Below are 144,179 nucleotides of genomic sequence, written 5' to 3' on the forward strand. Positions count from 1 at the left end.
TTATTAATTATACCATTTGGGGGCAATATGTAGACAAGAAAATGCAACTTGCTTCAAAAGCAAGGTGAATGGGTCTACTAATTCATTGTCTGTCCAGGTGTCATGGCTAACAATACACATGCAGCCCACCTGCCACCTGACGCCGTTGTACGTGTCTTTCAGGAGGCCCAGGCAGTAGGCAGTCACGGAAGGCTGCAATTTCTTCCTGACCTATTTTCTTTAAGCAGGGCATATTTGTAAAGTTTCCCATAAAGTCTCAAGAGCTATGACAAGTAATGGACCCAGACTCAGTCTTTTGGGATTGGGAGTTCTGAAGAAGCCCATGCTGCTGTGGGCTGGAGGGGGCTGCAACAAGCCATGCATTTCCAAAGCTGCAGAAAGAGGGAATGCTCTGCAAGGCAGGCAAGAAGGGATATGTCAATCAATCATCTTGGCAGAGAAGAGAGAAGCTAGGGAAAGAACAGGGAAGCATGGAGAAGAAACATCAGGGCTGAGACACATTTGAGAAACAAAAGCTTACAAACCTACAGCAATTTAATCCAGCAGATCCCAACACATTCACAGACAACGGAACAACAGGTACCTTGGTTTAAAACAAAACAAAGCAAAATCCAATCCACCTCCCATACTAAAGCCACTTTTTGGGCCAGTCCCCAACCATTGATTTTTCAAAAAGACTATTTACTACTGAACCCCAGAAACACACTGACGGGCATTTAGGATTCAGAAGTCTTAATCCACTTAGACAATAAAAAAATAGAAATCACTCCCTGTGATATTTTGTATCAGCTGCAATGTGGTCACTGAGGAAGGACATGTTGGGTGAGCTGGGGAGCCTCAGGCCAAACTAAAACCCTCATAATTGTCGAGGGCCTGGGTCAGCCGAGCCCTCATCATCTCTTTGCTGCTATAGTTAGGGAGGTCAAGAAGGTTGTAGCAGGTGTGGGCCACAGGCAGGTACTCCTCCCCATTGGTTGTGGATTGGATGACAATCTGCAGACTGGCCATTCCATAGATGGGAATCCGGTCGCTGCCTGTCAGGAACACTGAAGAGAAGAAAATGGCATCAAAGGCTATGCAGTCTTTCAGGCAACAGAGAAAGGCATGACACCCTGTGGCTTCCATAGGAACTACACATTATTTATGTACCTGCATGGCTTCCATAGGAAATACACATTATTTATGTACCTGCATATCTGCACCAGAACCCTGGATGCTTAGACATGGCTCTAGGACCTTCTATAGGGTACATGTCCTCGCAGATGAACCTTCACCACAGCAAAGCAGTAAGGAATTGTTATAGGAAAATGTGGGCCCTTCTGTACAAGAAACCAGCAAAGAACTCAAGCCTCTGTGACTTCAAGATCTCCTCTTAACTCAGACATCTGAGAACAGAGCCACCTGGCTGCCGTTTCCAGTTAGGGACCTTCATTTCTTTCCCTTTCATTAAGGGGGAGACCTGACCTACACTCCTTAGGCAGTTCACTCTTGTGATACATTGTTACTAGGTAGAGATAAGAAAATCTGACCCACATATTCCTAGGCAATTCACTCTAATGATACATTGTTACTAGGTAGAGATAAGAAGATCTGACCCACACACTCCTAAGTAGTTCACTCTAATGATACATTGTTACTAGGCAGAGATAAGAAGATCTGACCCACACACTCCTAAGTAGTTCACTCTTGTGATACATTGTTACTTGGCAGAGAAAATTGAATTCTCAAGCACAGACATAGCTGTCTTCCCCTGTGTCCTAGTACTGCAGAATGCCTTTTGTGGTTTTTTGGTTTTTGTTTTGTTTTGTTTTCCACTTTGGATGTGCTAGGAATTACCACAATTAAATCATTAACCATTTATTTATTTCCTTTCCTTTTTTTTTTCTTTTTGTGGTGGTGCTGGGGTTTGAACCCAGGGCCTTTTAGATGCTAGGCAAGGACTCTGCCACTATATTATCTGACAGCCTTCACCAGCCATTACAAATAACCTGCCATTGCCTAAGGCAAGTAAACATATAGCCAGTCTTGCCAAAGTTCCAGAATTAATAATGCAACAGCAATGAGCAGGCAACAAACACCCTAAATTGAATGATCTTTAACTAGAAATGCTTTTTTCTAAGGAAACTCCCAGGAGTAGAAGGAAGGCTTCACCTGAAAGAGACAACAGCTTTCCACGTTCACTTGGCAGCCCAACCCTTCCTTCATCAACATGCAGGACACTACTTCTCAACAGCTCTTGTACACAAGCAGGAGTTCTACTGTGAGATACCATTATGTTTTGGTTCCCCCCCCTCATTTTTGCTCCATGAGAGCAGCAGAACCTAGAGATAAGTTTTGCATCAATATTAATATCTGCTCATTTTTAGAATGCAAAGAAATTGATTGTTAAGTCTTTTTTCTTTCATGCTGAAAAAAAAAAAAAACAAAAACAAAAACAAAAAACACCACCTGTAACCCTGTATTCTATCTGTAATCTATTCACTGGCTGGTTGATAGGCCTGATTACTGATGTCGCTAGGAAGATCCAACTATTTCTTTTTGTGTTTTCTTTGTTTGTTTGGTTTGATTTGGTTTTTCGAGACAGGGTTTGTCTGTGAATCAGTCCTGGCTATCCTGAACTCACTCTGTAGACCAGGCTGGCCTGGAACTCACAGAGATTCACCTGCCTCTACTTCCTGAGTCGTGGATTAAAGGCATGGGCCACTACCATAGGTTGATCCAACCATATCTAAAAGGCTGGATTTGATCATGGAAAATAGCTCCACTTTACTCTCTAAAGCTACTGTCCTACTCAAATGTCATGCAGCCTGTTACAAAGGATGTTACATGGTATGATTCTATTTCCAAGAAATGTCTGTAACAGATAAACTCAAGATGAGGAATGATGCTGACAGGGCCGGAGTTTCTTTCTGAGATGTTCTAGGATAGGCTTACTACCCTATATACACTAAAACCCCCTAGCTTGGACACTGTAAACAGGGAAAGTGCATGTTAAGCCATTCATATCACAACAAAGCTTTAAGAAATCAGATCTTCTCAGTTTCATCTAGAATCTTTCCAGATCAATCTTTTTAGATTGGGGTATGTGAGCAGACTGTCACTCTGTTGTTTATACTGACCTTAAACTCTTGGGCCCAAGAGTCTCAACCTCCCAAGTGGCTGGGGTTATGCTTATAATCAGTGCTTTCACCTAAAGTAACTACTATTGTTAGAGAAAGTGAAGATCAGGGAAGTGACTCTCTATTGGTTACTTTTATCTTCTTGTTTTGCATATGTGTACCAAGAGCCTACAATATATTTTATCAATACACTGCAAATACATCGAAGCTTAGTTTTCTTTGTTATCTAGCCCTTTAGAAGTTAATCTTTACCTGTGAAATATACCATCATGCATGACATCACACTAAAATATGGACAACCCATTGATGTGACACTTACAGAGAAACTTTTTCTTCTTCTCTAAGGGGAATTCATGGAATGTCTCCCAAAATAGTTTCACAGTGGGATGAGTGCTTGAATAATCGCCCCTGTAGATGGCAGTCTGTCCAAAAGAGAAAAGAAAACAAAACATGCATCTTGTAGAATCAGGACAACATTACAATGCACATTGGGTACCACTTGCATCACCGGGAGGCAGGAGACCTCAGTGCACCTGCAGATGCTGCTGCTCTCCAGAGCTTACCTCTTCCAGTTCTTCCCAGTTGTAGTTGCTGTTCCCCACCATCATGGCCCGCAGTTCTGCAGGCTGGAAGAGCTCCAGGACTTTGCCCCCACACACTTTCAGGAAGCCACTGGAGAAGGCTGTGTACCACTCATGAACTGAGAGTTGGAAAACATAATTCACATAAGCATCCACGAATTCTTGCCTGTGGGAAGACCAGAGAAATGTGGATGTGGTACAGAGTCTCATGGGCTTTATGGAGCTGCCTTTGATTCTGAAAGTGATGGGAAGGGCCTTCCATCGGGCCAGTGCCTAAGGGGTGGTCTGGAAGGAAAGCTACTTGATGTTTATGTCTTTGTGCCTTTCTTTTGTTTGTGGTTTTTAATGTATGCATGTGTACATGTATGTGCATGTAGAAGTCACAGGACAACCTGTGGTATCTATCATTCCTCAGATGTCATCACCTCATTTTACAACACCGAGTTTATCACTGCCTGGGACTCTCTAGCCCAGGGACTGACCAGCAAGCTCTATGGATTCACCTGCTTCCATCTCCCTAGCGCTGGGGTTACTGGTGCACTATCATGCCTATTATTTTTATGGGGTCCTGCATATCAAAGTCAGCATGCCACATTGCAAGGCTGTCAAAGAGATTGTAGATACTGGAGGAATAGGAAAAGGAGCTTGGGATGCCTGCTGGAGTATTTTCCTGTTACCAAGAGAACAGAGAAACAAAGAATGAACAAAGAAGAGATGGCAGAACTGTATGACAGAAATCTCAGAGTAGAACGGCATCAGAGAATTAACTAGATCTGCATTTCTCCACGTAAACAGCATCTTGGGAATGCTCAGTGCTAACCAAGTTCCTCAGTGTGCAGTAAACCACACCAGTGTTCATGTAAATTGATACCTTTGCCCTCAAACAATGCTACCAAGAAAAAGCAAGAACATCGCCCATTCCAGGCCAGGCAAGTTACATAATCTATCTTTACCTCAGTCTTCTCATCTGGGGGATGAGAAAACAGTTAAATATAAAGCTGCTTAGGACTAAGACTAGTTTGAAACCGTGTTAGCTGTTCTGTCATACCATTTGAGGAATATACATACATACATACATACATACATATATATCTGATACGTGTATGTCACATATAATTACATCATTGAAAATAAAACCAATGTTGGGAAAAATGTCTTTGTGTTGATGTACCTGTTTATTATAAAAGCTTAAAATGTGAAATAACACATCAAATGGGCAGCATTTTATGCAAAAGACAGAGGCTGGCATTGGAGGCCTCTGTAAGAAACTATCGGGAGGTAAGAAACTATCGGGAGGAACACCCACTTCTCACAAGTCCAGTGTTGGTTAGGTTAACTTCTCTTATGTGGCAGGGAGGGAAACTCACTGCATCTCTCTCAGCACCTCAGCGCTACATCTAGTCTCCATCTCGACAGGGGGCCAATAGAAGAAGGCCTGTAAACATGGGAGGAAAGGTGGCCCATTGCCTTTGCTTCTACGGAGAAAAGGCTGAGGCAGCAAAGACAGAATGAATAACTAGCCTGGTTCAGATGGCTACTAGTGCCAGAGCTCTGGCTTTTCATTCTTAACATTGTTTTAGTGACAAAGGGCTCAATTTACATGAATGCTGGCCATTCTGGCTTCATTTACATCACACTAAGAAGCTTGGTCTGCCTTGAGCATTCCTGAGATCCTGTCTTGGATTATGGATGTAGTCAATTTTGTGATGTAGGTCCTATTGCATGAGGATTACTGTGGAAACAGGGCTACCTGAGTCAGAAACCTAGCTTAGCAGAGCACTCACCCCCGCCGCCCCTCCCCCTCCCAATCCCCCATCACCACAGGGCTGTGTATTGCTAGACAGGGGCTAAAAGAGCTAAGATGGATAGGCAGAGTCAGGCTCTCTCTAGCGCTGAACTCAGCTCTCTGTTTCCACCATTCCCACTTAACTGAGGGTCACTCCTTGGCTTGGATGCCTTCCATTCCTGGAGGCCCAAAGTAGCAGAACTTTGGGTCAAGTGGGAACCTACCTGGACCACTGGTGGCAAAGCCTGTGCGGTCTGGCAGAGCGCTCTAAAGTGACTGACTCTTGGCTAGCTTTGTCCTCCCTCGGGCCCATACAGCATTCAACTGTATAGGGGGAACTGCCAAGAAGCATCACTATTTTATTTTTTTAAACTATATTTTTGTATTGTGTTAAACTGTATTCTTTACATGTTTTTGCTTTTCACTTATTTCTTTTCTTTAGCTAGTCATTTATAGCTTCTTTGAATTGTAATCAGATATTATCTTTTGCTATTTGCTCTTTCTTGGTTTTTATTCCCTTCCTTCTCTTTTATTTAACTTGTTTCTTCCTTCTCTCCTTCCCTACCTCCTTCTTTATTTTATTCTTCACTGTTATTACTTTAACCATCACATATTTGTAAACTTCATAGTTTCCTTGATATTATTTTTCCTAAGATTCCTTAGTATAGTTGTTGAATTTAGTTGGATTGATTGCATTTGTCTATCTAATTTATTTTGCTAATGTTCTTAGAGCATTTTGTTTTACTCTCTCTGGCTGGTACTGGTAGCAGAGCCTGCAAAGAAAAGCTGGTCCCACCCAGAAGACTCTATAATAAAACCAGAAAAGACACACCATCCCAGAACTCACATAAACTATACCTGGAAACAAGCAGAGGCCAAAGAGGCAAAGCAGCAAAATTTGTTCAAAGGTTAGCAATTCTCTGCAAATCTGAGGATCCTGAAATGGTCAAAATGCCAAATAACTCAAAAGTCTAGGGTTTTCTTTTGGTTTTTCTTGGGTTTTTTTTTTGTTTGTTTGTTTGTTTTTTGTTTTTGTTTTTAAATGATCAATGCCTTCAAAGATCAAAGAAAGAGATGAATGAAGAAGTCATTCATCTAGATTAGAAACTCAATAATTTGATTACAGTGAAACAAGCAAAGAAAAAGAGAAGGGGGGGCACTGAGCATATAAGGATGGGAATGAACATGAGAAAAAACTTGGGAATAAAAAGATAGCTTACTAAATTAAACAAAAACCCCAATGGTTACCATTATCAATAATATACTACACCAGGCCGAAGAAAGAAATCAGGATGGACAAGATTGAAGAATTACTAATTCAGAGAGTACTCTTTACTATGTAAAGACCTCTGGGCCATAACGAAGACCACAAATTTATGGTGTAAAAGGAGGGGCTGAGTTAGAGAATGAGTTATTGAATCATTTTCCCCCCATATAATTCTCCAAATCTAGGGAAAGAAACAGACATCCAAGCACTTGAGATATTTCTTCAAGAAGAGGTAATAAAAGTACGTATGTGCTAAACAAAAAGCAAACACTACTGAATGAAAGGGATCCAGAGGGTCAGATAAAATGAAAGTGGATGAAGGTAGGCCATCCAAACCAAAACCATGAGAAAAGAAACACCAGAGCTAAACTATACCACAGAACAAATGGACTTAACAAGGGCACATAGAGAACATTCCATTTGGCAGCTGTGGAGTAGACACTTCTTAGCAGTCCACAGAACTTTTCCTCAAACAGAATAATTTTAGACCATAAAGCAAGTCAATACATACAGAAAAAAATGGGAAATTTTCCTTGTATCTCATCAGGTAATAGAAAGAACTCAGAAATCAACAGTAGGAGAGCTACAGAAATTAAGACAATGCATGGTGGGCGAAAAATACACTTTGAATGACCAGTGGGTTATAGAAATCAGAGAAAAAAAATAATAATTAATACATTCAAAGGAAAACCAAAATGCAACTTACCACATTAGGGACACAGCAAACTAGTTCTAATAAGGGACTTTAGAGCCATGAGCTCCTACATTAAACTTCCGAGATCTTGCCTGGACATGGTGACACGTGCCTTTAATCCCCAGCATTTGGGGAGGCTGAGGCAGGTGGATCTCTGAATTTGAGGCCAGCCTGGACTACATAGTCAGGTCCAGAATAACGAGAACTATTATACAGAGAAATCCTGTCTTCATAAACCAAACCAAACAAAAGCAAAACAAGAAAACAAACAAAAACAAAACAAAGCAAAAAATTCCAGAGATCTCTAATAAATAACCCAACATTGTAGGAAAATAAGAACAAGACAAATCTAAAACTAGCAGATAGAAAGAAAACAGTAAAAATCAAAACAAAATAATCAATGAAGTGAAGACTAAAAACAACAGGAAAGATCCTGTTGTGTGTGTGTGTGTGTGTGTGTGTGTGTGTGTGTGTATGTAACAGGACTATAACCAAATTTATGTGGAGTGGGAACAGAGTGAAAGCACTTACTCTATATAATCAGGGCTGAAACAAAGGGTGTCCACACCCCCCAACTTTTATTTAGTTTGAAATCATATCAAGAGCAAAAGGCAAGAAGAGAAATAAAAGGACTATAAATAGAAAAGGACACAGTATCCCTATTTTCAAACAATATGATCCTATTCTTAAAATGTCATAGACTCCACTACAAAGCTCAGATCTGATAAATATTTTCATCAAAGCAGCAACACACAAAATCAATGTACAAAAGGCAGAGGCTCTTCTATATACCAATATCAGACATATTGAAAAATAAATCCAACGGAAATGAAATTGTCAAAGAAATGCCTGCATTGCTGTATTGACTCAACTTTTGCCTGTAATTACTTTCCTTTCTTATCGCTGTGATAAAATTTCCTGACAAAAGCACGTAAGGGTAACAGGGCTTTTTTGGGCTCACAATTGCACATGCATCGTGGCATGGGAACCACAGCAGTAGGAACGTGAGAGAACTGGACACATTTCATCTGCAGTCAAAAGCAGAGAGCAATGAACTAATAATGCATGCTAGAGCTCATTTTCCCTCTCCATTTCATATAGCTCAGCATCCAACACCCAAGGATTGGTCCTGCCTATAATTACAGTGGGTCTTCCCACATCAATTAAGGTAGTCAAGACAATCCCACAGGGCATTATCAGAGACGAACCTTAGTCTAGAGAGTCAACCACAGGTGTGCCCAGAGGCTTGGCTCACACTCCCCCCCCACACCCAGGTCCCAGTTGACAATTCATACTAAGCACCACAATGTGCTTAGATAGATAATAGATGGCATATACATATATATGTGTTATTACTCATTCAGTCATAAAGGCTAAATTATATCATTTGAAGGAAGATAGATGGAATCAGAGATAATGTTAAATAAAAATACCAAGCTCAGAAAGACATATACTGCATCTTTTCTTCCATCTGACTAATGTAATCTAGATTTAAAAAAGAAAAGAAAAATAGATATGAGGGCAGACAAATAAGCAAACAAACAAACAAACAACTATTTGGGAATAGAAAAGGACAAGTGGGAATGGGTAGAGAAGGTAATGAGGTATTTAATATCATCAGAATTCATTATATACAAGCCTGAAAATGCTATCATTAAGCCCATTACTTAAAATGCACAGTAACATGTTTACTATGGATTTTAAATATAAATGCAGTTATAGTACTATTCCTTGTAATTTTTAATTTTAACAATCTTAGTACTATATGTTGTACGGTATTTTGCAAAACTACTTTTGACCTCTTGAGCGTCTTCCAAGATAAAAAAATTTATGCAAATGCCATCTACATCAACATGTAACAAATAAAAGGTGCAATAGGATGGATAATGAGAGCAGGCAGGTTCGAATCTAGGCTGTGCTATGTTCTATACCTAACTATTGAACCATTCTTCTTTCTTTAAAAGTTGGATATGTTCTATTCTTCCCTTACAGAGAAAACAATTCTTATCCCATTGACATCATATGTATTTGTTTTCAGGGTTATTTTGGCTCTCCTTTTTGTTATCTCTTTCATTCTGATTTCAGGCTTGCTACATTCTTGCTTTTCTAAATCCTTGAGGTGCCTTATTAGTTTCTTTACTGGGTCTCTCGTTGACTGCCCAACAGCAGTGTCCACTGCTACAAGATCAGCACTCTGCAATCTCCAGCTATGCTAACCACTTTCATTGGTCTCAGGAAAATGTCTGAAAGTTTTTATTTCTCTTCAGACTTCAAGGACACACTGTTTCTTTAAAAGAAGGACCCGCAGAGTCCTGCCTGCTCTGTTCACAGCCCCTGAGCACCTTTCCCCATTGTACAAACTTGGGCAACAACAAACTTCCTCTAAACAAGCAGCCTAAAAACTCACATTATACACAAAACCTATGAAAGAAGTCTACATGCCTAGGTCTCACAGCTATATCACAAATATGAAAGGACAAGTCAATATAAATCTCCCTTCAATGCCAATGCCATCAGCCCTACAGAAGCATTCTCTACCAAAAAGTATCTAGATGAACCCTGGGACAGAGAGTGTAAAAGAACAATCATAAACTTCATGGGATAATTCAAAAACAGATAGAGTGACACACGGGGGTAGGGGGATAATGGGAGGGAGGGAGCCCAAGTCAACTGGGAACACTGTGGGCTTCAAAGCCCATGGCCAGAGACACCCCCTCCTCATGACTGTAGTCTTGCTATTATTGTTATGAATCATAATGTAAGTTCTTCTGGAGACACAGGTTTGTCAAGGAGGGGGGTCATGGCCCACAGGTTGAGAACCTCTATAGGACCAGAACTGATAGAATGAATGAATACACATTAAAGAGGGATTTATTAGAGTAATTCACAGGCTGTGCCCCCACAAATCAAACAATGGCTATCTCCAAATGGACAGAACACAAGAATTGTTCTGTCTGCAGTCCTAATCTGGTGCTGGATGGAGTCCTTGAGAATTCCTAGAGAGCCACTGATAGTATTTGTCTACACCGGAATCCTGAAGTAGGTTCTAATACCATCAACATAATGCCTCAGAAGCAGGAAAGATGAACTTTCTGGAGAAAGTGAGAAGTGAGTGCAAGCAGGCAAAAAGCAAAAAAAAAAATTCCTTCCTCTATGTCCTTTTACATGGGCTGGTATGTCACTCTACCACAAATGGCCCACTCAAGAGAACTCCTTCACAGATGTGCCCAGCTGCTTGGATTTTCAGGGATTCCAGATGCTGTCAAGTTGACACCCAAAATTAGCCATCACAATAACCAAGTTAAATCATGGTCTTTAGGGTGAGGCATACATAGAATGGAACCTTAGAAAAGGGACCAATCTATATGTACATGGATGCCGAAGAGAAGGCATCCAGCACAAGCTCAAAGAGAGGCTTGGTGCTGCTCTTCCCCTCACAGAACTCCAAAGGAAAAGACCCTACTAAGACCTGTGTGGACAAGAGTTCATCACGAATCACCTCATCTATTCTATTACTCACTATGCGTTACTGTAGCCCTATCATGTACCAGGATGGATAAAGCCCACCAAATGAGACATGTCTAGACAAGTACTATATGTACTGCCCACACCTTTTAGAAGTCCTAATCTAAACCATATTAAGGGTCATGTTAAAAGCATGCCAGCCTGATTCTGGAATTTATATAAAAGGCACAGAAACTAAAAACAGCAAAAAAAAGAACACAGTTAAAGCATTCATTATCTAAATTCAAGGATGAAGCTGTGGCTGTGAAGTCCAGTGCTGATGAATGACCCAACATGCAAATGAGCACAATAGAAGAAAAAGTCAGAAACAGAGCCACACCTATAAATGCAACAGATTTTCAACCAGTCCACAAAGGCAACATGGCAAATTTAAGTAGCACCATGCATAAAACTGGACATTGAATGCACAATAAATAAATAGCCATATACCTACGTAAAAGTTAATTCAGTACGTGCCACAGCCTAAAATTGAAGCTTAACCAATCAAATTCTTAGGGGAGAATTTAGGGACTAAGGCTTAATGGCCTTGGAATTAGAAAAAAACTTGTTGGGCATTATGCTCAAAGCTCAATCCATAAAAGAAAATTTAGCCAGGTGGTGGTGGCACCTACCTTTAATCCCATCACTCCAGAGGCAGAGGCAGGAGGAACTCAGTGAGTTCAAGGACAGCCTCCAAAAAAAGCAACAGAGAAACTCTGTCTTGAAAAAAAAAAAAAAAAAAAAAAAAAAACAGAAAGAAAGAAAAAGAAAATTTAACAAAATGAACTCAGCCCCAAAATTTAGAGTCTATTTCTACTTACTTAACATCTACTTCTGATTTCTATTTTGCCAGCTGGGTGGTGTTGGCACATGCCTTTAATCCCATCACTCCAGAGGCAAGAGGTAGGAGGATCTCAGTGAGTTCAAGGACAGCCTGGTCTACAAAGTTTCAGGATAGCCAGGAATATTACACGGAGAAACCCTTTCTCAAAAAACAAAATAAAAAGAACCAAAAAGTCAGTCTAGAAAATGCTTATAAAATACATATTTCACAAAGAACTTGTATTCAGAATACATAAAAAAAAGACAAGACTCAGTTAAAAAAAAAAAAAGAGAAAATAAGCAACAGACAGATATAAGAATGGTAAACACACACATCAGTAAATAATCAGAATCATTAAGGGTACCAGGGCACTCACAAGGTCTGACCTACATACTTAAGACTCTATCTCAAAGCAGAACATAGATAATGACTACAACTTTCATACATTACTTGTATGAAAGCAAACGAGCACAGCCATGTCCACAGAGTGTGATAGTTATTTATGAAGTTAAATATACCAAATAATACAGCATTTCTACTAGTAGGTATCTACAGAAAATAGATGTATTCATATAGAAATCTACAGACAAATATTTATAGTGGTATTATTATTCTTGGTTTTTTGTTTGTTTTTTCAAGACAGGGTTCTTTTGTGTAGCTATGGAGACTGTCCTTAAACTCATTCTGTAGACCAGACTGACCTTGAACTCACAGAGATCTGCATGTCTCTGCTTCCTGAGTGCTGGGATTTAAGGTATGTGCAATCACTGCCCAGCATATTCCAATTTTTTAAAGCTGCGAATAATACTGTTGAAAATATTTCTCAACAATACAGTGGAACAAATTAGTAATATGCATGACAGTCCAGATGAATACCAAGTACATTTGCTTGTGAAAATGACAGACTCCAAAGGGCTACATGTGATTTCATTCAGTTAAAAAATACAGAATTATTAAGACAGTAAATAGATCGATGTGCCATGTACAGAATTGTAGAAAGGCCCCAAGGGTATTTTAGGGTACTGCAGTTCCATGGTCTTACATGAATGCATTTGTTTGTGAAAGCACTCCCCAAATCTTTAGAATGAAAAAGAAAAGAAAAACAAAACAAAACAAAACCCCTAAAAAACTTAAAAGGCCCAGCAAGATGACTCAGCAAATGAGTCATTTTGCTCTTAAACCAGAGACCTCAGTTAGATCTCCAGAAAACATATGGTACTACAGTAGTACCGACACAAGTTCACACCATTGAAAATGTAACTACTCCATTAACACATAAATAAAATAAATATAATTAAAAAAAAGAAGAAGAAAAAGGGAGAGGAAAGGAAAACAAACTAAAGGTCTCAGGAGCACATTAAAATACATCTTTGTAAATATTTACTTTCTTTGGTAAGAGGCATGAGGATGTTTGATTTAAAGACATTATGCATAATTATCACTTGCACATTAATGCAATGATTTTATAAAAATTATTCAGTGCTTACTATGTACTGAAAGATTGTAGTTTGCAGAGCAAGGATGTGGGAAAGGGGAAGGAAAATAGTTCTTGCAAGCAGAATATAGAAAATCACAAAGAATGGACGTTGACATAAGTGGAAACACCAGGAATTATGAGAACAAGAAAGGTTACTATGGCGATGGGGCTGATGATTATATGCTAAGCTGATCTTGTTAAATAGGGCTAGTTACTGAATCATCAAACCTTTGTGGAATAACTGAAGGCTCTAAATGCACAGCCAAGAGAAAGCCAGAGTATGAAAAAAGGTTCTCACAGGTCTTGGCCAACAAGGAAATAGCCCCCAACCATGGAACAAATGGCCCCATATAAACAGCCCTGTCTGGGTCATACCTGGCCAACGGACAGTCTGGGGACTATCCAAGTCATTCTATGGTTTTTCCTCTAAAGAAAAACAGGATAAACCTGGGTGACCTCTCAAACATGAGATTGTACTTTGTAATCAATCATCTTGTGCCCCATGCATGTATGCTGATTTGCAGTTTGTCTCTATAAAAAGAACCTGAACTCTTTGGGTGGTGTGCAGCTTTCCCCGAGATTGCTGTCACCCGAGTGCACTTGTTCAATAAACACCTCTTGCTTGTTGCATCTCCTGGTTTTGGTGTTTGTGTCATGGGGCTCTCCCACTGGCCCATCAGGACCCCAGAATTAGGGTCCAACATTACCAGCACTAAATGATTTACATATAATTAATTTAATATGTCTAAGAACCAAAAGATAGAAATTCCTTTCAGAATTCATAAGCAGAAAACTCTGGCAAGACCCAACACAGAGAAAGAAAAAACACCCAAATCAGTAACAAATGCATGCTCTGGAAACAACTTATTCATGCCCTACCCTTTATTCAAGAAACTCTGAGGAGGCAGGAAGAACCCAGAATTTAAGGGCATCATGATCAAGGGTTAAAAACTAGCCTGGGCTGGCTAAATAAATAAAATAATTCTCTAATTCTGGCTTGTATGGGTAAGAAATTAAAATGTCCAATTATCAGAAAACTCTTTTCCAATGCTCTCACAAGCAAATCACACACAGATTCAAAGAGCAGATGGTTAACTGTGAAGTGTTTGGTGACAAATGGTTGTATGTGCATCTGTCGGTGCAGAAGGACCAGTAGGATCAAACACACGTGTAGTGAGATACCTTGTCCGTGCCTGTGGCATAGACCACGCCCATGGGGGGGTGGAGACAGGGCCAGAAATGACCTGGGGTAACTGAGGAGGAGGCTCAGAGAGCTCTTTTGCTTGCAGCACGGGGACAGAACTTTTGGAGGCACCCTTGGGACCAGGAACCTGCTGGTGTTCATCTATGTTGTGAGTTATTTCTCCCTGAATAAACATCTATTCAGCCTATTTGTTTCTCCTGATCCTTATTAAACATCAATACACAAGCTTTTCAAGATGCATTAAAAGAATCTCTTCTCCCTGGCTTTCCTGGGCATGTCTAATCTGCCACCCTGAGGCTGCATGCCTCCCAGGAAAATGATGAATTGGGCCCTACACATTTGGAGATGATGGCGTCTTTCACAAGGTTACAAGGTTGGACACACGAAAGGGTTTCATTTCCTTCGGTTCACCTTGCTTTACTCCTTTTCATAGGTGCTACCAGGAAGCTTACAGCGCTGAGATTTCCTACACAAGCACTTTTAGAAGTAATTCCAAAGTACCTTCTGTGACAATTTGCCACTAGGATATATGTAACTAGGTTTAACCGAGATGGCTGGCAGAGGGCTCTAGGAGCCCAAGATGGCCTGTGCAACAGGTAACACGCAGATACGCAGTTCTGCAAAGGAGTGGGAGGAAAATGGTTCTCCTGCATTTCTGTTTTCTGGTAGTGCATTTAAGACGCAATCAAGATTCTGGAAGGAAGGTACCCACACTCAAGATCGACAACATCAGCTATGGCGTATTTCCGAACAAAATGGTTACCAGGTGCATTGCGGATTCAACAGGCTGAGATGGAAGTGGGGCAGGTACATGGATGGTAACCAGTCTGGGGATGTAAAAACAGGTATGGAAAAAATACAGTTTCAGCTTCAAACTGGTTCCAGCCAGTTTGCAGGGAAGGGGGGGGGGAAGCTGAGGGCTGGGTATCTAAGTGGTTTTGAAGACCTCGGAGAAAGCAGCATAGCAACAATTTGGTGCAATATGTGTGCACAACCATCAGCTGATCACACATAGCCATTCATTTGCCCTGAGCCGCGAAGTGGCAGCTCGGACGTCACCACAGTCACAGCCATCGCATTTGCTGCATCTTTAGACTCACTCTGGACTAGCCGCAGTCACAGCAGAAGGACCTCTCTGGACCAGCTTAGTCGAAGACTGCATAATCACCAGACCACTGTGGTAAACCAGCCGAGCCAAGCCGAACACTAGCCATGGCCGACCCTGAGAAGCAGGGACCCGCTGAGAGCCTTGCCGAAGTCGAGGTAATGGAGGGAGCCCCGGGTAGCGAGGATGCGGCGACCGCCAAAGGTGGGGCTGCGCCCACCGCCGAAGAGCCACAGGCTCCCGCTGAGAACGCACCCAAGCCCAAAAATGACTTTATCGAGAGCCTGCCCAATCCTGTTAAGTGCCGAGTTCTTGAACTCAAAAAGCTACAGAAACACTGCGATAAGATAGAGGCCAATTTTAACAAGGAGTTCCAGGCTCTGGAGAAAAAGTACAACGAAATCTACAAGCCCCTTCTTGCCAAGATCCAGGAGCTCACTGGAGAGATGAAGGGCTGCCCGTGAACCCCGGAGGAAAAAATGACGACTAGGAAGAGGAAGACGAGGAGGAAGAAGAGGCAACAGCCTGCGCGACGGGGGGTCCTGAGTCCGCCAATAAGTGAACGCAGCACAGCTGACCGGTGATAAACCCACCCACCCCCTTTTATTTCCGATGTCCGCAGCGGCAGACTTTAAAAGGCTCAGGTTTTGCCCAAAATACAATGTGTATCTATTCTGATATTCCTAAATTTAAATTGAAACACGTAGATTTTGGCTGGCCCATTTTTAATCAGACTTCTATTTGTGTAAAACTGATGCCAAAAGACTTTTTTTTTTTTTTTTTTTTTTTTTTTTAAGCCTAATTAAGCTTAATTCTTTTTTCTTCTCCCTGCTCTTCTGTGAGAACTGGATTTATGGTCAGTTAAATGTGAAGTGTGTCACACGTTGGAATCCATTCATCACACTACACCTCAACACCCAAGCTAAGACTGAACTCTTCTCGATGCTTAATTCTTTATTTCTTTACATGTTCCAGCGAAGAGGGAAAGGAATTCAAGAAAGACGTCATCTTTAAGACTTTTGCTTTTGCAAACCCAGACATCAGCTTTACACGCTGGAGCTGGAGGAGTCGTGGCATGGAGGAAGCCTGGGCTGAGGGCATGACACTACTGTTTATGAGGCTAGGGAAACTGCCATTTAAAATTGTGGAAAATGTTTTGAATATTTGAATTGACAGAAAGAACACGATTCCAAAACAGAGGGTGTATTACATGTATTATATTGTCACACATGCTCATTTGCTATGGACTATGTTACCTGTTTCCTTGATAGTGTTTACAAAATCGTACAAGTTACCCCAAATGTTTTCCCTTATAGCATTTTAGAAATATAATTCACTTAAAGAGATGTAGAATGTAGCAATTCTGTAAAAGCATGTGTACCCAGTGTTGTGTAGTTTGACCTTTGTGAAGTCTTTTTGTCTTGTAGCTTTTAGCAAGTAGCTATGAAAACCACCCGAATTCCTCAATGAAGCTAAAGTTTGGAGAAAGTATATACACTTGAAGAATCAAACCAAGTATGTATCCCCACCCCCAGCTCTGAATAGAAAGGGTTTAAGTTTGCTTATATCAGCTGTGCCTTCATTATTTTGCTATGTATATGTGACACATTAAATGGTGCATAATCAAATTTTATTGCCTAAGGAAGAATGGCATACAGGAAGGACTTTTGGGAAAAGACATTAAATGTAAAGGCCTTTAGCTTCTTTGTGGGTTTTGAATTTATCTGTGAACCAATGTTCTGTAAAGAGTGCAAACGTAAAGTTGTTTGCTACTGTGGTGTTAACAAATCAGTATTTTCAGAAAATAAAAAACTTGTTATTCTGACTGCCTGTCGTCTTCTCATCTACAAAAGTGGGGGTAACAGTTCCTTCTTCACAGATACTATGAAGGGGCTCTGGCAAGGCTAGAGACACACAGAGCTGCATGCTCTGACCAGCAATCATTATTTTATGTATATGATTAGCACAGTTCTCTCTGTCTCTGTCTCTGTCTCTCTCTGTGTCTTCTGGCCATCAGTCATACCAATGTACCACTGCTGGCTACTTGCTTTTTTTTCTTTTTTAAAGAATTCAGGGATGTTTAGGATAGAGGTCAATTTCATTTCCTCACTGAGCTGATCGCAAATGTGTGTCTCCTGAACTGCTATTTAATAGTGCATCACAGCTGTACCATAATATCAGCAGGACACCATCTCCTCCAGGCTAGTAAAACACTGCTTCACAGTAAACCATTTTAACCCATGAAAGGCCAAACTCAGCAGAGCCCAAAGTAACCAGCAGCACACATTATACATTCAGTGCACACTCTCAAACTGTGACGCAAAAATCTGCAGCCCTTAAAGGCTCACAGGGTAAGCTCTGTGCTGCGCATCTCTGCTGGTCTGATGGCTCACATACATGCACACATAGGCACTTCTTTATTGTACATACATGTAAACAAATGCTGGCTTCATTGGGCTGAAACTTACATAACATAAAACATTTTAAAAGCAGCAGTTTCAGATATTCACAATATTGTGCAAACACGGTCTTGAAGTCATATTTTACAAAGTATTTTAGAAGTTCACACAGCATTAAAATGGATCAATGCTGTATAGAATCAATCTTTAAAGTAACCTGTGTATGAAAGAAATGCAAGTATCTTTAATGATACTAGAAAGACAAAGAGACATAGGCATTCTTATACGCGAATAAAAATGAGCAGCTTGATACAATTCATTAGCAAAAGCACCCAGCAAAATTACTTGTTAAGAGATTCAAAATGCCATACTTTAAAATTTTTCCCTTGGAATTTTATCATTAAAAAAAAAAAAAAAAAAAAGCAATTTTAAAGAAAAAAAATCTGTTTTTATACGAAAGCTATTTTAGAAACTTTGAATGAAAATGGAGAAGGGCTGAAAGAACATATAAGCAAAAACACATTTACATAACAGACTACACAGTATTACAGGCATGCAAGAGGGGTTTTTGTTCTTTTTTGTTTGTTTGTTTGTTTTTGACAGACAGAGCCTCACTATATAGCTCCAGCCTACCTTGGAACTCACTATGTAAGCTGGCCTCAAATTCACAGAGATCTGCCTGTCTCTATCTGCCTGTCTCTATCTCCCAATTCCTGGGATAGCAGGCATGAGCCACTATGCCCTACTCATGAGGGTTTTATCACATCTTAAATACGGCATATGCATTATATTCCCTGGTTTAACATTCAGACATTCAATTTCACACATTTATAGTACACATTTAACTATGCCAGCTTTCTTTTTGAGAAAATTATTCAGTGTGCCTGAAAGGAGAAACAGTAAACTCTGCAGTCCCTTTTTTCCCCTGGAGGACAGTATGGTTACCCCCACGCTTTTGGTGGCTCTTTTTGGTGGCAAGGTGCACTCCTGGAGCACAGGCCCCAAATCAGGTCTGTTACTTATAACGGTAGAGCTGCACTATGTGATATAAATCTCTGGGTTTCAAATTCATCATCTGCCCTTTTGAGCAGAACTGGAATCTAACGGCATCAACTTAAGATCGTTTTTCCATTACTGGTAATAATATGCTATGGAGTATAAAAAGCACTTAATTACAGGGAGTGAAGCAGTACAGTGCAATCCTGATGTGACTACCACTATGGAGAGACTCGGCTGACACCAGTCTTGTCCTTGGATGCATGTTAAGTCATGTGAATGGGATTTGGAGTCTGTCTCTTTCATCCAAAGCAGTCACGACAGCAAGTATATTGTTACTGACACAACCCTGAGTTCCAACCCCAACACTAAAAACCCAACAGCAGCCCATAATCCTTTCACTAACCTTGTCCTGTAAGAGGTCACAAGAGCTCCATCTCAAAGGGGTTCTGCCTTATACTCTAGAGCAGTGGCTCTCAAGCTGCATTTGGGTCCCGATCCCTATCATAGGGGTCTCCTAAGAACATTGCAAGATACAAATACTTACATTATAATTCATAACAGTAGCAAAATTACAGTTATGAAGTAGCAATGAAAATAATTTATGGGTGGGGGTCACCACACCATTAGGAGCAGTAAAGGGACACAGCATTAGGGAGGCTGAGAATCATTGCTTGAAAGGAAGAAATTCTCTATAGACCAGGAAAACCCTAAACAAGCCTCAAGTGGGTTTTTCTACTTGGTGTGATAGCATTAGATTGCAACCTCTTCTCCACTAAGATTTCCAGCATTAACGCTTATAAAAATGAACAGTCCATTAAACCCCAAAGGGTAGCTACTGGAAGTGAACATATTGGAATTCCTAGAAAGAGATGCAAGCCTGTGGGCTGGGCACACGCTTCTTCCACACCTTACTTCTCACATAACCTCACCAAGGCATCCTTTCATGCACACCCTGTGTAATGCCTTTTACAAGGACAGTAGAGGTGACTATGCTTCCCTGAAATTTGTGAGCCACTGAAACATACCAATTAAATGGAAGGCAGGGCTATGGGAATGTTCATTTACAAGCCAGTCGGTGAGAAGCCAACCAAGGTAAAACAACCTGAGGCTCACAACTGGCACCAGATAGGGGCCAGGGGAATCTTAAAACTTGAGTCCTCAGGCTGTGGGATATACTGGTATTGCCCATAGAATAGTGGATGAAATGAACTGGGTTTGAGAACAGGCAGTCACGTTTACTCTGGAACTGACAGTTTGCTCATGGATATGGATACTGTGAAATTCGGGTAACTTTAGGAGCCACTTAAGCAACCTGCACTATGAGAGTTCACAAGATGAAACGGAGTTTATGTGTTTTGTGCTGTTGCTACTCTTAGGTTTATGCACTGTCCCATCACAGCATCCCACAGTAGGCACTTTGTAAGAGCAGCATTGATGTCAAAGCGGGAGGCTGGTAACTGAAAAGCTAGTAAGAAGAGACCAGGGATACCTTTTAAACAAACATAGGCTCTCCTCTAAGGGCAGGTGATCACTGACCCTGCAAAACACTGGGTTCAGCAAAGCTCATTATGGCACATGCCAGCAAGAGACCAAACAGTGTGAGAAGGTAAACAGTGCATTCTGGACCTGCTCCGCTAACACAGCTGCTCTACTAATAAAACGGCAGCGACTCTCATCACCTGAAAACGGAAACCTAGCTTCTCTAATGTGGAAAGTCTTTTACAAACTAATCCCCTACCTAAGCCATGTAAGCTGTACAAGCGAAGCTTCCCCAGCAACACCCCACTCCTCTTCTCCTGGAGTAACAACCCAGGCCCATCCATCACTCTACGAAATGCACTTTCAAATGTTTGCTCCCTATTCTCCGTTAACAGGCTACCACTTAGGTGTGTCCCCCAAGGCGTATTTGTTTAAGATAACTTCTATGACTGTCTTCAGATTAAACCCTGGCAATTTAGGCTTTCCTAGCCTAGTTATAGATGAGGGAACAGCTCATCTACCTACACAGTTATATTTCAGTATCCCCACAGTTTGTCTTGCGATTGTTGACTCAACTGAAGTATTGCTTTAGAGAAATGTCTACTACATAAGGGAAATGTTAGAGAAATAATTTAATAACAATATAAAAAAGGATTTGTAAGTGCCTAAAACTGCTTCAACTACAGACTATATTGCAAAACTGCCTGGCCTGAGCTGGATCACTTCTCCCCTTCAAGTACACCAGACACACAAGGCACTATGAAGACTCAGCAGGGCATGAACTATTTCAGTGCCCCTTTCCAGGCGTCTTGTGTACCCCAGTGTTAATTTCCAACAAATCACACACACACACACACACACACACACACACACACACGTACGTATGTACATCTGAAACCAATTAATACAAAAGGTAAGACATCTTATGAAAGACTAGAGACTATTTAGCCATGCATCTTGGGGATGCCTTGATGGAACACACTCATATATGTTATTTCATCACATGTAAGCTTTAAATAATTGCCTGGGTATTATCAGTCAAAGCTGTAGATATTCAAAGTAACAGAACTTCCCTCAATGAGCCAGCTTTATTTATAGTTTGTTACCTATTATATAGCTACCCAAGTTAGAAACTGACATAATCAGACACTTGTTGACTGTGCCATTTATATATAACTAACTTGATATTTCTACAATGTCCATCCTGGCCCTTGCTGTTCTTTACCAGAGCAAACTCTACAGCCTCCTCTCAGGCCTCTGTGCACACTATTTCTATAAATTGTCTTTCTAAACCAGAGATGGATTAGCTTTCAATCCCTACTCAAGGATTTGATAATCTTCATTCTAAAATTCTCACACCCACTCACAAATCTTTGACGATCTCTATCATCTTATCAATCCGGAATATTCTTACTCACATATCCACTCTGCCTAAAATGTGTCTCCACATTGACATTCTTAGGTGTCTTATAAAAAGGCTGTTGCTTCTCTCCTAGTTCCATGACATGTGATATGTAATTCATACAACACGTACTGTAATCTGTTACATATTTGTGTACATTCCCAACCCACAGACAGAAGGACAGGCAGTAGTCATCTTCTACTGCCCGGCACACGGTAAACACTGAGTGTTTGTAAAGTCAGTAAATGTCTGTGCAGATTATCATACTTCAGTGGAAACCTAAACAAAATCTAATATTTATATTCCTCTAACAAGATAATTCAATGACTGAGCTACATCCTGAAAACTCAGCTAAATCTTTTAACCTGAATTACAGATCTCACCTTAAATATGCTAAGTCACCACTATGATATCCAGAGATGTGTGTGTATCATTTTTTTTTTTTTTGTCCAAAGATCCCCAGTTATAGTCCTTGCTTACTGTGACTTACCTTAGCCGATAACAGATAATAAGACACCCATTTCAGAAGGAAATCTGATCCACACTAAGAATGAAACACAGGCTGAGAGAAACAATACAGGCAGGCCCTTATAGATTTCCCCATACACTCCACTAGTATTAGACATACTAAGGAAGTTTCTATAAGGCCCTGACCAGAAATGATTTACAAGTATGATGGGGGATGTCTTTCTGTACATATGTTTCCCTTATTTGTTAATGAATAAAACACAGTTGGCAGATTTAGACAGAAAGATAGGCAGGGTGAAGAGTCGAGGAGAATTCTGGGAAAGGTAGGTGAGGAGAGCCTACCAGAGTCAGGCTCCATTGTACACCACTAAAGGAGTAACAGGTCTGGACCCTTCTCAGGTAAGATAAGACCACATCGAAATACTTAGATGAATAGAAATGGATTAATAATTAAGACAGAGCTATTCAGTAAGAAGCCCTAGCCATCAGACAACAGTTTATAATTAATATAGCATCTGTGTGTTCATTTGGGGCAAGGTGGCTGCGGAATCTGGGGGCGGTGGAGGGAGAGGGCGGATGCCAGCAATGTCATGTTACCAGAAGGAGACTCAGAGACCACACAAAAGCTCTTATTCTCATAATTTACATTATGCAGCTGCTCTTCACCTGTATCCCACCATAAGTGAGCACATCTCTGAATTCTGTGACCCATTCAGTCAAATTAATCAACAAACACCAGATATACAGACCAATTAGTCAGAAGCATAGGTAAAGTAACCTGTATGAGTGTGGGATGGTGCTAGCTTTGAAGACTGAGCCCCAAGATAGGCCTGACACTGTCTTCAGATAGAGATGCTTGAATATAATATGCATTGTCCCTTCAGGAGGCACATGTGTAGAAGCACGATCCCTGGCTTGCAGAATTACTAAAAAGTAAATGGGTCACAACGGAACTAACCTCATCTATGGGTTAATCCCTTAAAGAGTTCATATTAACTGGGCTGTGAGGAGGTGGCCATAACAGAGGAAGTGAACCAGTAGGGTTTATCGGTGAAGGATGTATCTTGCCCCCGGCCTCTTCCAGCCTTGTTGCAAAGTATCTGCGTGTGAAGATGTGTCATTGTAATTGGTTTACTAAATGACCACCAGCTAGTCAGGAGAGACTAGGCTGGACTTCAGGTCAGAGAGAAAAGCTCAGAATTAATCTAGGCACACGAAAGACACCAGCAAGACACTGATAAAGTTGGATACGGGGTACTGCGGACAGATAAAGAGCCACATGACAGAATGAAGATTTAAAAATACAGATTAAGTTATAAGAGCTAGCTGGAGACAAGCCTAAGCTAAAGGCCAGGCTTTTGTAATTAATAAGTTTCTGTGTCATTATTTGCAGGCTAGGTCCTGATGAGAAACTACTACTTATTACACAGTCTCTCTGCATGTCTGGCTACCATTGGAAAGGCAGCTTTTATGTACCACACCAGGCTATCACAAGGTTCCACCAGTTCAGGTTCAACTGTGAGCTAAAAATCTACTCTTTGTTGTTTTTCTCAGTTTACTTGTTGTGCTAGTGATAAAAAGTCTATCACTATAACACAGATCGGAACGCAGCTGGATTAGTGAGCAAGGAGGAGCTACTGTCTACAACAGTATTAATTGCTTGTTGACTGGGAGGGGAAATCCTGACAACTTTTGGTTGTTCTTATGAATAATTACTTTCCTAAAGTAATTATTAAGAAAGTAATTATTCATAAGAACACAGCAGGGAAAGCTCTGAGTCTACATGCACACACACACTGATAGCATTTATTTATTCAATACATATTTTCATAGCATTTCAGTGCCAGGCATTCTGCTAGATGGGAGGAAACCCTGTGCTGTCTATTTATTTTACTCCAAAAATACCATCCTATATATCATTATAGTCTCACAACTATCCAGTAAGGCAGGCAGAACAATTTTTATCATCCTTGCTTTACAAATAAGATATCTAAAGGCAAACAGTTTGTGTGACTTAGTGAATTAGAATCAAAGCCATGAAGATGTAAATCACTAAATCCATGAGTTGTGGAATATTCCTTTACAATGTGTGAAAATGTGTCACTGCGATGGGTTTAATAAAAAGCTAAAAGGCCAAAAGCTAGGCAGAAGGTACAGGCAGGACTTCCAGACAGAAAGAGCTCTGGGAAGGAGAAAGGAGGAGTCACCAGCAGGATGCACAGGAAGCAGGACATGCAGGAGGAGAGGTAAAAGCAACAAGCCACGTGACAACATCTAGATGAACAGAAATGGGTCACTTTAAGTTATAAAAGCTAGCTACAAACAAGCCTAAGCTAAGGGCAAGCTTTCACAATGAACAGAAAGTCTCCATGTGCTTATTTGGGAGCTGGCAGATGGGACAGAGAAAGACTCATTACACACAGCGTACAACGTGGGACCACCAATATCTAAATAATGCCTGAAAAGCTTAAAAAAAGTTTGGAACACAGAGTCAAATGCAACTTCCTGTTGACCACAGTCTCTCAGGTAGGCTCAGAGGCTTACAAAGATGAAGCTACCAGCTGTTGCCTGCAGAGTGGAGCCAGATGCCAGGGCCATGTGCCAGGACCATGTGCTAAGCTGAGCCACGAAGCAGGTGACATAGCAGTTTAGGATTTGTCTTACACAATCAGAGAATGCTGCAGATACTCAGTAAAGACAGATCCAGACAGAAAAACAAAACAAAAAAAAACCTCTAAACAGTTATAGTGTGTTTTAAAAAGTGAGTAGACTTATAAAAAGAAAATAAGTACAGTCACTGAAATAAAATAATAAATAAGATAAAGTCTTCAAAGAAAGAATAAATTCAAATAAAAAGGATAAGCCATGAAAAGACGTAAAATACACAGAGTCTAGATTCTATATGGTATTTTGTTAACTTTGCATTTTTTAGTTGCTGGTGAGCAAGCTACAAGATAGGTGACATACATTTTACCTGCTCAAATATAACACAAAACCATTTATGGGTGGCTTGCGTACAATGCACAATCCATACTTTTGTTAATGGACATATATATGTTACCTTTGAAACTTCACATGTTTACAGAACAAGGTGACCAGACAACAATGAAAATGGGTGGCCCAGGTGATCCAACCTATCAGAGTGTCTCTGCTACAGTTTCCTCAGAGTTCTACATCTAGAATTGCTCCTGGCTGAGATGGTTCAGGTTCACAGACTATTCCAGCTATGACCACAGATACGTCTTGCACTTAACTATTGCACCGAGACTGAACAACAAATGTTATGGCTAGCTCTTCCAAGACTTGCCCATTACGCTAATTTTCTCAGGGTTTCCCCAAAGATGCTATTGCCCCAGACAACAAGAAGTAATTTAGAGAACACAGTGCCCACATTCCCAAGAGGTGGAATGGATAGTTTGAGGTTGTTTGGTGGGTTAAGAATGTTTGTCATCATTTAGGGGTACTAGTTACAAATTATTACTGGTCATGGTCAGGGAGAAAGCTAAGAGTATAAGAGCTTATACTTTGGGGTCTCTTTCTGAATGAAAAAATGGGGAGTACAGAAATGATGGGGTAAAAGGGTGAACTGTTGAGTCTACTTTAGAGCAACCACTAGCCTAAGATATTTTACATTGTTATAGATTTATGAATATTGATACAAATTTAAAGTTATTTTTATTATAATATATATGTTTCTATCCTTGTTTAAAGTATTGTATCTATGCACCTAATTTATCAATGTAATATAAATTTCTAGTCCTTAAAATGTATTATTACAAATTATTTAGAATAATAAAAAGATATAGGTTAGTAGTTAGTCATCTATAACAATCAAATTTATAGCCATGTTTTATATGTTTACAAGGTCAAACAGAGAGATATATTTTTAGATAGATGGTCTTCAAACACTTCAGAGAGCTACAGAATATGGCATTTAAGATGTTTTACTGACATAAGACTTTTCATGCCAATGAGACACCTCTGCTACTGACAGCACCAATCTACTTCATAGAAGAAGATGGGCACAGAAGAACCTCCAGATGTAGTTTGCTTTCTTTGAGGCAAAAGCTAGCCCCTGGGCAAAGCGGGACACTAAAGAAGGCAACTGCCAAACTTTGTCAAGACAAGATGGGGCAATGCTTCAGAAATCCTGCTTCATAGAAGTCAGATGCTGTAGGCCTCTAGGCCAAAGATGGATGCCAAAGAGTAAACCTCCAGGCAGCCAGTGTTTCTGTCATTTCTCACAGTTTTGGAAGTTGCTTGCTCTGTACTTCCTATTTACTCAGGTATTATTACCTCCTTCTCTGGACTCTAATGGGATTGAAGTCTTGATAGTTACACTTACAGTTTTTCTTACTCCAAATTCTAAAAAGAAACTCACAAGAGGTGTAAAGTACATAAGGTTAAGAGACACAAAAACCTAAACTGTTACTTTAAAAAGGTTTTGTGGTCTAAAAAGCAGTTTTGGGTTGCTACTACAAGTTATGATAGTTATGATAAAAAGTAAATTAGGTAAAAAACTTTGAACTCACTAGGGTAAGATACATGATGGAGTATTTTCTCTGAATTTGCCAAAAACAAAAGGTAATCCTTACCTGATAATCATTTTTCTTGTATATAGTTTTACTATGTTAAGAGTTAAAACTTTCTTTTTATTTAGATAATATCTGATAATTGTTCATACTGCATTGTTTTATTTTACTATGTTAGAGTTAAAACCTTCTCTTTTTAGTTAGACAAAAAGGGAAAATGTTGTGAATGCCTTTACACTATGTGAAGCTGTGTCCCTGTGATTGGTTTAATAAAAAGCTAAATGGTCAACAGCTAGGCAGGAGGTATATGCAGGACTTCCAGAAAGAAAGAGCTCTGGGGGAGTCACCAGCAGGATGCAAAGGAAGCAGGATATGCAGGAGGAGAGGTAAAAGCGATGAGTCATGTGACAGATGAATAGAAACGGGCTAATTTAAGTTATAAAAGCTAATTAGAAACAAGCCTAAGCTAAGGCCAAGCTTTCATAATTACTAAAAAGTCTCTATGTAGTTATTTGAGAGCTGACAGGCAGGACAGAGAAAAACTCATTATATCCATGTCTTGCCCTGCTATTAAAAATTCTCTGCAGTCTTCAAGCTCTTGCTCTATTGCCTTCACCTTCTCCATAGAAAGATTAAAACAGCATTTCAATCCTGAACTAAAATATCAAACTTCAAGGAAATAAAACAGCCAAATCTCCATCCAGCACCCCAAGGTCAGGACTAACCTGTTGTCCTTGCACACAGCCACTCGGTCTCCTCCGGGTATCAGCTTCCTCTGTTTAATCACCCCATAGCTTTCTCGGCACACCTTCATTTAACACAGAAAAGGATGTGTTTTCATTTTTGTTAACTAATTTGCCTTTCCAGAATCCAAGTGACTCAGATAAAACTAGGAGAAAAATGTAATTTAAAGACTACATTTACAGGAAACAGGGTAGAATAAAAATCTGAGTCACAAAACACCAACACCTCAAAGACATTTTAAGTCACAAAGTTGCCAGTAAATGGAATCAAGCAGAAAGGGATGTGAACTGTAGAAAACAATGGCTTGCACAAGTCAAAAGTAAAGAAACGTTTTGGTAATTTTCCTAGGTGTACAGGCAAACATAAATTCATCCACACGACACCTTTACTGAGTTCAGATATGATGAGTAAAATCAAATGCTAATCATGACCGGCAATCACCATGGAAGAACAGCCACAATCACAAATACAGGAATTCATACCGTGAAGTTGAGGCCGAAAGTCTCCTCAACATCTTCACCCGGGTAATCTAGAAGTTCTTGAAGACTCCTGGAAGTCACAGAACAAAAAAAGAGGCAAATCAAAAATGTTGCAATGGCGTTTTCACCTCCATTATGTCCGGAGTCGTTGCCAAGAAAACTAAAGTCTAGACAACATGAATTCACAATACAGAAAGCCATGTACGTAAACCTCAAAGGATAATGGCAGGAGACGGTACTGATTCCCTACCCTGCTGACACATATTCCTAAACCGATGATGAACTTAAGTTCAGATGGACTTTCGTCTGGTGAGCTTGTATTTGCTCTTCCTTAGCACTGCTCAGTGTACACACATGTACATGAGAACACGGTACTGTAAGGGCCCCATAGGCTGGGTTTAGCCATATACATTAGGAAAGTAATCCTACCATTGGGGGAAAACAAAAACAAAAAACAGGCCTGTGGTGGTATAAGTGAGACGGGCCTCCATGGGCTCATGAGTTCGAATACTTGGTCCCCACTTGGTAGTGGGGAAGGTTTAGAAGGCATGGCCTTGCTGCAGGAAATATCACCTGGGACAAACTCCGAAGTTTCACAACTCTCATTCACAGCTTGTTCCCTGTGGTTTCCGGCTGGGGCTCTCTGTTGCCCCTGCTCCCTGCTCTCTACTGTCTGCCGCTATGCTCCCCTGGCTATGTTTCCCTGCAGCAATGGACCATTAGCCCTCAGCATTAAGTCCAAATAAACTCTTCACGGCTTATACCTCAACAGGGAAGTCATTAATACAGTCACCATGTCCAGACAGGAACCCAAAGGGTGGGCGAGGACCTAATCCCCCAAACCACAATTCCAAATACTGAAGTCAGAATCCCTAGTCTAAAATTCCCAAAGTCCAAAATCTCAAATACAAATCTAGAAAAACTAATTTAACATATTCTTTAGGTGAGAGGGGTGTGGCTCACCCACTATGAATATAACAGTTCCTGGTCCAACACCCATCTCTTAAAAAAAAGAACACCCCCCTCCAAACAAACTAAAAAACAGAAAAGCCTCTTAAAGCTATTTCCACCTTTAAAGGAAGATTTGGAAAACATTACAACACAATATATAACTTATAAAGGTACTTCAAAATGCAAAGCTGGAAAATAATACAAAATTCTCTGAAGCCTAAACACAATACACAAATCACAGCTGTAAAGACATAACAGTTATGATCCACACAAACATTATTCACAAATGAATACATCAAAAAGTGAATTGTAGAAACAAATAGCACTGCTTGGTAGGTGTGAGCTGCAGTTTTGTTAAATGTAGCTGTCTGAAATTAAAGTGATGAACAGCCAAAATCCTGTGGAAAGATGATTAAACATTACAGTGGGTCACCACCAGATATATAGTCACCCAAAGAGCTAAGATATTAAGAAATGTTATCTTTTATAACTGGAAATATATAAAAAGGAAATGTCTTTTTTATTGAGCAAGATTTAACATTTTTATACACATGCACAAAGCCAGTGTTAGTATAACAGACTCTCGTCATGTCAAATTTGCAAAAGTTCCATAAGATTAAAAAACAAACAAAAAATACTTTGGAAGCCTTCGAGTAATTTATATGTCTAGTACTGGAAGCTCTGGAAAGATCCACTCAATGTTATACATGAACCTGTGGAGATGTCCTCACTGTACTTATGACAAGGCATCTACACCATATGTGATCAATAAAGTACCAGCCCTTCCCCAAGGTCCAGCATTCTGACCCTTTAGAGTTTAAATCTCTGGAAACTGCAATTTTCAGAGTTTTGAACTTTGGAGATTTTGATCTTCTCAAATTTGGCTATTTAGCATCAAGGTGATTAGGATTCGCCATATCGTCAATTCCTGTTTTGCTTGCTAATGCAGATTTATGAAATTTTATTATCTGTCATACTGAAGGAACATACTCCTCAAAATTCACTTGTGGTGGTTTGAAAAAAAAAATGGTCCCCAAAGGGAGTGGCACTATTAGGAGGTGTGGCCTTCCTGGAGTTGGTGTGGCCTTGCTGGAGAAAGTGTGTCACTGTGGAGGTGGGCTTTGAGGTCTCATGTATACCCAAGCCACCCTGTGAGACAGACCATTTTGAGGGAGGTCACAGTGACTCCATCTTTTGCCCCGATTCCATCTTATTGGAGGGAAGGGTTCACTGAACAACCTGTCACAGTCTTTTCTGGTGTGATGGGAATCAGTTCCCCAGCTCCATTTAAAGAGCAGGATATTTATTTTGTCATTCGAGATGTCATGATCTTTCGTGGTGTGTGCATGTTTTGTAGTGAGGAATTCCATGGATACGGGTCTATTCTGGTGGACCATATGGCCAGAGAGCACGCTTTCAATATTGGTTTGCCAGAAAACATTGTAAAATGCACTAAATACCTATGCAAATTACAGGAAAAACTGGACAATCCTGTACCATCGTTTATGTTATGCAAATGCTGTAGACCATGTATTATGTGTATATTGCTCATATAATTAAAGTGGGTACATAAGGCACACGAAAGACTATTTGCACAGGTGCATTCAAGACTTCCCTTCTGTGAGAAAGAGACTCATTGACACAATGGAACACTATAGTAGAAGAGGTATGTGGCTAAGGCTGTATGTATGTATGTGTGTATGTATGTATGTATGTATGTATGTATGTATGTATTAATCAATCACCTGGAGGTACTGAAGAGACCCCCAAAATTGGTGTGTGTGTGGGGATAGGACAAACACTTGTAATACAGTCAATTGCATGTAATCATATTGAAATTAGAGTATTAACCTGTTAACATGTTAACCTTGTTATATAATGTAAGTGTTGATGGATAGGAGTGAGAGCTCATTTTGAGAGGAGTCTAACATGACACTAATGAGTCTTTAGATAAGATGTGATTGGAGAGACAGATGGCACGCAGCTAAAACTGCTAGAGACATTTAAAGGGGTTTTCCATCTTTGTCCCCTTTGCTCCTTTAGCAGGACATATTACAGCCATAGGAGCTGCTTGCAAACTCTCATTGAAAAGTTGCCTCAGAGTGTGTGGCATTTAGCTATGCACTCCCCCTTAATCCTTTATGATTAGGTAGTAGCTAAAGATGGTAAGGTCTTTTTGCCTACAGGCAACCTAAGACAGGGCATGCATGACAGAATGTATGTACCAATAATGAGTAAGTAAGGCCAGAAGGTTGAAAAAGACAACCTGAAACAAACATAGTCATCTGTCCTGTGGCAGAAGAGTGGACATTAAAAAATTAAAAACGGGAAATTGTAAAAGGCCATAGTCACTCCATCTTATGCCTGGATTCCATCTTAACTTAAAGGCTAGAGAGTTCAGCCTTATTTTCACTCCTTCAAAGTTGAACAACAGGATGTCTGGCCTAAAATGTCTTCCTTATATAACAGGATGTGTGGCTAAGGGTGTGACTACTGGATGTTTTGCTCCTTAAGATCTAGTAACAGGGTGTTTGGCTAAGGACATAGCTATTAGATGTTTTGAGTATTAAGGAAGTAATTATTCTTTGTATCATGGAAAAGAAGTCTTTTGCCCTCCCCTTGGGGGCAGATACAGTCCTCCTATCTTACATCTCTGTCTTTTCTTCAGTATCTTTAATTTTCTACCTACCATTTCTCAATCCACACTCCTTTTGTCAAGCATGGACTGGACTAGTCAGGTAGGAACCGACACCACTTCTTATTGCCTGTGCAAGATGTAGAACACTCAGTCACCTCTTCAGACTACATGTGCTTGCATGCTTCCATCTCCTGCCATGATAATAGACTAATCTTCTGAAAATGCAAGCCACCCCAATTAAATGTTTTCCTTTATATGAGTTGCCCTGGTCATGGTGCTTCTTCACAGCAATAGAAACCCTAAGACAGTATTTATATAAACAATCATATAGCTTAACACTTTTCTTCAGAGAATAAAGTCTTGCAATTCTATCAACATTTATCGAGGGGGGGGGATTGCTAAGACAGAACGGGTAAAAGCACCAATACTGGCAGAGTCAGGGAGATGTCACTCTGTAAATATATTTCTCTTATTGGTTAATGAGTAAAGCCCTGTTGGCAAATGGGAAGGAAAGATAGGTGGGACTAGGAGACAAGGAGGGTTCTGGGAGAGGTAGAAAGGGAGTCAAGATGTAAGGACTTGAGAAGAAGGTCCAGACCCTCTCTCTGGTAAGATTAGACCATGTGGAAACAATTTGATTAATAGAAATGGGTTAATATTTAAGACAGAGTTAGCCAATAAGAAGCTCTAGCCATTAGCCAATAGCTTTATATCTATACAGAGTCTCTATGTGTTATTTGGGGCTGATGTGGCTCTGGGACCAGGCTGGCAGGAAAACGTCTCATAACAAAATGACACCCAACGTGGGTGAAAACACTTAGATTAATAGAAATGGTTTACTATTTAAGACAGAGATAGCCAATAAGAAACACTAGTAATAGGCCAACAACTTTATATCTAATACAGCAACTCTGTGTGTTATTTGGGGCTGATGCGGCTCTGGGTCCAGGCTGGCAGGAAAACTGCTCTTAACAGTCAGTTGTTGAGAAATCTTCACTAGTCCGTTTTCTATTCCAAAATCAAGTCCTGGGAAATTTCTCATTGACTATGGGCTGCTTAGTAGATGTTAGATTTCATGACTACAAAGAAGAAACCCCACAAGATCTACTTTCTAGAAATGTAGGATGTCTGGGACAGTGCCAGCATACGAAAACCATCACTGTGTAAACAGCATGAAATAACAATGAAGTTATCCTCAAACTCATGATGTTGGGAACTCCCAAAGGGGACGCAGGCAATCTGAGTGATTAAGGGGGAAATGATGGGAGACAGTTTGCTGGTGGCAGGGACTAACCTGGACCAGATTAATGAAACCAAGGACCTTGAAGTTCTAACTAGGACAGCTTTCTTGGCTGAAGACTTCAATGTAGAGACTGACTTAGGCTGTATGAATCCACATATATAGCTGCAAGTTCTTCCAATGATGTCAAACTCAATAGATTTAAAACACGTATTTATGTGGAAATTAGTGGTCAACTCTGGGAGTAGCTTCTTCCCTACCAGAGATCAAACTCATGTTGTCAGGTGTGCCCACAAGTACCTTTAGCTTCCTGAGCCATCTTGCCAGCCATTTTATAAAAACATTTATGTATTTACTTTTTAGTGTATGTGTTCAGCAGGTATTCCTGAGAAGGTCAAAGAAAAGAAATAATCTCTAAGGCAAGGTAATCAGATTCTAAATGTTCCTAGTCAAAAAAACAAACAAACAAACAAACAAAAAACAGCCAGCCAGATTTTATATATATACATATATGCATACATACATACATACATACATACATACATACATACAAAACAGGACAGATATTAACAACCTTCATTATGACAGAATTGCACTCATCCTCCATAAGGGTGACTGCACCGTGGCTGTTTTCACGGTTTCCCTCTTGTGGGTGAAATCATTAACGTGTCAGCCTTTTGAGGAACACACCTTAACATGCTACCCTCCAGCCACTGCCTCCAAAGGTAAAATGAAAGAAATGACGAGGCAGGCTCTGGGCTTCACGCCTGTAGGCCCTATGCCTTTCTGCCCCTTTTTGAAGATTAAACAAAAGTTGTGTGGACATAGGAGATAATGTCAAAACGATGGGGCAAATCAGGAGTGACAGAGTACTCTAGAGAAAACAAACAAAAAGAGCCACCTGAGGTAAAAATTCCTGCCATGGATCTGAAACCCACTACCAGGTAGCCAGCCAAAACCATACCTCAAAGTACCCACACGGATTTGAAAAGCAAAGAGCAGTCACATCTGTCTTGTTAGCCACCAAAACAAATCAGTACTGTTTGTGTCTCCTCTGCTCCTCTGCATAGTCTAAATTTCTTGGTGCTCTCGCCCCTCCATTCCTTATAAGTTCTTAGTACTGGCATCCTAGATACATACGGCAATCCCATTTCTAGAAGGCACCTTTCACCTTGAGCATTTTTTTTCCTGGCACTAGGAGCTAAACCTAGGTCACACCCCCATGTCCTGTAAATACACTATTTTTTGAGGCAGAGTATGGCTTTGAACTGGCTGTGATGTGAGGGCTAGTTTTAAGCTCCCGGTTCTCTGGCCTCAGCCTCCTGTGTACTGGATTTACAGGTGTTCCTTGCCATGAGCAGTTATGCTTGTTTTGTACTGCTGGGACTGAACTCTGAGACTCTTGGGTGCCAGACTAGTGTGGTACCACTGAGCTATATTGCCAGCCTGTGCTCCAACTTAAAACCAGCACCTTTTCCCATAAAAAAGAAGCTACCCCCTCTCTTTCAGGCCAGCTGTATTTAACTGTCTGCTGTCCAAAATTAACACAAAGAAACTTAAAAAAAAAAAAAAGGGGGACTCTTAAGAGCTCACCCCAGCCAAAATGAGAGTAACATTAAAAAAATGGCTTAACTACTGTGAAAAGCACTTTGATAGTTACCCAAAAAACTAAATATGGAATTAACATATGAATCAGCAATGCTGCTCCTAGGCATATATCAGAGTACCAAAAGTTTATGTCTACACAAAAACTTGCATATAAATGTTCTCAGCAACACTATTCATAACATTTCCAAAACAGAAATGCTCCAAGTGCTTATCAACTGGAGAATGGCGAAGCGAGATGTGATACATGTATGTGTGCATGGGAGTATTACACAATGGGCTATCACACAATGCTATGGCATATAACCCAACTCTGCACAATGGAATGCTACCTGCCAGTTTGAAAAATGAAACTGGTGCATGCTACAGCAGGACAAATCTGGAAAACATACCAAGTGACACAGACAAATTGAACAATACTTTAAGATTCCATTTTTTAAAAAATTATCCAGAGTGGGTAGGCAGGATAGCATGCAATTTTAGTCCCAGCACCCAGGAGGTAATGACTGTGAGATGGAGGACAGCTTGGTCTGCACAGTTAGTTCCAGGCCAGCCAGGGATCCTGCATCAAAAATTAAAACAAACATGCAAACAAAAAACTGGAAAAGGCAAACTGATGGAGGCAGCAGACAGATTAGTGTTCACCTAGTGTTTACCATGGAGAGCAGGGATAAGATAACAAAGTGGCAGGTTGTTTTTCAGGAGGTGAAAATATTCTAGAGGTGATTAGAGTGACAGTCACACAACTTTAAACACACAAATACATCTTAAGTATTCATTACATGGGTCAGTTGTATGGTATAGGAATTATCTATCACTGTATCAATAAACTTTTTGAAAATCTCTCATTTCAATAATCTCCCCCACTGTTATCTCTGGACTAGGACAAGCCTCAAAGTTTCCTTTTTTTTGGGGGGGAGGGGCGTACAGGATAATGAAACCATAGATTATTCCTGAGGTGCTATGCCTCTGCTTTTCTTTTTTAAAAGTATATTTCTTTATTTTATGTGCATGGTCGTTTTTACCTGCACGTCTGTCTGTGTCTGCCTGGTGCCTGTGAAGGCCAGAAAAGGGTATTAGATCCCCTGAAACTGGCTGGAGTTACAGAGGGTTGTGAGCCACAACATGGGTTCTGGGAACCAAACCCAGGTTCTCTGAACGAGCAAGGCTCTTAAACACTGAGCCTTATCTCCAGCCCAAGGCCTGTGGGTGCCCACAAAGATGGCTGCACTCCATCTTGGCACAAGGACAGAGAGTTCAAAGCTGTCAGCAAGTCACAAGACCTGAAGGTCAAAGGTGTGGCTCCAGAAGGATGTTTTGGCTGTCTTAGTCTAAATAACAACAGATCTGAATCTGAGGTGTGGTTACTCCTGACCTCAAGGCTAGGGAACAAGAAGTCGGAGCTAAGGTGTGGTTACTGAACCCTTTGAATAAGTGAGGAAGAAAAGTCTGTTTGTTCTCTACACATGTTCCCCTTTTTGGATAAGGTGGGTAAGAGTGGTGAAAAATAAACTGGAGGCATTTCAGTATTGACTGATCTCCCTCCTGACCTTTATTCTGTCTCTCTGTCTTTCTTTATTGTCTATAGCTAGCCTTTCCCTCATTCACTCGCCTACTCCAGTACGGATTGGGGCCACTCGGCTGGCTCCGAATGCAGCCCCACAAAGACTGCTCCCAACATAGGCCCCTCTCTTTTAATTTCTTCTCTTGTTCATATAGTAACATGGGCAATGCTTCGAGCAAGTGTTGCATAATCTAAAATGCTCCAATACACCTAAACTTGCACATATATTGCTTTCCCATCTTTGATCCCTGTGCTACAGCAATGAGAACAGGCCCCCACATCATCAGCATAACTTTTAGCTCTTTACCGTCCTTCAGTTGGTGACAGCTCCTTTAAATCTTCCAAGCCAGGCTTTACATTCAGTAGCTTCTTGTAGAGAGCCAATGGAAAGTGGAGATCAACCACAGTGGAGTTGTAGATAGCTAGTCCACAGGTTATGCCAATCAAGTGAAACCAGTTGCGCTCTACGAAACACTTCGAGGGTACACATAAATATATTAGAAAGAAATCATGTTGGAAGACCTTGAAATACTCTACTACCTACTCAAAATGGTCCAGTACATTAGAATGAAGCCGAGATTTATATTTACACTCTGAGGCAGAGAAAGTTCCCTGATCAAAGTCTGCCACTGTTAACAGATGCCATGCAAAACCAAGCACCTGAACTGTTCTGATGGTATAGAAACAGCCTCCTGTTCTCTCCAGCAGAGCTCTTCAGAACCCGTTCTGTGATGATGCAACTGTTCTATTCTGTACGACTCCTGACTGTAGCCACTGGCTGCATGTGTCTACTAAGCACATCAAGTGAATCTTTATTAGTGAATCATTTAAATCATTAGGTATGACTAGATACCACCACCAAGGACAATGAAACTCTAAGGAGAAAACTCTAGCAGCCAAAACCCCTGAAATTATGGGTTGGATAATATAAGACACCCTCAAATGATGGAGATCTATCCCAGGTACTCATGCATGCTAGATTCCATGGACAATATCCACAACTCTAGCATGGCATCTAAAACTTAGTTCCCCTATTAATTTTTTTTTAAAAGTAAGTCTTTGTGCACATATTCAGATACAAACTACCATCGTTAAAAGAACATATATGTGACTATCAATGCCTAACACAACATAACACCAATGTCTTTTCTCTCTTAAAATTTTCACTAAAGCCTTTTGGATAGAATTTCTTAGTTGTAGAGAATGATCCTATTATGCCATCATCATCCTATTAGGATCACTCCCATTTCACTTACTCTATATTTGGCTCTAGAGCAGCCAGCCTGTCCTGTGCTACTTGTCTGTGTTGCTGAAACTTGGCCTAGTGGGCACTATAGAGATGTCCAGAAAACGGACACCAATGCTCAGGTCATATTTGATACCTAGTTCAATGTGTTTCCGGTCTTTGTGATGATGAATCTTGATAGCTAACCTGGCAGGAATAAACTAAGAGACATACCTCAGGGTGGGTTTATGAGGTCATTTCTACAAAGAACTGGATGATAGCAAAGACCCTCCCACCTTTCAGAGTTCTAGGGTGGAAGGCAATGTTGTCTCATTGCCTGCCCTCACTCTGTCCTGTTGTGTCTACTGCTGCTGCTGCTAACATCAAACTCCAGCTTCTGAAGGTTAACTGTAATCTAAAGAGCAGTGGTCTCCCGGAATCATCCAGGCCTTCCGACCAAACTTGAACTGTCTCAAGCGCTGAATAGCTGTTCCAGCAAACAGACACCCACTATTGACTACCTAGCCTAATAAAACTTTTACATAATACATATTCATCTCATAGGTTCCAGTCCGCTAGAGAACCCTGACTTATGCAATCCCCATGCTAAAGTTCCCAGTAGCTGAGGGTTGCTTTTTTCCTAACTCATTCTCAGGCATCTGCAATCCACAAAGTAGGTGGTAGTTTTTCATTTATCTCAATGCTCAAAGGTCTACTAATATATCTAGCATTGGAAAACACTAGGGTGTGGCCTATGAGCTGCTCCAATACCTGAGCACACCAGGTCAGTATGCATCCACTACCCATACATGTGGAGTTCCATGTGGGCTCCCCTTCTCACCTCGATCCTGTGCTATGACAGAGAACAGGAAGAGCTAAACTAATCTTTTAAAATTATTTTATTTTGTTATGTGTACGAGTGTTTTGCCTATATGCATGTTTCTGTATATGAGCATGGTTGGTGCTTGAGGAAGCCAGAGAGAGCATCCCCCTAGAAGAAGAATTTACAGAGGGTTGCAAGGCATCATGTGCATGTTTGGAATCAAACCTGGATCCTATGTTAAGCACCCAGTGCTTGTAACCACTGAGCCATCTCTCCAGGCCCCAAAACTATTTTTTTTTTTTTTTTTAATCACACACTTTTGCCTTCCATGGATGCTATGGCTTGGATCTTACCTACTAGAAACAGTACTAGGGCTCATGAATGACAAAATGTACAATGAGTCTTAAAAGCTGGCCCAGCCCGAAGGCTGGCTATGTTAGGCATTTTGATGGTTAGTTTTGCAATGTTAGAAACCAATAGGCTAGTCTGACAACAATCAGAAAGTTTAGTGCAAACTACGTACTTAATTGTGGTGTCATGAACTTACTGTATCTGAAAACCACAAGAGATGTGAGTCTTGATAGTAGGTAAACATCCCATAAATGGGATTCAAAAGTTCTTTCAACAGCAAAAGAAAGAATTCCTTTGTAACACCACCAGCATCTACTCCTTCTTCCCCGTCGAAGATCACCTCAAAACATGAACACAGGATACTTCAGGGAAAGCAATGGCCAGCCAAAGGCTCAACTATGTTACCAAGCAAGAACCCTGTCTAAATAACTGAGGGAAAACAAGGGCGATGTGTAAGAAAACCCAGAAGTTCTAGGAAGAACCACCAAACAGACCAGTAGGATTATTAAGGGATTATTAAGGTTTTTAATAGTCGTTTTTGTGTGGCTGCAGCAGTTGAACAGGACACACACACACACACACACACACACACACACGGGAAGAGAGTGCTCAGCAAGTTCTCTTTCACTGGGACACAAGTGACTCAAGTGGTCCCCACTCAGCTACACTTCTAGCCCTTGTTATACTTAATTCTGAGATACAATCTGTCCAAATTGTCAGGAATGGCTGTGAGCTTCCCATTCTCCTACTCTGGCCTCCTGACTAGCTGGGATTAGAGTTGTGTATTATGTGTCCTTATTAGGACAGTTTGGAGATCGTGACAATGTGAGATAATCAGTTCAATCTTTTGCAGACTGTGGTTCTGAAACTTCTGAAACCAGCATTTGTGAGATGACTTGCAATAAAGATAAAAGTCATTTAATTTTAAACAACTTCAAGTAATTCATTATCTATTCCTCAGGATACCTGCTGTAGACTAAGTTTTGCACACAGTCTAGAGCAAAGGAAGCAGTCTTTTGCACTAATGCACAGTTTATTGGAAGAGATACTTTATCACTAATTACATATTGCTAAACTTGCCTATACTTGTAGGCCAACAGAAGAGGACTTCACACCTTTCCACCTCTCCATTTCTCATTTACCTTCTGTCTCTTAAATCCTGGACACCCTAATCTTCCTAGGTGAAATCTTAACTACTGTATTTTGTCAAAGTTACATCTCACATGACTGTTTTCGACAGTCTAGAGCAGGCACACTACAGACAGCAGAAGGGGAGCCCAAGAATCTCTCAACAACCCAATAGCATTTGATCTGCTGTTCCAATGAGATGTTCTTTCTAGTGACTTAACAGAAGGAGGCAATTAGATGCTTGTAAAAAGTTTAAAACCAGCGATGAATGGCTGCCCTCTGTATATGACTACAATCTCTGCTGCCATCTGCTGCTCAGAAAAGTGCAATGGAGGACACTGAAGGGGCTCACTTTGAGAGGCTTCTTCAGGTCAATGTCAGAATGAATGCTCAGCTCTCTCAGGGCATCCCCAACAAGGTGGTTCCTGCGGACATGAAGGACCAGGAAGGGGCTTCTGGCCAGCAGAGGCTCCAGGGTAAGAAGCATGAAGACATTCTGCAGGTTGGCTCCATTGACCGCCACCTGGACCAGAACAACAGGACCACATTTGAGAACAGCGCACAGCCTGGAGAATCAACGAACCAGAAATGGCTGACTACATTTCCATTCCGCCTGCTCCCTAAAACCGTAACTTTTTCTCCACTTATATGCACAGGCCACATAAATCTTTCTATGGACTCAACAAGATTAGCTGAAATAAACCAGGCAGCGGCAACACACGCCTTTAATCCCAGCGCGGGGGTGGGGGGGGGGGGGGTGGGGGGGTGGGGGGTGGGGGGGTGGGGGGGTGGGGGTGGGGGGTGGGTGGGGGGGTGGGGGGTGGGTGGGGGGGGCAGAGGCAGGCAGATCTCTGTGAGTTCCAGGACAGCTAAGGCTACACAAAGAAACCCTGTCTCGAAAAACCAAAGGGGGGGGGTAGTTGAAATAATTTATGAGTCATATGATCAAAATAACTGGGCCAGTAAAGTGATTTCAACTCATTAAGAATAAAGTAACAGTATGTTAAAGAATCATGGCAAAGTATGATTCTCAAAATAACAGAAAAAGAAACCAAACCAATAGTCACCGTGAAGTGTCCATTTCACTAGAAAAGCTGCAACTCAACAATATCACAGCAATATTCATATGAAAGCAGATATGCACATAGACACAAAGCTGGAGAATGATAAAAAGAAATGGAGCGAAAGAAAGACTAATGTACACATATCCTTTAACAGGAGGGATCTGGACTGCTAGTTCACTAATGTCTCTGTATACATTCAAACAAAATACTTATAATAAAACATACAGTAAATTAAACCACTAAATCCTTTTTGATTGATTAAAGACCACTAGGTTCCATTTGACTATTCCCCCCATTGTATCAGGTCAGCAAATGTGGCCCCAAGGCCGGGGGCCTGGTTTTGCATAACTCTTGCACTAATAATGGTTTTCTATCATTTTAAATGGTGTGTGTGTGTGGGGGTAATGTATACAATATGAAAAATTATATAAAATTCAAATTTATATATAAATAAAGTTTTACTATGATGTTCTTAGGTTTATTTAAATCTTTTTCTTTCTTTCTTTTTTCCTTCCTTCCTTCCTTCCTTCCTTTCTTTCTCTCTCTTTTTTTTTTTGAGGCTGATATCTATAAAAGAGTTAAATGGTTCTTAATGGAGACACATCATCCACAAAGCCTCATGCGTTTACTACCTGGCAGAAACAGAAAATACCTACCAAACTCTACATAAATATACACTGAACATAAAATTACTGAACCTGGCATGGTGGTACATACCTGTAGTCTTAGCAACAGGGGCCTGTAGAAAGGTCAAGATTTCAAAGTAACCTTGACTACATGGTGAACTTAAAACTAGCCTGGAAAGAAACTTAGTCCAAGAGGTGAAAGACCTTCACAAAAAAATATTTAAGATGGGTGTGTGTGTGTGTGTATGTGTGTGCATGAAAAACTACAAGATAGATTTGATACAGCAAGAACAACAATACTCCCAAAAGCAATATAGAGATTCACTACAATCTATATCAAAATTATTTTTCAAAATCACATTTTTCTGTATATTAATAAAACTTGCATATTAAACCCTCTAATGGTATGATTTGGTATAGTTTGTGCAGAAGAATAAAGAAAACAAAATTTCAGACTACTGAAATAAACCCACATAGCTACAGATGCCTCACCTTTGACAAACATGTCAAAAACACACATTAAAAAAAAAAAAAAAAAGATAGCCTCAAGTTGGGCAATGGCAGTGCAGGCTTTGAATCCCAGCACTCGGGAGGTAGAGGCTGGTGGATCTCAGTGAGTTGGAGGCCAGCCTGGTCTACAAAAGCTGGTTCCAGGACAGGCTCCAAGGCTGCAGAGAAAGCCTGTCCCGAAAAAAAGCCAAAAACAAAACAAAACAAGGTTGGTTGGAATCTGTCGTCCCTGTACAAAAATCAACTCAAAACAGATCAAAGTAACTTCAATGTAAGACTTTAAACATACTAGAGGAAAAGGTAGGTTAAAAACTACTTCAAAATGGAGACCCTGCCAACTGTTCTCATAAGAAATAACTTGTAAGAATTCACTGATGGAACTGCGTGAACTGTGGAAAAACAGCAAAACAACAACCAGCAGACAGCCAAGAAACTAGAGTCATGGCTCAGTGGTTAAGAGCATGGGTTGCTCTTCCAACGGACCCATGTTTAATCCCCAGCATTCTCATGACTCCAGTCCCAGGGGATCTGACCCCCTCTTTCGGCCTCACTGGGCACCAAGCATGCATGTGACACACAGACACACATTCAGGCAAATACTCATATACACGTGAAATTAAAATAAATAAAACCTTTAAAAAGCTGAAAGAATGGGAGAAAAATCCTTGTCAACTATACATTCATCTCGTACTAGTTTTTTGGTTATTGTTTATTGGATTATTTTTTCTTTCTTCCTTCCTTCCTTCCTTCCTTTCTTTTTTTCTTTGACATAAACTAGCATCACCTGGGAAGAAGGAGCCTCAATTTCAACTGCTTCTATCAGATTAGCTTATAGCCATGTCTGGAGCATTTTGATTAATGATTGATGTGGGAGGACCCCATCTACTGTGAGTGGTACCATCCCTGTGCAGGTGGTCCTGGGTCAGTAAGAAAGCAGGGAGGACAGAAAAGAGGGGGAATGATGTAATTATATTTAAATTAAAATTTAGTAAATATTTTTATATACAAATAAATATTAAAAAATATTTATTTGTATTAAAAATATACAAAAAAATATTAAAAAACTAAAAAAACAAAACCAAAATCAATCAAACAAACAGAAAGGAAGAAGCCGAGCAGGTCATGGAGAGCAAACTAGTAAGCAGCATTCCTGGAGGTCCTGCCCTGACTTTCCTCAGTGACAGACTGTGGCCTGGGAGCTGTACCTACATCAAATAACTGAATGTGGACAACGAGAAGAATTAAAAGGAGAAAATGACCCTGAAGATGCTATGGCTACCTGCATCTGTAACTCTGCATCAGTCTGTAGCATTTTGGTCTTGGCTTGGGCATCGAAGATGAAAGGGTAGGAGCAAAGAGTTACAGAATCCTAGAAGAAAACACATCGTTAGTATTATTACAAAATTCTACAGAGAACACTGGAGACAGACACATCAGTACGTTCAAAAGGCATCATTTACCTGTATGATAGATGGTCTAGCTTTCTGCATAAAAAAACAAAAGAAACAGACTCTTACTTGAATTATAAAAGCATAATTTTAACCCCCAAATATAAAATATTTATAACAAATGTTTTCACATTATCTGGTTTTTCAGCCATCAACCCAATACTGTTTCAATAGCTGACAGGTTTTGATGAGAATAAAAAAGAGTTGACTGTACACAGACTGAAAAAAAAAAAAAAGGGCAAAAATTCCTTAAAAATGTCAAATATCTCTAAGGCCATTTACTGCTACTTCGTAATTCACAGAATTGACTGAATTCTCTCTAGAAGAGATCTATCTCTCTCCAGTTGGCAGAATGGCACGTGCCTATGATCCTAAAACCCATGAGGCGCATGACAGAACTACCTGCTGAAGGCTAGCCTGGGCTACATGGCAAATGTGAGGTTAACACTTGTCTTCCAGATGAGGGCTGCTCAACCCGGAATACAAGTAACGCTTTCTTTTTCTCTTGCACACAATGCTTAGAGGAAGCAACCAGTAATCTCACAGTAGATAAATATTTTGGCCATAAAAGTTGCTCCATAAATTTGGGGATGGCTCTAGTATTCTGATTTCGAGAAAAGTTATAGTGAACAAATTCAGCCACAATAAAGTGTATGTTAACAGGTACATTTCAGTTTTTATGTCAGAAAAATAAGGAACACTTCTGGGGGAAAAAAAAAAAAAACGTGTTGTTTGTGGAGATCAGTGTACATTGCACCGAATTACTCCGTATGGTAAACAATGGTGGCTTTCAGGTTGTGCCTTGCCTAGGGAACACTCCATTTCACTTCAGAGCACCAGCTGACTTCACTCTGAGTGTAAGCACAAGGCAAGACGACAATGATGCTGCAACTTACGTGCAATCACATGCTACCACCTGTTTAGCATGGACCATGGACTGTAGACTGACCAATGACTTGTACAAGTACACAACATGTCAACACAGGTTATGAACAAAAGCACATGGTGGTAGAACCAGGCCCAAGAACTTATCAAATGTGACAGACCAACAGCAGTACAACATACTTACCTGGATCCCACAGAAAGAAGGGTAACAACAAAGTGGTAGGATCCCACCCACTGAGCACCCCCTGTGAACACTTCAAGGGACTGAGCACCCCCTGTGAACACATCAAGGGACTGAGCACCCCCTGTGAACACTTCAAGGGACTGCCAGGCAGAGAATTATTGAGGAGGCTTCAGCTCAGCTCAGTCTCAATTGCTTGCCAAGGCCCATTTTGAGTTGTTATCTGTCCATCCAGCCATCTGTCCATTTGTCAGTTTACCCATGTATCTGGACCAGGTCCTGTGCCTCTCATTGACAATCCTACAGCCCTGCAGCTGGGCTAGATGTTATGACTCATTTCCAACCCTAGGGCTCAGTTCTGCGCCTCCAGCTGGGTTCAACAACCCTGGAAGCACCTGCAATACAGGCCTCTGGATTTGGTGACTTCTTAAAGTCTTTTGTAGCCATTACGAAACCAGCATGCACACTGTGTACACTGTAGTCTAGGATTTCAGACGTAATACTAGTAGTTAGAATAAAAGAACTTGTAATTTGCTAATGGCCAGCTATCATGTAATAGCTGGCTCTTTCAGTCAATTTATAATCTTCAGAAAGGCAGACCTTTGGATATATTGGTAATGGTGTTAAGAGGCAAAATGACCCGCCCTGGAAGTGGGCTGCAAAACTCCATGGGGTGAGTTCCTGGCCATAATAAAAAACGAGAATGTCAGACTAGGGGTGTAGCGCAGTTAGCAGAGCTCATGCCTTGAACATATAAAGCCTTGAGTTTGATTCCCAGTGTTGGTGCATGCTATAACCCTGGCACTCGGGAGGTGAATTCAGGAATAAATGATGAGCTCAAGTCACTCTGTAATCCATTGTGTTTGAGCCCAGCCTGAGCTACAGAAGACCCTATTTCAAGGGGGGGAGGATCTATGACTGAAGCCCTGAAAGATGCTGTTCCCAGATGTCCCACTGAGTATCTCCACCACCATGGGGACTTCGTCCCTCTGAACACCTTTAAGTTGCGTTCGTCAGGCATCTAATCACAACAGTGTAGAAATTAACCAGTAAAAGTGAATTTATTGTTATTCAGTAAACTGGTAATGCCGAAAGACACAAAAATATCTGTTTCCAGTATGGGATGTTTATGATAGATATGTAATAAATCTTATTAACAGAAACACAAAACCAGCAATGAAGATCACTTTGATCTGCAACATGTCAAAATAAAACAATGGACAAATTATTCATGCTTAAGAGATCCAATATGCTGCTGCCGCTTTAATGTCCCCTAGAATGTCCTGTGCTTTTAAATGATTTTCTAAACAAAATAAAAACGCATTCTGAAAGATCTCCTCTTATTGGGTTATCACCCAATTTACACTTATATGTTAAGAACTACATGGGTGGGCTGTATACAATTAACTGTGCAAACACAGTACGAAAAGAAAATTATATCCCTCTCCCCTTTTTGGCTGGGTAGATTCCGTGTTTACTAAGGAAAAAGTCAATACTTCCCTAGCTTGCTGCACGAGGAAGATTTAACTGCAGAGGGAGAGAAAGGAGCTGAGTCATCTCAGAAGGCCTGAGATGCGTTCTCTCAACGCAAACCAGGCCCGGTGGCTGCAGTCCTTATCTACAATGCTGGAACATGAGAAGGGGAACAGTAGCTCACCACATTAAGTCCATGAAATTCATAAGCATCTGACTGACTATAATGTTTTCTTATTTAATGTGTGCATTTAATTTGCTTTATGGATAGTATATGAAAAAGAACTGTACTTCCTTTTGTGTTTATGCATATTTAAATGAAGGCATGTAACAGCAGTAATTAAAATCCGCTCTATCAATCTTTAGAACTGTATTCCTTTAGGGATCTTGGAACATTTCCCCACACTGAGAAACATGAGAGACGATTCCAGCCCAGTGGAATCAAGTCTGAAACATAAAATGCAGGTCAGTGCACACATAAGCAGATCAGAATATAGCAAACGACTTTGAATTTGATCACCTCTTATAAGGCTGTTTCCCCTGGACTACCCATCCCCAGACATGAGCCTCACAGGCTTAAGGTTCCATCCACGGTAGCAATGAGCAGTATTTCAAGGTCTCTGCCTGCAACTGAGCTGTATCTATGGCATGAATTGATTTTTCAACGTGCAAAGCACCAAATGCCTTTCTTGCACTGCCCTCTATGGGAGCCTACAAGTATCTACTCTGTATGCCTTTTAGTTTCCAAATGAAGGCTAGGGCACATTATTAGCGAATAAAAGAATCCATATTGCTTCTTCTTAAAATGAACAAAATCAGTCACTTCAGAACCATGTTTTGTCTATGCTACACTCATCAAGGCAGATAAACATAAGGCTGTGTTCCATCCCAGCCAAGGTAATAAGATGTGTTCAAAAGCTGCTTGTGAAAAACAGTTGCTGAAGGCCAAGTACTGCAGTGGCCCCACTTAATAATACCTCACAATACGGTCACAACTCACTGTCAAATGAGAATGCCAGGCCTCATGCAGTTAACTTACTATGGCCAAAGGTAGCAGACCAAAGTTAGAGTTTTAAGTTATTTTTCTGTCTTTTTTTTTTTTTTTTTTTTTTTTTTAGATAAATATTACTATCCAGCCCCATTCACTCTATGAACCAAGCAGGTCTTGAACCCACAAAGATCTGCCTGCCTCTGCCTTCCAAAGTGCTCGGATCAAAGGTATGCACTATCACACCTGTAGAGGGCATGAATGCAGAAACCACAAATACTAACCACACAGGGCTGTCTCCTCAAGGGTGGAAATGCACATGTTCTCCACCCAGAAGGCTGGGAGTGGGTGTTGGTAATGACCTGGAGACCTTTGCTATCTAATGACCTAGCGACCTTTGCTGACTCTAAAGCCAGACCTCACTCATCCCCCACAGAATGTTTATCCCAGACTCTGCCTCCCTAGACCTTTATCTTTAGTGTTGTTTCTCAGGCAATAGATCCCATCCTCAGGGGAGATGTCCCTTGTCTGCTGACCACTATGTTATCTCAGTCAGAAGCCACAGCAGATCCTAGGGCCCTTAAACTACAGAACATGGTCAAGTGTACTTTGTAAAAGAGTTTCAATGCAGTCGTGTCTTAAACTTATTGTGCACATGGGATTGAGATAATTGTTATCAGGAAACCTTTTTTCCAAAATTGTATTATACTTAAGTGTGTCTAAAATAAACATCCTTGGTGTCAGACTACAGAAGTTTGAAGCAGCCTGGCTAAGTCGTGTTGAACTGAGTTTCTTTGTTACCTCTCCACTGTTCATTTCTCTGCAGATAATAGCATTTACAGGGACCCTAACAATCCCTACAAGTGCCCAGACAGTTCTTTTTAAAATGGATCATATGCTTTGTCCTATACATTGTGTGAGTACATGACTAAAATATTAATACAGCAAACCATTTATTCACTATTTCTTAAAGTGATTAAAATAGAAACTATATGAAATGCCATTAGTATTTAAAGCAAAACTTGAAGACATCAAGAAATTTAAATCTCAATTTCTAATTACACTGTACCTCACACAATAGGAAAATTTCTACAGAAAGCATAAAAAGTCACACACTAACTTGAGCTAATTTTCTACCTTGTTATAGTAATGGCTTTAATTACCACAGAGGAGATGTATTATAGAGATCTGGTAAGACATTTGTTTACCACATCACCACTGCCTATCACAGAAAGAAATTAGTAAAACTGTTCATTTAAGCGCCTTTACTCAGAGGCCATGCTCCTGTCCACCAACATTCTAATATGAAGCTTCTTACTTAGGGCCAGAAGGAAATGAGAACTGAATGTCAGAGTAAACCGAACTAGAGAAAAATTGTTCAATGTCCCCAGGCCTTCGTGTTCTACTTGGGGACAAAGTAATTACCTGAAATAACTCATTTAGATTCATTTCTATCTCTGGCATTTTATAATTTACAAATGACCTTTCATATTTTCTAAACGAAGTAAGACTAGATGAGCCCACTGATACTCCCATGTTAAAATTCTAATATCAACTCTTTGAAAATGTTTCTATTAAAAGTTACTTTGTTTTCCAAAATAATAACAAAACCTTACAAAAAATAAAAGTGTCACAATTTTTAAATTTTCATGAGGAAAAAATATTTCCATTATTTTTGCCATCATCTGACCTAGAAAACCACCTTAGGTATTTAGTTAAATACACTTATTAAATACCTTGCCTTTAGAGATCACTATACAGCAGTTCAAAAACCATACAGGGAAAACGTCACCCCAATGCTGGTGATGAACCTGTGACAGTGGCAAAGGACTCACCTCAGATGTGTCTGCTACAGCAGCAGCATTAAATACAAACATGATCACCTGTTCTCTGGCATTCAAATTTGCACAAATCCTAAAACCCTTCCATGTATCCAGGCCACTCTGCTATCGATGAGCAATTGCTGCCATGCCTAGGGTGGCAGACAGGAATCCACAGCCCCCTGAGTGCTATGTCAAACATCATCAGAGTTGGATCAGGGATGTATGACATCCTTTTATGAGCCATCCTCAAGGAGAGGTGGCCAAAGGGTCTGGGTTGCTCTGTGTGGAACCCCAGAGCAAAGTTAGCATCTTAAAAGCCATCTTTCCTATTACTCTCTTAGATACTAAGATACTGGTAATTTTTCATTCCCCTATGACTGTTCTCCTGTTAAGCATATGATGCAGCCTGACCCTGAAAGAGTCCCAGGCTTATCATACAGCAACTTATCTTATAACAGAACACCTGCATTCTGCTTGTCAGGACATTCTGCCTCCCTCACATCCTCCCTTTGGCCCACTCCCTCATTTCTCCACTACTTAAACCCTGTGGTTCTATTCAATAAATGAGACTTGATCAGAATACTGTCTTGTCTCTGTCTCTGGAGTCTCTTGTCCCCTCAATTTCACTCCCTCCCCTAGGGCCCCCGTCAACTGACTCTGCAGGCCGGGGCATTTGGCACCAGATGTTTGGCTTGAGTATGAGGGCTTCAGGGAGCCTGCCACCTTGACGAGACCTCAGTGAGTGGCGTAAATGGGACAAGAAATAAGTCAACATGAGTTATTTGTTGAAGGCCTTAAGAAGGCACTCAAGGGGTTAGGCTTAAAATGCAAGATCTCCTCCAAATTTTATTTTGATTGAAGAGGTTTGTCCATGGTTTCCCAGTGAGGGGACATAGAAAAGATGGAAAAGAGTAGGAGACATATTAAAAGATTATTATAGGACTTTTGAACCTGAAAAAGTCCCCATAAGAGCATTTTTATATTGGAACTTAATTGAAGAAATAATTTCTCACAAACAAATTGACTCTCTTGTTGCCAATATTATAGAAGAGGAAGAAAAATGTCTTAAACCATGTGACTTTGACCTTGGAAAAAATTTCTGAACCTCAGAAAAAATCTCAGAGGAACAGCCTAATAAGGAAAAGGACCTCATGTCCTTTGAGAGTGATACTGAAGATATTAAAAAGACTAATCCGTAGACCCATGATAAAAGTGTAAAAAAGACCCACTCTAAAAAGGATTTGGGAGCTAAACCATAAAACTAGAGATTTAGGAGCTAAACAAAAAGAACAAAAATAAAAAACAACAAAAACAATATATATAATATATATATACATATATAATATATATACACGCACACACATATATATACATATATACATATACATATATACATATATCTATATCTATATCTATATATATATATATATCCATCCATCACTAAAAATTTCACTAGGGACAGATCATCCACGGATAGCAACCTTAGCAATGGGATTGGGAGGACTTGGAGGAGGAAGCAGCAGTATATCATGAGTCTGACTGGCCTTTGTTAAAACAATGGCCTCTGCCCTATACATCTCCTCCCACAGTTCCTCCTCTAGTATGCCCAGGCTTAAACCCCCAGATAGAATTACAGGACAAAATTCAATATCTTAAGGAGCAAATTAGAAAAAGAACACCAAGAATTAATTGCCCAATTAGAAAGTTTAAATGCTGGCAAATCCTCTGAGACTTCTCAAAAGACCACCACCAGGCCACCCCTTAAAGGGGCTGCCCCCAGGATGTCTCTTAGTCATCAGCAACAGACAGAGCCGGAGAATGTAACTGCCTTTCCCGTCTCCGAAACTACAGATGCACGGGGGGGGGGGGTGCATGGCGACATCATACGGGTTTTGATTTAATGTAATCAAAGAGGTTAAAACTGCAGTTTCCCAGTATGGGGCCACAGCTCCTTATACCACTGCCATCATAGAATCTGTGGCTAATACTTGGCTTACTCCTTCAGACTGCTATATCTTAACCAGAGCAACTCTGGCAGGAGGAGACTACCTCTTATGGAAATCAGAATTTGCAGAGGCTGGTAAAGAAATTGCAAAAAGAACGCACAAGCCAGCAATGGCTGGAATGCTGACATGCTGATGGGAAAGGGAAATTTTGAGCCAGTGTTCAAATATAATATGAACCTGGGCTCTATGCCCAAATTCAAACAGCTGCCACCAGAGCATGGAAGAGACTACCTGCTAAAGGGGATATGAGCTCCTCCCTTACCAATATTAAGCAAGGGCCCAATGAACCCTTTTCAGACTTTGTTCACCATTTACTAAGAGCAGCAGGAAGGATTTTCAGAAGCACAGATTCAAGAACTGAATTTGTTAAACAATTAGTGTTCTAGAACGCAACGCTGCCTATCAGGCTGCCATTAAACAAAAAAACAAAAAAAAAAAAAAAAAAAATAGATCTTTCTGGCTATGTTCGCCTCTGTGCTGAGATAAGAGCAACCTACCAATAGGGGCTCTCCACGGAGGTCGCTATGCAAGGTACCACTGTTAAACAATTCCTCAAACCTCAGATATACCGTCTGCTACCCATTATGGTTTAAACATTACCAACCCCAGCCTGTGTTTGACCTTGGGAAGCTCCTGGCCCCTAGCAGTCCCTGTGCTCAATGATTCCTTGTTGCCTAATTATGATTCCATGCCGAAGGATAACTGCACATTTAGTGTCCCTTTAAAGGTCCAGCCCACAGGATTTAGTAATTCTCGTGCTCTTATAAACATTTCAAGAAAGACAGTTTTGATAGAGATGAAGGACAAAGCCTCCTTTACCTATTGCTTTTCAATGATTAATGTATCCACAGCTCTACCTGCTGGCTCTGGACAAGTCCTAGTTTGTGGCAAGGGCTTGGCTTATTCCTTGCTGCCTGCTAATTGGACAGGGTTGTGTGTCCTGGTTACCCTCCTTCCAGATATAGAAATAATACCTGGGGATGAGCCCAACCCAATAGCCAGCATAGACTATTTCACTCTGAGGCACAAGAGAGCAGTCCAATTCATTCCAATATTGGTCGGACTTGGTATTTCAGGAGCCCTGGCCACTGGTTCCACAGGCATGGGAATAGCAATAAAATCATACTCCAAGCTGTCTCAACAGCTTGCTGACGATGTACAGACCATCTACAGGTCAATCCAGGACCTTCAGGACCAAGTTGACTCACTAGCAGAGGTGGTCCTACAAAATAGAAGGGGTGGGGTATAGCTCAGGGGTAGAGCATTTGACTATAAAATAGAACAGGGCTAGATTTACTCACTGCCAACAAGGGAGGCATTTGTTTGACTTTACAGGAAAAATGCTGCTTGTATGCTAACATATCAGAATAGTTCAAGATGGAATCAAGAACTATCAAGAAGAGTTTGAGAAGCGTCACAGAGGGCTGTTTGATCAACCCATTTGTAGCTCCTGGAACAGATTCCTGCCTTACCTCCTTCCCCTGCTAGGACCCCTGCTTGGCCTAATTATTTCATCGCTAGCACTTTTTCTGTTAAACAATTTGATGGCTTTCATTAAAAAACAAACTGATGCTATAAAAATGCAACCCATACAGGTGCATTATCATTGCCTTGATATGGCTGATATGGGAGACAGCTATGATGAACGCTAGCCAATACACAGCTAAACCTGTGTATCGATAAATTCATCAGTCATTCTCTCTGGGTGAGCAGGGCTGGTTAGCCAATGTCGGGCAAAGAGGAAGGACAGAAGTGTCCTGCCCCAATAGCTTCCTAAGACAGGAATGGTCATTACAAGATGTCATCTCCAACGACGGGTAAGGCTATGCCACACTCCTGATCCAAGAACTCCTCTGACCTAAGACAGGCACAGCCCCCTCAACGATATCCAACCCCATGGCCTTTTTTATACTATATTTAAAAGGGGGACCTGTGGGGAACCCTGGACTAAGTGAGCATATTAACAGCCATCTTTCCTATTACTCTCTTAGATACTAACAGCCTGGTCATTTTTCATCCCCCATGACTGTTTTCCTGTTAAGGGTATGATGCAGCCTGACTCCAAAAGAGTCCCAGCTGCAGTCTTATACCTTATAGCAGAACACCCACATTCTGCTTGGAAGGATATTCTGCCTCTCTCACATCCTCCCTTTGGTCCATTCCCTCATTTCTCCACTACTTAAACCCTGTGATTATATTCAATAAACGAGACTTGATCAGAATACTGTCTTATCTCCATCTCTCGTGTCTCTTGTCTCCTCATTCTCATTCCCTCCCTCAGGATCCCTGTCGACGGGCCAGGGCATAGCTCATGTAAGAAGAGTGAAGTAGGCTGTCTGTCACAAAATGATGACTATCAAATGATACCCAATGCAAGGGGTAAATCAGTGGGGATGGTGGCACACAGGTTGCATACAAGATGATCTCCTACCCAGCCAGCTGGTAATTTCTAGAAGGCAGCTGTGTGCCAGATCTTCCAAGATTCAAGAAAGGCTGAAAGTTTATGTATTAATGTCCAGATATCTAATTTTATAACTCAAAAAGTAAGTCTACAACATACATTATAGCATCCTCGCTATTTTCAAATGTATAGGTCGGCAGTATTAAGAGTATCTGCATGTACTGGGGACACAGATTATTAGGTAGGGGCTTGTCCAGCTGAATGAAGTCCTGAATTTGATACCCAACAATGCACAAAGAACAGGTGTGGGAGTACACACTAGTAATTCCAGAACTTGGAAAGACATGGGGGTTGGCAGGATGACCAAGGTCATTTTTCATTATATGATGAATCTGAAGCTAGTCTGGGATACATGAGATCTTATCTCAGAAACAAAACAAGGGGCTGGAGAGATGGCTCAGCAGTTAAGAGCACTGGCTCCTCTCGCAGAGGACCCTGGTTCAGTTCCCAGGATTCATATGGCGGTTCACTGCAGTTGGTAACTCCAGTGCTAGGAGATCAAAGGGCACAGGGTACACAATAAATATAGATAAGACACTCAAACACATAAAACAAAATATTAAAACAACAAAATCAAAAACAAATCCTGAAATATTACACTGTTACAATGGGGGAATGTCCTTAGGTATATATGTTTGGCCAATAGAGGCAGGAAGATAGGCGGGACTAAGAGACAAGGAGAATTATGGGGAAAGTCGACAGAGTCCTTGAGACAACTCCATGTGGCTGCAAAAGGAGTAACAGGTCTGGGCATTCTTCTGTAAGCTAAGATCATGTGGAAATACTTAGATGAATAGATATGGGTTAGTAATTAAGACAGAGCTAGCCGGTAAGAAGCCCTAGCCAATGGCCAACAGTTTAATAATTAATATAGCATCTCTGTGTGTTCATTTGTGGCTGAAACAGCAGGAACTGGTGGGACAAGAAACTCTAGCAGAATTCCAGAAACATCACATCTTGCTGAACTAGAGCCTAAAATGTGTTGAAAACAACAACTCACTTTCTCCACCTCTGCCAGCCATCAATCTACTGCTTTTATCAACCTGACAGCTTTAACCCACCCTCCCGCCTGCCCTTCCTACCTCCTTCTTAACGTGGAACTTGGGGGTCATACCTAAAGGTCTGAGCATGCTAAGCACACACTTCACCACTAAGTTACATTCCAGCCCCAGATACCTTATGGACCCTTATGACATTTATGGCTACCTAAAATACTTCCAAGTTTCAAGAATGCAAAAGTTAATTGAGTGGAAGGCAGGTGTGGCACCAGCATTAGAGTCAAAGACAAGGTATACAGCTCAAGCGTACATTTTAAAAACAAGCAAAAAATGCAAAGAACATGACACTTAAGCTTTAAAATATGCTTTATATAAATTCTTACCATCCCTGCTTGATGCAGAAACCACATGAGGTAGTCTTCCTGAATGTCCACAAGACTGGAAATCTCGGGGATATAAAATGTATCGTATTCCACATGTTTCACTCTAAGGTTTACCTGATGAAAGCACAAAATGCAACTGAAAGCAAAGAAGTGAAAAGTCTCCTCAGGAAGCCCCAGCAGGACGCTTGGTCCCTCCACCCTTTCCCATCCCCATGAGCTACCTTGTATAATTTCTTCAGAAGCTTGAGAGCGGCAGTCACGTAACTGGTAAATAGCACAGGAATTAGGAACGTCTTCCTTCCCCTTAGCAGATAAAGGACTGCATCTTTATAGAGGTTCACCAGCTTCAGGAAATATGTTGGGCATGCCTGCGACCACCAGTTATCTTAAGAAAGGAAGGAAGACATGTTTTCACACATAACCTCAGGCAAGTGTGCTTATGTCTCCTTCCTGATAGCTAGAACTTTTACGGCTAGAAGATATTAGTCTAGAACAGAGCTTCCCAAAAGTGATTTTAAAAAGGAACCACTGAATTCTGTCTGGAGAAAACAGCTGTACAAGAAGTCCTAAGACTTTTAACTCCTTCCCTCTCTTCTTGTTATTCCTTGTTTGTTTGTTTGTTTTCAGACTCATCCTGAAGGCTCATCTGAAAAAGTTCAGTTCCAAGGCTGTGTGGGGACCAAACACACTGTGGGCAGCAGGATGTTTGTTACTTTACTTACGGCAGGAGCATTCATGTGCCCAAGTCCAGGACTGCTCTCTGCCACTACTGACGATCATACTCAGAAAGGGTCAAGGGACAGACACCACATACTCAGAGGAAGACAGAAACCAGTTCTTCTGTTATGAGGCATAATTAACGTTTAAGAAATCCATTACGTGTATTCTTCCCAAGAGGTGCTTGGGGTAATCCCGAGCAGGATTTTATCACTGGATTCTCCAGACATGAATCCACCATACTGAAACCCACAAGGTCTCCTTATTTAAAGTATTTCATTAAAAATTAATAGCACTAACGGCTCTTCCAGAGCCAGATTTTATTTCTAACAGCTACTTACAACCATCTGAAACTCCAGTTCCAAGGGACCCGATGCCCGTGCCTAACATCCATGACACCAGGCACACGCATGGCACATAGACATACATGCAGGCAAAATATCTATGAACGTAAAATAAAATTTAAAAAAAAGAAGAAAAGCGGGACAATGAAAAACAGACAAACTATGGACAGCTGTTGGATTTGTGTGACAGGCATCTATTGGGTTCGCCCTACTTTGAGGTTTTCTCTTAAACTTGAACTGTCAGAAGCAAGAAATAGATTAATTGTAAACTTGAACGATCCTATTCTGTTTTGTGTAATCTGGCCTAGAAAAATTTCAAAACTTTTAAAATACCAAAGCTTAAAAGGTCCGATAAAATGTCTTTTAAAACCGCCATCCCTCTATTTGTTAGAAGGACCTAGGAAAACATGCTGTGAACAGCTCCTGATCTTGGCAAGGATTGAGCACTAACATGTAAGTAATTACTTCATTATTACTTCTGGATGTATCGCCTGTGTGAAGGTGGAACAACGGGAAAGCCAGAAGCGGATCTGATCGCTCGAGGGAAAGCCACGCTCCAGTGACACTGAGGCCACCTGAGCCACAGAGGTTACCGAGTCGCAACAAACACCTGCAAAATTACCAAGGTGGGGGAAAAAAGTGAAAAGCCAGGTGACAGGTTTCTGCACCAGATTACTACAAACATGCCGGGCACTACTCCAGCAGAGACCCTCTCTAGCTCGCTGAGGAACAAAAGGTTCTTCTCTCAGCAAGGTGTCCGGAGCCTGCAAAAAAATCAGTGTGGACTCAACAGCCCTTCACACACACACACACACACACACACACACACACACACACACACACACACACACATACACACACACTCCGTGTAAGTCCTCACTAGGTCACGCTCTGTCTCTCCTTTCTTGGAGCTCTCTGTATCACAAAGCTGCTCATTTGGCTCCCACCCCCTAAAGTCAGTACTGGAGATGGAGATGGATGGACAGAAGGGTAGGATCATCTGAGGCATTACAACTGCAAGCAAATGCATTGGAGGAAGGGTAGCTTAAACTTGAATAACCAAACTTCATGAATATCTTAGAATTGGAATTAACCTGCCATGAATCATTTCACGTTAAATAACAGTTTGATTCGTCCAAAGTCCAAACTGCAAACAGGGTTAGCTAGATATCAATAGCAAAAAAAAAAAAAAAAAAAAAAAAAAAAAAAAAAAGAACTAAATGGTACTGCTATTAAATGGCAACAAATAGATTGTTAGATCTCAATCCACAAGAGCCACCTGACAAAACAAAATGGGTGAATCCCAAACCAGTGGTACTAAGCTTGATGAATTCACCTAATACTTTGCTAGGGTTTGTATCCAGGCGCAGAATGGCCATCGCCAGGGGAATAGTCAGTGTTATGTAATACTTAGAATCCTGAAGCAGGGGAAACTCTGGTAGTATTAAATAGATTCTCATCGCTTCAACATCTGGGGGTGAACTTGACAATTGGGGAATGAGGCAACTTTCAAAGCTGTTTAATATCTGTAAGAGAGGGGGAAAAAGTAGTGAGAAATTTAAACCCATCTGAGACTTAAATAACTCATTTCCAAATTCCTAACTCATCTGATGAACTGATCACAACTCTTGCTCACTCAGTGTGAACCGAGCAAACAGTAGGAGTCAGGCTCTGGTTCAGATTCCTGGCTTCCCGCCCAGAGAGACCTGGTACTGTAGAGAGGCCATTCCGTAGGAAGATGTAAGCAACAGATAGCCCACCTCCCAACAGTAGTATTTTTATAAAATTAAGGCTTGTACAAGACTGTCATTTTAGCTTGCTGTTCCTTATGTCTTATATTTTTGTTGTGAGGCTAGCCTTTAATGGCTGAGCCATCTTACCATCCCAAATTTGTAGCCCAGGCTGGCCTTGAATTCATGGTCCTCACGCCTACACCTCCTCCAACAAATCCTACTGGCGTGCACCACCACAACCAGCTCCTTTGTCTTAAAAGCTGAACTCGTCAATGTGAGCCACACTCTATAGACTCAAACAACATACCTGTTCTAGAATCACGGAGTGCTGAGAGTGCATCAACTTCTCAAATAAGACCCTAGTTGAGTTTAGGTCAATCCCAGGGATTTTAGAGCTGGTCTTAAAATGTTCATCAATTCTAAACAAGCAAACAAGCAAAATCCACATGTGATAAAAAGAAAACAAAGATATAAAACTGTAAGATATTAATCAGCTTATCCATTCTAGGAAGATTTAAATTTGACCCAGTAGATGTTACAGAACACTAATTTGGGAAAAACGAACAGACTAAGCCTCACAGCAATTATACCCACCCCAGTTTGGTTTTGAGAAAGGGTCTTACAAGGTAGCCCCTGCCAGCCTACTTTGAACACAGAGACATATTCACCTGCCTCTGCTTCCTGAGCGATGGCAGGAATTCCACTTTTAAACATGGCTTAACATTTTCAAATCTCTGCACCCACAAGTCAAAGTACAAAGACTATCATTTTAAACCTTTCACAAAACATAAAAGCAGGTCTCTTGCCTGATCCAGTTCAATGTCTTCTTGCTAGATGTGGCTGGTTGCAAACACACAAACACACACACACACACACACACACACACACACACACACATTTTTCCCTTATGCAAAGTCACATACTCATGAACAAATGGTACACAGACACTCTTATTTCAAGTCTTCATCAAAAAAGCATTTAAAAATAAAATTACATCTAGGAAACCCTGACTAATTTATCCAGACTCAATAAATAACTACATAAATAAATAAAAATAAAAAACAAACAAAATCCCTAGTATGGTCTCTCTTATATATAAGATCAAAACTTTGAAATTTTAGAATTGTGTGTTTAACATGGAGTACCTGTAGAAGCCAGAAACTGGAAAGGGAACATTTTGCCTTTTCTTTTCTTTTTCTTTTTCTTTTTTTTTCCAAGACAGAACTTCTCTGTGTAACAGCCCTGCCTGACCTAGAACTCGAGTTGTAGACCAGGCTGGCCTTGAACTCAAAGACCAACCTCTCTCTACCTGCCAAGTTTTGGGATTAAAAGTGTGCAGCACCACTGCCCAGTGAAAGATCTTAAAGGAGAGGAGATAGTTTTGGGATTAAAAGTGTGCAGCACCACTGCCCAGTGAAAGATCTTAAAGGAGAGGAGATAGTAGAACACAGGTGATATGAGCAACAGGGAAGGAAGTTAAAGCAGAAACGGTGACAGGCGTGCAAAGAGGGTATGGGTGTGGGGACAATTAACCCTAAGGATGCTTGAGAGAGACATTAAAGCCTATAGTTTTATAAGATTCTTAAGTATATATAAGTGTGTGCATGGACACACACACATGCACATAAGCACACACACAGACACACACACACGTTTAATTGGAGTTAACCCTATAGGGGTGATGGGAGATGTCATTCTGTAAACATGTTTCTCTTATTGGTTAATAAATAAAGCACTGTTGGCCAATAGGAAAGCATGATAGGCGGGACTTGGAGACAAGGAGGATTCGGGAAGAGGTAGGAGGACATTCAAAGTATAGAACCAAAAGAACAGAACTCCAGAACCTCTCTTGGATAAGATAAGACCACGTGGAAATACTTAGATTAATAGAAATGGGTTAATATTTAAAACAGAGTTAGCCAATAAGAAATGCTAGTAACAGGCCAACAGCTTTATATATAATATAATGTCTCTGTGTGTTATTTGGGGCTGGAGCGGCTGTGGGACCAGGATGTCAGGAAAACATGCTTTTAACATGGGGGGACAAATGCTCATTCCTCACATAACTCATATGTTGCCAAATAAAAAAGTTCAATGCCAGGAATGGGTTACGTCTCTCTAGTTGTTGCTCCAGTATATCTTAGAGATTTCCCCTCCAAAACAATGCAGGCTATTGCCATTGTTATTGGCCACCCACCAGAACTTGATGGTAAGTCTCACTTTGGTCACTGGACATAGAGAAATATATCTGGTAGTGAACTGGAAACCTCTCCCTGATGCTAGTTTTCATAGTGCTTAAGCAGACAGCTATGGGAGGAAAAGTGACCCAGCTATAAACCCTACACACTACAATAATGATCATCCTGACAATATATTCCCATGGGTATAATAGTGGCACTAATATTACAGGGTAACCAAACTGCTTTTTGATTGATTGAGTTCCTGATTCCACAGGAAGAGAAATACATGCTTGTACTGGGAAGCTCCAAGGCATCAATGGTGAACCTGCTACCACTGTTGTGCTAAGTGGACAAGTGCATCATATTGCCCTATAAATTCATATCTCTATAGCCATAGACTAGAGTAGCTCTCAGATCTCATCAAATAAGTTTCTTCATGAAATGAATGGCAGTCAAAATAAAACCTCACAGTTAATATACACAGAGTTAAGTGTGTGAGGAGTGTTCAGCCATAAATGTGACATCTGTATTGTATTAACTCCGCTTTCACCCAAAGCTAGGAAACACTGTAAAAGAGTTTTTAAGAGCCAGTGTTGAGGAAGTCCAAGCAAAAGTACCTCCTGAGCATAGCAGAGCTACTATACCTATAAACCCGAGCAGCAGTGGTTAGCCCACATGAGGCCAAGCTGATCTGCACTCCAGCATGAAGTGAGGATGGACTTGCTACCCCAACCCTAGCTCAAATCCCATTGTCAGCTGATTACTACTAGGGAGGAAGGATTTTTCTTTAACTGTGAGGCCCTTGGTAGCTCAACCAAATCATGCTCCAGGGATGTTCCCATGTTCATGCGTATGCAAGCAGCACAAATTGGGAGAGTGAGTTGGAGAGCAGTGGGGTAGATCTGGAAGGAGTTGGGGAAGAAGTAGGAGTTAATATTACCAGTATGCATTATATACTTGTATAAAATTTTCAAAGAATTAATTAAAATATATTAAAGAAAATTTCAATTAATATAAGGGCTGGGTGACTGGGGAAATCACACAGAATACTGAAGTCTAACTCATTGCTATACATAAAATATTTTTTATTGTATGTATTAATTATAGATGGTGCTCTTTTACACAGGGACATTTCCATACACGTCTATGTTGTGCATTGAGCTGACACTCCCCATCCACCTTCCTCTGCTCCCCACCTATCCACTCCTGTTAGTCATTGCTATAGTTTGCAGTTTAACTATCTGTTTAATGACATGGGTACAAGGCATGATCTCCAGTCTATAGAATCACTGGGAGATGGCAGAGCACTTAGAGGTGAGCTATAGTGTAAGGAATGTGGGTCACTGGGTTAGTACCCTTTCATAATGGATAGTCAGCCTTTCCCATCTCTTCCCTGGCAACCAACAAAATAAGGAAACTGGAATCTTCTCCTACTATGATGGATTTCTTCACCTAAGCATAGACTGAAAATCCGGGAAACACACCCAAGGTAAGCATGTCCTTTCCAGTTATGGCAAGAATTGTTTATAGTAACAGAGAGCCGCTTAGCACACTCATCTTAACATATCATTAACCTGGTCAGTGGTTAAAAAGGACTATGGAATGATAAGGACTAGAATCAGCAAAGGTCCCAACCCTTGGCAAGACCACTCTGCTGCATGAGGTCCCTAAGGAGCCACCTGCAGAAGAGAAGAGGCCAGAAGAGACAGCCTATTTGCTGCCTCTGGTGTGGGCCAGAGCTGAGCCCAAATCCAAGGAGGCCCTGAATGAAGCCTCCCTAAAATATCTCCATTTCTCACTCCTGTTTAGAAATGAAAGTTACCTTAGCAAATGTCCAGCACAACGAATTCTTAGAGAATTTTAAACTTAAGAACAGATCATAAATTCATGTGGGAGCAGCAGCATTTTAGGATACCCTGCAGTTCTGGTGTTGGGTCACATTAAATCTCCCAAGGGGCAGTTTCTCTCTGCAAATCCACCAGTTAGGGGTGAGTGAACACTGCCACCCTAGGTCCTGTAATTCATCACTACAGGATATTTCAATTTTTACGCAAATATCAGCTTTCCCCTTTAACTAAAACCAAACACGATCCAAAAGAAGTCTTTCATGGCCTTTGGTAAGTATTTATATTACACACCAGTTTATAAGCTTCTAAAACACTTACTTTTTTTCCAGAAAACTTCCATTCCAACAAGCTGCAGAAGACAGTATCTGGACAACACTGCTATTCAAGACAGAAAAGAAGAGAGAAGTCTAAATCAGTACTTATAGAGGCATCATCAGTAAGCAATCATCTGATGAGCCAGGCCCTTAGGCCATCGGGGGAGCTTCATTCCTCTAGCAGGTACATACCCGACTTAGAGACCAGTATTTCACCTGCAAACGGACAAGAACAAGTATCCCACAAGTTACATATTTCTTAAAAGTGTCAAAACCCATAAAAGAAAAATTGCTTCTAACAAAAAGCTTAGATATTCTCTTACCACCATTTCTAAAACAAAAACCAAAACAAAGGAGTGAGCTGTTATTTTCCAAGTACAGAAGTTAATGAATGCCCGACCATGTCTTCCTATTCTAGTGAGCATCTGAGAAAGATGAGTGCAGTAAAGATTCACTCCTATTACCTAACCTCCGCAGTATCTGTAGAAGTGCCAAGAAAGACCAGGGATAAATCAAGTAAATGACTAGGAGGGGACTGTGGTGGTTAGAACAGACATGGCACCCACAGACTCATGTGTGTGACTGCTTCACCCACAGGGAGTGGCACTATTAAGAAGTGTGGCCTTGTTGGAGGAAGTGTGTCACTGTGGGGATGGGCTTTGAGGTCTTATATGCTCGAACTATACTATGCTAGTATGGTATTCAGACTCCGGCTGCCGTTGGATCAAGATGTAGAAGTCTCAGCTCCTTCTCTGGCACCATGTATGCCTGCACACCACCATGTCCTGCCACAGAGATAGTGGAGCAAACGTCTGAAACTGTAAACCACTCAATGAAAGTTTTCCTTTATAAGAGTTGCCGTGGTCATGGTGTCTCTTCACAGCAATAAAACTCAACTAAGACAGAGACTGAGGTAACTTCTGTTGGCTCTAGAAGTTGGGTCAGGTAAGACCTTTAGAGGTGATGTTCTCTAGCTTCCTTTGATGAGAAAACAGAAGTACTGGTGAAGCCAACTGCTCAGCAGTCTGACCTCCCTTGTCCCTCCTCACCACCCTGCTCTCTACCTACTAGCTCCTGAGCAATGACTGCAACAGGAGAAAGAGTCTGAGGGCTGATGCAGGGCTGGGCCTGGGCACTTGCTCCAGCAGTCTTGACCATAATAAGGCAAGATTGACCCTGAATTTCTTAGGACAGCTGCCTTTGCTACACAATTTGATTTATTTGTTCCCATGAATGAGACTACAGGAAAAACATGGGAATGCTGCTCCCAGTCAACAAAAATCCATGAAAGATGTACAATTTTCCTTTAAATGCTAAGCTCAACAAAAGCCTCACATTTTGTTATACCCTTTCGCCAGAAGACTTTGAATTACCATTTCAACTAATTACAATAAATGACAAAACTGCAGAAGTTACACAAATTAGTTAAAAATAAAAGGCTGCTAAGACTCATCTCATCAGGTGGTGGTGGCGCACGCCTTTGATCCCAGTACTCGGGAGGTAGAGGCAGACTCATCTCTGTGAGTTTGAGGCCAGCTTGGTCTACATAGTGAGTTCCACGACAGCCAAGGTTACACAGAGAAACAACACCTCAAAAAAATAAATGAATAAATAAATAAAAAATCAAGATTCTTTGACATATCAGTGTGAAGAGCTCTCAGCAGGGAGACCAAACCTAGGATTTCAAAGATCTTGCAATGACTAAGTCAAGATGAGGAATGAGAATTGGTGAGCAAATCCCTGTGTTAATGGGGGCTAATGAGATGAGACTCCAAACAAATTTAGAAGAACAATCCCATAAGCGTAAAACTCCATTTCTAACCACAACCTCTGTAAGTGCAGAGACTATCAGGCACTGAGTTAGAAAATTCCAGCACATCAGAAGTGAAATGAAGGCAGACAACCACATACTTGATTGTGTTTGCGTTGTTGTGTTCTGAGAGTTTTTGTCTCCAAACAGCTATGGTCTCATCATTTATCAAGTTGGTATAATGTGCTTGGTTCACAGTCCTGAAGTCCACAGCAGGAGAAGAATTCTGGAGAAACAATAAGAGGAGAGAGAAATGACAGATACGGATCTTCTCTCCTGTCTTTCCCCCGTGTGGTCGCCATATTGTATTTCATGAACCAAAGGTACTTATGACTTCCCAGAACTCTCCCTTGGAGCAGAGACATGTACTATACTTGGTGGCAGGTAGCTATGGTACAAAAGCTCCACTCTCTTGCCTCAACTTCAGGGCACCACTCCAGACTGCACGAGACCTCTTTTGGAAGTGACCAAAGCCCAACATTTCCCTCCCCTCCGTCAAACCCCGTCTTCTTCACCCTCAAGCAGGAGTTCCTTGGAGTCTGTATCAACTCAGTGACCAGAGTTCTAGATCTGCTTTCCCTTGCTCTGAGTCTCCTCATCACTGGTTACTTGCTGGAATTGTTCCCTCAACTCCAACTAAATGTGGCATCAAATGTTTACGCCAGGCATGATTGTATATGCCTAGAATCCCAACACTTGGGAGGTGAGGAGAGGAAGGAGAAACAATTGTTCAAGATTATCCCCAGCTACACAGTGAGTCCTTAAGGCCAGCCTGGGCTACATGAAACTCTGTTTAAGTAAGTTTTTAGAGCAGAATTTAATTATAATCTATAGTATAGCAATTTCTGAAAATTCAGTGTCGCATGGCTTTTTTTTCCCCATCAACTTTTTGTATGCACCATGCATGCCTTTATGGGTGTGTGTGTTCAAATGTGTGAGCGTAAGTATGTGTACAAGGTGTGCACACACGTGCAAGTACAATGGTGTGTTAGCCAGAGGTTGCCTTGGTTGGTCCCCCTTCCTTGATCACTCTCCACCTTACTCACTGAAACAAGGTCTCTCAAGTGAACCTAGAGCTCACCACTTGGCTAGTCTGGTTAGCCACCTTGCTCCAGGGAGCCTCTGTCTCCACCTCCCAATGATGGGATTAATGCCACACCCACCTGGCTTTTACAAGGGTTCTGGGGATCTGAACTCTTGTCCGCACACTTGCAGGGCAAGCATTTTCACTACTGAACCATCTCCTCAGCCCCCGTGACTCTTAATTTCTGGCTCCAAGTATATACCTATAAACTTATGAAAGAAAGTATCAAAAAGAATGTTAATAGCTTTGAAAATCCCAAACCCTGTCCACACCGTACATTCTTTTTTAGTGATACATACTTTTATATGTATAGGTGTTGTGTCTGCATATATATCTGTGTACCACTTGCATGCCTACTGCCCACAAAATCCAGAAGAAAGCAATGAATCCCCTGGAACTGGTGTGTTGCAAAAAGTTGTGAACCACCATCTAGGTGCTGGGAATTGAACCTGGGTCCTCTGGAAAAGCAGCCAATGAAGGTTCTTAACCACTGAGCCATTTCTCCAACCCCAACTCCCGTGATATTTTTTTAAATTACAATGATTTATTAATTTTCATGCATGTGAATGAGAGTGTTCATACGTGCAATGGTACATGTGTGAAGATGAGAGTTGGTTCTTTCCTTCCACCACATTGGTCCCAAAGATAGAACCTGGGCTGCCTGCTTAGTGGCCACACCTTTACTCCCTGAGCTGTGTCACCAACCCACTTAGTGGTATTTTTAAAAAGCCATTATAAATACTTTCATTCTCTAAACTTGCTTGTTTGCAACTTTGTTTTTCTCCAATGTCTATTTATAACCCAGAACTAAGAAAAAGCTGACAGGGCTTTATGCCTGGGAAAAGTAACATTCAAGCAGTCAAAGCCATCAATTCATAGAGTGAGCATCCCTTCATCCTTTGTACTTGCACACAGAGTCAAGCTCTCAAAGCGAACTTGTTGGTTCTGCTCTGCAGTTGTGAGTTAGCAATCTTCCCAGTAACACACATCAGATCATCTGGTTCTTGTTAACTACTCTTAAAAACAGGACGACAGGCATATATTAAAAGAACAAACATAACATTGACTCTTACATCAACATGGACAACTTTCCTCCTGTCATGGTTACAAAGCACTATCACTACTAAATTTAAATTGCTTCCCCAAAGGGACAAATGCACACCAAGAACAACACAAACTTATAGAAAATAAGTAGGTTTTAAACTGTTTTCCTAATGCTTCATTATGTATTTCATAACCCACAGACACAAGAAAAAGCATAACTTTGTCCTTCCTGGGTATGGTGACCAAACATGAAAATTATGCTTTTTTGAGTCACCGGAGGGATGTTAAAAGCCTACCAGCCACTGGTGCATCTAACTAAATTGGCCTGGAGTACACAATGGTAACTGGCCTGGAATGTGAGTTGGCCACTGGGATTTTTTAAGGTTCCCTTGGTAGTTCAAAGCCCAGAAACATTTGAGAAGCACTGACCTAGCGCAGCATTTTTCTTTCTAGCTTGTATATAACTAGCAAGTGTGGAGGCCTGGGGGGACCATTCAGTGATTCAGTACTTGCCAACATATACTGGGTGTTGACATTCCCCAGATGACTCTAACGGATAGCCAGAGTTGGGAATAACATATCACTATTCAATTACATACACACATGCACACACACACACACAACTACAGCCAACAGGCTTGAAGCAAATACACACAGACACACCTAAGGATTCCAACCATACTCCTTCTTTAGCCCTATCCTGAGAACAAGGTAAAAGAAAAGGCAAGGCTATGATTTATACTCAGAATGCCTGACTAATACAGCAAAGGAATATATGAGTATACGTTGAACATTCAAAAAAACAAAAGCTTCAAACTGACACATCCCCAGAAATGATCTAAGATGTCCTGTGACATACCTTCACAGTGTATTTGAGCTGTGGTATGTCTCATGATTCTGCAAACAATGACTTAAGATGTTGTGTAACATACATTCGGTGTGTTCTAGTGAGTCTCATGTTCATGTACACAGTGATTTAAGATGTCGTATGGCATGACCTCCAGGATGCACTGGAGTGGCAGTGAGTTTGGGTTCCACCACCAAGATAGTTCATGTAATATCTCAAACTGCAAAAGAACCTGAAACATTATTTTTCTGGCTCACACTTCACACATTAACATAATGATAAGGTAACTATGAAAGTACACAGTTTTCAATCTCTCTATATAAACAAGTATCTGGTGTGTGTGGACATATACATATACATATACATATATGAGAGGGGGAGATAAGATGTAAATATGTGTGGCTTTATACTTGAAAAGACAGGGTACCATAGCTATAAGGACAGCACTTCAGAGCCTCAGAAAAAGGACAGTTGTGAGCTGCAGGTATGCCTGGATACCTTCTTAAAGTGGGCAGGAGGAACATTCCATTGTGAACTTGAAACTCACCTCTTACCAGTTGAAACTTTAACATCCTGGCTAACTAACACTATCGTGTAACTTACTTCCTTTTATCAGTGGGTTGTTTACCAAACCCAACACTACTAATACATTTAAAATGGCCACACAGATCATATTGTATATTTATGAAAGGAAGGAAATTTGTTTTATGTTTAATTCTCAGAAAAACTAAAGTTTCTTACATAAATGATTACCTACAAGTCCACTATTTGGAAACAAGCAAGTTACTGAAGAGACCCTGTGTTTTTACTATTTGTTTTACTGGCATAACTTCAACTTCCTCCAAGATTTCTCTGTGGAGTTATAAAGCTGAACCCAAAATAGGTCCAAGGCAGCAAGCAATTCTGCATCACCCCTAAGATGGCTAAAGTACACAATTTCCTGCAGGCTCCCGATCTGAAACACGGCGGACTAGCTGAAGCTTCCAGCCTGGCCAGGACCATTCATACAGAATCACAAAGGGGACAGGATTTAAAGATGCTGCAGTGTCAGGGCAGTGGACTTTTTCAATTGAAAAGGCCTCTATTTCCCAATCAAGTCTCCTGCTTTTCTAATTACTACCTTGACTTTGTCCCCCTCCAGGTCTTGTTAAATAGAAGTATGAGAAAGATAAAGGAAGAAAACCATAGCTCAATACTCTTTTCAGCTGACTGCCCTTAGCCATGAAGAGTAGAATGAATTAGATAAATGCCATAGACTCTTTATACTAGACCTTGAATACTGAAAGGCAAAATAAGCTGTCTCCTTTCCTTTCAGACAGGGTCTCATGTTGCTCAGGCTGGCCCACTGGCCATGTAGGCAAAGATAACCTTGAACTACTGTCTCTACCAGATGAGTAATAGGATTACAGGTGTGCATATCATGCCCATGTCCACCACTGTTCTTATTTGGTACAGTGATAAAGGAGCAAGAGAAGGGAAATCTTGGTGTGGTATCACAAGCAGATGGTAAAGAGTGAACACCTTGAACTGTTTTGTATCTCTCTTATATATTTATTATATACTCGGGTTACATCAAACAATGAAACCCACTAAGCAACCGAACATCTAGCACGCATTTGGTACTTAACAGTGAAGAAACAGAAAAAAAAAAAAAAAATAGTAACATGAATGCTCTAAGCCTCCTTGAATTTCTTTTTAGAACAAATATGGACATAAATAATTAATTCTCCACCATAAATTAGAACTCTACAATGTTAAGAACAGGATAATTATTAACAATTTTCAGGAGCTAAGTGGAGATGATGTCAAGGCTTAGTTTTCTTCTACCAAGATAAAAATCAGTGGAAACAAAGAGTCACAAAGTGTTTGTGCTATCAAAATAAACATCAACTGCTGTCATTCTACTTTATATGTGATATTCAAGAGGAAATTTTACCTCATATGTGGAGCAGAGCACAAATGTCTGGTCCCCTCCAGAAAAGATCTGCTTAACGACACGGTACTTAAAGCGGTCTGTCAAAAAAAAAAAAAAAAAAAAACGTTTTTCAATGGATGCTCCCTTCGATCCTCTCCTGATATTCCAAAGTAAGCTTCCGAAGGGTTTATCTATTTTAATTGTGTGCAGAGAAGAGGCCATCCTCCTGGTTTCACTGCTCAGCTCAGTTAAAAATAAATATATGAAGTAGTACCCAGACCCTCCCCGCCTGCCTCCCTCACAGCCAGCTAACCCTGACCTTGTTTCTATTCCTCATGCTAATTCCATCATGCCACTGGCCTGAATACTAAAATGGGCACTACTATTAATGGTAACGTGTGCAGCAGCAATCACACATCTGCATGTGGTCCTCTCTATACCCTTCAGGATGACGCTAGAAACACAAAAACCTCTTTGCCTAGTCCCCATCACACGTAGATACGCCATCACAGGGGATACTCTTAAGACCACCTAATTGCTTTTTTTTTAAATTTACTTACATTGCTTTCTCCCCCTAACCCATTGCATTCACCCCTCTCCTCTCACTTTTCATATCATGACCTCTTTTTAACTGACACTGTTACATGCATTCCACAGACAGGCAAATATACACAAGCCTTCGCAGTTGTTTAATGTTGCTTGTATATGATACATACTATATATATATATATATATATATATATATATATATCTATATATATATATAGATATCTGAATATGACTTCATGGCTTCATGGCTGATCTGTTTGGTTATCCAGGTAACTGCTTTGTTTCTTCTAACCCTAATATCTCATGCTGTTTCATCTCTCCATACTCCTTCCTTCCTCTCCCCCACAGTATATCCTCCTTGAATGCTCTGCCTCCTTGGACATGAATTTTACACTTCCAGGTGACAGCTCTGTTCCCTCACAGTTACAGATGCACAGATCTCACTACACACAGTCCTCCCCTTCACGAAGTCAAACTACCAGCTCTAACCTCCTTTAGCTATAATACTTCTCAGTGCCCTCTACTGTTGACTCACACTACTACTCCAAAGGGCCATGGGTCCATGGCATTTGACATGGAAATCTGAAATCTTCTTATTTCTACCATACTCAAACACACAGGCATACATTTACAACCACTTAAATCAGGCCAGTTTGTGACTCAATTCCAAAAACTTGTCGTTTCCAATTAAACGTGAGTTTCTTGACTGGATTATTGCTGTCTAGAAGAGGAAGGAATTGAGACAAGCATAACTACATAGCCCCGGCCGGCCTAGGACTTGTGAGCCTGCATGCCTGTATTGCAGGAGTGAACGGAAGCCCATTGCTCAGCACATATATTTCAAGTATGAGGAGAATACCTAGAGAAAGATATTTACAAATGACAAAGACGACACCAAGCTTTTTTTTTTTTTTTGCTTTGTTAGTTTTAAATACATATAAAGCCCTTAATTTGTCCATTTAAAATTCAAAATTAAATTTTATTATTAAATTATATTTCTATTTAATGCCTGGCAGCTTGATTTCTAGCTCTTAACATATTATTTCAGGTCAATATAAATAACTGTTTTACTTTAGTCTCCAGTGAAATCAACTGTCTGCTGGCCCAATCTCTCCTCAAGGGAATCTTCAGAAGGAAGTTGCATTCTATTATCACCAGACCCAGAAGCAGCACCCAGAGCACAGGCTTTTGAATGAGGCAGATCTGGATTCGAATCCTGCCTCTAGAATGATTTTGATCTTTAGGGATCATCCCTTTGCTTCTGATGAGGGGGTGATGATCAATAGACATGTGCTTGCTTTTTAGTGCTTAACATGGTAGTGAAATTTGTTAAACAATCAATTAAGACTTTAAAAATTAATTTTCACTGCTAATAACAATAAGATATCCACCCTCAAGCCCCGATAGCTGTCCTCTAGGCTTCCAATTACAGAGCTTCATGCAGAGCAAGTGCTCAAATGGTTTGATGATAAATACCCAAAAACACAAAGAAAAAAGCTACTCATGCTTAACCCCTCGAAAATAGTAACAAATACATATTAGAGTAGTAATTAATTGCAGGGAAAACCACTCTTACCAGCTCTAGCTGAAAGCTGACTACTGTGGGCAGCCCAATACCCCTTCACCGGAGATGGGTACTTAACATTGCACGTGTGTCCAGTTCCTAGCTGACCTCTAGCTCCACAGCCAAAGGCATAGATGAGTCCAGAAGAAGGCACAAAGGCTAGGGTGTGCTGTCTGTGGGGAAAGAATTGACTCATTGGCACACTTCCCACTGGTAAGGATGTACAATCAATCTGATTTTTAACTTCCACGTGAGATCACAGCCAAAAGTTCCTACGGATTCCTCTGGAGTCTGTGCATGTTCTTATTTTAAACAACAGGCTCCTAACCTCTGGCACCCAAAAGGCATGGCTAACCTATGACTAAGACCCAGGACAACTATGAAAGAAGTGTGACACTAAGGCATACATTTGTTTAAAACACTGAGAAGTTTTCTATCATTTGATTTTGTGGTTCTCCCCCTCCCTCCTTCCCTCCCTCCTTATGTTATGATTGCTAGTGTGTAAGTCTGTATGGGCATATGCACACATGGGCATGCAAGTGTGCGCAAGTGTGAAGGCCAGAAATAACTTTCTCCTTATTTTTAAAGACAATCTTCTCACTGAGCCTTCGTTTACGACAGTGTCTCTTGGTGAACTAGGCTGACTTGCCAGTGACCTTAGGGAATACTCAGCCTGTCACAGTACTGGGGTTACAGATGCACAGTGCCAAATGTGGCTTTTGAACGTGCATGGTGGGGATCCAATTTTGTGTCCTTGTGTTTGCAGGGCAGGCTTGTAACTAACGAAACCACAGATGACAACACTGTATTGCTGTGGCAAAGGTCACAAACGAGCCTCCTGATCTTGATGAGGGAGGCAACATAAGGAAACAGATGAACACCCTGCCACATCCTCCCTTTAGGATGAAAGAAAAGCAGTCTAGGTACAGCAAGGAGCTGCCACATCCCTTCTTCATTTCTTTTGTACATTCCGCCACTTACCCTGTATTCCATGAGGCCCAAGGTTCATCTGCTTACCTAAAGCCCTCCTTACTGTGCCTACCACAGCCTGACTTTCCCTACACAGGTCGTTATGCAGTTGAGATTCCCTCAAAGCTATGAACAACAATTCCTTCACTCGGGAGCATGCCAACAATTCCTTCACTTGGGAGATTAACAGCGGAGGAAACCTCCCTTACATATTGATGAGTTTGAGAGTTCGAGGCCAGCATAAGGTCCACAGGCTAGTTCTATCTTATAAAAGAAAAAAAGAAAGGAAGAGAGGGAGGGAGGGAGGGAAGGAGGGAGGGAGGATATAAGCAGAAAAAGATTTCTTAACGTGGCACTGGCTCGGTGAGCCCACAGGTTTCCCCACCGCCAGTCCCACTTCTGGGTCTCAGGGCCACTCACCTGCCACAAGCAATCTGAGTTACTTCGCTGCCCATCAGCTCCAGAACTCTTCTGGGATTAACTTCATCATTCATGGATCCATGTCCAAGTTGTCCGCAGGAACCAGCACCGAATGTAAAGACGCCCCCACTCTAGCAAGGAACAAGGGTCAGTCGGGTGACGCTGGAACCTGAATTTGAGAGCTGTGCACTAAAACCTGCATGTAAGTTCCATCTTAACGTCTGTATAAGACACTGCACTCACCTGCTGCTTGGCCATCATCATTTCTTGAGAACATTTATCATGTAGAAAAGGAATAAAGGGATGTAAGAGCTCAGCTTTAGGGAACAAAATCCTAAAGGACCTGATGCCATTGGGGAATTTTAAAGACTATTTGAAAGTGGAGTGATGTGGGGCTAGAGAGTTAGCTCAGCTGCTCTTCTGGAGGACCTGAGTTCTGCTCACAGCACTCAATGCCTGAGCCTCTCAGCCAGAGGTAACTCCAGTTCCAGATGACCCAACAACCTGTTCTGGACTCCACAAGCACCAGGCATGCACATGATCCATACACAAGCGAAACAGTTGCACAAAGTAGTTTTGAAGTGCAATCATGTGTTAGGAGGACATTTTGAAAGCTAAGACAGGCGAAATGAGAGGATTCTTAAGGTTCACTCACATGTATGAAATGGAGGCTCCATAAACTCCAAAATGAAGACTTTAATTTTGAACTTGAATAAACGTGAAGCAATATATAAGATCGCAAGTTCTCAATATAAAGCGGCATTTTCAAGCTAGGCATGGTGGCTCACACTTAAAATCCCAGTATTGAGGAGGCGGAGGCAGGAAGTGAGGGAGTTCCAAACCATACCATACATGTTGTATGACAGAATAAACAGCAGCCTGGTACATGAGACCTAGTCTCAAACGCACAAGAAAGGAAGGAAGGGAGGGAGGAAGGGAGGGAGGATTTTCATTCTTTCTAGCATGTAAATGTTTTTAGAAGCAACAGACACCACCTAATAATTTAAAAATAGTAATTAAATTACTATTTTGTTTATGTCCAAATGGATCATTTAAAAAGAACAAAGGATGGGTGCTGTTTTGCATGTGTGTGTGTGTGTGTGTGTGTGTGTATTAATATTTTTAAGTTATTTATATTGAGCTATTCTAAATAGTCACCAAGAGACTCTATAAACTTTTCCAAGAGGAAAGCACAGGCATATTTTTAAACAGCAGGATTCTCTCTGTTGCTCCCAAGACACTCAAAACAAAGCTAAAGAGAAAAGTAAGGTCCGAGCATAAGAATTCACCCCACAGCTACTCTGCAAAGTTCAAAATTGCCCATGTCCATGTTCCCCACCCCCCAAAAGCCAAGTCCCCTCAGCCCCTCACCTTTGTGAGAACTGCTGTGTGCTCCTCTCCACAACTAATATACACGACTTTCTGTGTTCGTAAAAGCTTCACGTGGCATGGAGACTCTCGGTCTAAAATAAATTAAGCATCAGCTTGTCACTACCATGGGCCTTTTAAAAGAAATATATATGTGCAACTCTCGGCATGAGCTCTCTATCTGCTAGTTTCCTGACTCACATTCAGCTCTCTGCTTCCAGCTCTACTTGAAAAGCCCAGCAAATACATCAAAACCTTAACTTGTTATTTCCTGTACTTTCTCACTCTGTCCACTCCAACTCCACACACATGGCATGATCCTTCCAGCCTTCCCTTTGTTTCCAGCGACACATCCTATGAGCTGAAGAAGCACCATCGTCCAGCACTAAGAAAATCTGACTACCGCTTCTCCCTGCAAACAGACCCCTGACCCTTTGACCCACCATAGCTACTCACACTAGACCATTGCTCTCCTCAAAACCCTTCGCTTCTCCTCCCCTCACTGAGGAGGGAAGTCAAGTCCTTGCTGCGCCCTTTGGGGTCCTGGGCGGCAGTGCCCGCATAGCGTCCCTGAACTCCAACTCTCCTCCGCACCACTCACCTTCATGTCGGTTTCGGTCCCTTGCCTAGAATATTCCTCACCGAGTTATCTACAGGTCCCACTTCCCACCTGGCCTCCTACAGAGCTCTGCTCAAATATGCCCTTATCAGAGAGCTCCCTCCTGATCAACAGGGAGCTTATTCTAAAGCCAGGTGACACACCATATATTGGCAGGCTTGTTCCTAGCATCCGTCCACTAGAATGTGGTCTCCACTAAAGCCACCGGTGTTATCTTTGTGCCGAGCACAGTAGGTCCACAAGAAGCACTCGTTAAATGCATGCATGTGTTTTTGAACTGAAGAATACATACAGAGACTTTACATACCTTTTTCATCACTGAGCCCTAGCTGCCCGGCATTGTTCATTCCCCAGCCAAAAACTGCTCCCGAGAGAGACAGGGCAAAACTGTGAGCCCCTCCTGCAGCCACCTGAGCCAGTGGGATCCCTTCCAAAGACCTCACCCTCTGTGGGCTGGTCTGGGAGGGGAACTCTTTCCCCAGGCCCAGCTGCCCATGGCTGTTTTGTCCCCAGGTGAAGAATTGGCCATCTGAAACAACAACAGGACAACTGATGTTATAAACAAAATGATTCAAGCGCCATACGCTAAGATCATCTAGCTATTCCACTCTTCATTAGTTGCCCTATGTACACCAAACCCACCCAAGGGAAAAGGAAGAGATGCCTCGTGTTTTAAGCCTTCCAAATCCTAAATCAGCATTAGACAACAGAAAAGTAAACTCAAGCCTTAGTACCCCTTCAAAGGCTATCAACACTTACCTAAAGAAAACACTGAAGGATTAGATACATTCAGTTCTGACCCTGGCTGATTACCAGGGGCACCTCTAAGCAAGGTGAACTTAGCACTAACCACGCTGCCAGGAGCTGCAGCTGTGACCCAGGACTGTTCTGGGATGGGGGCCTGGGCAGGACATGCAACAGGAAAAGTGTCTCCTTACACCAGGATTTATTTGGAACCCTGACAGGAGAATGCAGCTCGAGAATGGATTGTAGATTTTTAAAAACAAAGTCTACAAATACTTCTGTATTGTCAAAAACACCGGGCATAGTCCCTTGTTTCTCTTTTCTGTAGGAGCTGAAACAGTAACGATGTATCCTACACCTTCATCAAGAAAGGATGAGCTACATGAAGGCTGTTTGACAAATGTCACTGTTCAGTTAAAGCTTTCGGTTAGATAACACAGGACTGCAGGGGAGAAGTGGTTTTTAAATTAACATAACATTAGCACATATGTATATAAATTACCAGCTGCCAGAGCCAAGCAGTGCCAGTTGCCACAGGAAACTTGTAATATGGTCTGCTGGTTCAGCTTCTGTATTAACCTAAAGCAGAAAATGGTTTGCTTAAATATGCATTCACACAGAAACACAATTATCAGAAACATTCTCGACTAAACACGTTCATTAAAAATACCATCTTGTCTAAATGACCTTTTCAAAATTAAGCATGTAATCTTGTCTAATTAAGCATGTAATCTTGCCTAATAAAATTCTATTATGGCTCTCACTAGGTTCACTCTTGGGGATTTACTATTTAAAACAAACAAATTCTTTCACACTTGGACCAGTTTCTAAAATCCGACTATGTACCACCCCTACTTTAGAAAGTGATTATTGTGGCACACAAAATCTTTAGGATCTCCAAAGCATTTACTGTCTCCATAAATGCTAATTAGCAGACTGTGGCTAACAGTGCCCAGGAACCTACATTTGGGAAGTACAGGCAAGGGGACCAGAAATATAAAGTTAGCCTCTGCTACACAGTGAGTTCAAGGCCTGGGTTAAATGAGACCCTGTCTCCAAAAGAAAGAAAGAGAGGGAAAAAGAAAAAAAAAATTAAAAACTTCCCAATCATCAGTTTGAGGAAAATACATATGAGAGATAAAAGGGGTACCCGTTTAGCCAACACATTTGTCAGTTGCCAGGAACTCAGCCAGTAACTAGTCCCAGACAAATTCAGTTCTGGACCAATCCGTGTGTTTACAATTCAAGGTGAAAAGAATTACATTTTTGTTTTGTGTGTGTGAGTACATCACAAATGTTGTTAGCAGGCATAGCAACAGCATACAGGAAATAGCAAGAACATGAAGAAAACTGTAAAATCAAGAACCCTGTGGGTGACGTTCTCACCTGGGCACCGCCACGGAATCCTCAGTAGTCATGAGTCCCAGCTGACCATCACTTCCTGCACCCCAAGAAAACAGCTGGCCCCGGTCACTAAGAGCCAGACTGTGTGACTCTCCACATGCCACATGTATGATACGCTGATCAGCCAGTGCTCCAATGTGTTCTGGAAGAGGTCAAAACAAAGGAAGAAAATACACACAGCCTGGAAACAGAGAGGCTGCTTCCCTTCATTAGCCAGCATCCACTGAGTGAGCAACATCTGTCAAGAACGGAAAATAACTTGTTTTGGCTCACAATGAAATGGGCATGGCGCATCAGGGTAAAAGGAGCAACAGTTTTGACTCCTCACACCTGGACACCTGGGAAGAGAGCCGGGAATGGGGGGTGCTCTGCTGGCTTTCTCCCGTACCCCTTGTTGTCGAGTCCAGGACCCCAGACTACATACAGGATGGCATCACCCACATATAGGGTAGGCTTTCCATCCTCAGTTAAACCTCAGAAACACCCCCAAAATACTCCTGGATGTCTCCTAGGGAATCCTAGACCAAGGTGTTGACAATGAGGATGAACCATAGCAATCAGCATCCAAGGCAATTTTATAAAGAGAACCATGAAACCCGTAAGTTTACAGAAATATTAAACTTCAGCTTGGGGGTTTCACCAGTATATGGCTGGTATTTTCATACCATATATAAGATTTCTGAACATATTTATTCTCATAGTGTGTACTTATCCCTTCCTGTACATACCCTTCCTATTCCTTAAAGTCCTCCTTCAATTTTCAGGGATATTTTTTATTTTTATTTATTTTTGAGTGAGATTCCACATATGAGAGAAAACATGTGCTACTTGTCTGTCTGTGTTTGGCATATTTCACTTAACATGAGACTCTCCAGCTCTATTTTCTTCTTCATCCATCATATAGATGCTAGATAGTAGATAAATAGATAGATGACAGTTAGATATAGACATAGATATGGACATAGACATAGATAGAGCTGGATCCATCATATACATACACAGATGGACTCATATATACATGTATGGACTCATACACATACACATGTGTGGACCAATTATATATACATACATGTATGGACCCATCATATATGCATATATGGACCAGAAAGAGCAATAATGAAATTTCTGTAGCATCTGATATCAAATTATGTTGCTGAGTTATAATCACAGAACCAGTGACACAGAAAACAGACATGTGTAGCGATGTAGGATAGAAGATCCAGAAATAAATCAGACTACTGAAAACAGAGTGCAGAACGGGGTTTCTTTAACAACTGGTAAAAGATTGAAACTACAGCCTAGTTTTTAAAAGACTGGATGTAGTGGCACACTCCTGTAGGCCCAGCCCTTAGGAAGTGCAGGCAGACAAATCAGGGTTCACGCTCATTTCTGCTGTAGAGTGAGTCAAGGCTGGCTACACACGTGATCTTGACTCAAAAAGAAAAAAAATTAACTAAAAACTGGTTCAAAGATCTTCATGAAAGACCTACAATGGAGATACTGCTACAGGTAACCGTGGGAGATAAACGCTTTATGATGTAAATATGCACAGTGACTTTCACATTAGGACTGAAGCTCTTCGGGACACAGTAAGAACCAACAGGTGGGATTTCATCTAACTCCAAGGTTTCTGTGCAACAGAGCAAACCACTAACAGCAAAGGCACACCCACAGAACACGGGAAATCCGTTCCCATGTGCTCATCACTAAAATACATAACAAATTATAAAAGCTAAATGCCAGAGGAATAAATAATGAAGTTAATGGATGAATGAATAAATGATGCACTTACTAAATGGGTGAATGAATTAACAATCACTTCTCAAAGAAGTACTTCAAGTGCCCAATGAATAAATAAAACAGTTTCACCTTTAGCCATCAGGAAATTGCAAATCACTTCTATATTGAGTCCATTCCAACCTAGTCAGAATGGCTAGCATTAAGAGAAAATATGCTAATATGCCAGAGAGCTGGGCAAGAACATTCAGAGATCCTTGGTGGAAATGCAAGTTACTAGAGCAACTGAGCAGGTGTCTCAAAAAAAAAAAAAAAAAAGATAGCTAAAACTTCCACAATCCAGCTGTACCACTTTGAATGTACATCTGAGTCAAAAACAGCATGTAACAGAGGTGACTGACCTGCATGCCTATATTAAACGGAGTCAGTATTAACTATTCAAAATAGCCAGGTCATGCAACCATCTTCATACCCATCAGCCAATGAACAGCTGTGAAAATGTGTGTGTCATATATATGACACACACAAGACTGTAAGAGCCAGAGCATTAGGAACTTTGCTGTGAGATTGTATCAGAAGCCACATCCATAATGTCTAAACAAAATGACTGTCCAAACATAAGTTGGCGAACATGCCAAACTGGATAGACAAAAGCCTACAAGGGCTCAACCATACATAAAAAACTATTGGCAACTAAGTAAATCAGAGAGCAGGAGAGGTGGTTTTCCCCAGGGAAGAGCATACCAATTGGCTATCCAGTGTCAATGGTCAACACTTAAAACATAATTATAAGTACCATTCTATAGACACAAAAGATGTCTTCCTAAATATATATATATATATATATATATATATATATATATATTCCATGATTTTTTATTAACTTTTTTATTTAAATTAAAAACAAATATTATTTTACATACCAATCCCAGTTCCCTCTCCCTCCTGTCTTTCTACTCCCCCCCACAATCTTCCCATCCCATCCCCCATCTACTCCTTAGAGAGGGTGAGGCCTCCCATGGGGGATCATCAAAGTCTGTCACATCATTTGGGGCGGGGAGAGGGAGAGGAAGAAGGAGAGAGAGAAAGAGAGAGACATACATGCAATAACTATTTTAAAAGAAGTCAGGTATTTGAAGGAGAACAGGCAGTAATATATGGGAGGGGTTGGAAGGAAAAATGCAACTAGTATATAATCTCAAAAATAACAACGAAAGTCTTCTGCGTCTCTGGTTGGCAGGGCTGGGGCTGTTGTAAATGGGACTGTTTCCCTTGTTCTGTCTTATTTGTTATTTGCGTAGAAACAAAAAAAGATACTTAACGTTATATGTTGATGATTTGAAACTTTCCTAAAAATGTTGCCCCAAAGAATTCTTGTGGGATCACTAGAGCTCTGGGGTGTAGGATCATAGCACCAGCAAATATGGACTGTTTGATCCCTGTTCTTACCTGTCTGGGTTTCGCCTTCTCTTGCTTTGTTGCTCTGGTTAAGAATTCAAGCACTGTAAAGGATGGCAGACCCTTGCCTTGTTACTGATTTTTGAAAAACTGCTCAGCTTACCCATTATATGGCCTTAAGGTTCCTTTATTCCTAGTCTCTTTAGAGATCCTGTCATGAAGAGATGGTGAATGCTCATCTAAGGAGTCTACTCTAGCTACTGAAGTGATCATGTTGTATTTTGTACTTGACATATTTATATATTCCACTTCAATGACCATGGTTATGTGCTCCTGAATTCAGTTTGCAGGTATTTTACTGAGGGTTTTTGCATTTATGTTGATCAGGGAAAGTGGTCTGTAGTTTCCTTTTTTTGTTGTTGTAACCTTATCCAGTTTGGACACTAAAATAATATTGGCATCATGAATAAATAAGTTTGGAAGTTTCCATTTCCTCTCTATTTTGTGGAATTTTTTAAAGAACAGCTGTGATTCTCTTTCATCCAGTAGCTGATGGAAGCAGAAGCAGAGATTCACAGCTAAGCACTGAGCCAAACTCCTGAGTCCAATTGTAGAGAGGGAGGCATGATGAGCCAAAGGGTCAAGACCAGGCTGGGGAAACCCACAGAAATGGCTGATCTAAGCAAGTGGGAGCTCACAGACTCCAGACTGGCAGCAGGGAAACCTTCATAAGACCGAACTAGGCCCCCTGAATGTGTGAGTCAATTGGCAGGCCAGGGCAGTGTATGGGGCCTCTGGTGGTGGAACCAGTATTTATGCCTAGTGCATGAATGGGCTTTAGGAGCCCACTCCCTATGGAGGAATACTCTCTCAGCCTAGACACATGGGGGACAGCCTAGGTCCTACCCCAAGTGATGTGACAGACTTTGATGATCCCCCACGGGAGGCCTCACCCTCCCTGAGGAGTTGGATGGGGGTGGGATGAGGGAATTGGGATTGGTATGCAAAATAAGATTGTTTTTAATTTAAGTTAAATTAATAAAAAAATCATGAAAGGGAAGCATCTGAAAAAATAAAAATATGACTTAAAACAAAACAAAACAAAAAAAAAAACAAAAACAAAAACAAAACCCAGCTGTGTTCACAACTCAGGAAGAAACCAGCAGTAAATCAAGCTGGACCAGGATTTTCTTCATTGATGATTTCTTACTAGCAGGTTAATCTCTTGGCTTGCTATTGGGTTTAGGTTGTCTTTGTTTTTGTTTTGTTTGTGTTTTTTCCCCTATACTTTTGGTTTAATTTTGGTAGGTCCTATGTATCTAGAAATATCTGGATTTTCTCATTTATTGAAATACAAGTTTTCAAAATGCCCCCTAACGATCTTCTGGGTTTCAGTGCTATCTATCTTGGTCACCTTTTTCATTTCTAATTCTATTGTGTCCTTTGCTTAGTTTGGCTATGGGTTTGATAATCTGTTCGATTCTTTCAAAAGACTCTCCCTCTGTCACAGTGATTCTTTGTAATGACATTTTCTTACTCTTGGCTTGTTTTTTTTTTTTTTTTCTTTTTTTATCCTATCCCTTTCATGCTGGGTTTATCTTTGTCAACAAGGTGAGTTTGCTACAGACAGAAAACAACTGAGTCCTGTTTTTACATCCAAATCACATATGGGTATGCCTGTGTTTACCTTCTCTGTCTTTTGTAGCTCAGTCTTAATGACTGTGAATTTTTGTAATAATGTAATAATGACAGGTCTTTATTTCTCCTTCAGTCTGAGGGACAGCTTTGCTGCATAGAGTAATGGCTGTTGGTAGTTATTTTCTTTCAGGGACTGAAAGAGATTAGTCCATGTCCTCCTGCTTTTGGGTTCCCAAGAGAAATCTGTAGCTATTGATGTGTTTGCCTCTCACATCTCTCTCCCTCTCCCTTCCCCTTTCTCCCTCTCTCTCTGTCAAAGGGGGAGGATACCTTTACATGTGACTTGTAAGCTTCTTCTTACAGCTTTTAACAGTTGTTGGTAGTGGTTTACAACATGATACAAAGACATCCTTTTTAGGGTCTTATCTTTTTGAAACTCTAGAAGTCTCCTCTAAGTGTCTACCTCTTTCTCAAGAATTGGGAATTTTTATCCTATAACTGTATGCAATGTTTTCTATGCTTTTAAATCATGCATCTTCCCCTTGTAGGTCCATGGCTCACAATATGGGTATACCCTTCATCGTGCCTCTACTGCTCTGTGGGCTTTTTGATGTCTCTCTGCTGCTGCTGTCCCTGATACACTGCCTGACATGGTCTAGTGGATCAGTGAGACTTTCAAAGGAGCTTTTCATTTCACTGACAGAACTTCTCATTTCCAAATGTTCAATTTGACTTTTTCAGGAGTTTTAGTTCTTTTAAATTGTTTATCACTTAAAAAAAAAAAAAAAAAAAAAAACTGAGACAGTGGCTCCAGTCCAGCCAGGCCTTGAACTCCCTATTAGTCCAAGGATGATCCTGAACTTCTCGTCCTTCTACCTCCCTAGTGCTTGGATTACAGGTGTGCATTTTCCTACCTGGCTTATCCAATGCTACAGATTCAACCCAGGGTCTTGTGCAGGCTAGTCAAGGACCTCACCAACTAAACCGTTTCTCCATCCCTTTAGTCACTTTAAATTTTAAAAAATTTTATGTGTATGGGTGTTTTGCCTATACACGTCTGTGCACTGTGTTTGTACCCACAGAGGCCAGAAAAGGACAAAGCATCCCCTAGAACAGGAATTAAGGAGGTTGTCAAGTGCCATGTGGATGTTGGGGATCTAACGAGGTCCTCTGGAACAGCAACAAGTGCTTTTAACCCTGAGCCATCTCTCCAGCCAGCCCCAACCGCTTTTCCATCTTACATCATCTTCTGGTCTTCGCTCAGCTATTCACTTGCATTTGCTTTGAGTCTGCCCTGGTGCCCGTTCACAGTCTTTTTGGATTCGCTGAGCAGTCTCATCAGCAATCTTCTGAATTCTCTGAACAACATCCACTTCACTATCATTGAACTTTTGGAGGACTCATGTTGCTTTGGTCCCTCACCAACATATTTCTTGTGTCTCCAAGTTGGGGTTTATGCACCTGGGGCCAAGTTACTGGTCTGAAGTTCTAAGTTCCCAGATTATGTCACTTGAATTATTAGCAAAATCCAGGAAGAACTACAGTGGAGCAGGTTTGGAATGTGATTTCTCACGACTATGATTCAATAGTTAAGCTCTCAGACGGTGTCCTCAACACACCAGGATGATCCCCAGGCACAGAGAAGTAAACTAATTACAGAAGTGTCCTAGTTACAACTCCAGTAACATGGGGGGAGAGGGGCAATACTACATGAAGTAAGAAGACACTAGTTAGTAGGAAGGGAATATGAAAACTTACAATACTAGAGAAAAATAAAACATAAAAAAATAAGAGGAGGAAAGCAAGGAACAGAAAAGAGGAGACCCAGGAAAAATAAAACAAACAATAAAAATAATGAAAAAAATTAAAAGCAAGAAACATGAGGGGGGAAACAGAAACTGTATAATTGAAGAATGAAATGATAAAATCAAAAGAAAAAGGAGAGAATTTAAAAGTGAATATTAAAGCTAGGTGTGGCGGTTCAGGCCTAAAGTCCCAGCACTCTGGAGGACGAGGCTAGACTAGGCTCTGTGATGAAAATCTGTCTCAAGAAAACAAACAGTAAAACAGAGAAATTAGGTATTACAAGAAGAAATGGAAGGGGGTGTAAAAGACAAAGAAGAGGGGGGTGTTGGTGGCACACGCCTTTAGTCCCAGCACTCGGGAGGCAGAGACAGGCGGATCTCTGTGAGTTCGAGACCAGCCTGGTCTACAAGAGCTAGTTCCAGGACAGGCTCCAAAGCCACAGAGAAACCCTGTCTTGAAAAAAATAATAAATAAAAAATAAAAAGAACAAAAAAAAGAAAAATGAAAATGCATGAAAGTAGAATTCGTATAGAAATATGTAAAATAATTGGTCTAATCCATATCAAAACAGTCTCTACAGAAAAATAAGTTTTAATGGCATCATAAAAAGGAGAGGGAAGTTAAAAAGAGGGCAGGTTTCCTCTAAGGAGGTCAATCGTGTGACTGCATTGACCACGCGACGACCATTCAGAAAATGGTCTGTGCCTCATTCCGTGTCCTCTTTCCTTCTGTCTTTGTGGTGTTCATGTAGAAATGACAGGCTATGACCTGTGGCCATAAAGTCACAGCTACGCTGCCCTGTCTTGTCCTTCATGGCTGAATGGGGCGGGCCACAAGCTTTCCGCCAGCTGGTCCCAGTCTCCAGCACCTTGAATGTTCCATGCTGTGACCCACACCTGAGCTGGAATGCTTGCACACTGCACTTTGGGTTTGCTAACATTCCACAACTTGGGATCCACACATGATCAGCTGAGGACCCATTCCTCTCCTCCCAGAGCTCCAACAACCTACTCCATGCTGGAGTTTTCATAGTAAGCTTCCCTACAGATACCTATTACAGTTTTAGTATGAACTGTGCCCATAGGTTCACAGGTATGAACAGCTGAACCCTAAAGATGAGGTTGCCTCAAAGGCTTGTGCAGTGTTTGGTAGTGAGGCCTAGACAAGAGGAAGAAGATGTGGATTACCAAGGGGCAGGCACCGAGGGTCACACTTCTGACCTTCTTCTGGCCTGGGCTCACTCTCTCCATGTTTGTTCTGCTGAGATGTAAGTAAGCTGTCTCAGTATGCTCCAGGTACAGAGACCCTGTCTCAAAACAGTAAGATGGAGAATGACAGAGGACTCAACGTGTCAACCTCTGGCCTGCACATGCATGCACACATACATATACATATACTCACATGCATGTACATACGTATGTACACACACACACATGCAACTGATTCCATCATACATGCTTTCAGATACACTTTCTCTTTACCTCAGTCTATGACCTCTGTCACTCACTGTTTTCTGCAGGGTGCTGAGGTAGTCTTTTCCCTATCTTCTGCTCTCCAGATTTCTGACCTTGAGATTTTTGTTTCAGTTCATGTGTGTGCACACACACTCGTGTCCCACAGCATGTGTGTGATGGTAAGAGGACAGCTTTTGGGAGCCAGTTCTCTCCTATCATGTGGGTCCTGTGGATAGACTTCCAGTCATCAGACTTGATAGGCAAACACCTTTGCCCGCTGAGCAATCTCATCAGCCCCAGATTTTTTTCTTTTCCTTTTTTTTTTTTTTAATCTATCAGTCTGCCACAAAATTTTAATGTCTTTTCACCTGTAACTCACCTTGAAGGGCACATGTTCTCTAGCTATCCCAGCCCCATTTTCCTAAAGATGTTAGAGACCCAGGGGTGTTGCTTAACATTGGGTATTTCTAAATGTTATCAATATAGATCCTAGACATACTAGGTAGCATATATGCCTACAGTAGCACACATATCCTCAGATGTGTGTACATATCTATGCAGAAAGAATTCTGCAGATGGACTACGACGATGTGCTGACAAAGAAGCCCAAATGTGAGTAGGAATGAGGCATATTCTTAAAGAAAAGGGAATGCAGGAAATTCTACCTGGAACAATAAGCCGCCCCCCCCACTTCTTCTCACCCACAAAATATCCAGAATTTTAAATAACTCTCTCCACTAAGGTCCAAAGTGCAGGAAACAGGACTTCACTGTGGGAAAATCAGCCCAGTTCTCTGCCATCTTGTAACTAGGTGCCTTACCTCAGAAGCCAGGGCAGAAAGAATGTAAGAGCCAGACGATGGTAAACTCTGCATATTACATGAATACTGAATGCATGAACTCAAGCCAACAGTGTCTACATGTGCAAGGTCAAGCCAGTTAAAAATCCCAGCACGCAATGGGGAGAGGATCCTGACACTGACTGGTAGCAGTTGTAGCAGCTGATAGCTCTTGGGAGAGGGAAAGTCACTGAGCAGATATTTCCTGAGTAATTGGACTGTTGGTCTCTCTGCTCTACATAATGTTGGAGCACAACATATTTAGTCCAGTCCTACCCTTTGGAAGCTATAGAGTAGGAGACAGTGGGATTTAAACCTGAAAAGATCATCTAAGGCTACATGATAGAGCCCTAAACATACCTAAGTAAGCTGCCTCATAGGGCAGTAGCCTAAGACAGGCCAGTCTCCAAGTGCCAAACTCTACTCTTCAAAGCTCAATAGCTATGGGAAACACACACTCAAGCAGCTCTGAGAAGTTGCAGCTTCAGCCTTTAGTCCAACACACTGTTGATGTTCCATAACTTCAGTGAGTGCATATGCCACTCGATTCTGAAGTTTTGTGTTGCAGTTGTGATTTTGTAGCTTGGCAATTTTGATAACTTCTCATTCCCTGGAGACAGAAATGGGTCCTTGTGCACACAGATAAGCACTAGAGTGCCGATGGCCATGCCAGAGGAGCAGCAGGTGGCAACTGTTGGCATCTGCCATGGCGTGAATGGTTGTAGGGGGATCACCACTGTGAATGGGTGTAGGGGGATCACCACTGTGAATGGGTGTAGGGGATCACCACTGTGAATGAATATGGGGGATCACCACTGTGAATGGGTGTAGGGGGATCACCACTGTGAATGGGTATAGGGGGATCACCACTGTGAATGGGTGTAGGGGGATCACCACTGTGAATGGGTGTAGGGGGATCACCACTGTGAATGGTTGTAGGGGGATCACCACTGTGAATGGTTGTAGGGGATCACCACTGTGAATGAATATGGGGGATCACCACTGTGAATGGGTGTAGGGGGATCACCACTGTGAATGGGTGTAGGGGGATCACCGCTGTGAATGGTTGTAGGGGGATCACCACTGTGAATGAATATGGGGGATCACCACTGTGAATGGGTGTAGGGGGATCACCACTGTGAATGAATATGGGGGAATCACCGCTGTGAATGGGTATAGGGGGATCACCACTGTGAATGGGTGTAGGGGGATCACCACTGTGAATGGGTGCAGGGGATCACCACTGTGAATGGGTGCAGGGGGATCACCACTGTGAATGGGTGTAGGGGATCACCACTGTGAATGGGTGTAGGGGGATCACCACTGTGAATGGGTGTAGGGGGATCACCATTGTGAATGAATATGGGGGATCACCACTGTGAATGGTTGTAGGGGGATCACCACTGTGAATGGTTGTAGGGGATCACCACTGTGAATGGGTGTAGGGGATCACCACTGTGAATGGGTGTAGGGGATCACCACTGTGAATGGGTGTAGGGGATCACCACTGTGAATATGGGGGATCACCACTGTGAATGGGTGTAGGGGATCACCACTGTGAATGGGTGTAGAGGGATCACCACTGTGAATGGGTGTAGGGGATCACCACTGTGAATGGGTGTAGGGGGATCACCACTGTGAATGAATATGGGGGATCACCACTGTGAATGGGTGTAGGGGGATCACCACTGTGAATGGTTGTAGGGGGATCACCACTGTGAATATGGGGGATCACCACTGTGAATGGGTGTAGGGGGATCACCACTGTGAATGGGTGTAGGGGGATCACCACTGTGAATGGGTGTAGGGGATCACCACTGTGAATGGGTGTAGGGGGATCACCACTGTGAATGGGTGTAGGGGATCACCACTGTGAATGGGTGCAGGGGGATCACCACTGTGAATGGGTGTAGGGGGATCACCACTGTGAATGGGTGTAGGGGATCACCACTGTGAATGGGTGTAGGGGGATCATCTCATGGAAATAGTCCGTTCTGTTAGGCATTTTTATCTGTGGATTATTATGAAGATGATTTCCTTAAGCTGTACTGTTTAAAGGGCTTCCCCTGCCCCTGATGAAGCAGGAGCTGCAGAGGATGGAAAATAAAAACAAGAAAGTTGTCACACTGCTGGGATTTAGACGTTTCTCTTGAGGAGCAGTAATGGACTATGTTTAGGTTAAGGATCAAGGAAAACAATCAAGTCCCAGGAGTTAGCTCAAATTCCTTTTGATATTGAGAAATGTGTTCATGGGTTTGGGGCATCATCGCTAAAACAAAGCTTTAAATAAATGACCTCATGTAATTAAGAATCAAAGAATTGGATGATTAGTTAATATAACTGAATAAGACTCTAAAATTAAAAAAATGAAACTAGTAACTGGTTTTTCTGGCAATTAGAAAAACTACTGTCTATATAAAGAGTTGTGGCTGAAAAGGCTCCTGGGCTCTGCAGCAAAATGTTTAATCATGTAAGGGATATGGAAAGCAAGCTGTTTTATACTTGTATTCATTGTAATCATTCCCTTAAAAAAACAAAATGTAACCACATTGTAATTTTTATACTGCTTGAAAGATTCTGCTGGAGTATGCAAGCTGTGAGGGAAAAAAATAAGAGAAGGAAAACACCAGGGCAGGTGTAGAAGGAAAGCTATACATAAAAAGAAGACATCAGGAAGTGGTGTAGAAGGAAGTCATCAGGAAGTAATGCAGAAGGAAGTCATCAGGAAGTAATGCAGAAGGAAGTCATCAGGAAGTAATGCAGAAGGAAGTCATCAGGAAGTAGTGTAGGAGGACATCAGGAAAGCAGAAGAAGGGAAACATCAGAGGAGAAGAACAGGACAAACAAGAATAGAGGAAAACAAGGGCAAACAGAATAATAAAATAAAGAAGCTTTTATCCCTCAAAAATTAGTTCTCTACACTTTTCTTGCTGACTCTGCATCTCCTTCCCAGTCTCTCTGACCTGCAGAAGGCTGGACTCTCTATACTCGGGAAACCAGGAAAAGTTAAACATGCATGTTTATCTCTTCAAAGGAAGGAGATGCTTACCTATCTTCCACTGGGACTTAATGTAGTTTATTATCTGGTGATCTTCTGCAGGCTTCAGCCAAATCCCCCTCAAATATTATATGTTTATCTCAGACTTTTCTACCCTGCATCTTGGGTACTGCTTCTCAGTCCATAAAACTCATCCTTATGGTGCATACCATTTGTACTTTACAACAATCTAAGTAACTTCTGTTATCTTATGGCCAGGCCAACTCTGACTTCTCCAGGCATTATTTTCTCAATCATTTTCCCTAGACCCTTATCTTGAGCATGTTTGTGAACCTACAGAACTCATCTTTAAGGAAGAAGCCATGTGTACTTTCTAAAGAGTTTGATGTGAACAAGTGTTAAGCTTTGTTGGACACATGGGACTACTCTTAACATTAATTGTCATCAGGAAACCTTTCCAAAATTGTACTGGACTTAAACATGGTTAAAATAAATGTCTGGTGTCAGACTCTAGAAGTTTGAGCCAACACTGGCTGACTAAATCATGTTAAATCAGATTTCTTTCTTGCTTCTTGACAATCATTTCCCTGATAGCCAGAAGTATTTGCAGGGACACCCAAAATTTATGATGATAATCTCTGGATTTCTGATAGATGTAGGCTGTTTCTTAATATATCAGCCTGAACATTTAGTTGGCAGATACTTTACAGCTCTTTGAAATTATCTGTAAGTTATTCTAAGTACATGTTCTTGTTGTGGACTATGACTTTAGCTAGGCAAAGTTATGTTACATCTGTTTACAATGTAGAATATTATTTTAGTTATGTGAAGGTGTGTTACATTTGTTTATGATGTAAAGATGCGTTACATTTGTTTGTGCTGCATTTGTTTAATATATAAAGATGTATTTATTTGTTTCACCTTGACTAAGGCACCTGATTGGTCTAATAAAAAGCTGAACAGCTGACAGTTGGGCAGAAGAGCAATAGGTGAGGCTGGTGGTCAGAAAGGAGGAGGAAGAGAGACAGACTGAGAAGAGGGACGCACCCGGGGCCAGGAGTCAGACTGTCACCAGCCAGCCAGACCTGAGAAGCAGTGGAAGTAGGATATACAGACATAAAGAAAGGTTAAAAAGAGAAACAGATTAAAATGTGAACTAAGATAAGGTTGAGCATTCATAACTAATAATAAACCTCCGTGTAGTGGTTTGGGAGCTGGTTCGTGGCCCAAAAGAAAGCCTATTACATGTTCCAGCATGTATTACTTGGCAAATTATCTAACATTATTAAGATATATATTGAAACTTCTACTCTAAAATACAACTGTCTTATAGTTTCATGTTGCTACAACAGAGCATTTAAAGCTGGGTAACTCATAAAGCAAAAAGATTCATGATTCCAGGGGCTGGGGAGCCCAAACAATACAATGTCTGGATAATGACCTCCTTGACTATATCACAGGAGGACCCTGGGGCTTGCTGGCCAGCCAGGCCCTATCTATGGGCTCCAGGTAAATGAAAGATCCAGTCCCAAAGAAAAAGGCAGTGTTTCTGAGGATAGCACATGACACTGACCTCCACATGCATGTGTGCATACACACACCCAGGTACGCTGTTTAAAAAGGATGTAGCTGCTAACAGTTGTCTAATGACGCTATCTATGAAAGCAGAATTGTCTCTCCCTACCTTTTAACAAAATATCTTATTTATATTTACTGTTTAGCTACTAGGTTAAAAAAATGCAAGCTTTCTTTCTTCCATATGAGTGAACAGAAAGTAAACATAAATAAGAAAAACAACTTGAGAATAAAATCCTATCAGGAAGACCTATTCAACCAGAGACATTTGTGCGGGGGCTAGAGAGATGGCTCAGTGGTTAAGAACACTGGCTGTTTTTGCAGAGGAACCTGGTTCCATCCCAGCACCCACATGGTGGCTTACAACCACCTGAAACTCCAGCTCCATAAGATCTGATGCCTTCCTCTGACCTCCATTGACATCAGACACACAAATGCTACACAAACATACAGGCAGGCAAACACTTAACTCATACACATAAAATAAAAATGAATAAATCTTTTGTTAAACATGTCTATGGACAAACATTCTAGAATTATTAAAACCCAAATGTCATCCCAAACTCTTTTGTCCTTACATTTACTTTAGACAATGATACTGACCTAATTTAGAGCCGTCGTGAGGATTAATGTGCTTTGAAAAGCTAATCATAGCATAGATGGTGACAGCTTGTAATAGGTATAAACACTCTTGCAATGACAAGTAAGCAGAGTGTCTTGTTTTCAATGCAAGGCACTGTTTATTATCTAAAATACTGCTAATTACAAAACACCAGTAACTCCTCACACAATGATTTATGCTAATTAATAAGTATATATTTTCTAAAATTCCAACTGTCTCTAAAGACAGTAAAATGACTATCACAGGCACAAGATAGCAACTTTTGCTTAACCCCAGCAGAAGGTGGTCTACTGACATACTAAAGATGGGCACTGGGTTGGTTACTGTCATCATCCCCATCAGAGAGGGTTCTGCAGCTTCCTGGGTCACCTGTCACTCAAATGGGGAAGCTAGGGGAGCCCAAAAAGTACAGTGTTGAATCTAGATATTTCCTAAGGTGACTTCTGCCTTTTACACCAGAGTTACACACTTCAATAACACGGAGTCAGTGTAGGATCACTTCTGTCCCCTCTCAGCTCAGCTAGCATGCTTTTCACCAAGAACTGTCACATCCTTCAGATGTAGAGAAAGCAGAAATGGCGGCTGAAAGTCCAACAGCAGCAGTCATCACAGTTCTGGGAACTGAGGCTTTTGGACATTGTTCTTTATAAACCTCATTCATGAAAGAGCAGAGCCATTCCATTCAGTAACTGCATTATGGAAGTGCTCAGATGGGATAAAAAAACGTGTGTGAATCAGCTTAAATCCCCTACAGGAAAGGAAGAAACTAACTGGGAGGAAGTGTAAAGAAAAACCCCTAGCTAAGAATCAAACACGGCATTAGAGACTTGTCATAAACTCTCACCCTTGGAGTGCCCTACAAAAGGTTTCCAGGGATGTCCACGCAAAATTGGAAGTCTAACAGAGTCAAATTCAATGAAACTTGTTGCACTTACCACAGTCCCTGCCTATTCAAGACAGGAAGAAAAGTTAAAAGAGACTATACAAATTCGGACATCGACAGTAACATGAGAGTTAGCTTACACCAAAATGATACCCCTAGAAACCAGCATGTGTGAAGGGAGAAAGTCTTGGGATGATGATTGTGGGGTAGACCAACACAGGGACAGTTAATGGACACAAACAGCAGTTTCCCCTGAGCTTATGAAAAAGATTTCAATATTTATCTATTTCTCACATAAATTAAGTAGCTTACAAAAATATAATTTGATCAGGGAAAACTCAGTTTTGATTGCTTGACCACAAAGGACAGGGAACAAAAGTCCCACCAGCTCTGTGGCTCTGTCTTATGAAATTATGAATAAACCATAGGCAAGAACATAAAGGATTTGGTAGTAATCCTACCGTCCCTCTAATCAGCAGTTATCTCAATGGGGAGGCGAGGGGAGAGAGGATATGAGCATGCAGGATGGAGAAGGGAAAGGAAACGCACAAAGAAGAACCAGATCCCCAGAGTTGGCCCCTGGGTTTGGATGTGACTTTGTAAGTTGTTAGGAAAATACTTCCAGTTATCCCAGGCCTGCTTGGCCTTGGCCAGTTTACAGATGAACCACGCACTCACAAACACACCAGATGCACACACACGCACACACACACATGCACACCACACACACACACACCCCTAAACAATAACTGTCCACTCCTTAGACAATTACACAGACCCCCGGCATAGCCATATTTGGCCTATCCTTGAAATGCCCACATTTTGCAGTTTGAATACTGGCTCTGAGGTTGATAGCTTGTACTGCTCTTGCAGAAGACCCGAGTTAGGTCCCCAGCACCCACACAGGGTAGTTCACAACCACCTATAGCTGCATTACAGGGGATCCAATACCTTCTTCTGGCCTCAGAAGGCCTTGCCCTTCCTCCCTTCCCCCAGAGACTGAACCCAGACTCTTTTTCACACTAAGTCAAGTGTTCTATGTATCAATTTGCATCCACAGCTCCCTGAAGCCCCTTCTCTGTCCAGTAGCTCTCCACGTAAGAATTCCCAACAAGCACAGAGACCAAGCAATCTCGACCTTTCTTTCACTCATTAAAAATAAATCCATAAGACCCAGATTTAGAACGCCATGAAAAAGTTAAAGCAAGCAAGGGAGGCATCCACCCACACATCCCCCCATTCAGAGGCACTATTCCACAGTTGCTGTGGAGTCCGGAATTAGCATACTAGTTTAACTGGGAACTTTCTGGATTCTCTTGTAATTTACACAGGAGTGTGACTTGCCATAAGTTAGATCATAGGTAGGACCAGCACCCCTGCCTGAGTGCGAAGACCTTCTCGGTGTTCCTCTCTGCCTTTCTGCAATCTACCCAGCCCTGGCTGTGCTGGCCCAATGCAAGTACAAGCAGACAGAAGGCTGCTTCATACTGTCCACTTACTTGCAGAGGCCCAGCTGGTTGCGACTAGCTCCAAGAACTCTGTCCAGAGGACCTCTGGAAACCTGAGATTGTACCATTCATGGTAGTGTCTTCTAAAGATGGCTGCCTTTAGCATCCTATCCTTTCCTACCTGCTGCCACCCCAGGATTTAATGAGCAATGAGGCAGGTGCACCCCTATTCTACACTGGAGATAACCTGCCAGAGGAAGAGGGTGGCACAACGATGTAATCCCAGCAGAGACAGGAGCTCAGTTGTTCAAAGTCATCTTTGGTTTCACAGGAGGTTTACATCCTAGCTGGAGGATGTGTCGAAAAACAAACAATAACCCCCCACACACCCCCCAAAAAACCCTACAATACCAGAACAAGAAGTCTCCTCCTTTAACAGAATGAACCCTGCCCAGGGCTACTCTTACTTCCTGATAGTAAAAAGAACAGGCCAGTTCCCAAACTCTCAGCTCAGGCTTCCCGTCTTGTCGTCTTGTAATTCCAAAGACAGGTCGGAGTTTTTGCTTTGCTAGAGAGAACTGCAAAGAACAGGCATGACTTCTGATGCTTAAGGTAGGGCCTAGAGATACCACAATAACCAAGAGCACAGACCACCTCCAGAATGGACGTGTGGGAAACACAGGGTTAAGCAACACCTGTAACTAGGTGACCTGGCTTTGCTATCGTTAGTATTGGAATGATTGTCCAGTTCCCAGAATACTCTCATTCAAGCGCCAGCCAGGTAAGCACAGTCCTTCAAGACCAGCACAGGGCCAGTGAGGTGAAAAGCAAAACCCGATAACTCAAGTTCTGTATCACATTAAGGAGGAAGGGACAAATGGACTCCACAAAGTTGAACTCTGACTTCCAAATAAGTGCCATAGGCATGCCCCCACACACCCCTCCCTCCCCCCAACAAATACACACAAATATTAAAAAAATAAATAAATCACTAGAGTAAGGTGAGTCCAAGGTACCCAACTCCTGCCTGAAACAACATTTCCTAAGAAGGGCAGGATCCGAGCTGCCCTACCCCGCTGTAGGCAATCACTGTGCCTTTCATCTGAAGAAATAGGATATTAATAAGCTTAGTGTAAGACTGTGAATTGTAAAAGGAAATAGGAAGAGATCTCTGTTTGTTTTTAATGTTTTCCACCAATCCCATCAGTAAAAATCAAAAATCTCCCACCACTTTCCAGGGAGCTATATATACTAGTTAGTAAAACATAGTAAATTTAATTACTCATTTATCAATTATTGACACTTTTCACTGATTATATTGCACTGCATAGAACAATCAAACATTTGAACATTTTTCATATTAGGTGCATTGTGTAAAAGGACATTGGTGGATAGGTTAAGTACAAACCATTCCCGGAAGTCCTAAGAATCGGGGCAACCCGTTAGGAAAGCTGCAATTACATGCACGTGAACACACATAGTGGGCGCTTTCCAAGTGACAATTTAGGGTAGACAGAGAACAAGAGGAAGGCCACTGAGCATACTCACACACTTCATAATTTGGGGCAGAGGACACAGTTTGCATTGCCCTGGCTGACCTTCAACATGCTTTGGAGCTGAACTGGAGCCTGGGGTCTCTTGTCTCCACCTCTCAAGTGCTAACATCACGAGCATTCACCATCAAACCCACACACTTCATAACTCTCTCTAATTCCAATCCTGTAGTCTGTGGTTTTCAAACGTTCAACATTTGAAGTCACGTTGCAAATTAAGACTGACATTTGGGCAGTGCCAGGTGCCACAGGATAAAGTACATAAGGAGGAAACAACATAATCAGATCACCTGAAGCAATTTCTCTTAATGAATACAGACGGGCACTCCTGATCCTCCTGGCCTGAAGACACTGGGATCACAGGGCATCATCCTTGGTCTCTTCTCTTTTAAAAAAAATTAGGTGAATGTATGTGTGTCTGTGTGAGTATGTGCCACATTCCTGCCTGGATCCCTAGAGCCGGAGTTACAGGGGTTTTGAGCCAAGGGTCACAGGTGCAGGGAAAGCAGCAATTCTAACTACGCCATCTCTCCAGCCCCCACGGCTGCTCTTTAGTGAAGCGTCTGTGTCTAGACTTGATCTGGACTGAGCAAAAGCGACAGCAAGATGCAAAGAAAGTGGCTCACAAGTGTGCTCGATTATTAACGGTGAGCAGTCACGGGGGCTCACCTTGCCACTTCCACTCTAAGGTCACAAGTCTACACTACATGTCCATGGCCTGTCAAACCTAGGTTCTATATGAGAAAGAGAGAAGAAAAGGCTTGAGCATGCACACTGGTTGTCAGAAGTAAATAAACAGCACTAATGTAAGGACACTGATGAGCTCCTGCCTTTTCAGCTTAACCTTTCCTACCCCCCTTATCATGAGTCTAGGCACAGCACTGGTGCACCTGTCCACCCACACCCCAGTGTAGACTCTGTACTCAGTCACACACACACACACACACACTCTCACGGGCCAAACATCCACTCAGCCTTCTTGCTCTGCCCACCTCACCCCTCCATTCCATCCCAGCCTATCTGTCACAAGCCTATCCCCAAACACTTGCCACGAGGATCACAGGCTCACCTCCCTCATCACTGCATCCCTTACTCATCTCAGCTCGAAAAGTCCCACACAGCACTCAGCAACGAATGCTTTACAAAAACTTGTTGCAGAAATGAAAGAATGAGAGGTAATCGGGGAGGAAAACTGGTACTGATCACGTAAGGACTCCCTGTTTAAAGACTGCCGTCAATTACTAGTGAAAATCACCTCCCAATCCTGCTTTGCATGTTGGATAATAATAAGTTTAACAGAAGAAACCCTATTTTTCCATTACACGGCTTAAATTGGACACAGTTCAGTGGGGAATACTGCACTACATGAAGGAGGCAGAGCTTCCCCCAAGAAAAGGGCTTGGTAAGCAATGACCCACTATGGTTTGCCTTAGCAGTGTCCTGACAATCTATGCAGGAATGGCACTCACCTGGCTTGTTGCCTTCCCTCTCGTGGCCAAGCTGCCCCTTGGTGTTTACACCGCACGTGTAAACCTCTCCATCTTCGAGCAGGAACACTGAGTGGTTCCCTCCACATGCCACTTCCTTGATGCTTCTGTCTGCTACAAAGCGGCACACCTGGGGCTCAGCCACAATTCCTCGCAGGTTGGAGCTGATGCCTGGTTGGCCCAGGGACCAATACCCCCAACATAGCATTGCTGTTATCCTTCAAGGAGTCATATAGCCTAGAAGACAGTCTTGTTTAAAAAAAAAAGGGGGGAGGGGGGTATAGGAAAAATTATTTAAAATTTCAAAAAGCATCAGGAGAAATCAAGTAACAAATTCAACCAATTAAAATAACACTCCCATGTGAGCAAAAGATGCAATAGTTAATGAAAACGTAACAAAACCCATTACTTTTGAGATAATTAAAAATGTCGCTCTCCGAATAAACATCACGTCTTGCATCTTAAAACAAAACATGTTAATGTTGTCAAAAGTTATAAAGGTGTAGTTTTGTGTTTTAGTAAGCACCTAATATGCAATTTTAAATAACCCTCCCTTACATCACAATATGAACACAGAAAAAGAACCTGATTCACACGTGTATGACAGGGAGCAGATAGACACTCCTCTGCACACCACTAGGCAGAAATGGGGGTGAACTTACGTCTTATTTTCTCAGTATTCCTTCTTTCTGCATACTCTCTGCCCTCTTTAAAAATGGGCTTCATTTGAACCAACCCTTTGGGTAGGCCTACTATTGTCTCCACCCGCAGCACGTTGCCACTTGAAGTAGGTGAGATGAGAGTATGCTCTTGCCTCTCACCCATCACCAATACTCGAGTCACACTTCACACCTGGAAGAACGCCCTCTGCACAGCCCAGCCCAGCATCCCACTAGGCCTTCGTCCTACGACATGGGTACCCCTCTACTGGAACTGGTAGTGTCTTCTTTCTACTCATCAGACTTCACTCCACCAGATTTGTAACATCCTCAACAGAGACTGTAGACCAATGCAGGCTTCTTCTATGTAACAGGGCATCTACTTTGACTGACTGACACTTGTACTAGATACACAAGCTTTAAAAAAAAAAAGTCCTCATAAAAGGATGCTTTTTAAATAAACAAAACCTCCTCCCTCGCTATCAGTTCGTACACACCAAGGTGGCCAGATAAGGTGCAGTCCTTCTGTTGCTAAGAGGAACATCAAACGGTGGACCTGCTTTAGAGAAGGAAGGGTGGTCTAGGGAATGGTAGAGATGCTCTAGTAAAGTGTGGAGAAGTGATGGGGCTGTTGTAGAAAATGACGAGGCTGCTCTGGAAAATGGAGTGGCAGTTCTTCAAAAGCTCTTTTGGCTCTTACCGTCACTATAATTGAAAATATCAAGCAGGTGATTCCCCACTGAAGAAAACACCTAGTGAGCATCTCTACTTCTGGGAGAAAAGTTCAAGATTTAGGAAAAAAAAAAAAAGTAGGAACTCCCAAGCATGTCATAAAAAGCAGAGGTTGAAGGTAAGCCAGTGGTAGAGAACTTACCTAGGTCTTACACAAGACCTCAGGTTCAATACCCAGCACTGTAAATACAAAGTAAGGGAGGGCTCCCCTCTCTTGAGATACCAGATGAAGATGGAAAGGATGAAGACAGGGTGAAAGCCTGACACAGGGCCACATGTTTGGCCAGAACAGAGTGGGAAGCAGTGGTTTTGAGAATAGCAATACCTAGCATCCAGTTTGATGCTGCGGGAAATTATTTTTCAGAATCCCAAAGTGTCAAAGTACAATATGGCATCTTTACACAAAGTACTTTTCCAGTATGAGGAAATTCAGAACCTTGGCAAGGGGTAGGGGTTACAAAAAACATAGTACTCCATGAAGACTGAAATGAAGATTGAGGACTGTGAGGAGACCAGGAATTTTAGCAAATGACAGATAGGTTTAAACACTGTTCCTCGCCCTTGGATTTCATGACAATTAGAGAAGATATCTAATCAGCAGTTTGTCATTTAAATCACTTTATTTGGATATTAAAAGGGATCTCCCAAAGTCTGGCCTTAGGGACATTGAGATTACATTTCATATATGTTTAATTGTAATATTAAATTGTCTTTGCTAACTACTTAAAGCTGTATTGCCCCAACTGAGAGGGAAACCATCAGGACATCTGAGCTGTACTGCACATATTACAGGTGTCCTACTTAATCCCTGCCAGATGGTAAGGAAATGACAGTCTAACTATGATTTAGAGGGCTAGGCACAACACGTAAGAACACACCACTAGGCCAGGCTCTGGTGGCAACACCTTTAATCCCAGCACTTGGGAGGCAGAGGCTGGCAGATCTCTGTGAATTCCAGGACAAGCTCCAATGCTACAGAAAAACCCTGTCTCAAAAACAAAACACACCACTAGCCAATTCTGGCTAACATCTGAGGGTCTCAGGGCACAAGGCAGGCAGCCTTTCTGTGCAAATGCAGATTTTTAAGATGAGCAACTCCTTTCTCCTAACACAGAACCAATGGTTACAAAAAATATTATAATCCAATGAAGTCAACTGTTTCAACCGTTCTTGGCAACAGATACAGTACTGCATCCATGATGATGCTCAATTATATGTACAATGTAATTTCACAACTGCACCACAGTAATTCTAGTCTTTGAATTTTTGAGCCTTTCAACTAAGGCATGAAAATATAAAACTGAATTTAATGTCATAACCAGTAAGTATGCTTCTTCCCAAGAGTTTAATATAGTATGGTGTGTAGATGCTAGACTACGAGTATTATGCTCAAGTTTTGAGGGGTTTTTTTGTTTCGTTTTTCTTGGGTTTTCTGTTATTGTTGTTGTTTTTGTTTTTTTATTTTTGAATCAGGGTTTCCCCACGTGGCCTAGAATGTCCTCCTGAGTGCTGGCATTAAAGGTGTGCCCACCACCCAGCAAGTATTATTCTTTGAATGAACAGCAAAGATTAGGGAAGATAACCTAAAGTACAAAACAGGTAGAGAGACTACCACATCATTTGTTTATAATGGAACTTCCCTAGGTTGCTCAATTGCTAACTCACACTCATTTCTTCCTTTATTTTAACATTGTATGGTTTTGTCTTTTCTCTCCTATCAACAATTGCATCAGCATCACAATACTACACCATCTATCAGCCACTGCAAATCATACACAATTTATCATTACCATCTGTCATCGTCATAACTGCCACTTTGGGATAAAGCATCACTCACAGATCTCAAGAGTATCCAAGATCACACAGTTGGAGGTATCATCGCCATACACATCCAGGATGGACACCAATGTCCACAAGGATCCACAGGTCAACCCTGCCACACAAGAAACATGTCACCCACAATACCACAACACAAAAATCTCAGGGAATGACTACATTGTATGCAGTATACAAAATATCTTGTAAAATTTAAAATAAATCTGTCCTTTGAGCAAAGAACCAGTCATAATTAAGAGATGAGCAATTACAGAATTAGCCAATGTGAGAAAAATGTATCTGGGGCTAGAGGTGTCTCAGCAGTTAAGAGTGTTTGATGTGCAATCAAGAGGCCCAGCGTTGAGATCCTGCTCAGCAGTTGTTGGGAATTCTTCTTGTAGACAGTGGATGGTGTAGCCTTGACATGTCAGTGATTCCAATGTTCAAACTGGCCCTCATGCTTAGAACTGAGGGGCCTTGTAGTGATACTGGATGCAAGAAGGCTGTTACACAAAGAAAAATGTGTGTCTCGGGTTAGATTTCTCCATGAACAAATTAAAATGTCATTTGTAAGTTCAATAACTATCAGTAACAGGAAAAAGAAAAGGGGGGAGGAACAAAGAGAAAATTCTTGAATCTGTACATGAAGCCACCCACAAAAGGTGCCAGAGTAAAATCTAGAGTGTATAACAATGACATTGAGACCATGGGAGAGTGGCTGTACCTGAGTTTTCACACCGGACAGCACTGACAGAGGCTTACAGTTAAAATACAGACATCACATTCCTCAGAGCAAGGAAACAGGAACCTTCCTCAACCAGTGTAGAAAGAGATGCGTAGCTTGTTCTAATATATCCTAACTAGAACATATAAAGAAGATAGCATATCGGTGGTGATAAAAACACTGTGCCTCTACTCTACTTGCCTGCAAGGAAGGTTTCTATGAGTCACTTTATATAATGTAATTATTGTAAATAATGAGAATCAACTATGTATAATGAAATAAACCATGCTTTTTAAAGTTTGTTGTTCAGGCACTTACTTTTGTTGGAATTCAGTTTCTTTTACTTGCAATAAAAGAAATCCTGACTTATATTATTAATAACTACATCATTAAGAACATCAAGAGCTAAGACTTAATTTGAGCTTATTCTAAGTCAAAGTCATAGGTATTAGAGTGTCACACATGCACACACTCATACACACACACACACACACACACACACACACGCACGCACGCACGCACGCACGCACGCACGCACAGGGAAAAGATGCTGAGACAGAGAGCTGAGGGAAGCAATCATAGGATGATACACACTGCAGCACAGTAGAGGTTTGAATTCAGACTCCATACTCTAGACTTTCCAATAAGGAGCCTACAATGGACTTCTGAATGCCCAGCATTCCCAAGAGTCCCCATAACTGTCCACAAAGAAGGAATACTCTGAACAATAGTCAATCGAACCATTTAATGTTCTGAAGAATTACTTTCTAATAGTGTAGAGGAGTAGATAGGACTCCACCACACCAGTCACTAAATTCACCTGGCCGTTTGTCTTGCTTGGGTTCCAAGATTAACAAGCAACCTAATTATTTTTTCCTGCCAGGGCCAATTCTACAACAGTAATAAAACATGTTGACCAATGGAGTCCTGCTTGGCATCTCCCTTCATTAGTATGCTGGCATCCTGAGTCAATCAACTTTAGAGGAGTTTGTCTTTGAGACACAGCTGAATTCTCAGTGCTCTGGAGTAGTATAATCCTACATGGACAGCCAACTGTTTTAGGATAAAAATAATAAGCCAACAAGAAAGCTTCAAAATTCATCTGTCTTGATCAAGAAATCTTCAAATAGCCAAGTAAAATCTTCTTACCAAGAGAATTAGACAGTAACCACAAACAAGAGGCATCTCTGTAGATGAGTTATTTCCCAATTGGGCATGGCAGAGGTCATCATAATGTCTCAAAATGGCAGAAGACTAATGGGGGATGCCCTTCTGTATATGTGTTTCTCTTATTGGTTGATAAATAAAACACTGTCTGGCCAATAGCCAGTAGAGGCAGGAAGGTAGGCAGGGCTAGGAAACAAGGAGAACTCTGGGAATGGTAGGCAGAAAGAGACTGTGAGGGATGTCATGTAGAGACTGAGAGGATAGGATGCATCAGGTGTTCTCTGCTAAGATAAGGTCACGTGGAAATACATAGACTAATAGAAGTGGGTTAATAATTAAGACAGAGCTAGCCAATAAGAAGCCCTAGCCATCAGCCAACAGTTTAATAATTAATATAAGTCTTTGTGTGTTTATTTGGGGCTGATAAGGGCATCAGAACCTGGTAGGACAAGAAACAGCAGCAACAAAAATGGGGCCAACATCCAGCTTTCAGAAAAGAAGTTAAAAAAAAAAAAAACCTGGGCATGATGGCACATGCCTGCAAATCCCAGAATTTGAGTGGCTAAAGCAGGAGGCTCATGAGTTTGAGACCACCCTAGATAAAACAGTGACAGTCTGTCTCAAAAGGAGGAAGCTTACATTTACATGCATGTTCTAGTTGAATCCCTAAGGGGGGTGGTTGCTGTCAATGTCCCTGCACTTAACCTCTAATTCAGTCATGGTCTGTGCATCACTGAACATTTTGATATTCCAGCTTTTCTCACCCATGTTTCTACATTTAGTACCTCTCCCTTGCTTTTAGGGAAGATTCTTTTATTTCCTTTCAAAATACACAATTACAGACTCTGTGATAGAAGACAACAGATCTACACCCCTGTCTTATGCCTCCTTCATTTCAGCCTTCACCTCTAGCATCTCATTCTCTGATCACAAAACAGACACAGGATAGCTTTCAAAGGCACATGGCACGTTCTTCCTTTCCTCATCCAGTCTTGGTAAAAGACTGATACTCTGAATGGTGGTTAACTCAAGTCCTGAGTCAACCACACTCTAGCTGGAAAGGCTGGAGGAGGGAGAACAGAGACCTGGGTCTACTGCCTTTCTCTCCAATGGAGAGGAGTAGCGAAGTTCTGTGGTGATGTGTGTAGAAAGGGTTCAGCACTGTCCTAGCGTAAGGCAATAAGTAAACATCAGATGCCACTGTGATTCCTACAAGGCCCAGTGCTCTCTGTTAAGGCCTCTGAAGACAAGGCAGTTCCAGAAGAGGCTGAGGTGTCACTCCTCATCTCCTTGGCTGGGACCAGCAGTTGCCATGTCCTGCCAAGTCTGCACCATAGCAGAGCACAGCAAAGGTGCCAACATGGCTGTCATTTCATCAGGGCACTTGAGGTTACGAGAACCTTCTGGGTTTTCTTTATACTCTTGATGGGAAAGGTAGAGAGATCTCTCCACACTAGTTCTAGTGAATGAGCTTAATCCCAAATGGCAACCTCCATTTCCTACACCATCTTAACATCATGTTCACAGCATCCTAATGATTAACTCTGACTCCTCAGAAAGTCACTGACTCATAATCTGATTAGAACAATAAGATTCCTTTCAGGTATGCTCAGCAGTAGATGCTCGAATGGTGGTATATATTCAGGACAGGCCGTGTACAAGGACTCAGTGCATCACAGGTATGATCCAAATCCAAGTTTCAAATAAATTCTGAGACAAAAATAAAACATCAGTAACAAAATTCATCCTACTGACATGCTTTATTATTAAAACTTTTGCTACCAGCAATAGTAGCATAAAAGGTGAGCAAATGTTCAACAAACTCCTTTCTGTGTCCTCCCTATCCTTTGCTTCAGTAGGACACAGTCCTCTGACCCTTTGAGGCCATCATACAAAGCATCCATGCTCCTTCCCATCACCTTCTTACCATGATGCCTCTCTCACTATCTGGCACCAGGCTTCGTGAAGCTGGACAAACGAGAGGCTCTCTGTGGGAGCTGTGGGCTGACTTCACGAGATACCCCTGGCGAGAATTGAAAAATCTGGTAACACCAGAACAGCCAGAGCTCTTACTCGCAGCTAATGAGTGTGAACTGCCATTAGCAACTTTGAAAAACAAGTTGGTATTTTCTAGCAAAGATACAGAGACACAAATACTGCACAGCACAGTCGTTTTATTCCTGAGCCTTGGGCCAGGCTGTCTAACTCATTAAGAATCTATGGTCCTCCTGCAAGAGCAGACAGAGACAGTAAAACCTGAAGACTTGGAACTTGTGGCAGTGCCAAAATTCTGTGGGCTGGCACTGTACACTACAGTAGTTTTGCATCCAAAGTGTGGCTAATACAATGGAAGAAATGAAATTTTAATACTGTAATATTTGATTTTCATTTTATTATATAAGTGAGCACTTTGGCTACTGACCACCTTAAGTACAATGCAGTGAGAAATTCACTAAACTAGGTATCATGATATACATATAAGGACTTTGTAATTACTAGAAATAAAGAAAAAAAAAAAAGCTAAGTATGGTGGTGCATACCTGTGAGGCATCCCCTGAGAGGATGATCAGGGCAGAGACAAGAATGCTTTGTGTGATGGTACAGAAGCAGGATGATGAGGGGTTCAAGGCCAGCCTGAACTTCATGAGCCTGTGTCAAAGGAAACCCACTATATCACATGTATAAAACAGAATACTGTGTAGCAATTAAAATAAACTAAGAGTATCACCGAGTCTTAGAAACAGTCTTGAGTTAGAAAAGAAATCAGAATATGGTAAGTTTTTACAGAGTTTAAATACTGTATAACAAACACATTGTGGTAGTAAAGGTATGAATACAAATAATATATATTCACAAATACACCCTTCTGTGTAGCACTATGGACGCATCATAGGTAGGAGGAGAGCCCAGAAGAAACACAGGAGAGGAGCTCCTATAGCAGGATGATTTGCTGCTTCTTTTCTTACATCTCTCAATGTACGCATCACAATACAAATATTTCACAATGTAGAAAAAACACCGGTAAGGCATGTTCCACTTTTCAGAGCCTTCCTCAGCATCCCATGCCCACAAAGACAGCCAGCCTCCGTGGAAGAACAAAGCTTCGTCCATCTTTAATGTCTCACGTTCTCAGCAACATGCAAAGGTGTAGAATGAAGCCACCCTTCCCAGGTTAGAACGGGTGCATAGTTATGTCTTCCATGCTGCATATGGCTGATTGAGTCTCTGTTCCTAACAAAAGTAACAATGAACTTCTCCATTGAAAATGGACCCCTGTGTCTCAACAGATTGAAAGGGAAATGCCCTTAATAATAAAGCTGTCATTAAACAGAGTGGATCAGGATCTCCTGCTTGGGTAAGCAGGCTTTTTTTTTTTTTTTTTTTTACCATTAACTGAAATCATATATATATGTACATATGTGCACATATATGCACAGGAACACATGCACACATACTGCTATACTTTTACAAAACGGAACTGGTGTCCCCAGACTGTTCAGAGGAGTTGGCTTTTTATATGGAAACTACCATCAGCCCTAGAATTACAGATGTGTGATAACATACCTGGCATTTTAGTTCATTTTGCTTTTTGAGACAGGGTCGCTCTGTAGCCCAAGCCAGAATGACTGGAAAACAAGTTGTCATTTGCTAGTGAAAATGGAGATGTGAATACTGCACAGACAGGAGTTCTATGCCCAGGCCTGTGGCCAGGCTGTCTAACTCAGTAAGAATCTAACTCATTAAGCCCAGGCAGGCCTGACACTCAATATATGGGTCAGACCGGCCTCAAGCTCGTGTTAATTCTCCTGCCTCATCCTCCCAAGTGTTAAAATTAAATACATAAGCTACCACAGCTGAAAAATAGTGATTTTTGTTCCTTGGTTTTTGTGCACTCCTGGGGGACTGAACTCGGAGCTATACCATGGGCTACATGGCCATTTAGGCCTTCTCCTTGGTTCTGTGTTTTAGTCTTGCATGTAGTCCGGGTTAGACTCAACCATCCTGCCCTAGCTTCCCTGGGAAGGGTGTGAATCACTATGCCCAACAAGGTCCTAACATCACATACATATGCACACATCACAGTGGACAGAAAGGCAGACAGACTGAGAGGCAGGTAGCAAGCACACGAATATGCTACAATTGAGAGAATGGAATTCTGGCTCACTGTGTGGCTACAAGCCTGAGGCTCTTGTTCATTTCTGCAACTTTAGAGACCAGGTTGGTGTCCTGTACTTAATAGGGTCTGTGCTGGATAGTTTCATGTCAGCATGACATAAACTAAAATCATCAGAGAAGAGGGAACCTGAATTAAGAAAATGGTTCCATAAAATCAGGCTGCAGGCAAGCCTGTAGGGTATTTTCTCATTAGTGATTGATGGGGCAGAGAACAGCCCATGGTAGGTGGTGCTACCCTGAGCAACTGGTCCTGGATGCTAGGAGAAAGCAGGCTGAACAGGCCCCAAAGCAGCATCCCACCATGGCCTGTGCATCAGCTCCTGCCTCCAGGTTCCTGCCCTAACTTCCTTTGAAGATGAACTGTGATGTGGAAGCGTAAGCCAAACAAACCCTTTCCTCCTCAATTTGCTTTGGTCATGGTGTTTCATCACAGCAATAGTAATCCTAACTAGGACAGGGCTCAAAAATAATTTCTCAACAAAGAAAAAACAATGCTTGCTGCAACTGCAAACCTGACCTGGATCTAGATCTAAATACTTTATTTCATTTACCCTCTGTCAAGTTGAGGATCTAGAACAGCCAGAAGTCTTATTATGCACAGCTGGTGGGAGGGTAAGTTGGCAAAACCACTTTAGAAACCTCAAGATTAGCAAGATGAAATCACTTGCCCAAGAACATGTAAATAAGTAGCTGAAATAGAAACTTCCTAAGCCAAAAGGCAGAAATTCAAATTTCTTCTACTAGACTACAAGCCATACTCTTTAACATGACACTGAACAATGTTCTCAAACAAAAAGAAACCAAATCACGAAAGCCATACACTCTAATATTGTAAATATGAGTTAAAAGACAAAGCTGCAGATGATCAAAATACATCATAAATTTATGAAAATTTGAAAATGAAACCACTGTTACATGTAATTAGCATATGCTAATAAAACATTTCAAAAGGAAATGTGAAAAGACAAAGGTGTGTGCAGTAAGTGAGCTCGTATTCACTAAATCATTGGTGATTATACAACCAGAACTTAAGCCAGTCAGAAGGAGAGGGGGAATGAACAAGTCTCCATAGAATTAACCAGACTGTCCTCCAAAACCTTGACTCACAACAAAAACCAGCTCACTCACACAGAAACACATACCTTTAGCACCAGCAAGAATCATTTCTGAATGCTTTAAATCTTTAAGACAGTAGGGTTGTACTGTCAAAGGGGCCATCTGGCAGAAACAGCCTTCCCACTCCATCAGAAATGGCCGCTGAGAGCTTCAGGGCCAAGTGATGACGGGTAAGTGCCCGTTGGTCCAGCACTTAAGAGCATGGAGACAGAAGGATAAGTTCAAGGTTGTCACCAGCTACATAGTGAGTTCAAGGCCAGACTCAGCTACAAGAAACCCCCTCTTAGAATGAAGGGTGAGGGGGAGAGCAAGAGGAAGAAGGAAGGAGAAGCTGCTGAAGCAGAGCCCAGAAACTAGGTCCCCTACTTTCTGGACTCACCTTGTTCTCTTCACTACAAATCAAGACGTCTTACTGCCTCTCACCAAGCAGATATACAGGTCCGAGCCTTCAGATAATTTTGTTTAATCCTCTTTATCAGCTCTGTGTCTTAGATATTATCTACATTTATGGGGGGGCAGTGATACGACATCACTAAGGCTCAGAGGATGTAAGTTAACTCACTCCTAATCACACACTAGGTATTTGGACTAGAAGTCAGAACTGTCCCAGCTCAGCATGGGGTGTTATGTTAAAGAAATAACATCAGTACAGGACTCTGCAAAGTGCTGACATCTGTAATTCCACTGCTTATGAGGCTGAGGCAGGAGGATTACTGAGAGCTCAATGCATACCTGGACTATACAAATTAGAGGTCTACACTATATAGCATGACTCCATCACCAAAAGAAAAGAAAGAATAAACGTCTGAAAATATGAAGACGTTAACCGCTCAACACTGAACATTCTCCAGCATCTCTCAAGACAGGTTTGGTTAAGATAACCTCAAACAACCTTAAAGTTAGTCGTCTTTAGTGTGAACTACAGCCATCAAGAGGGCCTCGTTAAATTCTGGCCATTTAATGGGGGGGCAGTTAAAAAAAAAAAACCTTTCAAATAATCTCTCATTTAAATTGGACAGAAATTATGGAAAGAAATAATTCAATTTTTCATTTCCCCAGGTATCTTTCCCGGGTAGCTACCTTAACTGCAACCACTACAGTACTACAGTACTCTCTACTTTCGTGTCTCCCTGCTAATATATCCTCTATGTGCAATGCAATACAAGAAGTTCCAGATGGGCTCCTCCAGTCACCCAAATAAAGCAAAGGGGAAGCATGAAGACGTTCTCCTAGTAGCTATTATTGCCTTGAGTCACCACATAGATGCTGTGGTCCTGCATGAGTTTCGGACCTCATTTCTACCTTCCTATGTAGAGAATCCCTTTCCACATTTCTGAAACTGGTGCGAAGCCATCTTCTATCTCCAGCAGGGGTGCTACTTTCATTATGTCCAAGGATGTTTTTAAGTGATTATACAAATCTTAAGAGATTCGAATTTGTCCCGCAGCACGAAATGCAATACCCAATGACTTCTCCCACTGTTTGGAACATTTGGGGAGTCCTACTTCTTTTTTAACACAATGAACGACAACTACTTACTGAACAAGTCCAACTGGGTAATAGTGAGCCATGCTTCTATGTTTTTTTTTCTTTTTCATGACAAAGGAGTTTTGCATATAATTTGACGCCTGCAGTTTAACTTCTCCCGTGGGGTCAAAACTGGAGTACGTAATTCACCTATGTTGCTTTTCTGGTCTATAACGCTCTCCTCCTCCGAGAAAAGGTAATACCAAAAAGGGTTGCACTGTAATATGCCTCTGAATATACCATATTGCTCTCCCTGCATTTAAAAAGGCTAATCTTCCTTTGACTCCGCTTTCCTTTTTTCCCATTCTAACGCTAAAAAGCAGTTCACTTTATCAAATTATCAGAAAAAAAAAAAAGGGTCTGAAAATAGCTTCCTATTTGTGGAAAGATCCAGAAGCTACATAAAAATGGAAGGTATCACTTGAATCGTCCTTCCCCCAAAGCAGCCCGGATGAGACAAACCCCCAGCAAAATCCTAGCCGTCTTAGGTAAGGATGTAATGTACTTCCTAATGGGGCCGACGTGAACTCCAGAGTAATCTAGAATCAGAAAACAGCCTGGAACGCAAAGTTCCATCACTCGTCTCCCGGGGCCCGGGCTGCAGACGCTCACAGCAGCCGCCGGGACTAGCCTCCCCAGGTTCAGCCCCAGGTTCACACACCTGCTCCTCGGTCCAGCCGTCGGGTCGGCCGCAGCACGCCTGCACCAGAGACCGGGTCCCCGAGCCCCGCCCGCCAGCTGGGTGGGAGGAGCCGGCGGCCAGCCGCAACGCGAATCCGCCTGCCGCCGCGCCGTTCTTCACGCAGGGAGGTCACCCGCGGCCCGCGGCCGAGCTGGGGCGGAGAGACGCCTCCGCGACCGGGATCTGCGGACAGCCCTGCAAACCCTCCCCCGCGGGTGCAGCGGGCTCGGTGCCCCGGAGATCGCCGCCCCTCCCGCACCCCAGTTCACAGCGCCGACCCCGGCGACAGCAGCACCCCCCCCCCCGGGCAGCTCAGGCCTCCCCAGCCCCCAGCATCACAGTATTAATGAAGTTTCCCCCCCGCACTCCCGCGGCCGCGGAATGAGCTGCGAGAACGACTTCGCGCCTGACCAATGGTGGCGGCGACAGCGGGGCGGGGCGGGGCGGGGCGCGGCCGGTGCGGAGAGGGCGGGGCGACGTCGGGACGGGAGGGACCCGGGAGGGGGGGGACCTAGGGCGGCGGAGGTAACCCCCCCAGGTAACGGAGAGGTGGGACTGGCACCCGGGAGGTGGTGGGGAGGTAGCAAGACCCGGGGCTGGCTAGTGGCGTAGTAGCAACCTTTCCAGGAGTGAAATTGCTTTTCGCCCACTGGGATGCAAAAGAACGATGTCGGGGGGTTGAGGAGGATATTTGCTGTTTGCTTGGGGTTTTTGTTGTTTTTTATTTTATTTTATTTGAGGGGGGTTAGGGTTTTGGTTCTTGATGGGTTCTTATTATTCATGCAGAATATGGGGGCCTGGCATCTTGTCCTGGAGGGTGACTGCCAGGCTGGTGGTTCCAAACCTGGGACCAATGTCTGCTGGCCAGCAGTGGTGCACAGAGAGGCGGGACCCGAGAGGAAAGCATATGCAGAAAACGGAGCACAAGAGTCACCACTGAAATCATAAAGCATCACCTTTGCTCTAAAACCCCAGAAATGGGGATGGGAAGAAAAAAATAGAACTTTCGGCTCCACTTTCCCAGGCCTAAAAGCTTCTCCCTCTCCTAAGGCCGCAAATGCCCTCTCTCTTGCGCAGGGTCTCCACTAATCTCCAAATAATCTTTCCAAGAAAATTGTATGACAACAGTGAATTTGTTTCTGCCTACCTTTAATTTGAACCTCTGAACATGGGGTTTTAACTCAAATGAATGTACAAAATTCTCAAAGAATTAATAAATACATACCAACAAGACACTAAATAGATTCCCCAGTACAACCTGGCCTATTCATACAAATGTAACAATAATAAAGAGGCTGTGGATTTAACAGGGATGGATACATGAGAGAGGTATGAGGGAAGGTAATGAAATAATTTTAGTTTGGTTGCATTTTTTAAAAGAAAAGTGACTGTAAGTGAAAGAAATCTTATAATGTACATTTCCAGAATAATTCTTCCCGAAACCATTCAGATCACATCAGGTCTTTGTCACCTACTCTGAAAACCTAGTAAATTGACCAACAGGAAGAAGAAGAAAGAAAAAAGTCTCAAGGACTGATGTATCCCCAGAGTAAGGCAGACTGATATCTGATATATCTTGATATGGCAGAGCCCTGTTGTATCCTGAGAGTAAGGAAGTGCCCTGATGGATTTTAAGAACAAGGAAATGTTGGCAGCATGTGAGATTTGAAGCACCACACCCACGAGGAAGATAAGGAAGTGGCATCTCTATTATGGGGTAACTAAGGTCATCTAGTACACGGTTTCCTGAACTTTTTCCACTTGAAACCCCTATTTGCCCCCAAATTTTTACCTGTAGATATATAAGAAAGGTATTGGAATCATAAGGAATTTTACTTAAAAATGATTCTCTGTTATCATACAGTTTTTCCATTTGTTAAAGAAGACAGAAAATTAGCACACTAGAGAACTGGATGTGCTCATTATTTTACACGAGGAATTAAACCTTGCTGAATACCTGTTACTTCAGGACAGAGAACAACTTCAACGTTTTTCAGAATTAGACACTTTAATTCTATATGCCGTAGTGCTGAGAAAGCTACTTCACATAAATACATAGTTTAAAAAAAATTGGCAGAAGTATGTTTAAGGCCATTTCTAAAATGATGAGCAATTGTTCTGATCGAAAGTCAAAATTCATTGAATGATTTTTTTTTTTTTTAATGAACCTCCTCAGACATCTTCCCACAATGCAACCCAGACATACAGTAACTTCACACTAACCAGCTTAGGAATGGCAGTAATATCAAGTCTTTATTCTCCATAATTAAACCATTTTGTTTCTATAACAGAAAAAAAAACTGTATATGGTCTAACACTGTAATTCCTTACACAATAGTCTTAGACCTGAGCTTTTGGTGTTTAAGGTGTTTAAGGCAGCATTGACTGATGATGAGTTAGGTATGACATTATGCTCAGTGGTATGACAATTTGTGCAGTACAAAGTACATTACTGTGTGTTCAACGCAAAATCAGTGAAATATGAAATTGCTATTCTAAGGATTCAGGCATTATCCTGGCCTGCCCCTGTCACCTGGCAGAACGCACTCAGGCAGTACTCCGGTCAGCCCAGGTGCAAAAGACCCCACCACCACCACTTAGAATTACACTCCCTTTCCCTTTTCTTTTTTTCCCCATTGTCCCTCTGGGGCAGACAGGATTTTTCCTGTCTTCCTCTTTTCTTTTGTCTTCCCTGTCTGTCTCTGTGTCTCTTTTCATCTTTTCCTCTTTTCTTGTTCCTAACCCCCCTTGCCCTTTCAAGTATAACTTTTCACTAAGCCCTGTCTGCCTGGCATGTTTGTCCTCCTGCCTCGGCCACCCAGGCCTGCCATGGAATCCGCCAAGGTCCCCCACGCACTTTAACCAAACCGCTATGTGAGGTGGGCACTGCTAGGAATGCATCTTACTCATTGGCTTTTGACTGTACATTCAGAAACCAATTCCTCATGACCCTTACTTTCAGTGATGTGATTCCATATGAGATTGAGATTCACAGTTTAAAAAGCTGTGGTCTAAAAACAGAAATAAATTGCAAATCTTTGGAATTTGAATCTTTGAATCACAAAAGCTGCTCTTAGAAACACTGGAAGCAAAAGTAATCACTCATTCCCTAGATGTTTGGCAGTGGTGGAAAAGTTCAGCCTGCTACAAAGATACACACGCAATTTAGAAATGACACTACTGATAAGAACTGCGTAGACGGCCAAAGAGAACTTACAGCAGTCAAGAGTATGATCCTGTTTCTTGTGTTCACAATCAATCTCAATTTTGGTTGGTGTATTTAGTCTACGGGTCTAGTGAGTTTTGTGTAAAATTTCACATTGATGAGGAAGGTTGGTTATCGAAGTCAAGCCTAGAGGCGAGGTAGAAGTGATGTCTAAGTAACCAAAGTGCCGAAAGCTTCCTTATAACATGGCCAAAATTCTAGGAACTTTATTACATGTGCAACAGTGAAAAGACTTTGTTTTCACTTCTTTTTAAAAGAAATTCTCATTTTTAATTGTGCATGTGTTTCTGAATGTGTAATTTCCTGATGCTTTTCTGTTTGGTTTTTCGAAACAGGGTTTCTCTATGTAGCTTTGGAGCCTGTCCTGGAACTCACTCTGTAGATCAGGCTGGCCTGGAACTCAGAGATCCGCCTGCCTCTGCCTTGCAGTGCTGGGATTAAAGGTGTGCCCACCACAAAGTACAATCCTTCTCTCTCTGTCTCTGTCTCTGTCTCTCTCTCTCTCCCTGTGGGGGGGGGGAGCCAGAAAGACAAATGCTACATGTTCTTCCTTACATGTCCTACATGTCTAACTTGGAGTGTCTGTGGAGGCCAGAAAGTTTGAGGGCCCATGAGAGGAGGAAAGAAGAGTCTTGGCATGGGGCAGGAATTCTGGCGTACATGATACATGAAAATAAAAGAGAATGCTGGGAGATGGATGATTTGGGTGGAGCAGGAAGAAGGAAAATGTGGGAGAGAGGGTTAACAAAAGCTAAGGGTGCATGCAAAAAACTATGGAAATTCACTTCTTTGTAAGCTGATTAAAATAAAATAATAATAATAAGGGGAGCTCGAGTAGAGATACCCTGCAGTTGTGGATACTGCTGCTCCCGGAAGCCTTCACTCAGTGAAAATCCTAGGCTCCTCGTGGGTTGATGGGTGGGCACTCCAGAGGACCTCCAAAAGTACAGGCTATTGTCATTGCTCTTGTTCGCTGCAGCACTCAGTGATAATACCCTGTTGCTGAGGACACATTTAGTGTCAGGGCATACAGAAATCAAACTGGAAGCTTTCTTTCTGCTGGTTTGTTTTCAGAGTGCCAGATGGTGCTATGCAGGACACGGGGGTCAGGGGAGTTAACAGTGATCTTAACCAGGAGAAGACCCTGAACGCTACAATACCGACATCCAAGGGAGATGTGCACATTGGTACAGGAGTGGCATGAATGTTATAGGGGTAACCAACAGCTTTCTCATGAGACACACGGTCTACCTCACAGGAAGAAAGTCATTCCTGCTATTGTGAGACCACTCAGCAACTCAAGCTAGAGAAGTCATAGGCCTTCATGGGATCTTACTGCTGTTGTTTTGCCAAGTGATCATGTCAAACTGTGTTATAAACGTTCTGGTTGGAAGGAGAGGTGTCCTCGTAGTCTCGGGCATTTGAATACTTGGTCCCTAGTTAGTGCCACTGTTTTGGGGAGGTTTAGGAGAGGTAGCCTTTCTGGAGGAAGTATGTCATGGGGGTGGGCTTTGAAAGCTTAAAGCTTCACCTACTTCCACTTCATTGTCATGCTTTGATGTTGAAAGCGTAACACAAAGGTCCATAGGCCCACAAATCTCCAGGGAGACAAGCCACACCTCCTAATAGTGCCACTCACTCCCTCTGGAGGTGCATATTTTTTTTTTCAAACCCTCTGGAACTATAAGCCCAAATGAACTCATCTATAAATTGCTTTTGGTCGCGGTCTTTTATCACAGCAATAGAAGCTCTAATTGAGACTCTTGTGCAGGCTAGTTTTTAAGTCAACTTGATATAAACATCTGAGCGGAGAGAGCCTCACCTGAGGAAATGCTTGGTAAGAACAGGCTATAAGCAAACCTGCAAAGCATTTTGTTAATTGGTGATTGATAAGGGGAAGGCCCAGTCCATTGTGAGTAGAGCCGCTGCTGGGCAGATGGATCTGGATTCTACAAGAAAGTAGGCCGGGCAAGCCATGAAGAAAAATCCAGTAAACAGCACTCCTCTATGGCCTCTGACTCAGCTCCTGCCTCCGGATTCCCATTCAGTTGAGTTTCTGCCTTGGTGTCCTTCAATAGACTGTGACTAGATATGGTTAAGCCAAATAAACCTAAACCCTGTCAGGTCCAAAGGAAACTCTGTTTCCCCAAATTCTGGCATTTGGACAAAAGTCAACATTCCTCAGAAGCTTGTAAAACCAGTTCCCCTCTACCAAAGGAGCCACTTATCTTACCAATGGCAGTGTCTATTAAAATATCAAAGCACATGCTGGCCTCTAGGCTTCCTCGGTATCAAGAGTACAGGTAACAAATTACAGAGACCATGCTGGCATCCTGGCTCTTCTCAGCTCTTCTCATTACTGCCTCCCAAACTTCCCTCAACTCAGGATCTTCCCTCCCAACACCCCAGCTGCTCATTTCTCCTTATAACCCTGCTATTTTTGGCTATTCTCTCCCTTGGTTCTCTTGGTCTCTTCTTTGTTCGTCTGTCTCTTCTCTGGACTCTTCCAGATGCCTCAGGAAATTCTGTCTCCCATATCTACAATAAAAATCTTCTCCTTAACCACACCCTGGAGAAGGGGACTTGGGCAAAAGAAAACTTCAGAGGAAATGGGAGAAAATAATAGAAGGTAATAAAGGGTAAATGAGACCAAAATATATTATATAGATACATGGGGTTGTCAAAAATAATCTTTAAAATTTAATAAAAGATATTGAATGTAGAAATTTTGCTTTTCTCTTCACAAATTCCTGCTTAATTTCTGTTAAATTCATTCAAGAAAAATAAACTGTCCCTTCATCATCTGCATTTAATTTTTAATAGCCTGGCCTCAAGGGCTAGAAAATAGCTCCATATTGCCTGCTTAATAACTTGGCATTTTCCATGCAGAGCGTTGGTGGCACATGCCTTTAATCCCAGCACTTGGGAGGTAGAGGCAGGAGAATCTCTGTGAGTTCGAGGCCAGCCTGGTCTATAGAGCAAGTTCCAGAACAGGCTCCAAAGAAATAGAAAAACCCTGTCCAAAAAAAAAAAAAAAAAAAAAAAAAAAAAAAAAAACACCAAAACAAAATAACATATATGTACAATTTAAAAAATTTTAAAGTTTATTTTATATACAATATTTTCAGCATTTTATAAATTTAACAATAGTATTGAACATTTTGTTGTTGTTTTATTGTTTGAGGCAGTGTCATGTAACTCGGGCTGCCCTAAAAATTTATATACAGCCAAAAATGACCTTGAACTACTGGTCTTCCTGCCTGCCTCTGAAGTGCTAAGACTACTGGTGTAATTATTTGTTTATGTTTTTTTGAGATAGGATGTCACTGTATGCCAGACCAGTCATGAAGTTTACCAGAACCAAAGATAACATGAAACTTTACCTCCTCTACACTGGGATAATAGGCATGTACCTTCACAGTTTTCTTTGTTCATTGCAACAATCTCTTGTTTTCCTGGGTGGCTTCAAATTCCTTATGTAGCTAAGGCTGGCTTTGAACTTCCAGTCCTCCAGTCTTCCTGTCTGTATTTCCCAACTGTTGGAATCACAGACATATACCACCATGCTTGGCTTGAACTTTTTAATAAAATTAAGTAATAACATTTTCTATTACTTTAAGCAACTGCATGCTATCTGGCAAAATGAATATATTGTCATTTCTCCCTGGCACATATGTAAATTGGCTTTAGTTATTTGCCATAATAAACAATTGTACAACAGAGACCAATGTTTGTTCACAAGAATAATTTCCTCTGGGCTAGAGAGATGTCTCAGAAGTTAAGAGCACTGGCTGCTATTCAAAAGGACCCAGGTTCAATTCCCAGTAGCACAACTTACTGTCTGAAACTCCAATTTCATTGGACATCTTCACACCAAAGCACATAAAATAAAGTTAAAGAAAGAAAGAAAGAAAGAAAGAAAGAAAGAAAGAAAGAAAGAATAACTTCTTCAAAGCAGAATGCTGGGTTAGGCTGGGTAGGCTCTAAATTCTTGTAATTTGTCAAGTTTCAAAGGATGGCACCTACCAAACACTGTACCTGAGTAGCTTCTGTTTAGCCTACACCCCCAGCAGTAATTTTTAAAATCCCAGATATTACAATAATTTCATAGGTAAGTTTAAGTCTTTATCATAATATGTGTGAAATAAGCAAAAATAAAACCAATTAAGTCTTGCAATAAAAAATAATATGCCAACACCCAATCATTAGCTTAGGCAATATATTTACACATATTTTTTAAAAATGTAACTAGAAACTTAAACTTTTATGATTATATTTGTCAGTACCAAATTATGTTTTTTGTTGTTTTCCCCAGTCTTCCCACACATTTGCCAAAAATAAAGACTCCAGAAAGGAAGTTCTGTGCAAACTCAGACTGTTGTTAATCTTTTTAATTTTTAGAACATACGCACCAGGCAGTACCAACAAGCCAGTGGTTCACCAAGTTCCAGACAAAGCAACAGCATTTGTTATCAGCAATAGAATGACAGTCAGGGAAGAAAGAATTTCACTTTCCATTTCTAAGAAAAGAAAGAAAGAAACTAAATCTTTAAAAAGCAAGAGAGCCCCACAGTCTGAGTTAAATGCCCATTGTGATATAATCACCTTCATCCATCACCTTGCTGAATGAACCAGAGCTTTCTAAGCTCTACAGGAAAGCTGGCCAGCCATAGATAGACATAGTCTTTGAGCTTGCTAAAGGCTTCTCCGATTCATAAAACCCAGAGTGACAGTGATAGGAAGGATGGTCTTTGGAAGGTGATTAGGTGATGAGTATAGAGCCCTCATAGCTGGAATTAGTGCCTTCATAAAAGAAATCCTGAGAGAGCTAGCTATTCCTCTCATCCATGTGAGGATGTGAGAAGGTACCACCTGTGAGCCAAGAAACACTGGTCCCCCAATCTACTGAAATCTTTGGACTTTCCAAACTCTAGAACTATGAAAAAATAGATTTCTATTTTTAAAGCACCCCAGCCATGGTATTTTGTTAAAGCCCACTAAAGGAAATAAAAATCTACCCTATAGGTGTAAAACTGTACTATTTCATCCAAGCATCTTGCCAAGTATTTTGAGGTAACTGGAAAAAATAAATAAGACAGGTGTCTTAGTTCATTGTGTGCCTTTTTAGTAAGAATTTCACAGACTGGTTCATTAGGAATGAACAGAAATTTATTGACTCACATTCCTGGAGTCAGAAAGTCTTGTCTCTAGGTCCTGGCATTTGGGAATGGCCTCTTACTGCATGGTAGAATACCAGAAAGAAGTTTGCATCTCATAAGACACAGCAAAGAAGCAAAGGGAGGCCCCAACTTATTCTTTTGTAGCCTTTTACCCATAGCTTAGTTATCTCAAAAACTCTCTCTCTTGTAGGTCACAAAGGGTAACACCAGATGTCTTCCTTAATCACTATCTGTGGTGGTTCCATAGAAAATGGACCCCAAAGGGAGTAGCACTATGAGGAGCTGTGGCCTTGTTGAAGAAAGTGTGTCACTGTTGTGGGAGGAGTTTGAAGTTTCTTTGCTCAATCTTCCCTCAGTGTGACTGTTAGTCATCTTCCTGTTGCCTGTAGCATTCCCAGCTCCAGCACCACATCTGTCTGCATGCTGCTATGCTCCCCTCCATGATGATAATGGACTGGATCTCTTTATAAGTCACCCATCCCAATGAAATGTTTTCTTTATAAGAGTTGCTGTGGTCATGGTATCTGTTCATAGCAATTAAAAACTCTAACTTAGACACTAGCTGCCCTTTTTTTTTTTTTTTAACTCAGGGTTTGATGGGAGATGTCCTTCTGTATATATGTATCTCTTATTGATTGTTGACTAAAACACTGATTGGTTGATTGGTCAGGCAGGAAGTATAGGAAGGGAAAGGAGATGAGGAAAATTCTGGGAAATGTAGGCAGATGGAGTTGTCATGTAGAACCTGGGAAGAGTGGACACATCAGGTTTTTTCTGGTAAGCCAAGGCTATGTAGAAATACATAGATTAATAGAAATGGGTTAATAATTAAGACAGAGTTAGCCAATAAAGAAACCCGAGCCATCAGCCAACAGTTTTATAACTAATACAGCATCCGTGTGTTTATTTGGGGTTGAGGCAGCTGCAGAACCAGGCTGCTGGGATGAGAAAACCAGCAACAAGGGATTCTCACCAACCCTGGAGCTCACTGATGTCAGCAAGCACCAAGGGTCCTCCCATATTTGCCTTACCAGTTCTGGGATTACGGCACACACCACTGCTCTCAGCTTTATTTATTTATTTATTTATTTTTAATAAGGGTACTAGGAATCTAAGCGCAGGTCCTCATCCTGTCTAGTAAGCACTTTACCCATTGAGTCATATCCATGGCCTCTAGGCCCCAATTCTTAGCATCAGTAAAATGACAATTAAATTTCAACCTGAGTTTTGAAGGGAACATACCTTAGAGATATGTCATTGTAAGTCTAGAAGTAGTTAAAGTGGCTTTCTTAACATCTCAATGCAACATGAACCTGCACCTCGGTGGCTTTGTCTGTATGCTACTGTTTCAAATGGTAGACAACTTTGAAGGTATGGTTAGATAAGCATATTCCCCCTCAATTTCATATATTCCTGGAATCTAGAATGTGAATTTATTTGAAAGTAGAATTTTTGCTGATGTCATTAGTTAAGATGAGTGGAACATTTGTAAGCCAGAGGACACAAAGTGCCATCATAAACTGGAGAAAAAGGAATGGATTCTCAGAGCCTATAGACGAAACCAATCCTACTAACACCTCAATTAATGTGAGACGCTAAATTTTAGTTCTTTCAAAACATCTAGTTTGTAGTAGGCAGAACTCTCTGTCCCATCAGCCAGCTCCCAAATAAACACACAGAGACTTATTATTAAATAAATGTTCTGCCAGTAGCTTAGTCTTGTTACTAACTAGCTCCTATAACTTGAATTAACCCATATATTTGAAGACTGTCCTACTTTGTGTTGGCAAAGTTCATCTGTCAGAAATTGAGGCAAAGGCAGTTTCTTGCCCAAATGGCTAGCTTTTTTCACAAAGTAGGTAAACTCTATATGGAGGTTTTTGATGCCCATTATCTTCTCTGAAGTAGATTTGTGCTGTCAGTAGCAAACATGTCTCCCTGTCATGAAAAGCCTCAGGTTATCAAACATCTTAAATGTCATATTCTGAATGTCTTTGCAGACACTACTGCTTAACCTTGAAAACATACCTAATATTACTATAAGTTTAATTATTATAGATGACTAACTACTAACTAGTATTTTAAATTACATATTGCATTTTAAATGAGCTACATAAGCACTATACCACCAAGATGAATAAAAACATAATACAATTTAATAAAAATAAATTTAAATTTGTATCAATAAACCCATATCTGTACCAATATAAAATATTTTAAGATTAAAATAGATTTAATAATCTACCATTTCATCTCATCATTTCTTTCTTTTCTTTAGCTTTTTTTCCTGACCACAACCAACAATCAAGCCCCCTAAACAGTGACAAACATCCATAACCCATTGAATGATCATACACCCAACCTCTTGGGAATGTGGGTGTTGTTTTCTTTAGACTGCTTCCTGTTGTCTGGGGATGTTGTCATCTTTGGGGGACGCTGAAAAGATCAGGATAATGGTTAAGTCCTGATTGGGATGATCTGTGAGGCTGGACCATCTCAACCAGCAGCCTTGAAGCTGTTCTGGATGCAGAGCTCCAAGGAAACTGCAACAGAGGCACTTGGAGATGCTGGATCATCTGGGTCACCCATTTTTATTGGTGTATGGTACATTTGCTCTGAGAACACATAAAGTTTCAAAGGTAACATGCATATCTGCATTAATACATGTATAAACTGTGTTGTACACAAATCAGTCAAAGATGATTTTTGTTTTATGCTTGAGCAGGTAAAATACACATCACCGGTCCTGTAGTTTTTTGATGGTGGTGATGATTTTTGTTGTTGTTGTTTTTTAACATTTATTTCTTTATGTTTGTAACTAGGATTTTCAGAGGGTCTCCCCTGATCAAACTTGATCTTCTTCAACCTTGAATAAATCCACAGCCTTTCATTTTTTTGTGGGAACAAAAGCACAACCTCTTCCCCAAAGCATTACATCTTCTGACTTCCATTTTGAAGTAAAGATATATTTAAATATATAGGTTGGTTTAATTCAGGTGCCTCCACAATCCAGGGTCTCTCAGCAGCTATTGTTCATTCTTCAACAATAAAAAAATCTAAAGTCATAACACCAAGCAGATCCAGACTCCCTCCATATTTCCCATCATTATGTGGGTTTTTTTCTTCATATTACTCTACTCTTTCTTTATAAACTTTACATTATCATTTTAAAACTATTTTTTATGATTGCTTTACCATTTTTCTTTTCTTTCTTAACTCTATACACATTTTTAAACACATTGTACCCTGTTTGGAGTTTTTGCATGTGAGTCTTTACTGTGTAAGCTTCTGTAGTGTTCTATGATTGCATGAGTCGAATCTTAAAGTACTGTATCAGCTACCTGCATGGCTCTGCTTAGCAAATGGCACTGGCAGCTGACTCCAACCCCCTCAGTTCTCCGAGATCCTAGCCTCACAGTGGAGTTACCAGCAGGAGCCACAATTACCACACCAGTTCTAGGAAGTTTCTGGGTCCACGCTGTGGTAGAAGTTTTAACCTAGCCTCATGCCATCAAATAGCATGCTACCTGCTGCTCATAAACCCCATTTAAGTGCTCAGCAGCAGAGCCTCTTACAAGAGCAAACAGAGTGTTTGCTACTAGTATTGAGCCTTGAGCCTGCCCAAGAAAAGGTGCTCACTGGGAAGCCACATTTGACTCTGTGTTACAAACTTGTTTTTAAAACTCTCTCAGGTTTTATGTGGATGTACATGGCCCCAGACTTTGTGTGCCATGTGTTAGCAAAATTTTCTATCCTTCTAGTCATCTCGCAAATAACAACACAGAGACTTATTTTTAATTACAAATACTCTGCTGGTAGCTTAGGCTTGTTACTAATTAGCCCTTACAACTTATATTAACCCATATATATATATATATATGTTTTCTTTTTTTAATCTATGTACTACCATATGCCTCAGTATGGCATATTCAGCATGGCAAGTTCATTTTTCTTCTCCACAAGTCTCCTCGTAACTCCATCCTCCTTCATCCCAGGGAGTTCTTTCCCTTCCCGCAAGTCCCTCTTAACCTCTTTATGCCTACCTACCGACCATTTAGCTCTTTATTAAACCAAAGAGAGCAACATAACTTCAGAGTATACAAAATGATTACTGGGAAGCATAGTACTTTGGTGGATCTAGGAAACTAGAAATAATAAGAATGATGCTGCAAAAATCATCTACATCATCCCTTAATGTGGTATGGATAGGGCTTCACTGATGATGACCAATTGTTTGCAGTTTGACTGGTTGTTTTCAGGATCTTGATCTCTTATTTAAGAGTTGAAGATATGGATCACAGAAACTGAAAAGGAAACTTAATTCTAAACAAACTGATAATACAGATTAGGAAGGAATATGCTCTCAAGATTGACAGTAAGCCACATGAAGGACAGTGTTCAAGGGCCTCAATTATTATTTGAGTCTTCTTTTTATGGAGTCAAGAGAAAGAATAGTTTGATTATTATGAGTATGAGTATTTTTGATGGATGGCTTTTGAATATATAGAAATTTTCTTACTTTTCATTCACCTGATAACACATTTGATTTTAATCATATGTATGTGTTCAATTATGCTAGACATGTGTCCAATTATGCATGTTAAACAGCAGACTCTCCATCAGATTTCTTTTTGAGGATACAATTTGCCTTATTGAATGGGCCTCCAAAACCAGATCAGACCTGATCATCGTTTTTGGCATGTTTATTGCAGTCCTTGTTCAGCTAATGTTTAGCAGTCATATTGGTGAGATTTTATGGTAATTGCTTCTGACATTACTAGGAGACAGTCTCACACCAAATCCCTGACCCTGTTGCTCTTACCATCTTTCTGCCCTCTATTCAACAATGTTCCCTGAGACTTGGATGCAATAGTTGTTTCTTAACTATATCTATTGGAACTAGGCTCCCTTGCATTTTGATTGTGGTTTACCTGTAATGGTCTTTGTTACAAAGAGAAGTTTATTTGATGAGGAGTGAAGACTACTCTTATCTGTAGATATAAGGACAAATATTTAGAGTATACTTAGGAATCATTCTGGTTTAGTAAAGTAATGATTGTAGGTTGTTCAAAATCCATGATTTCACTAGACTTGGGTAGTTTGTTAGGCTTATAGTACCAGGCATGAAAGCTTTCTTGTTGAGCAGGTCTTAAGTCCAACTAGAGTTGGATACTACCAAGGAATACATGCTACTACTGCACTCACTCAGGGTTATGATGCCATGGTAGTCATTGCTGTGGTTCAAGAGTGTCATGGCTGTAGGGCTGTTGCTTCTTTCCCTTCTTTGGAAATGTACATGGTGCCTTCTGGTTTCATGAAAGTTCGTGATCAGGGAGGAGGCTTTCAGGTCAGTTCTAGCTCAGGGGTATAGAAACTAAGAGCAATTTCAACAGTGTTTTGTGAGTCACTTGGACAACCCTGACAAGTCACTCAAAAGAGGGCTCCTTGTGCCTGGTGTTCGGGCTTTTGTTAGATGGTCTTTGGCTATTGGAGGGAACATCCTTTAAACTATCTCTGTGTATTTATATGTTGACTTACATGTGTTATCATTTTATTTTTTAAGGAAAATAGTTAATAGTATGACTTCAGACATACATATTGTTATTTTACCCTCCTATTTTTTGCTAGTCTCCTCTCTGCTACTCCCCTAACCCTTACCCTGAAAGTAGTACCTTTTTACCTTTATGGTTTCTGCAGTTCACCAGGATATGTACTCAAATGTGATAAAATGGAGCTAATAGCCTCTAATGAAACAGAGCACGCAACATTTGTCTTTCTAGGCCTAGGTCACCTCACTCAATATTATCTTTTCTAGCACCATCCTTTTACCTGAAAAATTACATAGTTTCATTATTCTTTATGCTGAATAGCCTGCCATAGTACATTTCATTATTCATTCTTCAGTAGAAAGATTTTAGGTTGCTCTATTTCTTAGCTGTCGTTTCTATTTCTTAGCAATGAACATAGCTGAACAAGAATTTGTGGAGTAGGATGTCAAGTCCCTTGGGCATATGCCAAGTAGTGGTATAGCTAGGTCATATAGTAGATCACTTTTTAGCTATTGGAGAGTTCCCCTTGCTGATTTCCATAATGGCTGCACCAGTTTGCAATCTCATCAATAGTAATGAAGATATTCTTTCCCCTTCAGCCTCTCCAGCATTTATTGTCATTTGCTTTGTTTCTCTTTATCGAGAGCCTTTGGGGTCCAGCCCCCAACTCTCTTCAGGGTTCAGATTGGATGCTACAGTGTTTCTCTGGGGGTGTATTTCTAGTCAGAGCTCTCTAGAGGAGCTTAAAGAATATATATGGGAATTATTACATCTATGAATATATATGGTATTTATTAGAACAACTTATAGGCTGTGGTTCAGCTAATCCAATAATGGCTGTCTACAAAGAGAAAGTCCAATAGAGAAAATCCAGTAGTTGTTAAATCAATGACTGAATATCTCAGCTGGTCTTTAGTATAAGTCAGAATTCTCAAGAAGTACGGTCTAATGTCTATGAAGGAATGGACCTTTTAGCAAGAGTGAGAGCAAGTATGTAAAATGAGAGCTTCCTTCTTTCATGTCCTTTTTATAGGCTGCCAGCAGAAGATGTGGCACAGGTTAAGGTGGATCTTCCCATCTCAAAAGAGCTGAACTGTATCTTTCCATATCAAAGATACAGATTAAAAGTGAGTCTTTCATCTTCAAATAATTTAATTAAGAAAGAAATCCCCCATAGTGTGCTTGGGTTTTAGTTAACTCCAGATATACTCAACTTGGCAACCAAAAATAGCCATTATAGGTGGCATCACAATGTGATCAGTGTCATCCTATGACTGCAGCTAGGAAGGAGACATGTGGTAAACTTTTCTACAAGATAGGACCATTTGAAAGAAAAATAGAATTAAGAACACCCTGTTTATTGCATTACATTTATAACTTCAGAAAACAAACAAACATCAAATCTCTTGTATAATTTCAATAGCATTTCTTGAAGATCAAGGAAACTGGGAGTCAAGACTCATAGTTTTAATACTGGCATAAGTGTTCTTTTGATTGTAAAGCATGACTAATAGCCTAGGACATTATAATCCTGTCAGAGGGCTTCTGAAGAGTGATCCAGCAGTGAACCAACTATACAAAGCATCCTAATAGCTCTGGTTTTCTGGTATTTTAGCTCACCAGGAGCTTCTGTCAGCAGAAGAATAGCTGTTTCTCTAAGGCTTTGCTGTTTGTCTCCAGGGAACTCAGAGCTATAGAGTCTTTGATAAACAGTTTTGTAGCAGGAACATTCAAATTTTCAGAAGATTTCTATTTAAACATTTTTTCCCTATTACAGGTGCTTTCTAGAAAGATGAAATAGCAGAGCCACCTAGTTTCTCTTTACAGAAACTCTGGGCTATCCCTTTGCTTTAGCATTAAGAATAGCCCCCAGCCCCATTACATAGAGGAAACAGTAATTTAAAGTGCAGATGCATTGAACATAGAACTTTGATGAGATAATCAGAGTTAATGTACCTAATGCTGCTTCCTGATAGGATGGACTGTGACACGTGTTATTCCTGGCCAAAAGCATGTAAGCTGAATCTGATCATAAGAGTAGCAGACTTTCCGTGTGATTCAAAATGTCAAGGCCATGAAAGAAAAAACAAGCATCTTAGTTAGGGTTTCTATTACCGTGAAGAGACACCATAATCATTACAACTCTTATAAGGTAAAAACATTTCATTGAGTGGTTACATTTTTAGAAGTTTAGCCCATTATCATTCTGGTGTTCAGGCAGATATGGTACTGGAAAAGTGGCTGAAAGTTCTAATCTTGACCTCCAGGCAACAGGAAGTTAACTGAACTAGGAGAAGCTTGCACATAGGAGACCTCACAGTGATTCATGTCCTCCAACAAGGTCATACCCACTTCAATAAGGCCACACCTTCTAATAATGCCTCTCCCTATGAGTTATGGGGCCTAATATATTCAAACTGCCACCCAAGTAAGCACTTCAGATTAAGAGAGATAAGACATGCTAACTAAATGCTGTTTGATCTTAGATTTTGTTAGATAAGAAATTGTTTACTTTTTTTTAAAGACAAGTTGTCATTGTATACCCATGGTGGCCTCAAACTCAAGTTTCCCCTATCTTAGCTTCCTAATAGCTGTGTTTATCAGTATCTAATACATGGCTTTGTGCTGTTAAGTAAATCTATTATAGTAGGGTCTCACTCAGTGATACAACATTTGTTTAGCGTGCAGGAGGCCCTGAGTTCTATCTCAACACAAGGAAGAAATGAAAGAAAGAAGTGGGAAAATAAGAAGGATAAAGGAAAAACATTAGTGGGACAGCTTGTGAAATTTAAGTTTACTAATAATGTAATAGTATATTGTTATTAACTTCCTGATTTTGATACTTAGACTATGCTGACAGAGCAAGTGCCTTCAGTGTTTGGTTTTAAGTGGTGAAGTCCACATGGATCTCATGTTTGCAAGTTGCTCTCAAATTTGTTTTTAAATTGTAGCTGCAGGAAACTTGGTTTATGGAATACAGAGGCAAACATATAAATATTAGTTGTTGCTTCTTTTAGCCTTAATGTGTGTCTTAAAAGTTTATACTCTGCACTTCTATAATCTGAGCATTAGAAAAGATCATGGACTAAAAATCAGCTTGGGTTATATATCAAGATCTGGTTTCCAAAACCCAGCCCACAAGTCAAACAAGCAAGCAAACAAAAAAGTATATTGTGTGTTCTCAGACAAGAATTAACTTAGATGGCAGGTCTACTACAGCTTTTCTCCAGCCTCCATTCAAGTATTGCTCCAAATTGAACTGAAATTGGAAACAAAGTTCATGTATTTTTAATACATTTGAAATAAAAATTCAAATTCATTGTGTGTAGGTGGATGTTTCCTTCCCATGCTCACTCCCAAATAACCACTCAGAAACTTACTATTAATTGTAAATGCTTGGTTGATAGCTTAGGCTTGTTACTAGCTAACTCATACATTTAAATTAACCTAATTCCTATCTATGTTTTGATATGTGGCTCAGAACTTTTTCTCAGTACAGTATGCTCATCTTGCTTCTCTCTGCACAGAGAATACTAGGCTCCTTAGACTCTGCCCTTCTTCCTCCCAGAATTCTCAGTTTGGTTTTCCCGCCAAACCTTACACTGTTTAACTATGGCCAGTTAGCTTGTTTATTAAACAAATCACAGTGACATATATTGACACAACGTAGAGAATTATTCCACATTTCCCATTTTTTGTCTAATTAAAAAAGGAAGGTTTTAACTTTAATATAGTAAAATTATATACAATGAAACAGTTATTAAGTAAGAATTACAGTTACAATATCCAGTGCATTTGTCTTTGGTAAATTTAGAGAAAATACTCTATTATTTATCTTTGTAACTCTAAACTTTTATATCTAATTTACCTTTTATCATAGCTAAGGAAAACATTTACTATGACTATCTAGTCTCCAACTATGTCAAAGACCCCAGAAGGGTGAAATGTTACCTAATGACAGTGACATCTGGCTGTCTGGACAGTCACCCTAGGTTCTTCTTTGAGGTCTAGAATATCTGATAGACATTTCTGAGACGCAGGGAATTTTGAAGGACTATCCTAGCTTGTCTTGCCAAAGTTTAGCTGTTGTCTATTTTGCATCCTGCTGGACCACTTTGGACAGCATACTGTCAGCAACTGGGTCAACAGCAGTGTCTTTACCCAAATGGCTAGTTTTTGCCATAAAGAAAAATAAAAAACTACATGTGGAGTTTCTTAAATGTCTATCATCTTCTCTAAAGTAGACTGGTGCTGCCAGAAGCAGATGTGTTTCCCTTGAAAAGCCTTAGGTTATTAAATATATTAAATGCCATATTCTATAGGTCTTTAAAATGTTGAAGACCATCTATCTATCTATCTATCTATCTATCATCTATTCATTTATCTAAATATATCTTTGTACGATCTTGAAAACATCCCTAACATAACTATAAGTTTGACTATTATAGATGACTAACTATTAATTTTCTGTAGATAGTATGCTTTAAGCATAGGCTTTTACTTGGTAAATTTTGTGACTTTTTTAATGCAAAGGGATAATTTGCAATAGTGTAAAGGGATTAGAAAAGGGTAAAGAGTGAGGTTCATAGTTCTTCAGAGGAGTGCAAGATGTGGGTACAGGGTAGAGATAAGATCTGACTCAGGGTAATGCCCACGTGCATACAGAGAGTTCCACAGCTTCTGGTGGCATGAACTGCAGATCAAGATAGGAGGCCTGAAATGACGTTGGGGAAAGCTTACAGGTATGCAGGAGCAATGGAGACTGCAGACCTATGGTGGAGATCAACCAGACCCAGGGTAAGTCTCATAGGCACAGGAAGGGCTACTCCAAGTGGTGGAAACTGGGGACTGACCCAGGGTAAGGACCACAGGCATATGGGGGGCCCAAATCATCATGAACAGGCTGAAGACTCAGACAGGAGTCTATAGCTGATCCAGGACAGTATTTGACCCTCAAAAGGACTAGGAATGGAACTCCTAGCCATAATTACCAATACCACAGAATAAAATGATGCCTCAACCCTATTACAACGTACTATCCTCCAAAACATTGTAAGTGCCTCTACTGAAAGAAGACAGGAGACTTGAATTTTTAAAATGTAAACATCAAAAGAGTACATCTGCCAGGCTCTAGACTGCCTGTCCCCTCCCCAGTTCTCAGTCCCATCTGGAGAGCCCCACCAAACTCCACACTTGGGCCAAGGGGCACATCCTGTGTGCCAGCCAAGGCCCCGAGTGCACCCAAACTTATCTCTCCTGGTCTCCTCCAACCTCCAGTCCCAGCTTGGAATTATAGGCATGGACGAGGTGTAGCGCCCTGCACTACCATCTGTTCCACGAATCCAGCAAAGGCCTAGAGATTGAAATAAGAGACAAGACAGTGGGTCATTCGTTCAATGGCAATGTCAGAATGCTGAATGCCGCTAATTGAGGGGATGGAGTAGGCTTATCTACTGATTTACAGCACAGTGGAAAATAACAGGATTTTCAGGCTTAGCTCCTCCCCACCAGGTGTGTGTTAGCAAATCAGGAAAAATGCCAGTGACAACTCTAGGGCAAGAAGTTCCATTCAACAGCTTCAGGCTTGTTCAAGGTGCCTCGGTGGTCCATGCAGGGCCCTACAATGAGGGACAAGAATCCTAGGTCCATGGCATAGACAAGATCTTCAACCAGCTCATGAAAGAAAACTTTCTCAAATGAAGGAAAGACATAAGCCGTATATAAGAAGTACACGGACCTCTACATAGACCAGAGCAGAAAAGAAACTTCTCACAGTACATGATTGTTAAAGCACTAAATATAGCTGAACTTCTGGAATCCAGAAAGAAGAGTGATAAGCAAAGGGGTCAAGACCAGGCTATAGAAACTCACAGAGATAGCTGACCTCCGGAGCTCACGGACCCTCAGACTGATATCTGGGAAACCAGCATTGGACAGACCCAGACCCCCTGAATGTGGGTCTCAGTTAGAAGGCCTGGGCAGTCTACAGGAGCTCTGACAGTGGAACCAGGATGTATCCCTGGTACACAAAAGGACTTAGGGAACACATTCCCCATGGAGGGACACTCCCTTAACCTAGAGGGAGGCCCTAGTCCCTACTCCAAATGACTTGACAGATTTTGATGATCCCTCCTAGAAGGACTCACCCTCCCTGTGGAGTGGGTGGAGAATGGGATGGGAGGGAGGATGGGGAACATGGGAGGATGGGAGGAAGAGGGAACTGGGATCGATATGTAAAATAAGAACATAACAACAACAACAACAAAGAAAGTTGTGAGGAAAAAACAAAACACAAGTCACACGCGAAGGAAAACCCATCAAAATAACTGCTGCTTTCTCAGTGGAAACCTTAAAAGGCAGAAGAGCCTGGAATAATGTTCTCTAAGTTCTGAAAGACCATGGGTGCCACCCAGGGCTTCTATACCCACCAAAACTGTCTGCCATAGGTGAAGGAGAAAGAAAAACTTACCTTGATATAAACAGGATAAAAGAACCCTTGTCCTCCAAACCAAACCTACTTCAGACTGGAGAGAGGAATGAGCATAGCCAAGACACTATAGAAAGAAAACAAAGCTATTATTTATTGAAACACAAAGAATGACCAAGAACACAAACAGCAATAAAAGTAACAAAGTAAGACCAATCAACACACACTTTCCACTAATAACTTTAAATGCCAATGACCTCTACTCTCCAATAAAAAAACCCACAGATTATTTGTATGGATTAATAAAGGAAATGCATAGTTCTGTTCCTTGCAATAGAAATTCATCATACCTTTAAAGATAGTTCAAGGTGCCTCACAACCAATGAGATCTGCTGCCCTCTTCTGGCATGCAGGCATTCACGCAGGCAGAACACTATATGTAATAAATTTTTTTCTTTTTAACTCCAAACCATTGAAATTTAGTTTATTTTTTTCCCCACGTGGCAGCTGATTGTTTCATTGTCTGAACACAAGTTGCATTCTTATTAAATATATTCAGAGACCTGTGTTAAATGTAAGCCCTGTCCTGATTCCCCTCTCTTCTAAGCTTACCAGCATCTTGGAATTCCCTTAGAACAGAGCTACCACGGCCTCTGACCTGCTGCCTGGCACACCTGCCATTCTCTCTGCTCCCCATTCCACTCCAGCACCATAGCAGTCCTGTCTGTGCTTGTTGGCCCTAGAGACTTGCTTTGACCCTCTAATAATCTCAGCTGGTGGTTATAACATGCTTTGGAGCATTTTGTTTCATAGCAACTTATCAAAGTGGTTATCACTGTCTTGTCCTCTCTGGTTAAACTTTATCTTCTGTCCTTTTGCATGCTTCCTATAAATAAATCTGTTTTTAAAAAGAACTTTTAAAAGCATGTTCTTATAGTCCTCTGAATTTCCTTGGTGTCTGTTATGATGTCTCCCATTTCATATCTAACTTCACCAGTTTGGATACTTTCTTGCATGAATTGAATACATTAATGATTTATTTCCAGTTATTATTTTGGAACATAAGCATGAAAGACAACATAGATTAAAATTACAGATGTGCACCCGGCGTTGGTGGTGCACACCTTTAATCCCAGCACTTGGGAGGCAGAGCCAGGTGGATCTCTGTGAGTTCGAGGCCAGCCTGGTCTATAGAGCTAGTTCCAGGAAAGGCTCCAAAGCAATACAGAGAAACCCTGTCTTGCAAAACAAAACACCACCAACAAAAAATTACAGACATGCATTGATTAAGGTTAGTGAGAGTGTGATATGGAAAAAACCCACTAACAATGTGTTGATGTCAATCTGTAGTTTTAATTTGAATATTATCAGCTGGGTGCTATTCTTTTCAGTGGATATTTGTTCAGGATTGTCATATCTTCTGCCTTACTTTTTAACAATGAGGATAAAGTGTCCCTTTGTATCTCTTCTGTTTAGTTTTGGCTTGAAGTTGATTGTGCCAAATATTGGAGTGGATATAAATCTACCATCTATCTATCTATAATGTGAGATGCACAAATATATAAATACTGCTCATTGAGTCATTTTTTGTTGTTTGTGTGAATATGGTTCAGGACTGACTGCTTTAATTAGACAACCAGTTAGGATGCTCATCCCCTGGGAGAAGACAATTGCTCCACCCCAGAGGTCATTAGTTGCCCATAGTCCTTTGTCTAGGTGTGGGAACCCCCATGAAATTTCCTCTTTCTGTGTTAGTATATGTATTCACATGTCATTGTTCAGGTATTGCTTATATGGCCATTTCTAAGAGAGATATTCTCACAGAAAACTTCTGACATTCTGGCTCTAACAATCATTCTGCCCCTTTTCTGAGATATTCTCTGAGTCACAGATGCAGAAGTGATACAGAGGCATCTTTTGGGAGTGGGCTCCCCATGATCCATTGTTAGATGTCATTTTCTGTTACTGTCTCTGTCATAAAGAGAAGTTTCTTTGATGAGAGGCGATAACTGTACTTATCTGTGAGAATGTTAAAGTTTAGAATGCAGTTAGAAAGTTTTGGTAGTATAACAAAGTGGCAGTTGTAGATTATCTTCTAAGATCCATGGCCTCACTAGCTCTGGGTGGTAGTCTATGTTTCTAGTACCAGATGTGATTTCCTACCTGATGGGGGATGTCCTTCTGTATGCTGTGAATATGTTTCTCTTATTGGTTGATGAATAAATGCTAATTGTCCAGGATCCAGGTAGGAATTATAGGCAGGGATATAGAAGAATGCTGGGAATAGGAAGACAGAGAGACACCATGTAGCCACCAAAGGTACACGAGGGAGCAATACGGGTAAGCCACAGACACATGGGAATACATAGATTAATAGATGTGGGTTAATAGTTAAGAGAGAGCTAGCCAATAAGACATCTGAGCCATCAGCCAAAGAGGGACTAAACACCTTCAGGACCAGACAAGACAGAAACTTCCATCATCCCTCACCTGAGTGAGATTTAGGTCCAATTAGAAAGCTATTTTTTAGAACCAACATGTGAGTTCCACTTATTTCAGCTTTACAGGTATCTTTCCAGGCTTGTTACTTTGTGGCTCATAGGTATTACAGCTGGTTAGGATTATTGGATGCTTCCCCCCTTTTTTTTGACAGCATGCGTGGTACTTTCTGGGGACTTAATTTCAACCTCTCAAAGGCTACTTAAGAAAAAAGAAACAGCCTATATTTTTTAGGAAGTCCCTTGGAGTACCTTAAGTCATTGGAGAACACTGCAGATGCTCAGTAAGGACAAATCCAGATGCAGAAAACCTGGAAACAGCTTCCAGTGTGTGTAACAAGATGCATGGGTTTAAGAGAGAAAAGAAAAGGTGTATAAACAATCATTAAAAAGTAAAGTCTTTAAAGAGAAAAAGAGAGGAAGAAGAAGGAGAAGAAGGAAAAGGAGGAGAGGGAACAGGAGAAGAAGAAAAAGGGGAAGGAGGAGGAGGTGGAGGAGGAGGAGGAGGAGCCACTGCCAGGAGTCTGGATCTGCATGTTGCTATATTGACCTTGAATTTTTTTGGATGCTGATGAGCAAACAACAGTTTCTGAGAGACATGGGATAGTGAAAGGAACTGCTGAATTAAACTAGCCTAGATATTTTAGGAATGTCTAAACTTTAAGTGGAAGTCACTTTTGATTATATTTTACCTGCTTAAACACAAAACACACACACACATCATCTTTTTCCTGGCTTGTGTACAACACACAGTCTATACTTGTATTAATGCAGATATGTGTGTTACCTTTGAAACCTTATGTGTTTTCAGAGCAAGGGAACCAGACACCAATGAAAACTGTTAGCCCAGGTGACCTGGCATCTCAGAGTGCCTCTGTTACAGTTTACTAAGACTTCTGCCTTCAGAACAGCTTCAAGTTGCTGGCTGAGATGGTCCAGCCTCACAAACTCCTCCAGCCAGGACTTCAGATAAGCTTTGTACTTTCCCACTGCACAAAGACTATACAACAACAATACAGCTAATTCTCTCAGGACTCGACCATTATCCAATGTTTTCCAGGGTCTCCTAAAGATTGCAACACCCTGAGACATCAGGAAGCAGTCTAAAGAACACAATGCCTACATTCCCAAGAGGTAGGGTGGGTGATTTTTGGTCATTTGATGGATTACAGATCTTTGTAATTGTTTATGGGGGATGGTTACAAGTTGTTGCTGGTCATTGTCAGGAACAAGGCTAAACAAAGGAGTTCAAATCAAGGGTATCTTTCTGAAGCAAAAAAGGGGGATATAGCATAAAACGATGAGATAAAAGGATTGATTGTTGAGTCTGATTTTAAAAAATCACTAGTCTCAAATATTTTACACTTTTTATATTGATACAATTTTAAGGTTATTTTTGCTATACTGAATATATGTTTCTATTCTTGTTTAAGGTATCGTACCTATGCATCTCATTTTAAAATGTTATGTAAAGTTTTAGTCTTTGAAAGTTATTTAGGATGACAAATATATAGTCATCTACAACTATCAAACTTATAGTCATATGGTCATGTTAGATATGTTTTCATGTTCATACAGAGATATATTTTAGATAGGTGATCTACAAACACTCCAAATACCTACAATATATGTCATTTGAAGTGTTTTAATAATATAATGTTTTTCTTTACAATGCTCCTGGTGGCACCAATCTGCTTCCAAAAAGAGGATGATGGGAATCAAAGAACCTCCATATGGTTTTACTTTCTTTATGGCAAAACATACCCTTTTGGGGAAAACAAAAACAAAAACAAACTGATTTTGCCTTGACTGCTGACTGTATACTATCAAAACTGGACCAGCAGGACACAAAGAAAAGCAACTGCTGAATTTTACCAAGACAAGGTAGGACAGTCCTTCAAAATTCCTGCTTCACAAAAAAGTCTGTCAGACATTCTAGGCCTGTAGGCCAAAGATGGATGTCTCAACATTGCAGGGGAAACTTGGGTGACTGTCCAGACAGCCAGCTGTTCTTGTCATTTCTTTTAGTTTTGGAAGTTGCTTGCTCAGCACTTCATGTTTACAAAGGCAATATTATATCCTTCTAAAACTGTTGCTAGAGTTGAAGACTAGGTAGTCATAGTATTCCTTAGTTTTGATAGAAGGTAAATTAGATACAGAGCTTTGGACTCATCAAGATAGAATACATAATGAAGTATTTTCTCCAAATATGGCAAATACAAATAGACTAGACATTGTAAATATAATTTTTACCTGATAATTGTTCTTATTATTTATAGTTTATTATGTTAGAGTTAAAACTTTTCCTTTTTATTTGTACAAAAAGGAGGAAACATTATGGAATATTCTTTTTGTACATTGTGAAGATTTGTCACTTGGATTGGTTTAATAAAACACTGAATGGCCAATAGCTAGGCAAGATTTTCAGGGCAGAGAGGATCCTGGGAAGAAGATAGGTGGAGTCATGCAGAGATGCCAGGAGATGCAAAGTGAGCAGGATGGGAATGTGTAATGAGGTAAATGAGACCCAGGGTAGCACATAGATTCATAGAAATGGATTAATTTAAGTTAAGAGCTAGCTAAAACCAAGCCCAAGCTATTGGCCCAAGCTTAATTAATAAGAAGTCTCCATGTGCTTATTTGGGAGCTGGAAGGTGGGACATAAAAGTACACCTACAAACTTCCTTCTTAGAACTGCTTTTAATGAATCTTAGAGTTTTTGTTGGGTTGTATTTTCACTTTTATTTATTTACAGGACCACTGTTACTTCTTTCTTGATTTCTTTTTTGAACCATTCATTATTTAGTAATGAGTTGTTTAATATCCATGAGTTTATACAATTACTAGAATTTTGCTTCCTGACAATTTTTCATTTTGCCATATTGCAGAATGGTCAGATAGGCCACATGGAATTATTTCAAATTCTCTAGTTTGTTTTGTGTCATCACAGTATGTGTTTTAGTTTAGAGAAGTTTCTATGGCCGATTAAGTAGAATGTATATTCTTTACTTTAGTTTAGATAACTGTTAGTTCTATTTTATGTAAGACATCCTTTAATTTTGAGGTTACTCTGTTTTTGTTCAGATGACCTATCTTTTGGAGAAACTAGGCTTTTGAAATTACCTACTATCATTGGTTTGAAGTTAACCTGTGTCTTGTGGTCCAGAAGTATCCTTTTTCTGAAACTGTGTATGCTGGAAGTTGATACATATGCTTAGGATTATAGTGTTTTCTTAGTTGTTTCCTTTCTTAACATGAAGTGTCTTTAATCTTTTCTGATTATTTTTAAGTATATTTTGTCTGATATTAAGATAGTGGTTCCTGCTTGCTTCCTGGTCCCCATCTTCTTGGAATACTTCCCCCGTCCTTTAACTCTAAGGTGGTGTCTATCTTTGAAGTCATGTATCTTGTAAACAATAAAAAGATCAATTTTGTTTCTTGAGAGCTTGTTTGGAGGTTCTAGCAGGGAAAGGTTGTCCTCTTCCACTGAGAATGCAGCATTGGGAGGGACACACATGGAACAGTGAGGGAGAAAGGGGACAGACGCCTAGCCAGCCAGATCAGCCGCATCAACCCTGGAGATCAATGGGGTGACAGATGTTGCAGCCAGATCGTCCTCACATTCCAATTTTGTTTCTTAATCCATTAGTTAGGCACTGTCTTTTGATTGGAAAACTGTGACCATTTATCGTCATTATTTAATTATAGATTATTTTCTGGTTTGAATTTTTAGTCATACTTTGTATTTCATTAATTATTGCTTCTTTTATTTTCTTTCTATGCTTTTGAGCTGTGCTTATTTTACTCTTTGGTTCAAAGTTTTACATCTAGTCTTCTGTTTAGGATTTTTGCTTGTTTTTTTTTTTTTTTTTTTTTTGTGTGGGGTTTTGTTTAGTTTGGAATATGAATTTTTTTTTAGGCTATTTGTATCACAGAAAGATTTTCTTTTTCATTCAATTATGGTAGACAGTTTTTCTGGATACAGTAGTCAGTTGTGATTTTTAAGGACTTGGTCTGTATTGCTCCAGGCTCTTCTGGATTTCAGAGTCTTCATTGAGAAATCACATGTCTGATGGATTTTCTTTCTTCCTATTTCTTTTTCTTTTCTTTTCTTTCTTTCTTATTTCTTTCTATCAGCTTTAGTATTCTTCTTTGTTCTGTACATTTAGTGGGTTTGGGGAAGGGTTGAGAATATTTAGTGTTTTAACATGAATGTCATGGGGAGTTTCTCTTCTGGCTTTGTAGAATTAGGGTTCTTGTATTTATGTGGCTATCTCTTTCCTTCATTTGGGTAAGTTTTTGTCTATTATCTTGTTAAAGGTTTGGTCTATGCCACTGACCTGCAATTCTTCCCAGCCACCCATGACTATAATTTGAAGATTTGGTCTCTCGACAGATCCCACATTTCTGACATGACTCTTTTCTGGGGTCTTTTCTTTATAAGTTTGGTTTTTTTTAGTCTGTGTTCTCTACTTTATCTTTGTGCCCTATAGTCTAACTTTCACTTGATTTTTTTTCTTCTTTCCTTGTGTTTTATATTTGTGATATTGATTTTCTCAATTCCATCTCCATTTCATTTGTGTTCTCATCAGTCTTTCTGTCTCTGTATTGAATTTGAGCTTGGACACAACTCTAGCATTCACTGTTATTCAATGAAATGTTTGTTCAATAAAGTGTTTGTTTTTTCTTCTTTAAATTCTTTGACTTTTTGGATAATATTTGTGACTGCTCCTTTAAATTCTGCATCCCAAGCTTCGTCTAGGTTGATCTAATTGAAGAATATTTCTATAAGACTAAAGGATATGCTTCTTGGTCATTTGTGTTGTTTTTGTGATTTCACCTGGATACATTGACTTACTTTTTGTGGTTGTATGTTTGATGTGAGAATCTAGCCTTAGAATGGGCCAGTGCAGGATCTGTGTGGCTGGAGCTGGGTCAAATAAAGCTGTTAGATGGGAACCTTGGCCCTTCTGGGCCCACTGCTCAGGGTGAGCATTTGGCCAGAGCCTGGGTCCAATACCCCCTTCATCTCCTTGGAACTTCCTGGGTCAGCTCTGCGCATACTGACCCACCCCTCCACGCAGGACCATCTTGAGCCTGCCCTCATCTGACCTTTGGGCCCCTTCACCTGCCTTCTGCCTGAGTGCTTGAGACCATCCTGAGCCTGTCTTCCCCACATCATTGGCCCTTCTGTGGCCTCTGCTTCAGAGACCTCCAAGAGAGTTGGGATGATCCAGGGTTACAGACATTGAACTCCTGACCCACCTACACCCATTGGGAGAATGGGGGGGGGGAAGAATTCCACCTGCACCCACTGGAAGAAGCAATGGGAAGACAACAATACAAGAAAATACCCAAGAATAGAAAGACCAGTATGACAGCACCAGAATCTAGGGACTCTACACCAACTAGAGCTGAATACACCAGAGCAGATGAAGCAGAAGAGAATGACTTAAAAATAACTTCATAAAAATTATAGAGGCCTTCAAAGATGATATGAGAAAACCCTTTAACGAAATGGAAGGAAAAAACAAACAAAATTTTGGAAGAAATAGAGGAAAAGACCAAACAAAAAATTACAAGAAATGAACAAATCTCTTAAGGAAAGCAAGGAAAGCCAAGAAAAAAAAAAAAAAAACAAACAGATGAAGGAAACAATTCAAACAGTTCAAGACCTGAAAACTGAAATAGAGACAATAAGGAAAATACAAACTGAGGGAATGCTGGAAATAGAAAAACTGGGTAAATGATCAGTAACTACAGATGCAAGCATACCCAATAGAATACAAGAGCTCGAAGAGAGACTCTCAGGCACTGAAGATAAACTAGAGGAAATAGATTCATTTACCAAAGAAAATCTTAAATCCAACAAGGCTTTAACACAACACATCCAGGTAATGTGGGACACCATGAAAATACCAAACTTAAGAATAATAGGAATAGAAGAAGGTGAAGAAACCCAGATCAAAGGTGCAGAAAACATATTCAACAAAATCATTGAAGAAAACTTTTCCAATCTGAAGAAGGACATGCCTTTCAAAGTATAAGAAGCATACTGAACAACAAATAGACTGGACCAAAAAAAAAAAAAAAAAAAAAAAAGGTCCCTTGTTACATAATAATCAAAACACCTAACATAGAATAAAGAAATAAGAAATAATATTAAGAGCAGCAAAGCAAAGGAAAAAGGCCAGGTAACATATAAAGGCAGACCTATTAAATATACCTGACTTCTCCATGGAAACTCTCAAGGCCAGAAGGTCCTGGATAGATGTTCTACAAATACTAAGAGTGCACGGATACTAGCCAAGGCTACTATACCCAGCAAAACTCTCAATCACTATAGATGGAGAAAAAGCCAGATTTTCACTATACATATCCACAAATCCAGCCCTACAGAAAGTTATGGAAGGAAAACTGCAACCCAAGGAAGTTAACCACACTCACAAAGACATAGGCAATAGATAATCCCACTTCACCAGAACCCAAAAGAAAAAGCTATTGCTCAGTTTTTATACTGCTTTATCTCTTGTATTAAACCAAATGAGAATGCAAATAGATATCAATTGTAAGGTAAAATAACAGTATTAACCATGGCATAGGAGAGCTGTAAATAGCTTTAACCTGTCAGTAAACTTCACTTCTTAACTATTTTGTATGGTTACACTAACCGTGCCTGAAAGTAAAGCAACGAAGGCATTCAGTATATAAAGTAAGATTGCTAGATTTAGAAAGGAACTTAACAGAGTTTATAAGACACCAGGGGTGTTTTTCCTCATTTGGAGAGAGCTTTTCAAGTTTACAGTTTACACCTGTAAATGACCTCTGTGTTGTTACTCTAGAGGCTGCTGAGTCTCAGAAGGGAGTTTTATCTCTTTGAACTTTCAGTCAGGATGGCATAGGCCTCTGTGTATCCTGAGAAGAATATCAACAAACACCAGAACCCATGTATATTCCTTTTTTCTTTTTTCTATTTTTTAATGAGCTGGTTATTGTTTTTATTTGTAAATTAAGCATTCCATGAGGAAATAAGTTTATGTGTCAAGTTGATGAGGGGTGGGCTTGTGATGGCCATTCTTGGAGGACTACATCTGCAATTAACTAAAACCCAATGGCTCGGCACACCTATGAGAGCTTTTATTATTATTATTATTATTATTATTATTATTCTCTTTTTTAATTTAAATTTGAAACAAGCTGGTTTTACATGTCAATCCCAGTTCCTTCTCCCTCATCTCCTCCCCTGTCGCCTCCCCAAACCTCACCCTATTCCCTGGTGAGGCCTTCCATGGGGGATCTTCACTTGGAGCAGGGCCTAGGCCCTCCCCCATGTGTCTAGGCTGAGAGAGTATCCCTCTATGTGTAATGGGCTCCCAAAGTCCATTCGTATACTAGAGATAAATACTGATCCAGTATCAGAGGCCCCATAGACTTCCCAGTCCTCCTAACTAACACCCACATTCAGGGGGTCTGGGTTTCCCAGCTATCAGACTGGGGTCCACGAGCTCCCCTTTGTTCAGGTCAGCTGTCTCTGTGGGTTTCTCCGGCTGGGTCTTGTGCTCATCACTCCTCCCTCTCTGCAACTGGATTCCAGGAGTTTGGTTCAGTGTTTAGCTGTGGGTGTCTGCTTCTGCTTCCATCAGCTACTGGATGAAGGCTCTAGGATGGCATTTAAGGTAGTCATCAATCTCATTATCGGAGAAGGGCATTTAAGGCAGTCTCTCCACTATTGCTTAGATTCTTAGTTGGGGTCGCCCTTCTAGATCTCTGGACATTTTCCTAGTGCTCCCTCTAATTTGGTATCTCTCTTCTTGCTCTCCTTTATCCTTTCAGGACTCAATCTTCCTGTTACCTCATGTCCTCCTCTCCCCTTCTCCCCTCCCCTAACTCCCTCTCCCTTACCCCCATGCTCCCAATTTGCTCGGGAGATCTTGTCCCTTTCCCCTTCTCTGGGGGACCATGTATGTCTCTCTTAGGGCCCTCCCTGCTTCCTAGCTTTTCTGGTGGTGTGGATTGTAGGCTGGTAATCTTTTACTCTGTGTCTAAAATCCATATATGAGTGAGTGCATACCATGTTTGTCTTTTTGTCCATGTATATTCTTGATGGGGTAAATCTGAGTAAAATTTAATTGTCAGTACTCTCCTAGGAATGTATGGCTCCTATTTTCTAGGTCAAATGATGCAGGTAGCTTAGTTCTACCTCCTAGGTTATGGCAGGAAAAGAGAAAACAGGCCCTGGAAACTATTTAGATGTGGACTTTAGTCCTTTCCAATGTCATGACTTACTGAAATAGTTAATGCTTCTGTCCCAAGGTGACACAGGCTGTGCAAGTCCTTTAATATTTTTTCTTTGATATTCTTGGGACTATAGAATCTCATGTTCCTTGATTTGATAGCTCTTTAGGAAACACCCATCTGTAGATGCAATGGAGCTTATGAATCACTAGATGGCGCTAGAAAACCAAAAAAGCAAAGAATCAACAACTCCAAAAGTAGGGTTAAGCAAAGAAAATCATCAACAGAGTTTCATTTTCAATTTTGCTTATTCTCCTCCTATTAGCAGGTATGGTTTATATATTTTGATGTTCTGTTGTTGTAAAGGTAATTCATGGGTTATTTATTATTTGGAATTCAAATTAAATCATTGTGTATAATATCAATAACATTTTATTAGATTCATATCTAACTTTAGTCATGAGTGTTAGGAACATGCCTCAAGGTGAAACCTGGGAAGATCCCATGGTGGGTGAGGAAAAAATAAGCCAGGCAGACAGAACTTAAGTGGATAGTTTTATTGGAGGGGAGAGAAGGGAGTAGAGAATGGGAAGGGAGAGAGAGAGAAGAGAAAGGGATAGAGACACAGAAGAAGAGAGAGACAGAAAAAGACCTGTCTATCCCTTCAGAGAGACACAAGTAGGAACCACTCGGTGCTTACCCCCTTGAGGAATGAAAATTGCTCTTAAATTATAACATAATTGTTGTGGTGGAAGCTTCACCCAAGCCCCTGTCATCCCTAGGGCTTGTTCTGGAATGTTCTGGTGGAAGTTCCAGCTTAAGCCCCTTCCCCTGTATTTCTCTCCAAACCCCAATGTATCTCAGGAAGCTCACCAAATGATGACTTCTCTAGCAGAGATAATTAAGACCACTCCCTCAGGGTAATTAAACTGCCTCCTCCCCATCCCCTGAAAACAGACTTGTGTTTTTTTCAGTCTCTCTTTTTAGTCTACTCTGGGGGGGGGGGGGGTTGCGGGACTGAGAAGCCATCTCGAGGGGCCTTGTAGCCATTAAATATGGGCTTTTTCTAGTTCAGTTTGATTTGGTCTGGTTTGTTTTGGTGTGTCTGGGGAGGAGATCCTTAACGAGCGAGGTGCAGAAACTTTTCAATACTGTCTGGTCCAGAGAATAAGTCCTTTTCCTAAGGTCAGGCATTTGGGCAGTGTCTCCATTCTCTCAGGGGCTAGAGGAAAGTTCCTGCTTGCTAAAGCAGTTATTCTCATCTCTGCCAAGAGTAATTTGTGCCCCTTCATTAACATATGACAAAGTTAGATCCTTCAGTCCCTGATCTCTAGCCACACTCTAGCTCACATGCCCCTTGTCTCTGGTTTAGTTCTATGTGTAACTATAGAGTATAAAAGGTTTATTGTTTTTTTTAATAAATGCTGCTGGCAGTCATCCTGATTCACCCTTAGAATCTGTCCATCTCAACCTTGCCCCAGCCCATACATCCTCTTTCAGATATGAACCACTATGGAAACTGAAACAGGTTTCTGGCAGTTGTCATTCATTGGTAAATGGGAAAGCAATTACCCTTATGGCCCAGGATAAGAACTGAATTAATGCTGGCTGATCTGAAGTTCCTTACAAATGCTTATATTACACTTCAAAATTAGAAACCAGTGTTTCCTCTACTGTCCAGCAGAGTGGGCTGTGCAACAAGGGAATCTGTTGCTTGCAGAAAGCAGTGAACACCAGTACATAGCTTAAGGCTTTCAGCAGACAGATTCTTAAAGAACAGTAAGAAAATAAAGGAGATTCCCCCCAACCCCACCCCTAACCCTACACCACACACACACACACACACACACACACACACACACACAGAGAGAGACAGAGAGAGAGAGAGAGAGAGAGAGAGAGAGAGAGAGAGAGAGAGTCCAGCCTAGTCAAGAACTTGAAATTCTCTTGTCTTAGTCCCTTGAGTGCTGGGATTACAGACATGTACTGATGTTTTTTGTTTGTGTTTTGTTTCTTGCTTTGTTTTGTTTTTTTTTTTTAAATCAGGGACTAAAATATATGAGTATTTATAAACAGAGTAGAAAAATTTTAAGTAATTTACCTCCATCTCTTTCATCAACAAAAACCCCTTTGGTCTTTATTAATTACTCTACCCAAAAGCCACCGATTTCACTCTAGTTTAAAACAATCAACTTGAGTATGCAGTTTGACAAGGAAGACACTTCACGCTCTAGTTTTCCATGTCAGCTCTCTGTTGTATTGACTTTGGCTCCACAAAAGGCCTCTACAGAAGGCTTTTTACTTGTGTCCATCTGTATTAATACCTTACTATTGCTGTGATAGAACACCATGACCAAGGAAACTTAGGAAACAAGAAGTATATTTGTGTAAGGAGTATGGGTTTTTCCGCCCGCCGCCAGTCTTGTCCCGCCGCCGCACAAGCCCCAAATAATGCACAGAGACTCTGTATTTGATACAATGCTGTTGGCCCAGTTACTTGTTTCTTATCGGCTAGCTCTGCCTTTAATTATTAACCCATTTCTGCTGATCTATGTACTTCTCTTACCAGGGAGCCGGCGGCATACTGCTTTCTCCAGACTCTCCATCTTGACTCCTCCTTCCTCCTTCCTATTTCCTCCTTGTCTCCTAGTCCCTCCTATCTTCCTTTCCTATTGGCCAACAGTGCTTTATTATTAACCAGTATGAGAAACATATATACATAATGGCATCTCCCATCATCTCCTCTTTTCTGTTTAAATAAAAAGAAGTGTTTTAACCTTGACATAGCAAAATATATAACACATCAGTTATCAAATAAGAATCACAGCGAACAATATTTAGTCCATTAACATTTAGCAAGACTAAAAGAAACTATTCTATCATCTATCCTATATTTGTGAATCTAAAGTCCTATATGTAACTTATCTTTAAACCTAACTAAGGAAAACTATAACCATAACTATTTGTCTTCAACTCCATCAAAGACCACAGAAGGATAGTATATAAACTCTAGAAATGACAGAAACAACTCACTGCCTGGTCACCCAAGGTTCTTTTGTAATCTTCCATCTTCAGCCCATAGGCCATAGTGTGTCTAGCAGACTCTTCAGCAACGCAGGAAACTTTAAACTGTCTTCTTGTATTGGCAGTTTATCAGTCACTTTTCTCTGTGTCCTGCATACTGTCTCGCAGACTCTTCCATGAAGCAGGAACTCTGTAGCAATGTCCATCTTGTGTTATTTGGGGCTGGCTTGGTGGCGGAACAAGAGCAGTGGGGGCAGAAAAACTGTACTTGTTACAGATGGCGCCCACGTGGCTAGTAAGAACTTCCACTTAAAATTTAACAAAAGGTTAAAAAAGGGTTTTAGAAACAAAAGAACAGAGACAAGCAAGGTTTCTTGGTAGCAGCATTTTTCTCAGTTGAACTCTGCTTTGCTAGAGACAAGCAGATATTTGCGCGGCTTCCTTTAAGGGAAGATTCCTGACTCAGCATAAGGGACAAAAAAATCCGCACAGCTTTTAAATAACTCTGCTAACAGTTTATTGGTGTGTATGAGAGATGGCAATGGCAGTGACCACATCTCCAAGCCGGCAGCGTGCTTTCTGGGTGGCAACGCAGACCAAGGCGGTGAGCACAGCTCTCAGTGCTGGCGGTAAAAGTACCCGCCACCATCTTTGGTAAACCGCAGCAGAAACAAAGACTTTCATTTTAGCAATGTTGTTGTTTACCAGATAAAAGACTTGTGGCCAGACGAAGATAAAGATTTACAGTAAAGATAGATTCATATTAAGAAGAACCTCTGAAGGTTTACAGTGTGTTTTAAAATATACGTAGACATGAAAAGAAAAATGGTTTTAAAGAGACAAAGAGGAACTAGGTGTTGTAGCACACGCCTTTAATCCCAGCACTCAGGAGACAGAGGCAAGCAGATCTGTGTGACTTGCAAAGTAAACCTGGTATGCAGAGTGAATTCCAGGACAGATAAGAGTTACACAGAAAAACCCTGTCTCAAAAAATAAAAAGTAAAAGAAACAGAATAATAATAAAGCCACATAAAGATGAAAAGCTCAGAGAGAATCTGGTTACTGTATGGCATTATATTGTCTTTATATCATTTGACTGCTGAGGAAACAACAACTGTTGAAGGAAATACTGCTGGATTAATTCAATTTATATATTTTAAAAATGCTTTGACTCAAACATTTAAGTTCAAGGACAAGTTACTGGGGAAAAGGATTTCTATTTTTGTTTCCACAGAAAATGAAAAGCTGTGGATTCCTTCCAGACTAATGTGGTTTGATCAAGCCAGGCCCCCTGAAACAGAGTCGCTGGTGATCCAACATTCAAAACAGCTTGGACAAAGCAGCCTCGCAGACTACAGCCAAGATTTCTGCAACTTCTTAGGATCCCCATGACAGCGCCCCCTATCAGCATGAAGTAGTTTGGAAAGAACGACGCCCAAATTCCCAAATATTGTTTATAAATGTTTGTTTTCATTTAAATGGGGTTGGTTATAAATGGTTAATGATCACAGCCAGTTCTTTTTAAAGGTAAAAAGGGAATTATGGTATAGATATGAATACTTTGTTTTGGAATGGATTTTCATTTATTGATACAATTTAAGGTCAATTTTGTCATATGTATATTTCTCCTCTTGTTTATATAGCTCATTTAAAAATGTAATGTATAATTTAGTACAGATTTTAGATAGTTACCTATAATAGTCAAAACATAGCTAGGTGAGTTAGGTTTTCTAGATATATTGAGATGTATTTGCGATAGATAGGAATTCTTCAAATCTTTCAAAGACCTACAGAATATAGCATTTAAAATGGTTTAGGGTTTTTCTCGACAATGAGACATAAATGCTCCTGGTAACACCACCTGCATCAAAAAGGAAGATGAAGATGGACATTGAAGAAACTCGTGATGGAGTTTACTTCCAATATGGCAAGACTAGCCATTTGGACAAAGATACTGCTCTTGTCTGGAATGTTTGACTTTATGCTGTATAAACTGGACATGCAGGACCCACAGAAAAGTGACTGCTGATTCAAGATGGATATTGCTACAGAGTTCCTGCTTCATGGAAGAGTCTGCGAGACAGTATGCAGGACACAGAG

The 144,179-nt window shown here is 41.0% G+C and overlaps 2 protein-coding genes across 2 annotated transcripts; one reads left to right on the top strand and one right to left on the bottom strand.

Moving 5' to 3' along the window:
• Nucleotides 1-458: 458 nt before the first annotated feature.
• Herc3 (HECT and RLD domain containing E3 ubiquitin protein ligase 3) lies at nucleotides 459-108,182 on the bottom strand. Its single transcript, XM_051203186.1, has 25 exons — nucleotides 107,920-108,182; nucleotides 95,325-95,591; nucleotides 75,888-76,047; nucleotides 75,004-75,080; nucleotides 74,065-74,286; nucleotides 73,142-73,233; nucleotides 71,771-71,901; nucleotides 70,394-70,554; nucleotides 68,290-68,366; nucleotides 63,480-63,604; nucleotides 61,573-61,632; nucleotides 57,535-57,646; nucleotides 56,831-57,020; nucleotides 54,655-54,818; nucleotides 54,434-54,547; nucleotides 43,248-43,271; nucleotides 43,067-43,156; nucleotides 39,940-40,110; nucleotides 38,656-38,799; nucleotides 36,368-36,534; nucleotides 28,066-28,132; nucleotides 27,565-27,647; nucleotides 3,683-3,866; nucleotides 3,439-3,541; nucleotides 459-1,046 (listed from the first exon to the last, which is right to left on the bottom strand). Exons 2-25 carry the CDS (start codon nucleotides 95,548-95,550, stop codon nucleotides 838-840), a joined length of 3,153 nt encoding a protein of 1,050 aa, XP_051059143.1. The 5' UTR covers nucleotides 95,551-95,591; nucleotides 107,920-108,182; the 3' UTR covers nucleotides 459-837.
• Nap1l5 (nucleosome assembly protein 1 like 5) lies at nucleotides 15,666-16,122 on the top strand. The gene is given in 2 exon segments (XM_051203185.1): nucleotides 15,666-16,034; nucleotides 16,037-16,122. Coding segments are annotated over 2 exon segments (453 nt in total). The 5' UTR covers nucleotides 15,666-15,667.
• Nucleotides 108,183-144,179: the final 35,997 nt, after the last annotated feature.

This window comes from Phodopus roborovskii, unplaced genomic scaffold (genome assembly GCF_943737965.1).
Source record: "Phodopus roborovskii unplaced genomic scaffold, PHOROB, whole genome shotgun sequence".
Taxonomy (NCBI): Eukaryota; Metazoa; Chordata; class Mammalia; order Rodentia; family Cricetidae; genus Phodopus; species Phodopus roborovskii.

Bases quoted from the DNA above. Each gene is read 5' to 3' on its own strand.
- Herc3 (XM_051203186.1), bottom strand. From the start codon at position 95,550: ATGCTATGTTGGGGGTATTGGTCCCTGGGCCAACCAGGCATCAGCTCC. The intron at 71,902-73,141 runs GTGAGGGGCTGA...GTTCCTTGCTAG, and splicing joins ACACAGCAGTTCTCACAAAG to AGTGGGGGCGTCTTTACATT. The intron at 43,157-43,247 runs GTAAATGATGCC...GTTTTCTTCTAG, and splicing joins CTAGACCATCTATCATACAG to GATTCTGTAACTCTTTGCTC.